The sequence below is a fragment of the Urocampus carinirostris genome, chromosome 3, assembly GCF_059441175.1.
Source record: "Urocampus carinirostris isolate Australia breed hairy pipefish chromosome 3, RoL_Ucar_1.0, whole genome shotgun sequence".
NCBI lineage: Eukaryota > Metazoa > Chordata > Actinopteri > Syngnathiformes > Syngnathidae > Urocampus > Urocampus carinirostris.
In genome coordinates this window covers 41,878,047-41,997,200 of record NC_142351.1, presented here as the reverse complement: position 1 = coordinate 41,997,200, position 119,154 = coordinate 41,878,047, and the positions used below count along the sequence as shown (strand labels likewise).

The 119,154-nt window shown below is 40.3% G+C and overlaps 2 protein-coding genes and 3 pseudogenes across 6 annotated transcripts; 2 read left to right on the top strand and 3 right to left on the bottom strand.

Moving 5' to 3' along the window:
• Nucleotides 1–4,870: 4,870 nt before the first annotated feature.
• arih2 (ariadne homolog 2 (Drosophila)) lies at nucleotides 4,871–26,417 on the bottom strand. Of its 5 annotated transcripts, none has more exons than XM_088331909.1 (16): nucleotides 26,283–26,417; nucleotides 23,164–23,196; nucleotides 17,979–18,518; nucleotides 17,665–17,732; nucleotides 17,364–17,436; nucleotides 16,370–16,511; nucleotides 15,208–15,329; nucleotides 14,438–14,547; nucleotides 14,228–14,345; nucleotides 14,092–14,142; nucleotides 13,981–14,002; nucleotides 11,423–11,574; nucleotides 11,207–11,350; nucleotides 11,054–11,119; nucleotides 9,921–10,046; nucleotides 4,871–6,666 (listed from the first exon to the last, which is right to left on the bottom strand). In XM_088331909.1, exons 3-16 carry the CDS (start codon nucleotides 18,240–18,242, stop codon nucleotides 6,595–6,597), a joined length of 1,530 nt encoding a protein of 509 aa, XP_088188035.1. In that variant the 5' UTR covers nucleotides 18,243–18,518; nucleotides 23,164–23,196; nucleotides 26,283–26,417; the 3' UTR covers nucleotides 4,871–6,594. The 5 variants fall into 5 exon arrangements, with proteins under 5 accessions (XP_088188035.1, XP_088188036.1, XP_088188037.1 ...); XM_088331910.1 differs by lacking the exon at nucleotides 26,283–26,417 and adding an exon at nucleotides 26,172–26,279; XM_088331911.1 differs by lacking the exon at nucleotides 23,164–23,196 and having other exon boundaries at nucleotides 26,283–26,394.
• Nucleotides 26,418–35,307: 8,890 nt separating this feature from the next.
• Nucleotides 35,308–35,457, bottom strand: LOC148369748 (U2 spliceosomal RNA; annotated as a pseudogene).
• Nucleotides 35,458–37,414: 1,957 nt separating this feature from the next.
• Nucleotides 37,415–55,840, bottom strand: xpc (xeroderma pigmentosum, complementation group C). The gene is made up of 14 exons (XM_088331907.1): nucleotides 55,577–55,840; nucleotides 49,301–49,546; nucleotides 49,133–49,229; nucleotides 47,175–47,259; nucleotides 46,953–47,110; nucleotides 45,901–46,021; nucleotides 45,732–45,821; nucleotides 44,126–44,956; nucleotides 42,603–42,763; nucleotides 42,284–42,365; nucleotides 40,290–40,421; nucleotides 39,863–40,032; nucleotides 38,139–38,232; nucleotides 37,415–38,061 (listed from the first exon to the last, which is right to left on the bottom strand). The coding sequence occupies exons 1-14, from the start codon at nucleotides 55,689–55,691 to the stop codon at nucleotides 37,723–37,725; spliced, it is 2,721 nt and encodes a 906-aa protein (XP_088188033.1). The 5' UTR covers nucleotides 55,692–55,840; the 3' UTR covers nucleotides 37,415–37,722.
• A 25,290-nt stretch (nucleotides 55,841–81,130) lies between these two features.
• On the top strand, nucleotides 81,131–81,280 carry LOC148369746 (U2 spliceosomal RNA; annotated as a pseudogene).
• Nucleotides 81,281–81,778: 498 nt separating this feature from the next.
• Nucleotides 81,779–81,915, top strand: LOC148369745 (U2 spliceosomal RNA; annotated as a pseudogene).
• The last annotated feature ends 37,239 nt before the right edge of the window (nucleotides 81,916–119,154 follow it).

Genomic DNA, 119,154 nt, shown 5'->3' with positions numbered 1-119,154 from the left:
GCGTCTCAAAAGAACAATCCCAAAGCCCTTTTTGACACTGTAGCATCGCTTACAAGGCAACAGACTATCGCAGATAGTTCGATGCACTCTGCTCATGACTTAATGGTCTTCTTTACTAAGAAGATTCAATGCATACAGGAAGAAATTGCTAAAGAAATTATTAATACCACACATATTAAAGGGCTGAAATCTACAGATGCACGACAGGGTGGCTGTACTGGGAAATTGTCCGGTTTTAGTGAACTGTCACTTGATGATCTCAAACAGGTGGTGAATGCGGCCAAACCGACAACCTGCCAGTTCGACCCGCTCCCAGGTTCACTTATTAAAAGTCTTTTTGGCGTCCTTGGACCTTCAGTTCTAAATATTATAAACATATCACTCTCCTCAGGTGTAGTTCCAGCAGCTTTTAAGTCCGCCGTTATTAAACCCACACTGAAACAACCCAACCTTGATCCAGAAATCTTAAGTAATTATAGACCTGTGTCAAACCTACCTTTCCTCTCTAAAGTACTTGAAAAAGTAGTGGCACAGCAGCTGAATGTTTTCATATCCGAGAATAACCTTTTCGAATCCATGCAATCAGGATTCAGGGCTAACCACTCTACTGAGACAGCTCTGATCAAGGTAACAAATGATCTCCTAATGTCAATGGATTCTGGCACTTCATCACTTTTGCTGCTGCTGGATCTTAGTGCTGCTTTTGACACAGTGCGCCACAATATCCTACTAGAACGGTTGGAAAAATGGATTGGTCTCTCAGGAGCCGTCCTCTCGTGGTTCAAATCTTACCTCTCAGATAGGACGCACTGTGTTAAATATGGTGAAACGACATCTGAGCCCTTTAATGTTACCTGCGGTGTTCCGCAGGGTTTAGTGCTCGGCCCCCTACTTTTCAACATTTACATGCTTCCATTAGGTGATATTATTCGCAAGTACAATATCAGCTTCCACTGCTACGCAGACGACACTCAACTCTATCTTCCGTTGGAGGAATCTCCCACACTAAACTGTGGACATTTGGAGGGCTGCCTCATTGAGATAAAAGAGTGGATGTCACTCAATTTCTTGCGTCTTAACTCTGAAAAGACCGAAATGTTAGTCATTGGTCCATCTAAATGCCGTGACTTATTCTCAAAAACTGCTGTGAACATTGACAAATGTCACATCACACAGAGTGACTCAGTTAAAAATTTAGGTGTCATATTTGACCCTGATCTATCCTTTGAAATGCATGTAAAGTCTTCCCCCTGAGATCCGATCTGCAACCTCAGTGGAAATGTTTATATCTAAATTAAAACTCACTTCTACTCCATAGCATATGAATAACCTACTCTTCTCGACGGCTGAAAAATAGTTTGTGTAATATAGTGTAATAATCTGTGAAGCCCTTTGAGACTCTTCGTGATTTAGGGCTATACAAATAAAAATGACTTGACTTGACTATGGCTAGGCCGGTTGTCATGCAACATTTTAAAGGATGGAAGTCAAAACATATCATACGTATCAACCTGTACGGTTTTGCCATACAAAGTGCATTTATTATGCATTTTAAGACGTGTACGACGTACGAGAAATTCTGTACAGAAAAACGCAAATTTGTCAATTATGGGTACCATCTGGTATACACCGACTATCACGAAACGGCAAATCAATCAAGTCAAACGAGTTCGCCACGGAAGCCTCTCAGTATCGGTTTTTTTTTCCGTTGCAAACGAAGCGAGCGGTTTGATGTAGTGAAAGGAAGTCCGTCTCTTTTTAGAGAACCGGCTTTTTCGGCTCAACTCATTAAAGAGAGCCGGGCTCTCAAACGGCTCACTTGCTTTGATGCATTATATTACGAGTTATGTTGTATAAAGAAGTTAAGAAAAAAGGAAGTATAAAATGAGAAAATGAAAAAAGATAAGTTTGTGGTTATTCCTTTAATCAGTATATTACCAACAATAATTTAATGCAGAAAATTAATTCATAATTTGAATATGAAAATGTATTATTAATTATATTTGCAAGTATTTTTTCCTTCTACAGTGAACGTCCAAGCTACTTCATTTTTGAACTTTTTTCATAATAAACGTCATTCATGTCGAGCAACTCAGGATCTCACAACAAAATGTTAATTAACAATATGATATAACGAAACACATGTAAAATATAACATGTTCAACTACATAAACACGTTTGAAAAAAAGAATATGGTGTAAGATCATTTTGTAAGGGGAAATACGAGTTTGTAAGGGCATTGAGCCCTAGAGGTTGACAGGTATGACATATTCAGTTCTCATACTTTTAAGTTCATGTCCACATAATGTACACTGACATCTATTGTCACACATTTACCACAAGCTTTAATAAATAGGTGCGATATGGATGCTTCTTCCAGAAGAGATATCGCCATTGCGGTTGAACTGAAGCTTAAAGGACAGTGGATGCACCTCGCAAATAACTCTTAGTGGGTTTCTGAGTTTGAGACATGTGTGTTAAACATGTTTTATCTGCTAGACCATGGTTATAGGGCACAATTTACATTTGTTCTGCCATACGTCACAAATGTTTAGTTACGATAAAGGTTTTTTGCAAGAAGCCGTGTTCTTAAAAAATTAAAGGCTTAACACACAGGAAAATCTGAATTAGAATTACTCTATTTTACGACTCACATATACAGTATTGTGTTTTAATTAATTTTGTTATTCTCCATATATTTTATTTGTAGAACCTGAATTTGTATTAAAAATGTTTGGTGAAAAATTTGTAGGGCTTATTTTGTGATGCAGACCAACCTCATCGAGACCCTGTCTTTGGAAGCCTCCAAGAAAATTGAGTTTGAGACCCCAGGGGTAGAACATTTCTCTATCTCTTTTTGGGGGGCTTTGATATCAACTTTGTTTATTTCAGATAACACACACGATATGTATATTTTACCCCAGCCAAGTGTCCTTAAACTAGCGCAAAAACTCATATTAGTGCGATTGCATCTTGTTTTCATTTAGTTTTGTTTGGGTAAGGTGACATTCATATTTTCCTAACCATGTTTTATGTATGAAAAATAGATCAGTTTTATGAAAATGATTTAATCCAAACAATTTCTACAACTAAACACTTGTCAGAAAATACTAAATCAAATAGGTTAAATGTTATCAAAGTTCTAGAACTACCTCCTGAAATATTTGCAAAAAAAGATTTGAGATACTCGGTAAACACATCACTTTCCAAATGACTGCATATTAAAAAACAAAAACGCAATTTGTCTCAGAGAACGTGTATCTAAATGCATCTATAAATTCCAGTGTGTATGTGTTGACTCCATTCCAAACATAACACAAGGCTCGGCATTGCCGGGCATTCTACTTGAAGGTTGTGTTTGGCTGAAAAGTGCTTTACAATTGGCCATAGCACGTTCAGTCCTCGCTCATTGGTGGTGAGAATAGCTGTTGTTTTTTTTTCCCTGTAGTAGTTGCTCCAGGTTGCCCTTCTTCCACAGTGGAGTGGAAAGCCGTAGTTCTGCAAGCTGTTACGAGGCCGCAGGGGGATATGAGTGCCGGGCAGGAGGGGTAGTTTGGCTCGCGAGTTAATTAAACCGGTGTCTTTTCAGACCAGCGATCAGTGATAAGAATTTCGGCTATAGTTCAGGAAGTCGCACTTACGGCTCGGCTTACCAACAACCTCAACAACCCAAGGAAAATGCCTGGCAATGCCAGGCTGTTCCGCTTGTTATGTCATTAATATTTTTTTTCCTCCTACATTTTTTTACTTTACCTTTGACTTACTTTGCACTGAAAGGAGCAGACCCTTAATCTTGCACTCCTGTATATGATGACAAAAACATACATCCATTCATTGTAATATTCAGTAGAAGAAACTTACAAAACGAAGCAGGCCCTGATTTAAATGGAAACTGGAGTATCAAGCGCTTCGTAGTTTTAAAAAAAATATTAAAATAGATTGAATAAGCAAAAATACATGATCCATTGTATAAATGTCAAATGTTTTACATATTCATAGGTCAAGAAATATGTATTTGAGAAAAGGCTCAGCTAGAGGGAGCTGGCATGATTGTCCACCATCTTGCTAAGGGTACCTCAAAAAAAGGTTGGGCAGAAAAATGAAGGGGGAAAAAAAAAAAAAAAAAGGGGGGGGGGGGGGGGCTTGGTCACTTTTGAGTGTCCTTAGTTTAAACCGTATTCTTCTTTGTAGCACTTATTTCTGGTTGCACTACACCAGGGTCTCCAATACACGAAATAACCTGAGTAGCCCGCAGACTGGTTCTAAAAACAGTTTGTTTTTTTAATGGTATTCACATTCTTACAATGAGATTCTCATGGGTCCATTTGAACCCAACTGATGTGTTGGGAGTCATAGGGTGACCAACCCCCCCAATTCCAACCCCCAATGCAGAGCGCCAGGCAGAAAGGCAATGGCTACCAATGTTATAAGTCTTTGCTATGACCTGGCTGAGGCTCGAACCAGCAATCTCCCAGTCGCAGGGCAGGCGCCCTACCCGCAAGACCACCGAGCTCATCAGCAATGGGTCATATATCTTTTTTTTTTTTAGATAGACATTTACAAAATGGAGATGGTCCTAATTTAACTCTTTAGTCTGCGCTATAGTCACTACCATATTGCTTATATTGAATCTTTCATACACAATTTTTGACACAAAAGTTGACCTCCACATGTAGGTCAAAATTGGGTAGCCGTCTGAAGAGTGAATTCTAGTTTGACACAGCAGTACATTGACATTATTTGACTGTGGGGTCATTTTGGTCCACATTATTAGGTATCAGCATGAAACGTGTCAAAGGTTACCGGAGCTTTTGACACTTACGTACTGTTTGGATTGTGGAAGTCGCGAATAAACACACACAAGACAAGGTTTCAGCTTTAAAAACTCAGTGTCTCTATTTTTTTGTATTAATGTACAACCGTTGAAAATTACAGCACATTTTTGGTAGTTTTTCTTTTTATAATCTGAAACACCGATCCACACCCATTTTCCCAGAAAAAATGTGAACAAGAAAAAGAAAACCAAAGCTGAAAATTCATGAAATATTTCCATTAGAGGAGAGCATAACGTTGTGTGTTGTAGTGAAACAAGGTTATGGCTATGATATGTTATGGTCAGTTCATAAGTTAAAAGGCCAAAAGTTGTAAAACTGCAGCCAACAACAAATGAGGGGAGGGGCGGGGGACGCTTAGTCCATCCCAAGCCAATAGTGCATTAAGCGGATCCACGACTCAGGCAAAGATAAGCACATTTTCAGGGTCAACATTTTGTTGTTTTTGGTGTACACACTCGATTATCACTGGGGGAGGAAACCCCTCTTTAGTATTTCGAGTGTTGTGTATTCTCTGGCGCTCTTAAATACCATGTCATATTTTGCTTGTGAAATCGTATGAAGCTCAACCGAGTACTAGTCAGAAGGTTTAACAGTCGTGTTTGAAGTTACACAGGGTTTTGTTTTTTAAAATGTGATATCCTTTGGGATGTAAATATCACAGAAAATACATGATTGAGAAAAATTAACTAAAAAAGTATTAATATTAAAGATCATAAACTGTATTCTTCCAGATCTGAGAAATTCAAAGGCATGTGGATTATGTGAACCATTTTACATATGTTCAATTTGTGCACAGCCTACGCGATACGGCATACACCAGGTCGATAATCCAGCTCTAGCCAAACACGCGGAACCATATCTTGGGTCTCCAGTTCTGTAGTATTTCTCTTGTTGAATTCTTCTATGTTTGCATAAATATGCTATTAAAATTTGAAGTAATTTGCAGGAGATCTAACAAGGTTATTAGATTGTGAAATGATATACATTTTTGAAAAACCCTGTTTATTGAATAGCAAATTGGCTATTAGATACAGACATCTTTATAACAACTAGCGCGAGGTCAAAGCGAGTCAGGTTTGGCTGCAACAAAAACTACATTGGAAGCAGTTATTGTAGCAAAAGAAAAACACATTTATTTCCAGCTTGTTCTGCATGTGACTTCATTAAATGCAGATACAAATGTTGCATTTTGTCCAGGTCATGCTCGAAGAATGAAGATGTTTTTCATAACTGCACTTATAAATTATATTAGCAAACTAAATAGAAACCCAAATGCGTGTAGTATGTTAGTGTGAACTATACAACTGCCACAAAGTATTTAAAAGGCTTTATGGCCTTAACATTGGTAGCAAAATCTTTTGAGAAAATATAACCCGTTTTGTGAGTTATTTCTTGAATATATCACCGGTATGATGAACGGCATCAAGAAACATTTCAGGCAGATTGATCAGAACTGTCATGTCATCGGATCAAGATATTTAACTTGATTGAGCGTTGTATAGCCCAAACATGGTTTAAGAACTTGATGAGGGGCTTGAAGTGGGCAATACAATCATGCCATTCCGTGACCCTGCAGCATTTTTGGAGTGAACTAAAAAAACAAGACAGGAAGTGAAAAAGCCAGTAAGCATTGACAAGAAAGCAGCACAGCGCTCTTTGAATGGACAATGAGGGAAGTAACAGTGGGTAGTTGGAAAAGGAAGGTGGAGACAACGAACGGATAAAAGGGATGCTGGTGCTCTGCAGACTAAATGGCCTTTCAGGTATCGTGGAAATCCTTCAGCAGTGTGCGTCGTCTCTGCTCTGCAATGTGCATTTGATTCTCCAGCTCCTGTTGACAAGGGTATCTTAACACGCTTTTCAAAGCTGGATATACAGTGGTACCTCTACACATGAGAATTTTGATACAAGATTTTTTTTTTTTTTTTAAACAAAAAATCTTAATCGCTTTACGGAGAAAAATCCAGTTCAAGACCAATCCCAGAGGCTACCACTAGAGACCGCTCGCTACCACCAGCTTGGTCCAGTTTGCGCCTATACCTACCACCATCCACGCAGTTGGTTAAGCTGCAGAATGCCAGTATTCCGCAGCAAGATTGCTTAGATACAACTCTTTATTCACATTCTATAGCATCTACTTTTTGTGACCTAATCAATAGGTTCCGAAAAGGAAATTGTAAGGTCAATGAGTAAAAAAGGGAACCACGACAATCAAAACAAAGAACTTGAAAAAAGAAAACTGGAGCGTGGTGTTCATGTGAATGACTAAACCAAGGAGTACGATCAGGAAGCTGCTAGTGCCGATCGCAAAGTCGCGGAGGAAATCATGCAACGCTTCGCTGCAATAATTCCCGAGGGAGGTTATAAATCAGGGTTCTTACACCTTTTTCATAGCCAAATTCAAGCACTTCTTAAGGACTTTCATAGCTCTATTTTCCAAACTATCCAGTGCCATCAAAAGAAAAAATCTACAGTGGAAATCATGTATTTTGCAGAGCCACATAACTATCTATATACCAATTTTAATCTTGCGTGTGTGTTTATCAAAACATTTTATATCTTGAGTGTATTGCGAATACAGTGACGTGGAAAAGTATTCACCCCCTTCCCGATTTCTGTGTTTTAGCTTTTTTTATCACTCACAAAGGTTTCAGATTATCAAACCAATTTTATTGTCACATAGAGACAACCCAAGCAAATACAAATGGCTGCTTTCAAATGTTGGTTCCATTTATTAAGGCACACACATAAAAAAATAAACAAAACCATATAGAAGGGGTTTCCAGTTTGAACTGCCTGTTTAAGGTCACACCACAGCATAACAAGTGGATTTAAACTTGGACCTTTACTTGGCTACTCCAGAACCTTCATTTTGTTTTACTGTGCCATTCAGAAGTGGACTTACTGGTGTGTTTCAGGTCCAAAAAGCACTCGAGTTTGAGGGCACGAACTGATGGTCTGACGTTTTCCTTCAGGATCGTTTGGTAATCACCAGAATACTTAATTTTGACAACCACAGCTAGTAATCCTGGTCCTGAGGCAACAAAGCAGCCCAAGACCAACCAGCTGCCACAACCATGCCTCAATATTGGCATGTTCTTTTCGTAAAATGCTGTGCAATCTCCACGCCAGGTTTAATGCGCGCCTTCCAAAAATTAAAATTTTTGACTCATCAGTCCACGGAATGTTTCTTCTAAAGTCTTGAGGATAGTCAAGATGACTTTAGGCAAATGGAATATGACTGTTATTTTGTAACAGCAGTGGATTTGACCTGGGAACTCTCCAATGTAAGCCGGCCAGTGTCTTTCTTATTGTGGTGTCATAAAAACTAACCTTAAACACAAGTTTTCTTGGATCATGCAACAGGACATCAATACATCAATCTGAAACATACCAGGAAGTCCACATCTAAATGGCTCAAAAGAATGAAATAAAATGAAGGTTTTGGAGTGGCCAAGTCAAAGTTTGGATTTAAATCCAATTTAGATGCTGTAATGTTACCTTAGACCACAGGTGTCAAACAGGCGGCCCAAAACAGGCCCGCTAAGGGATTGAATCCGGCCCGCGAGACAACACTCAGAGAAGCGCAAGAGAAAAACGAGTCAAAGCCAGGTGCCTCTGACAAAGACCTGTCTGTCTGTCTGTCTGTCTGTCTGTCTGTCTGTCTGTGTGTGTCGTTTAATCTCTTCAAACCCTTCGCGCTTTCTTTTCTCTTTTCCCTCCTGCTGTCTTTCTATTTCTCTTTGGCTTTCTTTCTTCCTCTCCCTTTCTTTTCCCCCTCTCTCACGAGTTTTCATCTTTTGTTTCTCACGCTCTCTCCCTTTCTCTCTTTTTCTTTCTTTATCCCGCCCTCTCTCCATTTCCCTCCCTCTTTCTCTTATTTCTTTATCTCTCTTTTTCTTTCTCTTGAATCTACTAGTCCGGCCCCCGACAGAATGTTTGTTCTATCGTGTGGCCCCAGAGTTAAAATGAGTTTGACACCCCTGCCTTAGACAGTTCAAGCTCGAAAACCCTCCCATATGGCAGATTTGAAACTATTTGGGCCATAATTACTCCACAGAGTTGTGGCTCTTTACTAATTATACGTTAACCTTCGATTTCTGTTATCGTTACCAAAGGTGGCCCAACTTGCCATTAGGTTCAGGGGGCAATTACTTTTTCACATAGGGCCATATAGGCACAGCCTTAGTAAATTGAATCAACATTTTTAAAACTGCATTTTGTATTCCTTTAGGTTGTCTGTCTGATATTAAAATTGGTTTGATGATATGAAACCTTTATGCCGTACGAACCTTGTATAATCCTGTTGCAAAAAAACATCGAGGAGGAGGATAAACCAAAAACGATTGCATCTTAAGTACTGGCAAAGTGAGAGGGAGTTCCTGCTTATGTTGAAAAAGAAAAAAAATCCAGAGGAGTGGCAATTGGTTGAGCAGCAGCTCTTTAATGACACTTGCCTCAAATATTTCCGTAACATTTTCAAGGAGTGACAGAGACAACTCTCCGTGGATAAGTTTCTTTTCAAAAGACCTTTAGAAAGTGATAACTTTGAAAGTCCCTTCAAAAGGGCAAAACGAAGCAATGAATGAAACTGACACAGGCAAAACAATTGTGCTGTAAAAGTTTTTGTCTGTTCACGGTCATTTGAAGTTACAGTGACTTTAATTTTAAGTGTACAGTACGTCCTTTCATATCGACAAAAGCCGTGGGCTTTCACTTCTGACACACCTTCACACCACACAAGTATCTTTGTTACTGCAAATTCCTCATAATAAACTCAGATTGCATTTCGTTAATATATATTTTTTATTACAGTATTTTTTAAGTTTTATTACTATTTGAAAATGTTTTGTGATCTGGAAGATGTGTTTTATGGCAATTTTGAGTTTACTTTGATCCTTTTGGGAAGTCGTTAATGGGCCAAAGAGTTTTTGATTATTTCATATCAGGAAAATGCGTTCGTTACACGAGCAATTTGAGCTCCGAGCACATTCCTGGAACGAATGAAGCTCAGAGATAGAGGTACCACTGTACACAAAACACCTCACGGAGCTATGAGTGTGTAAATTATAGCGCCGGTCTTACCCCTCTGTCGCAGGCACTGAGATCAACATCGCCTCCAACTACTGTCCTCTCATAGCTGTCCACCCGCTCCACTTTCCATGATAAGTTCTCAATTTCTGCTTCCAGTTGAGCCTGCTGGTACTCGAACTGAAGAAACGGATATCATAATCAGCACAAACTGTCTAAAAACACATCTTGGCATGTTTTAATTATATTGTAGACTTTTGTTATAGCTTTGCACCCTTCATCTCCTCTCCTCCTTTGTCTGATGTCTTATTAACGTTGCTGTCATTTGGTTATTGTTTCCTTCAGTCTAGTGGTTTTGTATGTCTTTTTATATTACAGTTTCCCTCTTTCTTTAGTCTGCCCATAGCTTTAAAATGTGTTCTATATCGTCTTTGATTCAAATGTTAAATAACTCACAAAGTACAGTAGGATCTTGCCATCATGATAGTTTCACATTGTTTATGATATGTTCAGTCCTTTCTTACTGCAAGGTATTACGGTTCTTATAGCTTTGAACTGTCCTATAGTATCGCTGCCTTTGTCCCTTTTATTCTCAATCGTAGGGGTGGGCACACCTCGCTTATCCACTCCCTCCTGGTACCGAATTTATATTTTTAATACTACTATAAATATCATTAATAATACTAATACATTGTATTCATAGGCATCTGTCTTGTGTGCATTAACTCCGTCACAGCTATGTTAATTTCTGAGATGAAATAAATTAAAAGCACAATGGAATCCAAGTAAAAAGAAACAAATTTAAGAGTAAAATCACTGAGGATACTCCAGAGAATTGGATTCAAAACAAATAAATAGACTTAACAGTTTTTTTTAAGCTCACAATCTTGTTAAAATCCGATCGATTTAATACATCACTTAGCTCTAGTGCATCCCCGCAAAAAAAGCAGAGATTGTTGCTCTTCTCTCTTTTCAATTTTCTGTATCATTTTAACCACACGTTGTCTGGTTAGATTCCAGTTGTTATGGTAACAATTCAACTTTACGAAGAGAACAGTATGCCAAACTTGCGTTGACATAAATTTTTCATCTTGTAGCCTAACAAGAAGTGTTCCATCAATGAAACATCCCGCTCAAAGCAGAAAACAGGGATTGGTACACCAAGTAACAAAAGTAGAGTTTCTTACCAGTTTTTTGCGTGGGCCAGACAAGTAATAGGCATAAGGATACGTATACTGTAGTGTGTAGCGACACTGAAAACAAAAAACAACACAGAAGAGAAGACAGTGACACAGTGGACTTGGGGGACATATAAGAGCACACAAGCAAAGAAAATCTACCTTAGCAAGAAGCTTTGCAGCATTATGAAGGTACTGCCAGTCAATCCAGGTTCCCAAGTTGTTCATCACTCTCTCCTGTATCTTCTCCTGAATCCTCTGGTACGTTTGAGCTTCCAGCTGCAATGATTTGTTATGGTTCTCCCACTGGACCAGAAAAAAAAAATGTGTAAAAATTGGAAGAAAAAAAAAAATCATTCCTTGCTTTGAAGCGCTCACCCTCTCAAAGTAGAAAAGGTATTTCTTTAGGGCCTCCCTGGCCTGAGCCTGCTGGCTCTGGTTGACAATATCCGGGTTTTCTTTGTAGCGACTGCATTCGTAGTATTCACTGCCATGAGTTTTCCAATCACGAAGACACATCCAGCAGAAATCTGAAAAGAAGCGTTTTTTTATTTTTAAATATTTTTTTTTGTTGTTGTTGTTTTTTGTGTGAATTCGGAGCGCATGCTTTGTGAGACTAGTAACAATTTATCAATCATGACCGCAGTGTTCATTTTACCTCTGAAAAGTGATGAGTCCCGGGGACTCGCATGCTCAAAAATCTATGGGTCCCAACAGAAATCTATGGGTCCCATAAAATTTAGTGTTATCGGGGTTGAAACTGTAAATCGGTGACAAATATATAATAAAAATCTTTATATTCATTCAGTTTTAATCATCAAATTATTAATTCATTTTCTGCATCAAATTATTGTTGGTAATATACCGATTAAAGGGATAACCACAAACCTGTCTTTTTTTCATTTTCTCCTTTTATACTTCCTTTTTTTCTCAACTTCTTTATGCAACATAATAATTCGTAATATAATGCATCAAAGCAAGTGAGCCGCTTGAAAGCCGGCTTTCTTGAATGAGTTGACCCGAAAAAGCCGGTTCTCTAAAAAGAGACGGACTTTTCACCACACAACTCGAGATCGGCGTGCAGCAAAAACTCGAACCGCTAGACCAAAACAACATCTGCCGGATCTGCCTGACGAAAAGTTTGGAGTGGGGTAAATCTTTGTTAAAAAAAAATGTAATCGGGTAATAATGACAATTTTGTGTCAAAAAAGTTGCGTCCCGGGGACGCACGTTGATTTGAGATTATGCGTCCCCAGCAAAAATGATGCGTCTAGGACGCAGAGACCGACCAAACAAGAACACTGTGACCGAATCATGTGCATCCACATGGCGGTGCATAAAAGGGATTCCTGGCGTCGGTGCACATATTACTTGGAGAAAATGTCATGTGACTGATTCAGCGGTTGTCGCTACACATGTCAATGAAGTACTTAACCTACTACAGAAACAAAACTTTCAGCGGGCTTCGCTTGCAGATTACAAAAAGCATTTGTTTTTATACAAACAACCCTGATTATGATTGAAGAGTGTATGATGCCATGTATGGTTTGGTTTTATTATGCTGCCATGACCAAACAATTCTCAATACTGTTGTGTCCCTGGAATTATGAAGTGTAAATTCAGACTGCTACGAGCCGCGTGAACTCCTCTTTCCACGATTCTTTTAGAGTACGTTTACGTTTTGCAGCATCATAAATTTTGTTAGCTTCTTTAGAATATTTCTTCTGGGGCTGAGGTTTTGGCTTGATTCTTAACCACTTGTCCATTTTTCTTGTGTTCTGTGCGTCTACTTTGGAAAATTATATGGAAAATGCAAAAGCGCGACCTTATAACGCTTGGGAAAGTCCTGAAGCACTAAGTTATTCGATGCATGCCTCTGATTGGTTGCAGAGTATGCAAATTGCCAAATGAACCAAAGTTTCCAAACCAAACGAAGATTTAGAAATCGGAACAAAGCAAACGTTTGATTTGTTTTTATTTTATTTTTTTTTGGGGGGGTAAAGAGAGAATAAATAAATAAAAATAAAAATCGAAAGATTTTTTTTTCTCCCCTTGAAAAAGTTTTCGGCCACTCGGGTGGAGACGTTTTGTAAGTTGTACGCCCAATGTAAAAGATACACGTCCCGGGTGTCCAGGCAGACGTTATTTCGGACACTGATATACCATATTTTCCTCATTGTAAATATGCACCAGATTATAAGGCAAAATAGTCTTTGTCATATATATTTTCATACACAAGCTGCAGATACAGTAAGAGCTACCGTATGTATTTGTGAAGGCTCTTTATACAGTTATAGCATTTACTAATGCAAAGATTGATTGGTCGATGAAAGTCGCTGTCCTGAATCACAGAACATTGTATGCACTGGGAATCGAACCTCTCGGTTTAATATGTATAGGGCCTTAGAAAAGCTTCTGTAGTATATCGTTGAAAGGCTGTTTCCATCTTTCGCAAAGTTATTGAAACACTGGTTCAGAAGTGAAGAGACTGTTTAACCTATCAGAATGCACAATGCAAATCATTTTTTCTGGCATCAAGAGTAAAAATAGTGTGTTAACTAGATAATTCCTTTTGTATGTCTTATGTACCACTTGTGGTCTAACTGTAAAAGGTCGGTGTGCTCACCCACACAACCTGGGTTTAAATGCCTTTGCAAACAATGCATAGCAATTTGCACCAGGGACAAGGGAAGTATACCGAACATCTATAAATATTGTATAATTTCCAATCTTAGGCCCAGCGCATCAAGGCAAACTTTCTAATTTCTGGCCAGCTTCGTTTGTTTTGAAACAAGTAGTTTAAATAACTTTTGTGTTTATAAAAAAAAAAAAAAAAAAAAAAGTACAGATAAATATGATAAGAATCAAAATAGTTGAAAGTTTTGCAATCCATTTTGTTCACAGAGAGTAATGTTTTAACAAAATCAAACACTTACCGTTTTTGCACTTGTAGCATTGCTAAAAAATAAAAAATAAAACAATGGTTAAAGTAAATCAACCAACAAAAGACAATATTGTAAAGTAATACTTTTTCGGCTGCGACCTACCATGTGATTGCAACCCCCATTCTTCTCAATGCAGACATTGCACTTTGGACACTGAAATATGAAAAACAGTTAAAGCATAGCCCAAGCTTCTTTCAAAAGTTATGTGTAAAGATAGGAGCTAAGAGGCTGCTCTTACATCTTTAGTATGTGCGCTGATATAGTTTGCAGTCTCAGAGTCATCGGCACATTTTGTCAGCCATTTCCGGATGGTTGCGCAGTCTGTGGGGGCATGGTACATCTGACGGCATTTAAAACTACGGAAAAAATATTTGCATTTAAAATGAAAGTGTTATTGGAGTGTCACATATTTCGTTATTTTAATCTTTTTTCAAGCCAGGCGACCTACCAGAAGACCTCACTGCAGCGACTACACTGGACTCTGCGTGCCCGTGGCTCCTGCACCCTAATCACAATAGGACAGTCTGCCCCCGGACAAAGTTGCAACTGGAAGTGACTCTGTCAGAGGGAGGGGATGAAGCAAAGCTTAAGTTGAGCTGAGAAGGAGACTTGAGGAAAAACCATACTGGTGTTTCCCATAGCTAGGAAGATTCTGGTAGGTTTAAATGGTCCCACAAGTCTGGTTAACTTGTATTATTAAAAAGTATAATGATATATTTATAAATATAAAAATGAAAAATTACAAAAATTACTTTTAAATTTCCTGTTGTATAAATAATTGCAAACGCCACGGAATGCATTTGTGCTAAGTATCTCTGTCAGTCATAAGCAACTGGTCAGTCTGCAAAACACAACATTTAACTAGAAACACTCACAGTCCAACATATCTCCAAATTGAGAATGGAGGTAAGTTTCCTCATCAATAAAACAATGTTAAAATATTTGTGTTTCATTTCCCGCTTCACAAAAGGACATATGAAAGTTGATTGAACTTCTTTTAAGAAATTCTGAAACGCAGAAGCCATAAAACAAGCATTTCATTGTTCAATCATGTTGACCCTTTAAAATTGGATGGCATACTAAATGTATTTTTTAACATAAGGCTTGCTTGATTCTGTCAAAATTGGGTTTTAGTGTTTAAAGCCAAAAGAAGAATATTTCTTTTTTTTCTTAATGTTTATGAACATCGATGTAAAAAAAGGAAAAATAAACACATACCTCAACATAATCTCGGAAGAGGTAACGTCTGTATTTGTCCTTCAGTTCCGCTCCCGGCAATAAAGACAGTACAAAATCGTCTGGCATTTGCAGGGAGCAATCCTGAGCCATGCAAGATATGCCTGTAGATAGATAGATAGATACTTTATTCATCCCCGAAGGGAAATTCACATTTCCAGCAGCATCCCTGAGCTGAGAACAATACAATAATAAAGCACAAAGAATACAATATACAAATACCCAGTGTGACGTGCAAATGCCCACTGTAGCGTGTTATATAGAATAACTAAATAGTGCTACACAGAATACATATTGCAATAAGATTCGGTAACATGCAATGTAGGTGGTGTGGTTTACTGTAGAGACAAAAGCACAACTCAAAATAAATGAAAAAAATACATATTTTTTCTTAATTTATCACTTTCAAGCCGTGCTATTATTTCATTATCATTCAACTACAGAACATCTCAAGTGATTACCTTTAGTCACCAAATAAAAATAGTTTAAGGTAATTTCTAGCGTTATTGATATTTTTTGTACTTGGTAAATACAATACAACGCAAAGACCATGATAAAGAAAAAACGAAAAACTAAGATACAGGACACATTCAAGATTAAGAGGGTTACTGCAGCTTAAAGCAAGTTAAATTTAAGACATTTTTAATGCTTTTTTCAAATCAAATGTAAGGCCAGGTCAAAAAAAAAATGTAACAATATTTCATGCACACAATACATCGTCCCTGTAAACATTACCTGGCACGCCATGTTAAATTGATAAATGTTACTAAATCTTGGTAGTTTAGACAAATATCTTATTAAAATTGGATTCAAGACATTTTAATACCTATTAAAGCCACATTTTTAGAACAATGCCTTTCAAAGATCTATGGGAACCCTAAATAAGGCCAATTGGAAGTTATTCCCCTACAGTGGTGCATTAAAAAATCATATCTGGCATGTTATCCCCAAAATTGTAATACAAAATGTAATTTCTGCAGCTTCCAGAGGGCACCTAAAATGTATTTGGACTAATCTACTGGTATGTTTCTCAGTATGGAGTGTGATGAGGGAAGCATAGTTTTGTTTATTTTAACGCTATGAGACAATTAATGCATGCAAAAATTCTCGCGCGCGCACACGCACATAGAGAAGCTTGACCTACCCACGCCAATACCGTCTTTGACCAATACAGTGCAGTGCTGCTCCCAGCAAGCTTTGCAGAAAGAGTGCTCACAGGGCAGCGCAAGTAGAGAGTCTCTTTGTACGATCTGAAGACAGACGCCACAATGCAAAGTCTGAGAACCCTGAAACACAAATTCATTTCTAGTTCAGATATCGCTGTCCCAAAGTCAATAAACATCCACGAATAAAGACAAACTAATTCAAACATGCAACAACAAAAATGTGAATATAGATTATATAAAATGCATCAAGCATTGAAGACAATGTTTGGTAAAGCATACAACAGCGTTTAAGAGATTGCATTCGTCTCTATTTAACAATGGCTGTGTTTGAAATCGTTCCCCATCACGGTTGTAGTAGTGTATATTGAGTGTACCATTAAGCAGTGTTCTTCGCTTGCAACCAATAAGCAGTGGATGAGAAAATACCCATATGCCAATGCATATTTGAGTGAACAAGCTATATACACTTTTTCATTTTTCGTATCCTTTTTGGTCATGTTTTGCTCTGTGTCCCACAATGGATTGCAGTTGTGTTTAGGAAGTTATCTTTCAGGATATTTGCAAAGAAAATAAAATATAAAATTCAATATCAGGACTGATATTTACAAAGAATAAGGCAATATAAAGTAGCACAACTAACAAATGTCCTTTAGTCAGAATAACTTTAAAATGGTTTATTTTCCGTTCTGCATTCTGAGTAGTGTTTGAATTTTTACTTTAAATGGAAGCACTGTAAGTATTTACATGATTCTCAGTGCGTCTCACATCACAAAAATATCTGGCATACCCGCCGAAGAAATGACATTTAGGAAGATACTATGTCCAAATCTCCTCCTGTTGTTTACCACATTGTGATGTAGTTCACTACATCATATACACAATGTAGTGGATAGGGGTTGAGTGAATAAGTCGATGATTTTGAGCCGAGCCAATATCTAAATTCATGAAATAAAATGTCAATTTGTTACTTACAATTATGTTTCTGCAGGTAGTGCTAGGCTGAACCAGAGCCTCAGACAATATTAGAGAGGAACTAGACTTATTCCTGCAAACAAAAAGGGGGAGACAGGCTATGAGGACAGGAATGGTCAAAACTGATGGAGAGAAAGCAAAAAACACATTTGAATAAATGTGTTCAAGAATTATATTCGTCTTAGCTGATGAGCTACCTACAGCATGAGAGTTAAACACTGAAATGAGAATATTAGAGAAGTGGAGAAAGGAAAAAAATAAAACATGAGTTATTAGATAAAATAACAAAACGAGGGAATACCTTTCGAGTATTTGTGTAACCTGCCAGTGAAAATGGACCAGGATCAGCTTAGCGACAGCCGGTAAAACCTGAACCGAGCAAGAGAGGGAAAGAGTGAGAGCAATGACTTATACCATCTTCTTTGAGTTGTGTCGAGACGGGAATCTTGACACATGCATGACAACATAATCTTGTATTACTGGCACAACTAGTTACAGGCCTCTAACAGTAATATAAATAATAATAATAAATTGCTAATAGGTGGCTGTGACTCACGACACTGACGGTTGATATTGCTTTAAGTAAACCATTAAGTAAGAGTAAAGGAGGCCCACCTTCAACGCAGCAGCCACAATGTTCACCTCCTCATGGAGAACCCTTTGGCTTTCCTTGTATGTTAGACAGGTGAAGTGATACTCCTCCGGATCAAAGGAGTCAGCGCCCTGTTGCTCAACGTCGGTGGCTGCGCCATCGTAATAGCTTTCAATGTCCCCTTGATCCTCTTCTTCGCCTCCTTCGTCCTGATCCTCTTCTTCGGAGTTGACTCCAAAGTCTTCCTCGTTGCTGTCAGACGCCTGGCTGTTCATGTCCACAGACATCCGGTTGATGAAATAAACCACCCGGACAGGTAGACTGCACGTCTACCTGTCGGATCTCTGTGGTTCTTAAAGTCTGCTAGAACAGCTTGTACAGCCTGTGCCACTCTGTCCTCTGGTCCTTATGGCTTTGTTGTTGTCCAGAGAGACAGCCTGTCATCTGCTATGTCTGAGCTATTAAAGCAGCTCTCAGCAGCAGCGGAAAAAACAGAAGAAGTCACACTCCCGGTCACTCATTTTAAAAGGCCGATGTGAAGGTGATCCAAGGAAACAAAAAGACTGCAGAATAGAGCAAATCAAACGGGAAATCAACAAGTGAAATATTTTGTCGAATAGGGCTGCAAGGATTGGTCGACGTTGTTGATAAAAATCGATAATTTAAAATAGTCGACAATAAAATTCCTTGTTTCCGGACACGTTTTACCAACAAAAGGAGGCATATAGTATAATTTCTGCTGATAGTCGCTCATGCACAATTGCGTTTCTGTCTAGAGTGGTTAACGTAGACATACAGAAATTGCAGCATCAACATCAACTACATCAAAACTTTTACAGTATAACCTAACCACGGCAGTGACGACTACTTGCTACGACCCCTAAACATCTTGCGCACTCCTGGTCTTCTTAAGCTCCGGGTGGTTGGACGCAGAGGGAGGTGAATGTATGTGAGCGAACCGGAACTGTCCGGGGTGGCAGAGAAGCATGTTGCAGCGTCGGAGGTTCGCACCCAACTGCCACCTTTATCGTTGCCATTGTACCTGGCGCGATGGGTTCGGGTGTCAGCCCACTCACTCCATGGTACAGCCTGAAGCCAGTTAAACTTAAAATCAATCAACCACAATGGGTTAGACATACATTTTCCAAAGTTACTTCGACGACAACTATAGGTTAGAGACAGACTATGTAGAGCTTCAAGATAATGTTCAAAAAAGCGAAAATTTTCTGACAAACATCATTGTTTCCCATGGAATTTTGTCAGACCCAGGTCTGGCAAGGGGTCTCAAACATGTGACCCGATTGCCAACATCAGCTCGCGGAGTGATCATTTGATCCCCTACCACCATAATGTGAAAGTTTAATGGAACAGTTGTATTATTTAGCACCCACTAGTGGTACAAAATAATAACTCATTAAAAAGAACAATACTTATTCGAGTCTGTGGCTGCAGACCGTAGCTGTTGAACTGGTTGCCACGCCATATAATCCATATTTAAGGCACACCGTATTAAAAGACGCAGGTTCAGCTTTTGAAAAAAAATGAAGGCTTTTAGGTGCGCTTTATAGTGCAGAAAATCCGGTCAGTAAAAGTTGACCTATGAGCGCAGCGCAGGGCGATAAAAAACATTATTATTATTATTACCCAATCAACCCAAAAAATAAAAACTTGAGAGGACTTAAAATTTTTGAAAAAGCCAGCAAACAAGCACATTGCGGAAATCTGAATTTTACGACAGACACATGGCATTTATCGGAAAGAGATTGATAAAGTCAGAGAAAATTAAAATTTTTACGACAAGACACTCAGTCCTTTTGTCAGTTTACGTATTGTGATGTTTTCATAAAAATCAGAATGATTCTGAAATACGGATTAGGGCTGCAAATGTAAAATGTAAATGTTCTGCAATAATATAGCGCTTTTCAAGTCACTGAGACCTCACAAAGGGCTTTACAATGTGCTTCACACTTATCTTTTCACACACCGATAGCAGGGCCAGCCAATATATATATATATATATATATATATATATAATGTCAGCAGCAAATAACGATTACTTTAACGATTATTTATTTGAATAATCGAAGAATCGGTCGATTATTTTTTTTGATAAACTGATGTATCAGAATTTTTTTTAATACATATTTTTATTTTCTTGTTGATTCACAATTGAAGTTTTGGACGTAAAGAAAAATAGTCCAAAAAACAACTGAATATTCTAGAATATAAAACACTAAAAGAGCCAAGTGATTGTCAAATAGCTCATCAATAAAGAAAAATACATACAAATGTATGCCACACACCTGCAAATTTGGAAGATACATTTTTTAAAAAGTGAAGAAAAAAGAGCAACATTGGAAGGGAGAGTACTTCATCGGATGTTTGTTTTTGGTTTCCATTTTATTACAATAATACAGTTCTTAAACATGTGCCCAAAGGGAGTAGGCTGAAGCTTTTAAGAGCCTATCAAGTCATGTTTATTTGTATAGCCTTTAATCACAAGAAAGGGCTGTGTTGACTATAGACTACAGACTACTTTTGAAATACAATAACAAAAGGGAAAAGTCCATTGTTTTTCTTTGCAGGAATGATGTATTCAAAATCAAAACCAGAAAAAACAAACTTTACCCTAACAAAGGAACATTAGAAAACAAATGAAATTTCGAATTTATATTGTTGCTAGTGACCTGTAAAACATTTAATATCTTAAGAAACTCTTGATCCATTCATCTTCTATGGTATATCTATCCAAAATAAGTATATGATTTTTTTTTCTTTAGAAACTTATATAAAAAAAAGACATTTTTAGGGGCATCATCTAAATCAATCCATAAATAAATCGCTTTTATGGTGGCACAATGGCCTTTAAATGTCAAGCCAGAATATTGGCCCTCAAAGTTCTGGATTATCTGAGATGATAAGTGTCTGCTCTGTAAAGAAACTGTCGGATATTTTTTGCTTACTTTATTAGTATACAAATAAAAGGGACTTAGGTTACATTATATGTTTAAATTTAAACATGTTGGGTTTTGTAAACAATGTTTTTTTTTTTTTTTTTAAACATGTTTTTTTTTTTTACCTAGCGTTGTGCACAATTAAAATAGCTTTCTTCTATAATCGAATCAAAATACTATATTGCTCTTATTTGCATTTCCCCAATTGCTATACAATAAATTAAGTAAGGAAAATAATAAACTGTATATCATATGAAGCGTTTTTGGGTCAAATACGTGTCTTTATCTACTTACAACAAGAATGTCTGCATTTTATTGCTCTTGAAATGTTTTTTTGATATAGTACACTTAGTTCAATTTCAGTATCTAAAAAGTTCTATGAAAATAAATTTGGATGTGGCTGTACATTACCTGGTGCAAAATACGTTCTTGGGACACTTTATGACGGATTAAATAGGTACTACAGGTACTACTACAGGCGGAAGTAGCTCAGGAGGTAGAGCGCTCGTTTTGGGATCAAGAAGTTATATTATATGTCGAAACGTCCTTGAGCACGACACTGAACCCCTAATGGCAGGTAGTTGCATGGCTGACTCCCTATTGGTGTGTGTGTGTGTGTGAATGGGTAAGTGTGAAGCACATTGTAAAGCGCTTTGGCAGGTCTTCATTGACTTTTAAAGCGCTATATAAATGCAGACCATTTAACATTTACTACAAGCATGCAATCTTATTTGAATTGAATAAATGTGCTGAGTGATGCACAAATTGATGATCTAAGTCGCTGCAACACTTAACACTAAAACACTAAAAGTAGATTTTAATCAATTTTATTGATTTGTTGTTGCAGCCCTAATAAAGATAAATATGCAAAGATGCACCTTTATAGGATGGTAACCGTTTGTGTAGGCTCAGAAAGTGAGAAACGGTTGAGTGACGTGAGCGGTGCGACAGGTGGCGCGAAAATGTGACTGTGGACTCAGGAAATCTGGGAGGTTTTACGCACACTCAGCGTACACATCTGGCAAGCGCAGCTGCAAATCAAAGCGATGTACAATGAAACACAGAGAGGGAAAAATTAAAACATAAGTTAAATGTAAGACTTCTAAACAAAATGTAAGACCTTTTCAGGGGCCCCAAATTGCAGTTATGAAATTGAAGACTTTTTCAAGTTTTTCGGACCCTGCCACATATATATTTTGATTTATGCTACTAAAAAATACCTTGTTAAGAAAATTTGATTACATGACAAGAATAATGTGAACAGTGTTTTGGTTGTCAAGGGTACAGGTCCAAGGAAAGCTCTGGCTTTTTTTCTTCCGTTTTGTAACCTTGTAGTAGCAGCACAGCAGCGCAGTGGTAAGCAGTTGTGCGGCACAGTTCTGAGATCATGGGATCAAACCTTAATGTGTGGAGTTTGCATGTTCTCCCTGTGTTTGTGTGGGTTTTCTCCTGGCACTTTGGTTTCCTCCCACATTCCAAAAACCTGCATGTCAGGTTAATTGTCCCTAGTTGTGAATGAGCAAGTGAGTTGACCGTCTGTTTGCCCTGCGACTGGCAACCAGGTCAATGTGTCCCCTGCCCACTACCTAAAGATAGCTGGGTATTTTCATATCGCTGGCTCCAGCACCACCGCGACCCTACTGAGGAGAAGCGGTGAAGTTAATGGATGGATGTAACCTTGCATATGATGACCAGTGAAAAAAAAAGGTAAATCAATCAATGAAACATGGCAACAATTTCAAGCATTTATGAGCGCTTCACCCAAAAATCAAGTACTCTTTTAACACACATTAAAATTTAAGCCTTTTTAAAAACAATCAAGAATCCGTACAAACCGTGGATGTGGAGAGCAGCAACATAAAAAGAAAGTTATGACTGTTCTGAGTCAAATAGAGATCTAAAGGAATGGAAAAAGTCCCAATGTATGCTTAACGACAGCGCAGAAAAATATCCCTTATTTGTAAAATACCTGGCATGTAGACAAGGTCTCAGTGAAAGTTTGAATGAATGTCAGCCTATAGATTTGCCCAGCAAATGTCTGTTGAGACCCATATACTGTTCAAAAATAATACATTCCCTTTGTAGTACAATAAAACATAACCTAGAAAGGTGTTTTCTGGAAAATACTGTTTTAACTTCAAAAGGGAAAATATTTTCCTTCTAACATTAAAGTCTCAAGAGCTCACACCAGCAGACAAATTAATCAACTTGCCAAGAGGTTCAAAGCCCATAAAATTATAAACACACTACTAACCTACAGAAAGCAAAGTCCATCTGTCGGAATGTCCTGTGGACAAATGGAAAAAAAGTAGAACTTTTTAGCAAAGTATGTCACTTTTGTGCTCACTGAAAACAAAACGAAGCTTTCAAGATCTAAAATACTGGGTATTTACAGGCAGGCAATAGTTTGATTGAAATAGTTGTTGCCGGTAAGAACTGTGTTCTTCGATCACAGATATGATACATGCCAACTCCCTCTTACTCACTTAACAAACCTCATGTGTATTTGTTGATTTCTCCAGATAATTTTCATTTAACAGTAAAAAGGCCGTGGTTGTCATAAATACCTGTATATAAGTGCAGGCCCATGCTTTTGTGAAAAACATAGAACTTGTAAACGCAAGATACACTGGAATGAAACACACTATTTTTACGGTACTTGTGAGTGAGTGAAATAAAATCTTTTTTTTTTTTAATGCCAAAAGTTGAATGTGGAAACGACTATTAGCATAACGAAGGTGCCCCTGTTTAGCAACTTCTGATTAAATTGCTCACAAACTCCATGTATAGGGCGGTGCTTGTTTGTCACTAGTCGTGTAAAAGATTAATTTAGATTGATCCACAAATTGGGATTCTGATCTCAGTAGCATTATTACCTGTATGTAAACAGACTCACAGATAACTGTGTACATGACATCGTAAAATCTGAAGAATTTTAGAGTTCAATGTTGGATCCAGTGTTGGAAAGCTGGCCCTCCATCAAACCGCCTAGATATTACAGGGATGTGAAAGCGCAACCAAAATTGCTAGTGTCCAAATGAGAAAATATTATTTTATTGGACTACAATAAGGATAAGCGGCACAGATAATGAATGGACTACAATGAGTCCGGATCCAGTTCCACGAGAACCCCTGAAGGGAGCTTTCAAAACATCTGCAGCGTGCAGAAGATTTGCTTCTTTAAACATGGATAAATCTGTCTTTTTTTCCTTAATGACCTTGTCAACCTAGCCATTGTTCTCGGACTTGGGTGACCTAGCAATTTCAACAAAAGTGGATAAGTTCAAAGAAACACTCTGGTCTTATAACACGGGTCAGGATTTAGGAACTTGGCTTGGGGGTAAAATTTATTATTTTAACACATCTAGGCTGAGAGGGCAACAGTGTTTCCACCACTAGCGGAAGTAACACTGTAGTGCTTCTATATCTTTAAGTTTGGTTTTAACAATTCTTGTTGGGATTGTGTTTCTGTCTCTCAGCAATGAAGGACATCAGAAAACACATGAGAGTGTGATGTCTGCCTTCAACCACTTTCTGGAATTTGTTTCAAGTGTATAGTTTGTGCAAGTTGTGAAAATATGACTAATGATCAACAATGTACTTGGGGACTTTTAAGACAAATGTTTAGAGATTAAAGTTCAGGTCTATATAAAGGAATAAGGACGACTAATGACAACTTGATTCCAAAGATTATAACTCCACCCACATCACATATCTAATGGTATCTTTTTCTGCTGCAACATATATAGAGACCCCTCGCTACTGTGCGCATCACTGATTCAATGTTCGGCAAACTTTTAATTGAATTGTCTTTATTGTCATACATACATACATAAATACATAAACATATCGTGTATTGTGTTTGGACCAGATAGCACACAGCAAATACTATCACAGGGGCAGGTTAAGGAGGGCTTTTTGTGATGGGTTGGCAGGACTGTGTGTGCGACTGTGATAGGCTGGTGTATACGGTCAGTAAAACAGGCGTTACTGTGTCATTCCCCACATTTCCAAAAATAAACTGCAGTGCACGGCTACAGCAAAGCTAGCTTTAATCTCTGAAAGAAATTTATCAATTAAATCGGACTCTGAGTAAAGTCAGAAGAGAGCAAAGAAATGGTGATCACAACCAGGTGCTTCGTGGATTATTATCAGGTTTGGGAACCGACTGAGGCAGTGTCAGGAGAGACGCAAATAGAAAAGCTCCAAGTCCCGCATACTGCTCTGGCTAAGCTAACAACTCAGGTAGGCCACCACTGTCAACCTGTATTTCACCAGCGCCAGATCCACTACCCATAAAACGGATGACGCCACTAAGTAATACATAGCTAACATTTTCAGTTGCAGCTAGTTCTTCCCATTCCAATTTACCACTGAGAAAGTTTACTTTAATTGCTTGTATTTCCCATAATAAATGTCCAAGCTGGTAAGTAATCCTAGCACTAAATACACAATTAAAAGCGCCCTGTTTAAGTGCATCATGTCCAATAATGCTTAATAGGACAATGCCATACAAACTAATGCCAGCTGCTGGTAATCACCAGGAAAGAAAAAAAATCAATGGCAAAGCCAAGCCACTAAAAAGCAGTGTCTGCATCATTTTAAAGGAAACTTGTTGAGAAGCATGTAAACAATTTCAAACATTTACAAGCGCTTCACCTAAAATTCAAGCACTCTTCAATCTTAGAAAACACAACGTTCAAATTCACGCATTTGGACACGTTAAATTGCTTTTGAGTAGCAAATAATATATGTTTACCCGTAAAGTTAAGCCCGGGCCAAGACGAACCTGTCAGGTGTTCCGGGTGCCTGCCAGCCAGGCTAAAAATAGGCTTTTTAAACTGGGTGACACACATCCAGCTAAGCTAACGTAACACAACGACTCAGCAGTTTCATAATACGTAATTCGGCCCCGTTGGCTGAAATTATCTGGACGACTTGAAACAAACATTCCCTACTTTGAATGCACAAATCAGTAACGTTTTCCTGTATTGTTGGACAAATGTGCCCAAGAGACACAGTTGCCCATCCGGTTTTCGACTAGCCAATTTCAAGTCGGATTAGCCTTGAAACATACTCATTAAGTCATACAGCAAAATAACGCGTTACATTGTAAATATAATGGGCTTGGGTGATACTCAACGGGAAAAACTCCAAAAAGTAAAATGACTCAATAATATACAAGTTTACGATATTATGTTACTGCCGTAGCTAGTTCCCCATTAGCTTCATGATATCGTTGTGATACGTCTCTCTACTTACGCCAAACCCGTGGATTTCTGATGTAAACAAGGCCGTCAGTAACTCCAGAGAACAAATTAAGGATTCACAAAATAAGTTTACAAATTCGAAATGAATTCAATAGATATTTACCTCACAGAGAAACGTCAGTCGTGCCCACAGTGACTGAACGAATGCGTTTTAAGACTACAAAGCCGCTATGTGCGTTAGCTGGGAGGCGGATGAAAGGATGCATTCAATGTCCACAAATTGAGTGGGAACTTTTCCTCTCCACCGTGAAGGAAATGTAAAAATGAAAAAGTGGGTCTCCAACCTTTTTCAAGCTGAGAGATAATTTTTGTTTCTATTTAGTGCAAGGGACGCCCAGTTTGATATGCATTTGTAGGATAAGATATGATATGATAGGATAGTCTTTATTGCTATTGATATCAACGTGTTGAAACATTGTATGCAACATAAAACACGCCACACCAGGGTAAAAGTATTACAGAGATTGGGAAAAATAAGAAAAAAAAGACTGTCAGAATGGACAAAAGTGTTTACGATGTATTGCCTAAAGACTGGCCGAAGTTTAAATAATAGTGCAATGACAGAATAGTGCTCCCGCGACCCTACTGAGGATGAGCAGCACAGATAATGGATGGTTGAATTAATGAATGAATGAAAACTTTATTTCGAACATAAAAATAAAAACAGGACAAAAAAAATGAGTCAACAACAAAATAATGTCACATAACATGTTCGAAAAGGGGTAGTCAGAAGCAGATGCTTATTTCTTACCCCTTTATCTTCCCTAATAAATACATTTTATAGATAGCTCCTCTTGTGTCAAATACAACAAAATCTCATGGATATACTTATTACATAGGTCAGATATCAATAATTATAATAGTTACAATAATCACATATTTTATACACTAATCTTCGCAATACCCATCGCTCAACGTTATAATGCGCATAATGTCACTGCGGCACCAGTGATAATAACAATAAAAATAAACATAATACTTATAACAGTTCTGATGTAATAATAGCAACAATAACAACAAGTTAACCATAGTTTGAAATGCAGTATTTCCAATTTTGGTTGAAAGAATAAAGCATCATAACAATAGTGCAATGAAAAGTGTTGCAATAGCATTGCTATATATATCTTCAGTTTTATGTACATGTTTAGAATGGTGATCGTTCTCCAGAAGAAACTGTCTCTGACTCTGAGCATGATTGGCATTGTGTTAACTTATCGTGTAATTATTAAGTTGTTAACGCAGGGTTAATTATTGGAAGTAGGGTGTAAAAGGCAAAGTCGACCAGTAAAAACAAAAACAACATTTCACTAAAAAATCACAATGACCCAGCACTGGGTAGCTATTTTTGGAACAGGTTCCAATAGTTATGTCACTATCCGCGGAAATCTCAGCTGTCCTTGGAGGCACCCAGGTGCCCACGGGGACTACGTTGAAGACCCCTGCCCTAGTACCAATGCACCCTTTTATATTCCAAAAACTTTCAATTTATTATTTTTTAGCAATTTTTTGGGGGGGTTTGAACAAATTTATTGACACTAATAACAGCAAACAAACAATGTGAGGTTTTAACAACCCTTCTCGACAATCTTAACAGCAATCAAGCATATTCACAATTTCGTTATACAACATCTTTGTGGGGTTTGGGGTTTTTAAGGGTTATTGTTCTATCTTCGTTATTCATTATCCATTATCCGTTATCGGTCAGTTCATAATACGCTACTGTAGCGACCCTCGTTCATGCACGACACAAGGTTTCACAATCTCTGGTTTATTGCCTGCATTCAGTAAATAAAACAATACAAAAGTCAGGGGTCTCTGTTCTCGACTGCAATTATCTTCAACGCTTACAAAATTCACTTAAGCTACGGCAAGCGCTGAAGCCCATAAAGTGCCAAACGAAAAAAACAGTCGCAGACGCCCATGACTTAACAACTGAATGAGGTACCGGAATATTAACAGTAATACAACAAAAACACAGATTTTGTGAGAATTCAAAAAAACATTCAAAACAATCAAATTTCAACTCTGTTACACCCACCCCCACCGAATTCTGGACAAAATCTCACACTTGGTTATAAAATCAAAATCAATATATAACAGTAGTCATTGGGTCACACATATTAGGACCGACTTGAGAAGTATCCTTTAAGGATGCAGTGGACAGAGAAAATTCTCTGAACCAGCCACCGGCTATAGAATGCCTTACACATTCCACATTCACCCAAGACATATACAAGACATAAATGAGCACAAAACATTCTCTCCAAAACCAAGTTATTTCAGAAGAATTTTAAAGGGAAAAAATGTCATGCCCCAAGAGCTCGAACTACTGTGTTACGCATAGTCTAAACATTACACTGTAGGTGTCTGGTGACATCTTGTCTAGCCATAGTGTGAAGAAGCCTGTTGACTGGTCGTATAACACGACCCAGGCGTGTAGTGCGGTGTGGTGCAGACTCTGGTTGATCAGTGTGGCTAACGTTACCTCCAGAGACAGCAGCCACTACAGATTGAACATGATCATGCTCACTAAGAGTCGAATTGTCATCCCTAACAGCAGTGTCGTGAGTATGAGTGGTCAAGGAATGACCAGAGTGATCAGAACTTTCAGAGTTCAGCCCATGCACCCACTCTCTGGTTCTCTCCCCAGATGCAGGTGTGAGATCTGTGTAGTTGTCAAGGCCTGAGATGCTTACAAGACTCTGCGCATCATCTGCCGCACATCCAGACCGGTTTAGCTGAGCAGGCACTCGAGCATGAGACTCTTCGGAGACAGTGGGACTGGTCATTGAAGAACAAACAGAGGCAGATGATTGTGCAGAGGACAAAGACAAATCAGACTGGGGAGAGGGCTGGTCTTGAACTGGGAGAAAGTTAACCAACATCAGCAGGTTACGGTGAACAACCTTCTCATTCCCTGTGATGGTGTCTTGAATTCTGAATGTGTGTGTTTGAGGGTTCATCTCAATAACAGTGTAGATGATAGACTCCCACCTATCAGCCAATTTTCGCTTGCCCCTCTCATTTTTGTTCGCCACAAGGACTCTATCTCCAACTTCAATTGACGGCCCTTTTGCTGCCCTGTTATAGAGTCGAGTCTGTCTGCCCTGTTCCTTTTTTGCATGTTCCTGAGCAATTGACATAGCCTCCTTCAGGTTTTCAGACAGTTTTGCAACATATCTGCCGTAGGTGGTAATGTCAGGGTCAGACAAAATGTTCCCAAACAGAGTGTCAACTGGGAGGCGAGGAACTCTCCCAAACATCAAGTAAAATGGTGCATATCCAGTAGTTTCATGAGCAGTGCAATTGTACATGAATGTGAGTGTTTGTAAACGTCTTGGCCAGTCCTGCTTTGATTCAGGGGGCAGAGCTCTGATCATATTGCCCAAAGTACGATTAAAACGCTCAACACTTCCATTTCCCATCGGATGGTACGGGGTAGTATGTGACTTACGCACCCCAGATAATTGTAAAAGTTCTGCGACCAAATTGCTCTCAAAGCTTGGGCCTTGATCACTGTGGATCCTCTCCGGAAAGCCATAAACACAAAAATACTTTTCCCATAGAACTTTAGCTACTTGCCTGGCTGACTGGTCTCTACATGGAAAAGCTTGTGCCAATCTGGTGAAATGGTCTGTTATGACTAGTACGTCAACAGATTTGTTGCGTGAATCTTCAGCGGACCAGAAATCAATACAAACAAGTTGCAATGGGCGGGAAGTGGCAATGCTTTCCAGAGGGGCCCTCCCTGCAGGCTCAGTGACTTTGCTGACTATGCAACGCTGACATTGACGAACATGCATCCTCACATCTCTGTCCATATGCAACCAAAAGAATCTCTGTCTGGCGATGCTCAGGGTTCTTGACTGGCCTTGATGGCCCGCACTGTCATGCACCCCTTTTAAAACTTCGGCCTTCAGGCAATCAGGGACCACTAACTGATGGCGTTTTGCATTTGAAATCTGATTACGGGATACTCTGTACAAAACATCATCACTCAGAACAAACTTCTCCCAGTGCTTCAGGAGGCCCAGAACTTGACTTGTCTTGTGTGCCCTTTCACGTCTAGACGGTCTTCGAGACCGTTCCACATAAAACCGAAGACGAGACAAAACTCTGTCCCTGGACTGAGCCTCCCGCAGGTCATCCATGGAGAAAGCAGGCAGACTGGGTAGTGTATCTGGGATAAGGTGGGGCATGTGGCTTATCAGTTGAGCTGCACGAGTTCTCGCACCGGAGGCCCATTCAGTGTGTGACTGGACAACAGCAGCAACTTCTTGATTGGATACAGTCTGGGCCGACACGAGTAATGACTGGACATTTGTAGCTAAAGAATGGGACAGCTTCTCTGCCATGACAGGCTGATCGGTAGAGTCTCTGAAAGTCTGTTGGACGGCTGTATCAGACAAAACCGCAGCTTCCGCAGTGAGATCATGAAGAGGTTCACTGACTAGTCTGTGGCCAACATTCTGACAAAAAGGGACACGGCTGAGAGCGTCAGCAACCGTATTTTCGGGACCAGGCACATATTTGATTTCAAAATTGTAACTGGCCAGCTTTGACACCCATCTTTGCTCACAACAGTCCAATTTGGGTTTAGTCATAATGTGTGTAAGTGGATTATTGTCAGTCCAGACGGTAAACTCATGGCCTTTCAACCAATGGCTAAACTTCTCACACACAGCCCACTTCAGTGCAAGAAATTCCAAACGGTGAGCTGGGTAGTTCTTCTGTGACCGGGTCAAAGACTTGCTAGCGAACGCAATTGGCCTAGCCACTGTGTCACCTTCACGTACCTGGGACAAAACGGCTCCAAGGCCATCCAGTGAGGCGTCAGTCGACAGCAAAAATGGACGACTAAAGTCTGGATGAGCCAAAACCACAGAATGGATAAGGGCCTTTTTGAGGTCTGTAAATGCCTGGTCGTGGTCAGCAGTCCAGTCACCTGATTTCAGTTTGCGGCCCACTACAGTGCATTTGGGCTTTCTGCCTTTCTTCCGTTTCTGGCCAGCCAGCAGATAAAACAAGGGCTTTGCAAGTGTTGAATACCCCGGAATGAAGTGTTGATAAAAATTTAACATGCCCAAGAAAGACCGTACACGTTTCTCAGAAGGTGTCGCTCCATCCGACTCCATCAAGTCCGCCACAGTCATTTTGCTTATACTTTCAACTTTTTCTGGATCGGTTGACACTCCATGTTCATCAATAATGTGGCCCAAGAATTTTACAGATTTCCTTAAAAAGTGACATTTCCTGGGGGCCAGTTTCAGATTGTGGGCACGGAGTCTGCTGAACACCATTTCAAGACGTCTGAGTGCAGAACTTTCATCAGGGGCAAAAACTAAAATGTCGTCCAAGTAGCACAACAGACTTAAATAGTTTTGGTCCCCGAAAATGGAAGTCATCATCCTCATGAAACTCCCTGGGCTATTACAGAGCCCTTGTGGCAACCTGTTGTACTCATAAAGCCCCATAGGCGTAGTGAACGCTGAGTACTTCCTATCATCTTCGTGTAAAGGCATGTTGTAAAACCCAGACGTCAAGTCCATTGTACTGAAGAAGGAGTTGCCACCAAGTGCTGCTAAGCAATCAGCCTGATGTGGCAGAGGATGAGCGTCTTTCAGAGTCCTCTTGTTCAACCACCTAAAGTCAGTGCACACACGCATATCACCATTCTTCTTCCAGATGAGAACTAAAGGTGAAGCATATTCACTTGTCGACTTTCGAATGATCTCTTTCTCTTCCATTTCATTCAAAACTTGGCGTAATTTTTGATACTGACTCGGTGGCACACGTCTAAAAGGGAGTCTGAACGGCTTTTGGTCAACCAGATGGATTCTGTGAACAAAGTCCTTCGCCTTTCCGCAGTCAAGGTGATTACGCGAGAAGATGTCTTGGTAGTGAATGATCAGCTCTGACAACTTGTCTTTACACTCAGACGATGCATCACAACAGCCAACATCTAGTTCACCTAGGCCAATAGACTGTAGCTTCTCCTCAGCATTACTTACATCAGAGCAGACAGGGGGCAATTGCACAACGGAAGTACTCTGATGGCCACTGACCAGGTCTAGATCCTCCAAAGCAACACAAGGCACCAAGTCAGCCAGCTTTGCATTGCGTCTCAAAAACAGCGGATATTCTGTGACATTCATGACTTTCAGTGGAACCCATCCATCTGCCCACAGAGGTGTGACGATTCTGGCGACCATTAGACCCTTGGGGGCAGATCGTGCCGACGTAGGTTCTGTCATCGCTGCGCTCCCAGGAGATACTCGTGCAGTTTTTGACAGCTTCCCCCACAAGAGGTACTCACGGCCAGGCTCAAGGCATGTGGCTGAATTGCAGAGCACTGTGCCTATCTTCTCGGGCATTTCACCACCACTCCATCTATGCAAGCCAGCTAGCAATGAAAGAAATTGCTCAGTTTCAGCATTAGTGGATGATGGAGCAGAGATTGCTGTCCAGTACGCACCAAACTTCTTTGACTCATGCAATATGTTTCTGATAACATTAGTTCCAATGATTAGGTCATCAGGTTGCCCCTCAACAACAATTGTTGGCACAATCATTTTACAATTATTGATTTCCATTTCGATGTTGAAAGCTGACTTTGGGCACACTCGTCGACCCCCAACACCAATGAGTGTCACGTTGATGGAAAATTCGTCTTCTGTACGTACTGCTCCAACAGAGAGCATCTTACGCAGAGCAGTCTCACTCACGGTACAGGCCATGGAGCCACTATCCAACATCCCCCCCAAAGTCATACTGCTCCCCACTCTAACTGGTACATAAAACAAACTGTCGCGGCCCCCTACAGTATGTGTGTTTTGATAAACAATATTAGGCAACTGAGATTGTGTGAACGTGTCAGAATTAAAAACTGAATTGAAATTGAGATCAAATGGGTGGGAGAACTCATTTTGACCTGTACGGCCTCCCTCTGAATACAGGTCAGCTAGTTTCCCGAAACTGAACTGATTTGGGGAGAAACTTTGTCGGGGCAATGCTGCTTAGAGTGACCAGGGGCTAGACACTTGAAACACAGATTATTCAATTTGCAATGATATAAAGTGGAGTGATCAGCGCCACCACACACCTTACATGGAGGAGAGTTGAAAGGACTTAGGCGCCTCTGAATACGCTCAGGATTCAGTGGCTCCACTCTAGACAAAACTCTCTCTAGCATGCTCATCATTCGGCCAAGGACATCACTGTCATCTTTCTGAGCAGGCTGTGGGACATACTGTGGTGAGACATGCTGTGGTGGGACATGCTGTGATGGGACACGGACAGGCGGTGAGACATGCTGTGGGCGCTGGGCATGCTGTCGAACACACGAAAAATGTGTATATGGATCGGGGTTAACATGGGTGGGACAAATGGACTGGAGACCCGTCTCTATAGAGCCAGAGTAGGAACAACAAGGAGATTCACTGTCAAGCACTGCAGTCGGGTAATTCTTCAGTGGAGGGACACTGCAAGACCTAGTTGACGCCCCTGATTCCCTTTGATACTCATCTATCCTGAGTTAAACGTCCTTAGAGGTCCACTCATTAACAGGCTTGCATCTGAAAATGTTTGATAGCTGTGGATCAGGACAGTACTTTGCAAACATTTGTGCCACTTCCCCGCCAAGGTTTTCCATTTTTCTGCCCAAGCGACGCAAACCCTCATCAGCAGTGTCTGCTGCTTTGTTTAGTCTGATCCAGTAGTCAACTGGATTTTCCTTTGGCGTGGGTAGCGTGGTGTAAAAATCTTGCAACGGGAGAGTTGACGAGGAATGACTAAAGTATCGTATTAGAATGTCATAAATGATATCTGGGTCTTGCCTCACATCAAGTGCCTCATCACTCCTGAGAGCTACTCTGACAACGTCTCTTGCCCTCCCTAAAAGCCTGCTTAGTATCTCATCTGCTTTCTCAGCTGTTGTATAGGACTGTTTCCGAAGCTGGGCTTTAGTCATGGTGATCCATTCTTGAATTGAACACTTGTCAGAACCATTTCCCCTGAAAGTCACAATTTCACGTTCAGTCTTGACATGGACAATTACCGGTGTAGTGTTTTCCTGCGTTGTGTTATGTGGTCTAGGGTCGTCTTTAGTCATAACAGTCGCTGCTTTTCCAGTCATTGGTGTGTCATGTGCATGTGTGCGATCAATGAAACCAGAAGAGAGCAGACTAGCCAATACTGAGTTGCCTATCTGCTCTCCAATTCGGCCTACCATGTCAGTCAGGTGTTGCAGGGCAATATTATCACTCATTTGGGTTGAAGTCTGTGCACTCTCCCTCAAGAACTGTTCACTTGGAGACCAGTTTGGGCTCATACCACGCCCCCTGTCCCTCCCATCACTAACATGTTCTTGGAGACCACCTACACCTTTACTCCTATACCCACTAGTAAGTGTGTTTGCATTCAAACCATTAAAATGGACACCCCTGCCAATAGAAAAGCCCTGAAAATCGTCATTTTGACTACTATATCCTTCAGCCATTATACTTTCGATAATACAAAGAATAGAAAATAAAACAGGAAAAATAAAAACCAGAAATTAACTAATAATTTACGTATTGATAGCAAATGCACAGTGGCACAAATACATAAAACAAAATCAAAGCGCCAATGCAGTACAACAGTACCCTCTAGTGGACACAAGAAGAATATGCAGCAACGCCGGGATCTGCTCAGAGGCTGATCGAAATGATCCAGTTGCGTAGTCACGGCACCAGTGTAGCGACCCTCGTTCATGCACGACACAAGGTTTCACAATCTCTGGTTTATTGCCTGCATTCAGTAAATAAAACAATACAAAAGTCAGGGGTCTCTGTTCTCGACTGCAATTATCTTCAACGCTTACAAAATTCACTTAAGCTACGGCAAGCGCTGAAGCCCATAAAGTGCCAAACGAAAAAAACAGTCGCAGACGCCCATGACTTAACAACTGAATGAGGTACCGGAATATTAACAGTAATACAACAAAAACACAGATTTTGTGAGAATTCAAAAAAACATTCAAAACAATCACATTTCAACTCTGTTACACTACAAAGCCTAGGAGCCGGGACACTTACTCTCAGCCAAAAGGCCAAGCTAAGGTCCTAGCCCTAAAGCCTTGCTGCGATCATTGCGAATGCACCGTTCCCGGAGGTACTGCAATACCGGGCCGATGCGTGGAGTGGACAGAGCAAGCTCTTATTCCATCTCCAGATTGCAAAAATCTGTGCTTACTAAAAGGCCAAGCTAAGGTCCTAGCATTAAAGCCTAGGCCAAGCTAAGGACCTAGCATCAAAGCCTTGCAAAAGGCCAAGCTAAGGACCTAGCATCAATCTAAGGGTAAAAAGTTACATTTAATGAGCACCTGCAGCAAAGATACTGTTTGCATTTGTAATATACTAGTTCAACGTGAGCTTCAGTGCGGGTTTTAGAATTTACTCCTTGGCTTTGTAGCGTATAATGATTTGACGGATAATGGATAATTGATAAAGAATATAGAATAAGAAACCTTACAAAATTTCCCCCCCCCTAATAGAGTTTATTAAACATTGTTTTCAACGAAATTAGACCTGGCCTGCCCAGAAAAACACAAGACTTAAAAGAGAAAAATAAGATGGAAAGAATATCAGGCAAAAACAAGCTAGCCCTTGGAGACTAGCCTTAGTTGTGAGTGCATAGTAGCAATCCCTTTTTCTATACATAGGCAGTACAGTGACTAGAAACATATTTGCCAACTCCCTAGTTTCTGTGTTTTTAGCATATTTATCACTCACAAAAGATCATCAAACCAATTTTAATATCACACAGAGACAACCCAAGGAAATACAAAGTTTTTGAAATGTTTATTCCATTAGGGCACGAACAAATGTAGGCCTATCTGGCCCTATGAAGTAATCAACCCTCTTTTTTAAATGATAAAGTAACTGTGACCAAATTCAATTCCAAAAGCCACGGCCAAAATTAATTGCCACCACCTGCGTTGAATCAGGAAATCACTTAAATTGAATTTTTTGGACTAAGTAAAATGGATTACAAAATCTCAAAAAGACATTAGTCATGTCACTATCCAAATACATTCCAGAAGGAATAAGAAGAAAGTATTTTAAATCCATCAGTCAAGAAAAGGTCACAAAGCCATTTCCAAGGCTGTAAAGTTCCATCGAAGCGCCGTCAGAGCCACTATCCACAAATGGAGAAAACTGGGAACAGTGGCAAACCTTCCCAGGAGTGGTCAACCAACTAAGATTACTCAGAGTGGGACGATAGCTCATTCAGGAGTTACAAAAGAACCTCGAAAACATGCAGTTAAGTCTAATGTTCCAAGACTCCACTATAAGAAAATAGCCACATTGTGGATCCTCATGATTGTAGTTTTACATTGCCATCCACAAATAATAACAGCAATTGGTACCCTACTGTAGGGGTGTAAAATCATTTTAGCTCGGGGGCCAGAAAAGTAGATGCAAAAAAAGAAAAGAAAAAGAGAATAAGAGAAACAAAGGGAGCAACAGCGAAGCAAATAGTACTGGTTTCCATGGTTACTAATAGCAGGAAAAGCATCATGATCTGACCCAGATATAACACCTTTATCACCTGGTCACCGTTGTTTCCTGGTGTACAGCGTCTTCAGGCTCTTCAGAGATGAGTCAGACCTTGGCAATGAAGGGCAGCCGCGTTTGTGTGACAATATTGATATTAGATCCTAAATTACTGGGAAAAACGACAATTTGGTTCCAAAATTTTGAGCACACATTGTAAAATACGCATTGCATCATGAATGACTTTCATATTTCTGGTCAAATATAAACTTTGTTGTGATGACATTACGTCCTTTGCTTCTGTAATATATTAAAGGCACAGGTACATGTCTTGAATTATTTTCAAGTAATTTATTGCAAATACATTTATAATATTTTATCTTTAAAGTAGCAGCAAAGGAAGATAATGACCACAAGTTGAATAAAATCTGACGTAACCTGAAAACAAGAAAGCACTAAATAACACATACTGTTCCTTTAAATAGTTTGTAGACTCTTGATAATCTTATATGTTGTGATAGATCTCATGAGATGTGTCAGCTTGCCCAGATAGAGCGGGACTTTGAATGCAACCAACTAAACCTTGCTCAATTTCAGCTAAAACAATACAATTTCAAGCTTTTTCGATAGTGTTAAAAGCTCAAGCCCAAAAAAGTCAGGAATATATTGATTACACCTCAAATTATGTCGAGCAATGACAAACATTCAACATTTTTTATTTCAGCCATTATGAAAATTTACTAAGAAAATACTTTTATACACAAGTACAAATACAAGTAAGTGCCATCAGCAAGTGTAAACAGGCATTTTTTGAAAAAGTAAATGACGAGTGTTTTGTTCACATGATGTGTGGTTATGTCAAACCAACCATTCATGACACCTTTCAGCTTATTTTCAGTCAGAAATCTTGTAAAACATGTCAATTTCTTAGACTGTCGGTCCTCATGTCAGAGTAGCAAGAAGTCAACAGTGATCTAAAAACCACAAAATGACAAGCAGTATAAAAAGTCACGGTTTTTCAAAAGGGAACAAATGTTTCTCTTGGCCTCTTTTCTCCCGTTTTGACTTCTGTCCACTTAAACGTCGTCCTTTGTCCTCCTCTGCTTGCCTGTTTTGGGGCCAAGACATAGCTAGTGTATCTAATGCGGTTTTAGCTTTTGGATTTTCCTCCTCTCCGGCAGCTCCTTCGTCCGATGAAAGTCCATCACATTTGTCTCCGTCAGCAGTAGATGCAGAGGGCCCCCCCGTGCCTTGGCCCTTCTTGCCGTAGCGCTGCTTTAGGCGTTCTCTGATTAGAAGGCCTTTTACAAGCAAAGTCCAATTGGAGGTCACCCTCTTTTCTCTTTTCTGGAGAGATAAAAAAAGAGACGTATTTCAAAATACAATGAACAACTTTGAAATACTTTAAGTGGAGACCCACGTACCTCTTTCTCTCTTTGTTTCTGAAGCTCTTGTTCTTCTTCCCAGGCAGCTCGGAGGATATCCTCATGCTCCTCACACACAATATAGCCATCAATGCTGTAGCACAAGTTGTTACGATTAAAAACAAAAAGCACTATTCTCCATTAACATTTAAAACAATAAAAATAATCCAGTGGTTCTCAATTTTGCTGTTAAAATTAGTTTTCACTATTTCAAAGTAGATGAGGACTGAATTACAGCAGAGTTTCTAATGCCTTTGCATGTCTAATTAGCATCAATTTAATTATATGTTTGTGCCTGCTCATACTTTAAAACCAATGGCAAAATAAATTCAGATCAGATTCAGATCTACTTTATTGTCATTCTAGTACACGTGTATACAGAACGAAATGTCGATACATCTGACCCGCAAAGTTTCCTTGAATGTACAGATATAAATATAAATAAAATGTTGTATTGAGTTGGAGTATTGAGTACTAATAATATACTAAATAATTATGGCTATGTAAAATAAATGTAAAATAAGGAACATGATCTCATTTCCCTGTTGGATGTATCACTCAAAACACGTATTTCCACTGTGGAACACACTTCCATTCACCCCCTTTTTCAACAACCCCCAAAAAGCACAATGTGCAACATACTGGGGGAAAAAAAAAAGAACTTTGCAATACAAAAGGCCCAAAATGAAATTGTAAACTGGATTATGCTGAATTAAAAAGATTGAAAAGTTTTCTTCACATTTTTATCTTTGTATGTTTGCATGGCTTTTTGCAGGACATTAAGACTACTTTCCAAAACTTGCCACAGATTCCAGTTAGGTCAAATTCTTGCCGACAGTATTCGTATACAGGTTTCGAACACTTTTTCATGGCCAAAATCAAGCACTTTTTATTTTTTTCAATTTTTCCAGTACCGTTTAAAGAAGAAATCTGGTGTGAATCAATCAATAGCCCTGTTGTTTAAGGCATAAAAATAGAAGCCTTGAGACAAATGTTGAACCAGCAGCTAACGATCACCGAATTGGGCATAAAATATGAAAATGAAACATGAAATGAAAGATGAAATGAATGTCTGTGCCCCTATTTTTAGTGTTTGCTGCCGTCCCCGTTTGGTCCATGTTGTTTTAAATTTTCTTGTTCCTTTTCGTACAAAGAGCTTGAGGGAAGAAGAAATGCAATGGCAAAGTAAAGCCACCAGAGCAGGCCTGCCGGGATAATTTTTAAGCGGACATGTTGTATTTTCCTTAACATAATGTCCATCGAGTCAGACTGCCAAGAAACATGTCAACAATCTAGTGCATTTACAAGCACTTCACCTAAAATGTCAGCACTTTTGAATCCTTGAAAACACAACATTAAACTTTAAGCATTTTATATGTTTTCCACCTGAACAAACAGTTATAACTCATTTCATTATATGAACGCCATGATTTTAACGGGGAACTTTCAAGGCTATGGCTTGGCGCTCACTACCAGTACTTCCTTATTTTCTTGGAATTAAAAAAAAAAAGAAAAAAAAAAAAAGATCAATCGATGACCCCTTTTGAACAGAATCCTGTAAACCCTTTACTGTAACAGTATTAATGTATGCCTTAATATTTTGAATTTTACAGCTACATTTTGAAGTTGCTACGTCTTAAATATGTTGTCTTATGTTACAAATGTATACCTAAAACAGAAAACATTTTAATGTGATCCTGAAAGAAATCCCATAAATGTCTTACACTGCGTGTGAATATCCTCCATGGAAATCAAAGCCAGTGACGGCAGGGGCTGCATCCAAGTCTAACTTCTTGGCCACGCGGTGCAGGTTAGGCAGCCTAAGATGCACACATCCCACCGGCAGCATACAGGCCTTGAACAAGTAGACATTGCCATAGTCGTTTCGGGGAACCTAAGGGCAACAAAAGAGTGATAAATAACATAGCACTGTATGAAAAAAAAAAAACAATAAGAAATTTAAGAAAAAATAAACACTAAGAAATTTTAGATCCATCTTTCAAAACAATTCAGCAGCTTGATGTTTGCTTAACATTTCAAACCCGAACATGTACCGGTAACTTATTTAGTGTAATACAAAGTAAATCCTAAAATGGAAATGAGCAGTAAATATAAAAGAAAATGTTATAGATATTCACTGGAACTGACTACCTTTCCATTCACTGCTATGGGAGGTTGATACACCTCTGTCTGCCATTCTCCAAACAGAGCAAGGTCATTTTCATCTTTCTGCTCAGTCATCATCCGAGCCTTACGGGAGCGATTAGAAAAGCCTTTCACCATCTGGACCAAATAATACAATACACTGTTGTTAGGTCATTAAAACTACCGAAATCTAAAGAAAATGAACAATTGAAGCAAAAAAATGAGAGCAATGATAGCAAAACATAAAAACCGAAGAAATCTCTTCCAGAATTATAAAGCGCTTTAACGTAGAATATTTCAACCTTAGTGAGCTCTGAATCGCAAAGTTTAAAACTCACCAGGCTTCCCAAAGAAGATAAAGATATTTGCTTCTATTCAGAAAATGGAATTACAATATGGAATCTTAAAAGACTATACAATTCGCCTAAAATCCCAATCCAAGACGTACCCAAAGTAAATTGAATGCTTGAACCATTTGGAGAATATCAACGCTTTTGGTCTCTTTTGAGGTAACATTGAAGTTTGTGTCCCAAACTGAAATAACCACTGCAGGTGATACTAACATTAAGTAACCAGAGTTGGGACACAAAGAAAGAGGATTTTTATTCTTGCCTGTTTTTTTTTTGGCGATTAAATGCCTGCAATTGAGTGTGGCAAGGGCATCTTAACTGGACAACCCTTGAGACGATAGCGTGAAGCCTTCCCTGGTCCCGGGTCAAATTTGATTACAATATAAAACACACTTGGAGACGACCACTTTACTACACTAAAAATAGGGGTGGTACAAAAAAACTCGATTCATCTATATATGGTGATTTTATTTTTGGCAATTTTTTTCCCCGGAATTGATTTTTTTTTTTTTTTTACATCATATCTGGTAGATAAAAACGCATGAAAGCAAATGGAATTGGGAAAATGGAAGAAAAAAAAGCGAGCAACGAGAACTAAGGCCGGAACCCAAAAATATAACATTACAACATAAATACTATAATGGTATTTCTGTTAAATTTGTTTAAGTATTTCCATTGTAGTATTGCTTTAGTATTTCTGTAGTATTTTGATAGAAGTATTTTTGTCGTATTTCTTTAGGATGTTTGTAATATTACTGTGGCTGTATTATTAGTATTTCTGTAGTAGTATTTTGTTATAATAGTATTATGGTAGTGTTATTGTTGGTTGTATTTCTGTAGAACTTGTTTTGGAGAATTTTCCACCGTACTATTGTTTTAGTATTTCAGTAGTATTTGTGTCGTATTTCCATTGTTGTTTTGTTGTCTTTAAGTAGTATTTTTTTACTATTACTGTAGTTGTATTTTGGTGGTGTTTCAGTTGTGGTATTTCTATGGTGCTAACTATAGCATTGGAAATAATTTTAGGAGTCAGTTTATATATTCTCTAAGGAGAGCTTTGGAGCAAAACAAACAAATTTCAAGATATAACGTCCAACGAGGCAGAAATGTTTTAGGAGGATTTCTATTCATCTGCCGGGATTATGTTGTTTTGGAGTTAATATTTTACACGTTGGATTCTATGGATTGTCCTTGATGTAACGAAGCCATTTCCGCTGACATTAAGAGAATTTGAAGACTGTCCGGGTACGTAATGGTGAGTTATGCCGGCTCTATAGTTTTTCAGGTATGTTGTTTCAGACTGATTATGTTGTTTCTGTGATGAGTATATGTTGAAACGTGTACAGACACATATTAGATTTTCAAAAGTCCAGCATTCTGATGGCGGAACGTTAAGGGGTCAATTTATTTTTGCAATTTTTAAATATTAAAAATGATTACAATAAATAGAATGTGTATATAATTTGTATATAAAAAGATATCTGTATACATCTCAAATTACATCGTTTTTTAAAACACCCTGTATAATTATGATAGATGACATGCATTATTTATTTAGTAAATATTGAAAGTAATTATAGCTTGTAATCAAAAACATTCTGGTTGAAGAGCTTTTATTTACTGGCGTTTTAGAAATGAGAATTATTTTACCTTGTAGGGTAGTTCTCCTAATCTGACAGTCCGTGCTTCTTTGAGCCATGTGTCTTTGGAGTGTAAAGTGTGCACACAATCTCTACCAGAAAGAAATTAGATCATAGGTGATGAAACTTAAACAGGAACATTGTGATATCAAATGTAAATTAATGTTTTAAGTATGATTAAATAAAGGTGAAACAGTCGAGTTACTTGGAAGAAAACCAACAGTCAGAAGTCTACCTCCAAGCACTCGCTTCCCGCCTGTGAGGAGCACCTATTGGATTTTTGATCATGTAGCAGTTTGGTGCATATAGATAGGGATTCACTGACTGACCTGGAGTAAACTGGCTCTCCTCGGCAGTATCCGAGTATTGCGGCTGTATCGGGATAGATGGCTTCATACTTGAGCAAGTGTCTCTTTAAAGCATACAGGGGGTGGTTTTTGTACTCCGTGATGGAGATGGGCAAAGGCTTGTTGAGCAGCTTCTTCTCCATCTGAGGGACCCAAAAAATGAAGCTTAAGAATAAACAGCCAATGACCCAATTCCAGACTACAGATTGCTACTTTTTTCCTACATTTGAAACACTGAGTCTTGAAATACGGTGTGGATTGTGTTTTTTTTTTCTTTTTTTGGGGTGAATGTGTGCTGGGCCCTTCTCGCAGATCTCCACAGCTGTTGTGCCCTTCGAGGGCCTCGTACTGCCGGGTGCCCAGCAGTTTTTCTTGGCCGGCGTCTAGCAGCTAGCTTAGAGCCGGTGCCGACCAGGGAATCCTTGTTTGATTAAAAAAAAAAAAAAAAAAAAAAAAGCTTCGAAATTTCTGCCAAGTGCTCTGAATGTCAAAGTGAAGGACGTCAATGCATTGCACGTAAACTATGACTCTTTGGTAGCCGAATGCCTTGTCATCCAATTAGTGACGTGGCATGAGGAGTTAAATCGCGAAACTTGGCAGAATTTAGGGAAATGTCTAAGAAGAGTAACACATCGTGCCGTGATTAAGATACTCCTTTACAGACTACATCTGCAGGTCTCAACGAGCTAGTGAAGCAGTTGTATTAATAAAATCGGCATTATAAAGTAAAAAATTGTTGGAATCATTCTAGAAAAGTAGTGTCAGATTATTGAATATTTTATGTGGCTGGGGGTGAGTAATTATTGGGTATATTTTTCCTAATATGACGTCACAAATTTTGGCCTGATAAGAATATCATATCCAATACTCCATAGTTTACGGATCCTTTAACCACCTGGGCTGTCAAGGAACCACGAGGACGTCACCCTGGGCGGCTTGCTTTACTGCTGACTGTTTCTAGCGTAAGTTGTGGCAAAGTCGGCACCAGTCAAATCCTGATTTTGTCGGGCCAGTTCTTTTCTTTGCTTTCTCCTCCTGTCCCCTTAGACTGCCTGGAGAATGATCTTGGCCAGTCCTGATTATCTTCTTAAGTGATCACACCATTGCAGTTTTTGATAAGTTTTTTTGTAGGGTCCAATGGGCCCTCTGATCCTGATAATTAGACCAGATTACAATATTCAGCCAACATTATTTGTTAGAAATATTCCAAGCATTTATTTATGATGACTTGTGTTGCACTATTGCGTATGTGGTAATGAAAATTTAATTATTATTGACTGCTCCGTAAGTGGATTATGATTGACAGCTGCAGATAGCAGTGGAGTCTGTAAAGGAGTGTTTAAATCACGGCACAATTCGTGAATTTTTCATACAGTTATATCCAGTGCGGTTCGTACAGAGACAAAATTGAGATTCGTTCTTAAATTTGCGCATGATGCTTTAAATCAGGTGCGCTCTGTAGTGCAGAATTAACAATAAGTGTCATTTTTTTTCTAATGATTCACCTCCTTATCCTCTTTTACATCCCGTTCATCTTCTGGTCTCATAAATGGCTGCAGTGTCTCCTCCCACCACTCGTCATCCACCCGTCTCTTCCTAGTCGCTGTCATCCAGGTGGGGTCATACTTTCGGCCCAGGTCTTTTAAAAAGCCGTCTTCATCCACGCCCACCACGTAGGTAATCGGCCGTGTTGCATTTTGTGAGCAGAGGTGAGGCGCGCCCACTCCATGCTCCACATCCACGCACACCCAAGAGGAAATTTTGTCCACAAATACTTCCAACCACTCGTCAGTGCCAACACTAAGGTTGATTTTTGTGCTTCGTCGCTTAACTTTGCTGCCCGTCCGTTCTTTTGTATCATCCTTATTGTTTTCGTTTTTTTCGCCCTTCTCCTTCTGGGCCAGTTTATCCTTTTTATTGTTACCTTTGCTTCTCCTGCTCTCTTTATGATTTAACAACTTGGAAGATTTGGTCTCAATCTCTGAATCGTCACTGTTCTCCTCACTGGAGACTTGAAATTCATCATCACTATTGTTCTCTTCACCCTCACTGTTGCTTTCTTCCTTGTAGCTGACCTTAGAGGCAACACTACGTCGTTTGGAGTTTTTAGGTCTTGGGCCACTTGGCGGTATAGTTTTTTCTGTTCCCTCATCTTCCTTTTTCTTTAAATGATTTCTCTTGGCTTTTTTTCCACCCACGTCGCTGCCACACTTTGCTTCAGCAGCTGGCCTCTTACAGCCTGAAGAGACTTTCTTTTCGGGTGAGCCGGAATTTGATGTTTCCTGGATTTTGTCCGTCTTTGCTGGCATTGTAGAGAAGGTTGTGGCCTCTTTGCCCTGTTAATGACAGTGAGTTACATTTATGAAAATGTTGCATTTGAATATCCCAAAACAGGTCAATTTGCAGAATCAGTAGTAGCACTAGAAAATGTGCAAATGATGTCTCAATGTGATTTGTCTTTTACTTGAAATCTGAATCCTATCAATAATGACTAACGGATTTTCTGAAATATAAATCACCCATTATTTTCTAAGTTTGCTGTTCCTGCAATGTATAGTACGAAGCGACTTATGTTTATTTCTGTCTATGATAAATGTTTACATTTGCTCAGGATGCATTTTTTTACCTTTTCAAACCTTAACAGACACAAAAGCAGTCTAGACTTACACATGAAAATAGGCTAAGATAACTCAGTGGTATGTGATCTAAATTATATATCTGACTAGTAAATATTTTTCGGTTTCAGGTGGAAGGAATTAAGCTAAAAATTGAGACTGGGAAAAGGGGGAGAAATTGAGAGTAAGGCTCAAGCCATGAACTCCACATTCTACTTACAGTCCAGTGTGACATGTATTTTTTTTTACTATGTATCCCTTTTAGGCTTAGTGGGACATACTCCACGAAGACTAATAGTTGGGAAAATATGGTATGAATAAACATTTGGCCCATAGCTTAATAAACCTATTCATTTAAAAACGGAACTGCAGTATATCTGTACAGTATGGTCTATTAAAGTATGCTGCACCGTAATTGGGAAAAGCTATATTGAAAATGGACAGATGGTTATCAGACTTACACTACACAGTACATAGTTAAAAAATGTAAGGTTACCTTAGTTGGTGGAGGTTTGAGAGGAACGGGCTGCAGAGAAAGAACTAACCGGCAAAATAGCTGCAGAGACCTCAAGACCAGCATGAACAGCTACAGGGAACACACAGATTCCAAATCAACAACTTTTATTTCAATATTTTTATTAAATTGGTAAATGTGAACGACTGACATGAGTCATTTCCTGATGGTTCTTTGCCGACAGGCTAGCAAGACGTTTCTCGAGCAGAGTGCGAGGGTTTGGACGTTCTTCAAAGGGAAGATTGGGGTTTAGGGTAAAAGTTGCTTGAAACCTGGAAGAGGCAAAAACCATTTAAGCCTTTTTACATGATACATGTAAAATCTCAAACTTTCCTTAAAAGTGGGGCGTGTCATTTGAGGGTTCCCCAAAAAGTTGAAGGTGGGATATTTTCTCTATTAAGTATGTGTTAACAATGCTCTACAGAGTTCAAAGAGTCTGTAAAAAAAAAATTACACTGTGTGCATCTATGATTACCTTACTTTCAGTATTGCTGTTCAGGATGGCAAAACATTAATAAGCAAGAATGAGGGCTTGTAGCCTGTATCAAATACAGTCCAACGCCAAACCAAACCCCAAAAAGATGAATAAAAGAAGTGTTTAAACGGGCAAGTATAAGAAATACATGTACTTGCACTTGCACAAAAAGAGCTCGACAGAGGCTGCAATGAAGACTTAAGCCTGAAGATGGTGTCAGTGAGTAGAACATGTCCAAGTTTCATACACCTCTATCTTTTTGTTACATATAATAATAATAATAATAATAATAATTTCCTTTGTATTGTCATTCTTTGTAACAATGTACACAGAACGAAATGTCGATACACCTGACCCGTTGTAGCGAGTCGATGCAGCCGCAGCCAACAGAGGGCGCCGCCATTATACCAATTAGGTATGTCTCGGCCGAGGCGCGAACCAGCGACCTCCCAGTCTCAAAGCGGGCACACTACCATCTAGGCTACTGAGCTGGTATACATTAAGAGTGTCATTTTTTCGTGCAAAGCACCTCAAAACGCCTATTCTGAACATTCAAATTCATTTATCTCATGAGTGAGCTTCTCTAAAAACAAAGCGTCACCATCACAGAAGACCTAACAAGTGCATAGGCAAAAAGTAAATGGTCTTAACGTATTAATCAATTATTTAAAGAGTGTAGTGTATACTATAAATGTGGTTTACCTAATGTGCGGACATTGTGTACATACCATTTTAGCAGCCCAGAGAGGAAGTTCTGGTCTCTACGTTCTTTGGTGACTGCACTGAAGTGAGCAGGTAACATTGACAATGTAACGGCCAGCAGATCAGGTTCACAGCACAGGCGGTTGCGGAACATGGCGCTGGCTAAGAGGCACAAAAGGTGTACCTAAAAGCACAAAAAGAATCTCACAATAATTCACAACAACTTAAGTGTATGAATGCGTGTTCACCTTGTGTGTGTCGACCAGCAGGTCCTTCTTGTAACGATTCATCATTCGTTTCAGGTACAACTCAAACTCAGCCTTTTTCTTCTGTCTGGACAATAAAAATGATGATTATGCACAAGAGTCTAATAAGGCACTACAATTTTTAAATGTCATTGAGCAAATTCAATTTACATTTGCCACAAAATTAGGGTAAGGCCCCAGCCACATTAAAGTACTAGCATTTTTCTTACTTTTCCTAAGAATAATAATTGAATGCAACTCATATACAAGACCAAATGATCTTCATCAATATACATGTACAATACATAATGGTAAATACACTTTTAAGTTGTAATAACAAGCATTTAAATGCAAACATCTTAACATGTCCATGTCAGATAAAAAACACTTGGCCTTAGCTTGTATTTATTATTTTGCTCTGGCAAATGTGTTGTGTTGCAGTTCATTTTTGGGGAAAAAAAGTTCAAACTTTGTTGAACAACTGGCATGTCATTCAAAAAATTGTCGTGGAATTCATGAAAGTATTGGGAATTTTTTTTTTTAATGTATTTTTTTCCCGTTCCAGTCACCCATCCCTATGGCGACCGAGCTGCTTCAGTATTGGGAAAATTAGCACCGAAGAACTAGAGACCAAATGAACACTAGCACTCTTTGTTTGGCTCAACCAGTTTGTAACCTTAACAAAATTCTGTTAGATATGCCATTTGCTACGAATAGAATTCCATATTGTATTTACAAAACATTATGACAAAGTACAAGCAGACAAGTCTGCATTCCAATTATCATTAATCGAGAACAAAGTCCAGTACTGATAATTGCATTATAAACAAAACATTATCGCAGTTATGTTACAATTATTATGCATTGAAAAATCCAGGGAGAAAATGATGTTCAAAGCCAGGTACTTTCATCTGTATTGTTATTCTAGTCACATACAACTTTTTTGTGAGTGCTTCATTATTTCCAGTGTTATATTACGTTAAACCTCAAAATAATACTAAGGAAAATTACCAACTATACCCAGCTGGAGTAACAGACATGAATAAGCAAACTTTTGTCAATTTACCTTTTAAGTGGCCTCATGTCATAACATTCACGTGCGTATGATTGGTCTTGGAATTGGTTTAGGGCATAGAGCATTTTTTAAGTGATCACCTAATATTGGTGGGGACAAAACAACAATTGCTCATAATGGGTGGAGACATAGCACATTTTAGTTAAAATGATCACCTAATATTGGTGGGGAAAAAAAAAACACCTCGAAATTGGAGGGGACATAGCACATTTTAGTTAAAATGTGCAACTAAAATTTGTGGGTACAAAACTGTGATTGCTCGATATTGGGTCAGACATCGACCACGTACATGCCAAAACTATGGCCTTGATAAAATTTCTTAACAAAAATGCTAAAACTTTTTTGAAGAAAAGGGGTTGGCTCTTCAATTACATCTAGGGCTGCAACCAACGGTTATTCTAATGATTGATTATTCTGACGATTATTTTTTTTTTGATTAATTGATGAATCGGATAAAAAAGGACTGATCAATTTCCTTTTCTTTATTCAGATTTTGTAATTTTGTGGACAAATAGGAAAGTAACGCACAAAACAATATTTTTACAATATTAAACAATAAGAAACTCTGTGTTTGGCGAATAACAAACAAAATACATACACGGATTGTTACACACCTGAAAAAATATACTCATTTCTAAATCAAGTGCAAAAAACTATCTATGAACTAATTCGTTCCCAACGCTTTGAGTCATCGATTTCAATCGGTTTTAGCGGGTCATTGTTGCAGCCCTAATCACATTTATACCCATTTCTGCTGTAATACTTGTCTGTAGAGTGAGACTACCCCCAACTGCAGTTTTCTACATATGCTGCACAAGAAAGCTAGCAGTGACATAAACCAAATTCATAAACACTATTCTTTAAAGATTTTTGAGTGTTCACATACCTTTTCCTGACTTCTGGGGTCTCAATTTCTATCTCTACAGGCTGGGAGGGCAGGATTGGCTCTGGAATTTGGGCTGGACTCAGAGGTTCGGCCAGTTCTCACAAATGACATACCCATTTAAATTGGCAATCAAGCACCAGTACAGTGTTGTTGGTCTTCTTTACTCACCTTCTACTTCCTCCCAGTCTTCCTCTTCATCACTCTCCTCCTCTACTTCATCATCTTTTACATTTTCCGTCACTTGTGCTGGTGGGATCATCTTTCGATCTTCATTATAACTGTGTTGCTCTTCCATTTTCACAGGTGACTGGAAGTGTCTGCTGGTTATTCTGCCCACAGCATTCCCATCTTCATGGCAAGTGGAAGATAGTGTTTTTTGAATGTTCTTCCTTCTGGTACTCTTCTCGGCAACACCTAAGAGACAGCAAAACCATTTACTATCAATCTTAAAGTGAAAATAGCAGATTAACAATCGTGGGGTACCACAAAATAATTTATTTTAAAAACATGGGGGTTTGGATTTTAACTGTAAGTGTGGACAAGACAGTAACCTTTTAAAAGTGATAGTGTGTATTATTTGACCGCTAGACGTCACTGTATAGTGAAATGCAACCCAAAATAATGCTAATAAGCACAAGGAAGAATAAAAACTATGGCGGTTTAACGTTACCAAAACGTCTCATCAAAATATTTTCCCCCCCAGCCTTTTTTGTTGTTTTTAGGTACCTGAAGCAGCAAAACGGCAAAAAAATATGTCAGTTTCATTGGTGAGGCTAATGTTATGTAAAATAAATGTTAATTTCTCCATGTACGGGTATTTCCAAAATGTTAGTTTCTATTACAGTTCATTTATTCTTGCTTATTAATTAATGGTGGTGTCCGTAGCATCAAAATATTCTACCCCCCACAGCATCATCTGGCTGAAATCACCATTGCAGCCTCCGTCAAGCTGCTTCTGTGGCATGGGCATGTACAGTACGTGTTTCTCTTAGATCGGCTCAAATAAACTCTTGTTTTTTCATCGTAAGGGGTTTGGGTTGGCATTTGAACTGTATTTGAAAACAGTCCATTTCTTACAATAAAAGAAAACAACCATCAGACATGTGAAATAACTATCCAACTCCCACCTCGTGCCTAATTTCAAAGCAGATAGGTACAGTAAAAATGAATTATAAAGGCTCTTTGAACTCAGTTGGGCATAGTCAACACAGACTTAAAACCTCAAAATGGTAAATGGTCTGCATTTATATAGCGCTTTTCAAGTCAATTAAGACCTCCCAAAGCGCTTTGCAGTGCGTTTCACACCTCAAACTACACAGCTTACCTTTAAAGGAATTGTAAACTTTGTTACTCTCTGCCGCCATCTCCTGGCTGGTGTAATCATTACAACCTCTGTCGGCTCATTCAATAATGGATGTTCGAGTGCATCAAAAACACATTTCTTGAATTTTGATATAACTGGGTGCTTAACTCCAATACATGATTATTTAGGGGTGCCACCGCACATCTGTTTTGTTGGATGAAGTGGTAAACAGTGCTCCACTTTTCCTATAGAGATGTAATCCAGTTTGAGCCAGCCAAGGTCATCCTGGACCTGGAGCAGGTGCGATCATTTTACAAGAAGCCCAGCACCCTGATAGTTAGTGACAAGCATGAATTCCACAAAATGGTAGACTTGCTTAATGCCAACAACCAAATCTCCCAAGCCAAGCGCTACTGTGAAGCTACAGCAAAACAATTAAAGAAAATGGAGTGCAGACTTATTGCCACACTTCCGCTGCCGCCTCCAAATTTTGAGCAGCTGATTGATAACCCAGAAGACCTAGCTTTATTGGCAAGCATGAAACAAAACATAATTGCCACATTTGGTTCATTAGATAAAAACTTGCAGCTTAAAATGATATAACGAGAGGAGCGTCAAGCTGCTATGGCAGCCAGACAGCCCCGTTGTGAAAATAAGCTGGAGGAGATCAAGACAATGTCAAGCTTGGTATCTGAAAGTGATGAGAAGGCAGAGGATGATAGAGACACAGTCTGCGCACCCGCTTAGGGCAAATCATCCCTCAAGCGTGAGAAGAGTGAAACAAACATCTTCATTCCACATGACATCCTTAGTCGACCAAGAGTTCACTGTCACTGGCTACAAGGTTGAAGATGCGATCAATGCAGTAGGCTGCATTCACACATGGTCTGGTCACACAGCCAGGTGGTGATTATACACATCTCTCTGTATCCTACGCAACAGCTAACCGAGCTAGACAGCAAGTATTGGAGCCAATTTTTGAGGAACAGTACAAGCGATGGAAACAACCTCAAATTTGCACCCTAAACTGGGACATCGATGTTCAGTAATGTGTACAAGTTGGAGGAGAGCCTTACAGTGGTGGTCAGAGATGCAGAGCGGGTGAAACTGCTTTGTGTCCAGGTGTATAAGAAGCAGACAGATGAGGCATGTAGATTGAATATTGCGTGGTTGACTTACAAGTGGCTTGAGGACTGGTGCTGTGCTGACAAGAATGTCAACATGTCCTTTGACACCATTGCATCAGCCGAGCACCTTTAACTTGGGTGGCCGAAAACTCCAGAATGCCTGCGACCACTGCCGACTGGGATTCTTCTTCGATTAACTTAGGAACCTCGTGCATGCAAGCAATGTTCCCTCTAAACTGCTTGTGTGCTCAATTGTGCACTACCAAAAGCTTTTCCGCGCACAAGAAAATCTAGCCGGCTCACAAAAATGAGGGCTCGAAATTGCCAATTAAAAAGCGAATTAAGTCAAAGCTACAGTGGTAAAAATACAAGGGTTTCCCTGACGTTGTGTTCTAAATGCAGTATTTGGAAGTCAAGGTCGAAGTAGAACGAAGTTGAGTAAAGTTTTTCGAGAACCAGCTTCTTCAGCTCGGCTCACTAAAAAGAACCGACTCTTTCGGGTCCCAAACGGCTCTTCAGGTTGTTTTTGCTTCTTTAATCCCTACACGACCAAATATTATGTAAAATTGTGCATTAAATGACTTAAAGAAAGGGGAGAAATAGAACAAAAGAAAAAAATACTAAAATGAAAAAGTAGTGAAAAGCTTAGAAAAAAGAAACAAAAGGAAGAGAAAAAAAGAAGGAAACATTCAGAAAAAAGCCAGAAAAAAAGAAAAGAAAGAAACAAAGGAAAAAAGTAAATAGAGAACAAAAATAAAAAGTAACAGCTAGGAAAAAACAAACACAATGACATTATTTTAAAGGAAAAAAAAAACAGGGAAAAAGAAGAAAACGTCTGTATTGCATTCAAATAATTTCCAATTATATCAAGTCAATGTTGTTTCCAGCATTGTACTTCCACTAAAAAAAGTGATTAAATACAGTTTTGTATCGTGCAACCGACTAAATGAGCCCCCAAAAATGTTAGTATTATGCGACAAAAGATACCAGGAAAAAAAAAGTAATGGAAATCTTGTGAAAGAATTGTAAATACAAATGACGTTTGTAGGCCCTGCAACCTTTGCAATCGTACATGAGTCAATTCATTCAAAAGTGAAAAATAGTTTTGCATTGCCGGAAACTCGGGGTGGATGCTGGGTGAGTTCTCACAGCGCCACACGCCGGTAGCGGCGGAAAGAAGCACTACAGTACTGTCCTGTACTCGGAAAAAGGTGCACAATACAAAATTCAACTTGCAACAATATCCAAGTATTTTTTCGACATCCCGAATTTTTTTTTCGTATCTACCTTTTTTCGTAACTCGACGCTAGGAGAGTGTCTGTACTCTACATTACCAGGTCTTTTTGGCTACTAGACTAAATCTCATCTCATCTCATCAGCTACACCGCTTATCCTCAGTAGGGTCGCGGGGGTGCTGGAGCCCATCCCAGCAATCATCTGGCAGGGGACACCCTGAACTGGTTGCCAGCCAATCGCAGGGCACACGGGGACAGACAACTCACTCACTCATTCACACCTAGGGACAATTTGGACCGGCCAATTCACCTGAAATGCATGTTTTTGGAAAGTGGGAGGAAACCGGAGTGCCCGGAGGAAACCCACGCAAGCACGGGGAGAACATACAAACTCCGCACAGGAAGTCTGGAGCTGGATTTGAACCCACGCAGGAGGTTCCCAAGACATGAACTGTGCCGCACATGTGCTAACCACTGCACCGCCGTGCTGCCCTACTAGACTAAATATTTCACATTTTTCAAAATCTCACAAAAGTTTGCTATGTGGCGCCCCCAAATCTCAAAGAGTTTCATCAAAACAAAAATATTTTTGTTAGTTGGAACAAAATGAATACCATCCAAACTGATCTAATTAAATTAAAATATCCCATTACAACGAATGTTTAACCCAAGTTTCCTTATAAATGACTGCGAACGTGCTTCAAGTACGCAATTTAGGCCAGGGCTTAATCCCGGCGTGTTCTTTCACACCTTTTCATGTTTATGAACCTGCACGTGCAGGTGCAGTCGGGGACCTTCTTCCACCTTGTTATGCATGGTGGAAATTTTTATTGGTAGGCAAGTCGGAGGCACTACATAATACAAACTATCTCTGTAGTGCAGGAGTCTTCATCCTTTTTTAAGCTGAGTGCTATATTTTGGTACTAATAAGTGCAAAGAGCACCCAGTTTGATATACATTTCTAATATAAAAACTTAACTTGATAACTTGCTAAATAGTTAAAAAAGTAGCTTGATAATAAGCTCAATAGCTCAAAAGGTAAACAGGTAGAAAACAAAACGAGAGATAAAAAGCTAGCTGAAAGACTAAAAAGCCAGATAGAAAGCTAAAGACAAAGCTAGATAGCAAGGTAGAAAGGTGGCCAAAATTTATCTTGATAGTTAGCAAAAAAGGGAGAATGGTGGATAGCATGCAAAAATGTAAAACGCTAGCTAAATAGCTTGCTTAATAGCTGAACAGTAGGAAAATAGCTAGGAAGCTAAAAAGGTTGCCAGAAAGCAAGTTAAAAAAAAGCACATTTCTTTGCTCATTCGCTTTATAAAATCCAAGAATTGGGATTTAGTTTGTTGTATTTCCTAAATGAATAAACACATTTGTTTAATACACAAAAAAATCCGATTCTGTTCCCTTAATTAATTGCTTCAAACAATTTTTCAATACTTGAATAGGGTTTTTGGACAAATGGACTGGAATGTATTTATTTTGAATTTCTAAAATAAACTTATCACGTTATTACTATGTTGTTACTATGTAATTACCAGGTTCACTATTAAAAAATAGGGTTAAATTGATGCAGTAAACAGATAAATAAACAATTTTACTATAAAATAACAATGACCCAGCACTGGTGAGCAATTTTTAAAACAGGTCCGCGAACACCTCAGTTGTACTGAGGGGACACCCTGTACACCCCTTGCTGTAGTGTTGTTTCTCATTTACTGACTTTTGTTCTGTGAAGGATCCGGAAGAGTTATTTGGTTGTCGCTTTCTTGAAAACAATACTTTTTTACATTTAGGCACTGGAGGCATCTGGCTCAAGCTACCGTACCTTGTCTTTTTAGTGGACAGTTTGGGACACACTAGAATGGTGGTCCTGCTGCCTGGGGACAGACCCCCTAAGGTAGCAGGTCCAAAGATTCTTGTATGACAAAAAACACAACCCATAGCAGTCAGTTTCACCATGAGCACACAAGATAATTATCATAATAGATACTCTAATGATGTAATATGCTGATAATGTATGGAGACAGCAATGATGATGGTAAAAAAAAGTGATGGTAGTAGAGTTGATGATGATGATGATAATGAAACGATTGTATCCACAGAGACAATGTAAATATCTCATCTCATTAGCCGTACCGCTTATCCTCATTAGGGTCGCGGGGGGGCTGAACTGAACTGGTTGCCAGCCAATCACAGGGCACACAGGGACAGACAACTCATTCGCTCATTCACACCTAGGGACAATTTGGACCGGCCAATCCACCTGAAATGCATGTTTTTGGAATGTGGGAGGAAACCGGAGTGCCCGGAGGAAACCCACGCAAGCACGGGGAGAACATACAAACTCCGCACAGGAAGTCTGGAGCTGGATTTGAACCCACGATAGGTTCCCATGACATGAACTGTGCCGCACAAACGCTAACCACTGCGCCGCCGTGCTGCCCCAATGTAAATATGTATATTCAAAAGTTATTTAATAGGCATATGCTTCTTCCTATTCCCTTTCGAACATGTAGGTTAACATTGTGTTTATTTGTTTTGTTTTTGCTTTTGTCATGTTCGAAAGAGAAGTTCATTCCATCCATTCTCTTCTGCAATAGTCTCGCTTTTTCTGTTACAAACTCACACAGGTCAGTAAAAGGATTGAAAGATTGTGTTATGTAACAAAGGCGTTCTGAGTAGTAACGTTGTCTACGGTATTATTGACAGAATGTCACCAAAACATGACATTCTAGAAAAGAAACTGTTCCCACACAGTGCCGTCTTGCTAGAGTACCTGCATTTTTTCTCTTCGCTCCTGCGTTTGCTTCTTCGCCCTTTGCTTTCAACACCTGCTTCAGCTTCTTTGTATCGACATCAGTCTTCTTACATGATCCACTCCGCTTAGCCATACTGCTTTCTGCCTTGGTTAATTCCGTTTAAACGCCGTATTTACTGATCCCCGCTTATAGGTAGACCAGGATGAATGTCATTAGTAAAAAGTTACTTAACGTAGAAATGCCTCTTGGGTAACACGGGTATGGGAAGGTTCATGACGGCGGCGGGCTAAAACGTCACATCCGGTTCCGTCTTTCGCGTTTCGGCGGAGACACGGTCGCTTTTAATTACATATTGCCATTTAGTGTAGAACGAAGGAATAAAGCTTGGGGGTTCTTGAACTTATTATTTTTAAAGCGTTCTTTAAAAAAATCTGTATAAAAGGCTGTAATTTACTTTTTTTATTCAAACACTTTTTTTTAATTAAACTAAACAGCTTTACAAAGTGTTATTGTTCAACGTTTCGTTGCCCTGCTTTTACAACGCACCATTCTTAAAAGAATCGTTTCACTATTGTTATAATAAGCGCTATTTTGTAAATATTTTTCCCATTTATCCTGAGGGTTTGGGGAGGGGGTAGAGTGATATCACGCGCGTGGTCGTGGTTTCTTTAATTGTAGGATGAAAATGGTGAAAATAAGAAAATGACTATTTTGAATACAGTCCAAATGTTAAACCAAACCCCCAAAAGATAAAAAAAGGAGGGGTTTATTCTAGCACGTCTTAAAATTTCACATACAGGCACTGCAATGATGAATTCAGTCAGAAGATGGCGTCAGCAATTGAAAAGTATTTGGAGTTACATAAGCCACCTTTAAAACATTTAAAGTTAGATATTATTCTCTACGAAAAATGTGTTAGCAATGTCCAAATTAGTTCAAAGAGCCCTCTAGCTTTAGTTTCATTTGCGCCGATCTGCTTGTATCTCAACTTTATCAGGCCTATTCAGGGTGGAACAAATCCCCAAAAACATGAAAAAAGAAGAGTTTACACGAGTATGTCAAATAAATGCACGAAAATCACATGTTACTGTGCTGCTATCTTCTGGCTGAAAGTCATGAATGCGCCCATGACTTTTCAAATGCCCCATCCCACCTTTTAAAAGTGTGTAAGATTTGACTACTAGATGGCACTGTTGTCTCATGCTGCTACGCTGTGCTCTGTTGCACTGGTTTTCGTCTGCAAAACGCCAAACTAATATGGCAGCGAGCGCTAGGTGTAGATTCAACTATGTAAAAGAAATACAAATTCTCGACCTATGAGTTTTCATCAATATTGAGCGCCAGTATGATAGGTCATCCTTTTTCGCCTTGTATGTTGGCCTGAGAGGGATGGTCACCGCCAGGTGCTACTTGCCCAAGACACATCACAGGAAATGGTGCCCTCACGACTTTAATGGTTAGGGCACCCAACCAACCGACCGACCAAACGTCCGACCAATCTCGTTGCATACAATGTTTCAAAATGTTGATATCAATGACTGTAAAGACTATATAATTCAATTTGAAATTGGCATGAAACAGTCATACAATACAAAGTAAACATTTTTCAAGGGAACCAAAAGGGCTACAGAAATAAATGGAAATTGAAAAAAAATAATTATGACAAAGTTAACTCAACACAACGGAAGTTGTGAATTTGTTAAACTGAGATAGGATTACAAACTGTATTCTTGCGTTGGGCTATATCATTACCGAGCAAAATGCACAATGTATCCAGCGGGTGTAACCAAAGTATAAAAAAATACTTCTTAGTATGGACTCAAAAATGGCTAGGAAAAGAGCAACAATTCTGTAAGGAATACAAAAAGTGTGGAAACCTTTTTGGAACTCGAGGGTTTGAGCACTTGAGCACTCCAGTTACCTCCCACGTTCCAAAAACATGCACGTCATGTTGATTCGCCGGTCCGAATTGTCCCTATGTGTGAATGAGCGAATGAGTTGTCTGTCCCTGTGTCTCCTGCGACTGGCTGACAACCAATTCAGGGTGTCCCCTGTCAACTGCCCGGAGATGGCTGGGTTGGGCTCCAGCACCCGCCCGATCCTACTGAGGATAAGCATTGCAGATAATGGATTTGTTTAGTGGGCAATGCAGTGGTTAGCGCCTGCGTGGGACAGTTATGAGGTCATGAGATCGAACCCTCCTGTGTGGAGTTTGCATGTTCTCCCTGTGCTTGTGTGGGATTCCCTTGAGCACTCCGGTTCCTCCCACATTCCAAAAACATGCATGTCAGGTTAATTGTCCGGTCCAAATTGTCCCTAAGTGTGTATGAGCAAGTGAGTGTTATGTCTCTGTTTGCCCTGCGATTGGCTGGCCAGTTCAGGCTGTCCCCTGCCCACTGCCGAAGATAGCTGGGATGGGCTCCAGCACCTCCGCAACCCTACTGAGGATAAGCGGTGCAGATAATGGATTTGTTCAGGGGGCAGTGCAGTGGTTAGCGCATGTGTGGCACAGTTCTGAGGTCATAAGATCGAACCTTCCTGTGTGGAGTTTGTATGTTCTCCCCGTGCTTGCGTGGGTTTTAACATGCAAGTAAGGTTTTTTTGGCTGGTTCTAATTGTCCCTGAGTGTGAATGAGCGAGTGAGTTGTCTGTCCCTGTGTGCCCTGCGACTGGCTGGCAACCAGTTCAGGGTGTCCCCTGCGAACTGCCCGGAGATGGCCTGGGATGGGCTCCAGCACCCCCGCGACCCTACTGAGGATAAGTGGTGCAGATAATAAATGAATGAAAGCATTTGTTTAGGGCAAAGTCTTTAATGTTTACCAAGCACAACATAAATGGGATAACAAATCAACCCAATATCCGAAAAACACATGAACACAAACATCATGATTTTAAGAATCATGGAAATGTAATAGATTTGTTGAGGGCATGAGACGATGTTTTTATTGTTTACACCTTTTAATAAAACATGAAAAGGATAACAGTTCAACCCAATATAACAAACATCAATACGAAATTCATCATTTGCCAAATAATGGAAATTTCATGGCATTTTATTTTTGTCAAAACATTCGTTGTAGCAATGTCTTTATTGTTTAAAACTTTTAACGTAACATAAAAAAATAACAATTTAACCCAATATCATAAAAGAGAACACGTATAAAGAAAATGTGAGAAAATTGTTCGTAAGTGTAAAAATATCACTTGACATATAAAATCAACTTGTGCTTTAAGGCCATTTCACTCTGTTTCACACCAGAACAGCAGCAAGTGATGCAGCCGATTTCTAATATAAATAAGAAAAAATATTTAGATAACCTTTGTTCCACCTTTTCTGCGCGAATGTCTTTTCATGTTGCGTGGGAGAGTAAACTCCAGTCCTAGAACACGAATCGTGTCACAGTGAGAGACTGGACTCATCTGTAGTTGAGTAAATATCGGATATCTGAAAACGACTGTTGTCGTTGGAGTTGTTTATGTCCTTTTACTCTACTTATATTGGATTGAATTGGCTTTAAAAATAAATATACAATGGGATTAGAAAGAAAAAGACCTTCTATAGTTGAATAAATATACTGATATTTTGACAGCAGGTGTCCTAAAAAAAGAGTTACACTTCTCATGTCCAAATTGATCCCATCCAGAGTCCTATATTCCTAATGACTGAGATCAATACCAATTTTCCCCAGTGGCAGATATGTGGATTGAGGAAGTGTGGTAAGGGTCCCTACCCTCTTCGTCAATGCGAGAGTTCTGTTTTCCGTAACTCATTTTGTATATTCTTCCAAATGTAGGAATCCATATTCATTCACTCATCTGCAAGATAGATTTGTTTGTACATACGCGTGTTCCATTGTGTTGAGTGGGTTTCCAGCGCAGTGCATGGCTTCCATCCCTATATGAACCATCTGTAGAGTCAGATAGGAATAAAAAGCCATACAGCGCACTGGGCATCGGCAGGGCTGGACTGCTTGGGGAAGCAGGCATACGGAGAAGAGAATAATGAATAAAATGAATATTAATCGGGTGAGCACATGTTTCTGAGATGCTCCTCTGAGGGTTTACTTTTTGCGCAATGATCTTTGTGTTTTAATAAAGGGGATGCATTTCCATCACCTGTTGAAAACACAATTATTGAATATGCATACATTTATGTAAAATTTGGGTTCCCCAATTGTCTTTAGTCTTCCAGATAATAAAAATGTATCTTATGTATATCGTTTGCTCTTAGCTTCTCTATTTTTCGGTAAAAAATAAAACTTAGTGACTCAATTGGCCACGAGTCACTGCCATGACAAACTAAGAAATTGCGCCACCATGTTTGTTCAAAGTATTTTCTTTCTCTCTCTTGTGTTTTTGTTTCAGATGGAAAGGTATTAGATATCACAAACAAACCATTGTAATGCTCCAAAAAACTTGTTTTGGCAAGGATAGGATGCATCTCTTCTGCCACTTGTGGCAATGTTCTGACTAACGGTGAAAATGAATTTGCAGGGGGAAAGAAAAAATCTAACCTTTTTTGCTCCTTTGGGAATTTTCTCAATCGGTGACTGCATGAAATCATTGGCTACACATTGGGCTTTTGCCGTTTTTGCATATAAAATATTTAAGTCACATTATAGTCGCTTTCAAGAAACAGATTCGAAATGGATCCAGGTATCATTCCAGAAAGAAAAATGGTAAAAACTCATCAAATTATTGCTTCAAACTTGACTCAAAACAGAGCAAGGAGAGTAATGTGAAAACTATATTTCTAAAAAGCAAAAGTGATCAATAAATCAGAGCAACAAAACTACCAATTCACCATTGGCTTCGGATGTTTGTGGCACCACAATTGAAAAAGGCGAGAAGAGCGTCCGTGCATGGAAAGCTGTGTGGTCCACCCTCCGGTTTGGCTCTTGCAAGTCCACAAATGACTCCGAGCTGCTGCACTGAGAAAACACTTGTCCTGTCCTCTCGTCCGTTATCCCTTTCCCCAAAAAGGATGCTGCTTCTACAGCCACCAGTGGATGAGTGGGGAGTCTGACAGCCCCCTTTACAGATACAGAGAGAAAGGGGGGCGGGGTGGTGCAGCGAAAGAGAATGGGGGTACAAAAGAATGAGTGGAGGGACAAATAAAGAATAGTTGGAATCATACCAGTGCAGGAAACCTAGCTGTGTGTGAGTGAACTCCAGCGGAATGAAAGAAAAGAAAAGACATGGATAGAGAGAGAGAGACAGAGAGAGAGAGAGAGAGAGAGAGAGAGAGAGAGACAGAGAGAGATTTGATGTAGTGATGAAAATTCCAGCTTTTTTAAGAGAACCGGCACTTTCGACTCAGCTCACTAAAAAGAGCCAACACAAAGAGCTCTTCAAATAGTTTTTTTGTTATCGTTGTGTCAATTCATACATTATTATTATTATTATTATTATTATTATTATTATGTATAACAATATCCACCAAATGACCTATTCAGCATAATAAACCAAAAAACAGATAAAAATGAATACAAATGAATACAAGGAGAAAAACAGAATTTAAAAAATGAATTAAAAAAATGAAAAATGAGAAAAAATAAAGAAAAGCAAAAAAAGAAGAAGAAAATTTAAGTAAAAAGCCAGGAAAAAAGAAACAAAAGAAGAAAAAGTAAAGGAAAAACAATAATAATAATGAAAATAAGCTTAGGGGGAAAAAGTTACAAAATTAAAGGAAAAAGAGAGAAACAAATACAAATAAGTAAAAAGCTAGGAACAAAATAATTAAAAGAAGAAAAAAGAGAAAAGAAAAAAGTCAAAAGAGGAAAAAAGAGGTAAGCAAGAAATACAAAAAAAAATTCTAGGAAGAAGAAACACGATAAAAGGTAAAAAGAGGAAAACGGAGAAGAAGCCGGAACAATGAAGAAATAAGGTAGAAAAAAGAAACAAGAGAAAAAAAGAAAAGGGAATGAGAGAAGCCAACAAACAAGACAAAGGAAGCATAAAGCTAGGAAAAAAAACGAAAGAAAAGAAAAAACAAAGAGGAGAAAAGGAAAAATAGAAAGGAAAACAAAGGTAAAGCAAGAAAAAAACAATTAAAAAGTTAGGGCTCTAGATATGACGTGGAATCACATTACAAGAAGAAACAAAAAATTTAAAGGAAAAAAAAGAATAAAGAAAAAAAAAAGCAAAAAAAAAAAAAAGAAAATGCCAGGAAAAGAAACAAATTAAATATCGAAAAGGGGTAAAAGTGATAAAAAAGAGCAAGAAAAAGGAAGTAAAAAAGCTAGAAAAAAACTAAACAAAAGAAGAAAAAAAACTGATTTGCGTGATTTTCTTAGATGCGCACGAATAAACTATCTTCTTTCAAGTTTTTGGTGTTTGTTCCACACATAGGATAAAAGCAGATAGGCACAGTGAAATATCAAGCATAATGGCTCTTTGAACTCAGTTGGGCATTTTTAACACATGATTTAATAAGAAAACATATCTCATCATTTAACATTTGAAGGACACTTCAAACTACGCAAGCCACCCATAAAGTAAAACAACTCAGAATCTCCAAAAAAACCACACAACAACATGTCAATTGAAGATACGGACCTTTCTATGCAACAACATAAAAATATATGATATACAAGAACTCCTCCTTGATCTGCTACCTTATCGTGGTGGAGGAGTTTGTGTGTCCCAATGATCCTAGGAGCTATGTTGTCGGGGGCTTTAAGCCCCTGGTAGGGTCACCCATGGCAAACAGGTCCTAGGTGAGTGGCCAGACAAAACGCAGATCAGAAGACCCCTAATGATGAGACAAAACTTTGGTCCTCGATTTCCCTCGCCCGGACGCGGGTTACCGGGGCCCCCTTCTGGAGCCAGGCCTGGAGGTGGGGTCCGCTGGCGAGCGCCTGGTGGCCGGACCCTTACCCACGGGGGCCGGCCGGGCACAGCCCGAAGGGACGACGTGGGGCCCTCTTCTCATGGGCTCACCACCTGTAGGAGGGGCCAAAGGGGTCGGGTGCGCAGAGAGCTGGGTAGCAGCCAAGGGAGGGGTCCTTGGCGCGACGATCCCCGGCTACAGAAACTGGCTTTAGGGACATGGAACGTTACCTCTCTGGCAGGGAAGGAGCCCGAGTTGGTGCGTGAGGTTGAGAAATTCCGACTAGATATAGTCGGACTCACCTCTACGCACGGCTTGGGCTCTGGTACCAGTCCTCTCGAGAGGGGTTGGACTCTCTTCCACTCTGTAGTTGCCCGTGGTGAGAGGCGCAGAGCCGGTGTGGGCATATTAATTGCTCCACGGCTCGGCGCCTGTACGTTGGGGTTCACCCCGGTAGACGAGAGGGTAGCCTCCCTCCGCCTTCGGGTGGGGGGACGGGTCCTGACTGTTGTTTGTGCTTATGCACCAAATAGCAGTTCGGAGTACCCACCCTTCTTGGGGTCCTTAGAGGGTGTGCTTGAGAGCGCGCCCCCTGGGGACTCCCTCGTACTGCTGGGAGACTTCAACGCTCACGTGGGCAATGACAGTGAGACCTGGAGGGGCGTGATTGGGAAGAACGGCCCCCCTGACCTGAACCTGAGTGGTGTTTCGTTATTGGACTTCTGTGCTTGTCACGGTCTATCCATAATGAACACCATGTTCAGACATAAGGGTGTCCATATGTGCACTTGGCACCAGGACACCCTAGGCCGTAGTTCGATGATCGACTTTGTCATCGTTTCGTCGGACCTGCGGCCGCATGTTCTGGACACTCGGGTGAAGAGAGGGGCGGAGCTGTCAACTGATCACCACCTGGTGGTGAGTTGGCTTCGATGGTGGGGGAAGATGCCGGCCCGACCCGGCAGACCCAAGCGTGTTGTGAGGGTCTGTTGGGAACGGCTGGCAGAATCTCCTGTCAGAAGAAGTTTCAATTCACACCTCCGGCAGAACTTCGCCCATGTCCCGAGTGAGGCGGGGGACATTGAGTCCGAGTGGACCATGTTCCGCGCCTCCATTGTCGAGGCGGCTGATCGGAGCTGTGGCCGCAAGGTAGTCGGTGCCTGCCGTGGCGGCAACCATCAGACCCGTTGGTGGTCACCGGGCGGTGAGGGATGCCGTTAAGCTGAAGAAGGAGTCTTATCGGGCCTTCCTGGCCTGTGGGACTCTGGAAGCAGCTGGCAGGTATCGGCTGGCCAAGCGGAATGCGGCTTTGGCGGTTGCCGAGGCAAAAACTCGGGCATGGGAGGAGTTTGGCGAGGCCATGGAAGCCGACTTCCGAACGGCTTCGAGGAAATTCTGGTCCACCATCCGACGTCTTAGGGGGGGGAAGTGGTGTGCCATCGACACTGTGTATAGTGCCGATGGGGCGCTGCTGACCTCGACCCGGGACGTTGTGAATCGGTGGGCGGAGTACTTCGAAGACCTCCTCAATGCCACCGGCACGTCTTCCTCTGGGGAAGCAGAGCCTGAGGACTCTGGGTTGGGCTCTCGTATCACTGGGGTTGAAGTCACCGAGGTTGTCAAAAAACTCCTCGGTGGCAGGGCCCCGGGGGTCGATGAGATCCGCCCGGACTTCATTAAGGCTCTGGATGATGTGGGCGTGTCATGGTTGACGCGCCTCTGCAACATCGCGTGGACATCGGGGACAGTGCCTCTGGACTGGCAGACTGGGGTGGTGGTTCCCGTCTTTAAGAAGGGGGACCGGAGAGTGTGTTCCAACTACAGGGGAATCACACTTCTCAGCCTCCCTGGTAAGGTCTATTCAGGGGTACTGGAGAGGAGGGTCTGCCAGGAAGTCGAATCTCGGATTCAGGAGGAACAGTGTGGTTTTCGTCCTGGCCGTGGAACACTGGACCAGCTCTTTACACTCTTCAGGGTCTTTGAGGGTGCATGGGAGTTTGCCTGTCCGGTCTACATGTGTTTTGTGGACTTGGAGAAGGCATTCGACCGTGTTCCTCGGGAGGCCCTGTGGGGGGTGCTTCGGGAGTATGGGGTACCACACAGTCTTATCCGGGCTGTGCGGTCCCTGTATGCCCGGTGCCAGAGTCTGGTCCGCATTGCCGGCACTAAGTCGGATTCGTTCCCGGTGAGGGTTGGGCTCCGCCAGGGCTGCCCTTTGTCACCGATTCTGTTCATAACTTTTATGGACAGAATTTCTAGGCGCAGCCTTGGCGGGGATGGAGTCCGGTTTGGGGGCCTCAGCATTGCGTCACTGCTTTTTGCAGATGACGTGGTGCTGTTGGCTTCCTCAGGCCGTGATCTTCAGCTCTCGCTGGAGCGATTCGCAGCCGAGTGTGAAGCGGCCGGGATGGGGATCAGCACCTCCAAGTCCGAGGCCATGGTTCTCAGTCGGAAAAGGGTGGTATGCTCCCTCCGAGTCGGGGAGGAGGTCTTGCCCCAAGTGAAGGAGTTCAAGTATCTTGGGGTCTTGTTCACGAGTGAGGGTAGGATGGAACGGGAGATCGACAGACGGGTCGGTGCAGCGTCTGCCGTCATTCGGACCCTGTACCGGTCTGTCGTGGTGAAGAGGGAGCTGAGCCGAAAGGCAAAGCTCTCGATCTACCAGTCGATCTACGTTCCTACCCTCACCTATGGTCATGAACTTTGGGTCATGACCGAAAGAACTCGATCCCGGATACAAGTGGCTGAAATGAGTTTCCTCCGCAGGGTGGCTGGGTTCTCCCTTAGAGATAGGGTGAGAAGCTCAGTCATCCGGGAGGAACTCGGTGTAGAGCCACTGCTCCTCCGCGTTGAGAGGAGCCAGTTGAGATGGCTCGGGCATCTAATAAGGATGCCTCCTGGACGCCTCCCTCGGGAGGTGTTCCGGGCATGTCCCACCGGCAGGAGGCCCCGGGGGCGGCCCAGGACACGTTGGAGAGACTATGTCTCTCGGCTGGCTTGGGAACGCCTCGGTGTCCCGTCGGATGAGCTGGAGGAGGTGGCTGGGGATAGGGACGTCTGGGCTTCCCTTTTAACGCTGCTGCCCCCGCGACCCGACCTCGGATAAGCGGAAGACAATGGATGGATGGATGGATGGATATACAAGAATAAACTTTAAATTACATTCATTATGTATTAAAGTAAATCATGAAACAGATCATCCCTGAAAAACACAGGAAACATAATTTCAAAATTTTTAAGATAAACAAAAAAAGGGATTAAATAAAACAATTCAAACATTTTATCGACTTAACAGATTTAAAATCAGCGACACAGTATCCATCTAAAACGCATATTGACCAATCACAAGAGAAAAGAAACGTCTCGAAGGGAACTGGCTCTTGATATATGGGGAGCCGGCTCCTGTCAGGAACATCCAAGAGCCTGCTCGTAGAGCCGGTACTTTCGCGAACGACACATCACTACAACGGGGAATGTGGTATAGGGAGGAGGGTTTGCTCATGTCGCCTCACCGTGTTAATAAAAGCTGGCTGCAGGGGCTGAATAGTTTTTTTCAGTCTCATTCAAATAACACTAGAAAGCACTTTTATTCTGCTGATGGGAGGGAATGTGTGTTTGGCCACGGTGTGTGCTTGTGTGTGCATTTGCATCCCCGTGCGTTTGCCCTCCTTCGCCTCTGCCACTGTCTGTTAAGCTGCCATTTGCAATGGCTACAGAGTACAGACAAACAGGCAGACTGGTTGGACAGCCTGACACGATAAATAATAAACAGCACAAAAAGTCAACCAAAAAGGGCAAATACCACGCACACGACAAAGTGTGGATTGGGGATCAACAAATATGGGTTGGTCAGGTCTGATACAATCATTAGTATTAAGAGGAGGCCGATCTTCGATTGCTGCAAAAGCTTAAAATTTGGCGTAAGATTCTCTAATAATGAAAAAGAAACCAAGGATATGTGTTACAAATTGAAATAAAACGTTGATCGCTCCTTGAAACCTCATACAGGGAAAATTTCAAAATTTTTAACTCAACTAAAATGACAATCTTACATTTAAACCAAAAACTAACTGTTGAGGAATCAAAACTAGAGTCTGCAGCAACTCGTATATAAGTACATAAAACTGAAACCCTGAAACTTTTTACAGAAAATAAAGAATTTCGACACAACTAACATGACTAATCTTTCACTAAAATCAAAATATAACAGCGCAGGAAACAAAATAAGGCACAGCAGAAACTTGTATAAAGGTACATAAAAACTTAACTAGCTCCCTGATTTTGTTTTTATTCCTGATCCATAAATCCAAATGTCAATCCAACCCACATGACTTAAATGAACTTAAAACAAAAAGTCCATGGAAATTTTAGAGCCAGATTGACAAACTAATGTTATGGTAACAGCTAATCACTCTCAGCCCTCCACTTTAGCCCTGTTTATGATATTTCTCAATCACAAACACAACCGCTAGATTGCCGAACTGTATAGACGTAGTAATAAGAGCTAGTATATATCAGTCTCCACCTGAATGTTCCTCTCTGAAAGAAGTTTACAGCACTTTTTACGCTCTCTTAATCGCAAACATGGTTTTATACCACCGACAGAGGCATGTCAGGGTGAGTTATCAGGGCTGTTGCTCTGATGTTACCCTGGTCGCTTATCCAATCATAAGGAGCGAGGTAGGTAGTGGGGAGTGGAGGGAAGAGTATGTTTAGGAGCAATATTGTCAAATTCCCAATAATCGGTGCAGATAATCGGCCTCACCCGATAATCGGTCAGCCTCTTGTGTGGAAGCCCTAAAAGTTGTTTGTTCTCCGCTGACCTGCGGCTCACTGCATGTTTTTTCATTGGCTAACCTAGCGTTAGCGCCGGTTTTCCCGCATTCCTTGGTTTGTTTATTCCCAGCAAGGTTCGTGTTTGTCGCCGTAGCCCTTGCTGTTCTTCCTAGTTGGTTCCAGTTAGCCTGTTGGCGTCTCTCCGTGTGTTTATTTTTGCCAATCGTCCCCTTTATGGCCGCTTGATTTTTGTTGTACCTTTACTGCATCCACCTACGACATAATGCCTAAAACTACCAAAACTTTGCTTTAAACACTCATAAGCTCTTTGAGTGTTACACATAAAACCCTATGGCGACTGGCTTGCTCGGGTGCTGGTGTTTCTACTATGACGCCACACCTCAGGATGACAAAGAGAAGACATGCTGTCTTTAAAATCTCGAAAAATAATAGGAAAATACAGATGAAATATATTTAGAATTTATGCCAAAAATGTCCTATTTCTTCATATTTTGCATGTTAAGAATTTGTGTTTACCTTAAAGGGGAGAGAGAGAGAGAGAGTGAGAGAGAGAGAGAGAGAGAGAGAGAGAGAGAGAGAGAGAGAGAGAGGGGAAGAGAGAGTAGTGGGGTGAAACACTTGAGAGGCATTAAGTGGAACTAGTGGACAACCTCCTCCTCTCCCTCCTCTAAAAAGCTCTCAGGGGCTCCACTGGAGTTGCATTCCAAAGCGTCGCTCTCAATCCCCGTAACTCCCGGCAACAGTTCCTTGATGTGATCCCACGTCATGCCAGGAGAGGAACAGAAAGGGGGCGAAATGAGACGGGAAAGGAAACATAGACTGGGCAAAGGTAAAGGTGGATCCAAAGAAGGAAATGGAACAAAATGTGAAGGAAGGATGCAAGAAGAGTGGAATTAAATTGCCTCCTCCTTCGCCATGCAGCAAAACTCCTCCATCCTCTAGATACACTATATGCTGCAAAACCTTTAAAATACATGTATAAATATTAACCCCGAATGCAAAAAAATAAATAAAATATATTCAGAGTAGGGTAGTGTAACCATAGACAATCCAATCCGTGTCTCGCCACGTGTTCAACTCATAGGATTCGTAACAAGAAGATGAAGAGATCAGTTCTGTTGAGGACTTTTATTCCGAAAAAACAAAATATGACATAAACAGAATATTCTGGGCTTGAGATCAGGACAAACTCCTCCCTATCAAATAAACTTAGAGAAATGTGTGACCACTGTTTTATCAGAACGAGATGTAGGATTTATAAATAGAAACTTAACTAAAAAAACGAAACTTAAAGAGATGGGATTTTCCAGTAAGTAAGGAAGTCACATCTTTCACAAGAAACAATTGTTAAGACTGGACCCAGCTGGATTTTGAAGGTTGTATAATAAGATTAGGGCAGACTCATCAGAACACCACTCTTTGTTAGGAGAGTAGTGAATGGAAGAATGCATTTAAACATCGACATGGATAGAGCAAGTAAATACTTCATTCAAATTTGTGGTTAATAATGTGATGATCAAAGTAATGATGTGATGATCGAATAAAACAGTGGTACTTCTATTTAGAAATGTCTCTACATACAAAAGTTAGTTACCAAGTACCTGTACCGGAAATATCGCCTTTAGCAACAATTGCATTTTAGGGTGTTTAAATATTAATTGGCAAGTTTTAGACCCCTGCTTCAGAGGGACGCGCTTTAATATTTGACCACTAGATGTCACTGTATTGCATCTTAAAACCTAAAACTAGTGCTACAAAGCACAAGGAAGAATACAAACTACAGAAAGTCAAAGAGACCTAACTGTACCATTTTTATTCTTATTTTCTGCCCAGCCTTTCACAGGTTTTTGTTTTATGGGGTACCCTTAACAGCAAGATGGTGAATAATCATGTCAGGTCCCTCTAGGTCGGCCTCATGTTATGTACAATAAACACAAATTTCTCAATTTAGGATTATTTGGGAAAAAAAATCCATGTTTATGTGATAGTTCACGTATTTTATTATCTAAATCATGATTTTTTTTGATGAATGAAGTTTTCAACAACTTCACGTTCACTGTTCATGGATCCCTTAACCACTAGGGTCTTGGGGGCACCACTTACCATAGTGTGTCTTGAGCACGTAGAGCCTGTCGGCTCTCATCCCTCTCCAGGCCGATTTCTTTTGGTAGGGGTTTGCTATCCCACACGAAACAGATAGTACATGGTTACAGGTAGCAGGATAAGCCTCCTGATTTGACTCGGATACAGCACCTTCATTATCTGGTCGCCGTTGTTTTTTGGTGTAAAGTGTCAGTGATGAGTTGGATCTTGGCATTGACGGGCAGCGGCATGTGATAATAGTAATATTAGATCCTGAATCACTGGATAAACATTTTTTTCCAAACATTTGAGGATGATATAGTATCATATGCATTACATCAATTGTGGCTTTCATATTTTTTTCTGATAAAAATAATAAATAATGCACAATGATCCTGTAAGAATTATTTTTAACTAAGATTATTATGACTACATCCTTTCTTTGCTTTCGTCCCTCCAGATGAAACAGGGCCGCTTTCTGGGGTCCCGTTTCATCTGGAGGGATGAAAGCATGACCAATTTGGGTGCCGAGGTGCTTAACTTGTTTGGGTGTTTGGGCAATTGGGTTGGCCATGGTCCAAAAATTTTTGTGTGTTTTTTTGCTATTTATATCCCTTTTATTTTCTTTGTTATTGTATGTGTTTGTCTTGATGTCGGTCACCCCTCTTGAGGGATATGACCAAGGTAGATAGATAAATAGATAGACATCCTTTCTTAATGTTTATTCTTATTTTATTGGAAAATAATCCAGTTGAAAAAGTATCAAAATGAGGAAAAAGTGATTAAAATCAGAAGTAAACATCTGTTAATGGAGTATATCTGTGGGGTGAGAGGGGTTGTAGAAAAACCTACTTAAAAATCTACACAGTATAGAACTTAATCTTTTCTCTAATTTGCTTCTTAATTTTGTTGGAAAAAGCTTGGATGGGAATGCTATTCAGACTTCCTTGAACAAGGGGAATTAGTAGACACACCTATATTTTCTTTAGCTTCCAAAAAATGAATATGATTTATCAGCTCGCACATTGTATGAGTCTATTGTGAGAGATCTGACAAATGCACATAAGCGCACACACAAGAAGTTTTGTGCTCTCAGTCAGCAGCCCAGCATGCTCTCGTCTTCTCTGGCGCCATGCTCACGCAAGAAGCTTGATAACCATGGAGAAGCCGGTTGGGAAAAGGAGCGGGAGGTCCGGCACATTTACCACTGCAACATTTGAACTTTTCATATAATTGTATGTCTGCATTTAGATTTAAAGGGATATTGTGTATTAATTAGCGCTTCCTAAGGGTAAAAATTTTATTCTTTACCCTATTCAATGCCTAAACGTTCAAATACGTTTTTTGCTGCTCACTGGTAATTTTCAAGCCTCTTGGAATAATTTGTGTTTGATCAATCCCCATTCGATGGCAGGAGTGGCTTTAAACATGTCTCTGTCCACACATCAAGAGAGCCCCCTTTTCCTAGTGTTGCTTCCTTTGTAGTAGAGAGTGTTTGGGCAGCCACACGTAGGGCATAGGTATAGTGAAGCGGCAAATGAATTAGGAGCTTATTTCTTCCCCTCAAAAAAGATGACAAAGTCCAGTCGTCATCGTCTGGTCGGTGAGTCAAGTCAAGTCAAGTCACATTGATTTGTACAGCCCTTAATCACAAAAATGTCTTAGATGACTGCACAGAATTACAATTACACCATCCCCTGATCTTAAACCAAAATGTGGGCAAGGAAAAACTCAAAACCTCAGCGTGAGGAAAAAAAAAACCTTGAGAAGGGGCCTTACAAGTGGTAATCCCCCGTCTAGGATAACCAGGGCGGAATAGATTTATTATTGGGTAACACTACACAAACATTGTGAACATTAATAAAAGAGAACAATATGTAACATGTTGAAATTTGTCCGGAAAGTGCATGACAGCAACCGGGATCACGTTTCGAGCAGGTCTGCAGGAACGCAGTCGCACGAAGGAGACCAAATTCACTGGAAACACTGGCGCTGAAAAGTTCTTGCAAAGTTCATGCATTGTTCATGGATGGTTCATGTATCAGTTCAGTGTTCTTGCAGTAAAATGTTATTTTTCAAGCAACTTACACTTATGTTTATGGAAAGCATGTTTTAGGTATTGGGGTATCACAAATGCAAATGTATAATAATTGCAGTGTAGGGAATGATGTTGTTATACTTTTCAGGAACGGGGTCATCTGACTAACAATTTTTTACGCCCTTACAACGCGTTACTGTCAGTCAAAAGCGATGCGTTGCTTAAAAATAAGTTGAAGAAACGATAAGTCTACTCTGCTCTGTTTATTTACCATCCCTGTACGTCCGTGAAAAGCGACCATAGAAGCCAAAATATATGTGCGTCATTCGTTGTTATTCTTGTTTTGACCATGGTGTGAAGCACATTAATTTGGTGGTTTATAATGGTAGCAATGCTTCTTGTATTGTCAGGACGGTATCTGACCCTGAAGGGCAAATGGATTTTTGACCGCTACATTAAGCTGTGCTACGTAGAAGCTGTTTTTTTCTTAACCTTCGGTTCGAGGGTTTTGTGTTGAGGAACAAGCTATCTAATGCGAGGTTTGAGAAGTTTCTACTCTCCAGATGCTGGATTAAGAACGGATAATATAGTATGTTTGGCTGTATACATAATAAAAAAAGTACAGAATGTCTTATTGTTTCAAGTTGTTTTATTTACACTGCGGAGTTAAACACACTTTGTTGTGTATTTTATTGATGAACTGTTTACTTTTGTTATGAATAAAATATTTGAAGTTGAGGAGCATATATGTACTTGACCAACTCACCCGAGACTGTGATTTATGCTGTACTTCATAATGTTTTTTCTATCGACTTTTGTTTTGAAGAAAATATTTCAAGTTTAGTTGCCAGCGTCTACTTGACCAGTTGTCTCAGGTTGTGAAAGTTAGATTTAATTCATTATACGCACTTTTTATTGTTTACTACTGATTTTTATCTTATTATATTGTTTGCTCATTATTTTTGTTGCATGTCAAGTGTAGGATTAATCTGTTTCTGGTGAGGTAATACCTATTACAAGGTTCTATACCATAGGAATACTGCTAAGAAATGTCCAAATTCATTGACATGCAGCTAATTATTTTTAAATTAACGGAAATACTTACTTTCCCTGGTATGTAGTTACTTTTACTATTGAGTGATTTAGTTACTAACTTGGTTACTTTTTGGAAGAAACATACAATGGTCTTTGAGAACTAATTTTTATCCATTTCTTTTAGCTTTGTGGTCATGCAATTTGGGAAATACTTACCTCATGACAAAGGAGACGTATGATGCTGGAACTATATTTGAATTTTCATTGATGTTTTCAGCTCCAGTTGTCTCGGTGGCGAAAGCACAGCAAGCACATGCCGTATATGGCAAATGGTTCTTATTGATTCACAGAGAGGGTGAACGGTATAGAACATGACTAACTTTGTCCTTCGCATCCCAAACCTTGACAAGTTACAGCGTACAATCTTTGCAAGATTTGAAAGAGACTTTTAAACCACATGCTGTCAATCAGTCTGAGACTCAAACACAGATCAAACTCTGGGAGCCACAGGGGCTGACAGATATTCGATTACAGACTCAATGTGGACTCGGGGGAAACGCTGCATTAACTGCAGTGGAGAATGAATCGCAAGGACATGATGTGGGGATTCAAAACCTGGTGCAGTCCGAAGAAGATATATGTTAATACATTTGAGCAGTGTTGAGCGTTACTGGAACAAAGTATTTACTTACAGTTACTAGGTACTTTATGTAAGAAGTACCGTATTTTCCGCACTATAAGGCGCACCTAAAAGTCTTAATTTTTTTCAAAAGCTGACCATGCGCATTATAGTACAGGGCGCCTTATATATGGCTCAATGGTGTGTCGCAAAGTCTTGCAACTAATGCAACAGCCGCCGACTAGATTTTCCCCCGAACGTGAAGTAGTCCGCGGTGTATGATGGGATTTATATACCGGCGCTTCATTGGCTCACCAATGTGTCAGTCATCATTTGAATCGATCACTGTTGGCTAAAGTTATTCGGAGGTAAAGGGGGCGGATCCTTTTTATCATTTACGGGCTTGCATAGGCTAAAGGGACAAAACAAAGCCTGCAATTGGCCGAAAAAGATGAATGTGAATAGCACGTTTGGTTGGTTGTCTACGGCATAGAGAAAGCATGTTTTACTATTCTGTATTTGTAAATATTTTATTCTCCTGGATTTACTACACTCACGGATATAAGAGGACCATGGTTGCACATTATTATTGAACACAACGACTTCGGTGAGCTACTCCGGCTATATATTTTCCCAGTATCTTGTTTCAGAGTGATATCGATGTTTCTGTGATGGGTCTTTTTTTAAATTAAACTCAATTCCATGTGTTTATTGTCATATGGACAGTAAAGTTGCGAGCGAAAAAGAAAATAGAAACTAAGAAATGGTTGGCATTTCTTGAATCCCAAGACTTTAACCTTCCTAATGATATTTGGAATGATGCATTTGAGTGACATTGTACAGACACCGCATCCGCACGTGTCTACGACACGTATTTGCTTCTTTGCAAGCTTTCGGAATGTTAAGGGGGTAATAAGTTTGACTGAACTATCTGACTGTTTTGTCGACGTTCCCATTGTAGCGCCTTATAATCCGGTGCGTCTTATCTATGGAAGATATAGGACCAAAAACGATTTTTCTGGGGGTGCGCCCTATAACCCGGTGCGCCCTATAGTGTGGAAATACGGTAATTGTGTTCTGCCTAGATTACTGTCATGTATTTTGAAAGTAACTCTCTGGTTACAAATTATTGTATATACTCGTGATGACGCCAACCACCCTAAACTGCTTAAAAATAGCCACATAATAAAATCAATAGAAGAACACGTGTGGACCAATGCTTCATATATCTGGGCTTGTACAATGTTGAGAGCTTGAAACTAACATTTAGCCGAGGCACTACATGTCCATTTTGTCTCTGGGCTTCAAATCAATCGATGAGCTCCTCCATTTCTGGTACCGCCCTCTGGCCATGGTATATTGCAAGAATATATATTTTTAAAAGTTCTCCGTTCCTTTACCATAAATTTTGTGCTCACGTTCTCTCATATGATGTTGTTCTTACTGTATTAGCCCTACAACCTTTTCGACGCGATGCCTGCATTCGCTATTGGTGACACACAACCAAGTAAGTTTATATAAATTGGTCCCCTGATTTCCGTACAGTAATCCCTGGCTACTAAGCGCCTTTGTTATCGTTGGTTCACTGCTTCACGGGTTTTTAATTGAATAGTCTTTCTTGTCATCGATATCATTGATTGTGCATTTTGTTCAACAGCAGACGGCACACAGCAAATGGTGTCACGGGTCAGGTTGTATGTGTGTGTGTTGGGTGGGCATGACTGTGACGGGATTATGTATGCTGTCAGTCAAACGGCGGGGCAGGCACCTCATTCTTTGTCACCTCCATAACAAGCTGCAAAGCACGGCAACAATTAGCTAATAATGGCTTGTTACATTGAAAACAAATTTATCAATTTAATCAGACTCTGAGGAAGGTCAGAAGAGATCAAAAAACGTATGATCACCAGTTGGAGCTCCGTGGATTATTATCGGGTCCGGGAAGGGACTAAGGCAGTGTTGGAATAAAAAGCAATATTAGGGGTGAATGTCTAGCTAACTGCAGCGATGTAACAACTCTCACAAGTCACACGTGCTGAGCCTTTATCTCATTAACACCAGGTAATGTACCCATGTAACGGTTGACCTGGAGCTACAATTTGTGGAAAACCCCTACGTTTGGGACGGTTTTATTTAAATCATCGCAGAGAACTGGCTCAGTTTGAGCATATCCAATGGTAGCCAGCCGCTCTCTACATTCTTTACACTGAAAGGAGAAGCTCTCCAATTCGGTTGTACTTTTGTACAATGACAATAAAGACCGTTTATTTAACTGCAGTTCTGTGTTTTGTGTGTTTATTTTTTATCCATAGTCGTTATTTTGTTACCATCATATACTCTCAGTCGGTAAGTTTGACCCTTGGGGTCTTTTACAAAGGGGCGTCGCTACTTTGCGGATTTTCCTGATACCACATTACAGTACACATTATGTAGAAAAGCAATTGCGTTCCAGGAACGCGTTTCATTGTTACGTGTTACTTCTAACACTGCATTTGATGTATAATTTTTCATTTTTCTACCTTACTTCCAAAATGGGTGTGGTACAGGAGTCATTCTGAAAACGACCAGAACAGGACTAGAGTTATTTTCAATGCCAGCAGGATTGAACATTTTTTTTTTTTTTCCAGTGCTATGGATTTCTTATTTAGTGATTTGGATGATGTGCATGTAAATCATTTTGGAGGATTATATTTTAATGAAAAATAACTTATAATGGTCCAAAGCGGAATTGCACTAAATTGCATCTGCGGAAATATTAGAAACTGGCCCGACACACGCCTGCACAGATTTACAGTTGAGGCCATTAATATTATATCACACTGGTTTAAGGTAAAAATAAATTTACATGACCCTAGGAATTATATACGCATTAAGAGATGTTAATTTGTGAGAGTTACTACAATGCATTTTGCTGAACTCCACAGGGAATGAAACTGGAGCCCTTGCATTTGTAGTTCCTGTTACCCATAGAGAATAATTCCTGCTGTTTTATTAGAAAATGTCACTGCATATAGTCATGATTATGTGAGTTATATTCATATAAATTTTTAAAACATCACATCGATATATTAATCGAGTTACTTATTTTGTGGTAATTAATGATTATCAATGTATTTTAATTTATTTATTTTACTACTTGCTGCCGCAATCTATATATACAGTATATACTGTATATATATCATCTCATTAGCTGCACCGCTTATCCTCAGTAGGGTCGCGGGGGTGCTGGAGCCCATCCCAGCAATCATCGGGCATTGGGCAGGGGACACCCTGAACTGGTTGCCAGCCAATCGCAGAGCACACGGGGACAGACAACTCACTCGCTCAGTCACACCTAGGGACAATTTGGACCGGCCAATTCACCTGAAATGCTTGTTTTTGGAATGCGGGAGGAAACCGGAGTGCCCGGAGGAAAACCCACGCAAGCACGGGGAGAACATACAATATATATATATATATATATATATATATATATGTATATATATATGTATGTATGTATGTATATATATATATATATATATATATATATATATATATATATATATATATATATATATATATATATATATATAAATATATATATATCTCATCTCATCTCATCTCATTAGCCATACCGCTTATCCTCATTAGGGTCGCGGGGGGGCTGGAGCCCATCCCAGCCATCTCCGGGCAGTGGGCAGGGGACACCCTCAACTCGTTGCCAGCCAATCGCAGGGCACACGGGGACAGACAACTCACTCGCTCAGACTTCCTGTGCGGAGTTTGTATGTTCTCCTCGTGCTTGCGTGGGTTTCCTCCGGGCACTCCGGTTTCCTCCCACATTCCAAAAACATGCATTTCAGGTGAATTGGCCGGTCCAAATTGTCCCTAGGTGTGTTCCAATTTACTGAGGGAGGCTTTTAGAAGTTTAAACTTATCAAATCACCTGCAGGATTTAGTCAGGACAAAGGACTTGTACGGACCTGGTGCTTTGGAATTTTCCGCTAACCTCTGTGTTCCGCCCCGTTGGTATATAAATGACTGTCAGCCATTGTGAAACCGCATTTGTGAAACCAACCCAATGTTGTTCTGAACTCACAAGCCCAGCCAATTATATTTTATTTGTTCTTATCTTTCTTTTAGTAACAAAAAACATCAGTAGAACTGCTCAACTTCAGCACTTGTTTTATCTGCCGCGTCACACAAGCCTAATGTTAAGCGAGCATGCGGAAGAGAAAAAATATGTCAACTGACTCAATTAGATACAAAAAAAGAATGGTACTTGCTAACAATGTTGTTGTAATAAACTACTGTCAGTTTGTATAGTGTTACTTTTTAGTATGCAACGTTTCTAACTTTATGCAAAACAGTTTTCACTTAAAACGCTATATATATATATATATATATATATATATATATATATATATATATATATATATATATATATATATATATATGTAACATATATGTAACACAATTCAACCTTGAAGAGAAAACATTTGCAAAACTGCCAGCCATACATCATCCAGATACGAAATTGGGGTATTTTTTTAATAATAAGCATGAATAGGAAATTGAAGAAAAAGTAATACATGAGAGATGATTTGACGCATGTGGATGCAGTTTTCTTTTATTCCGGAATGAAAATGGTGAAAGTAAGAAAATTACTGTTTCAAATACATTCCAAATGCCAACGAAACCCCCCAAAAAGAAAGAAAAGTTTATTTGAAGTTAGACACATACCTGCAGGCACTTACAAGCCTTTTGACAGAGGCTGAATGATGATTTCAGCCAGAAGGTGGCATCAGCAAGTAGAATGTTTTGAAGTTACGTTAAGTTTACATTAAGTCAAGTCAAGTCGTTATATATTTAAATGTCATAAATTGTTCGCTATTTCAAAGGTGACAAATAATATACTGCACGTCATGTGTATTTACGCTTGTATTTAAATTCACTTTAATTTTACCATCCGGCTTGAAAATCACTCTGAAAATTGATAGTTCAATTGTCTTCATTGTCATTGATATCAACGTGGAGATCTGCAGGTTTGAGAGCGTTCTCCATTCGGGCCACTGTCCCGTGAATGCTCTGCCCCCAGAGATTCCATTTACAACCTCTGGGAACTGTTTAAATCTAGGGTTAAAACATATCTCTATTTTATAGCTTATGAATGAACTATATTTCATGTAGACGATGTCTGTGTTTTATTTGTTATTGCAACATCCGTTGCAGCCTGGTCATCCTGGATGGGGGATCACCTCATGTGCGGTCCCTCTCAAGGTTCCTCATGTTGAAGTTTTTGACTTTTAGATCAGGAGATGGTGTAATAATAGTCTGTAGTTTGTAATAATCTATGGGCTGTGCAGCCCTTTGAGACTCATTGTGATGAAGGGCGTCACAAATAAACATTACTTGTGAAACATTGTATGCAACCATATTCGACAGGGCCCTCTTGACTGGCCTAAGTTGTAATAATCGGGCAATGTTTGTGAATGAAAAAGAATATTGCATCTTAACAGTAGTACAATGAAAAGAAGTGCAATAACATGTATTAGCAAAAAAACAAACAAATAAGTAAGTCACAAGCTTCATATTTTCACAATATTTTGCAACAACATCCAGAAGCAACAAAAAAAGAAAAACTCAAAATAAGTTGCAAGATATGTTTTCACTGTTTGTGCGCTCATTTAGGGTGGTGATGGCCCTGGGGAAGAAACGGTCCCTGAACCTGTTTGTCCTAGTTTTGGGGGACCTCTAGCGCCTACCAGAGGTCAGCAGGTGGTGGGTGTGGTGGTCAGTGTGTTTTATAGTGTGGATGGCTCTGCTACGGTATTGCAAGCTTAAGAATAAGTATTCTTCAGAAACTGAAGAAAAAAAACAATTAAGAAAAGGCAAAAATAAGACGAGATTTAAGCTAGTACCCTCTTTGAATACGTTTACGTACAAGCTTTCAAAATCCTCCTCCATGGAAACAACAGGCTTTGAGTGCTGTCAGAAAAGAATTTTGGGGGGAATAAACCACGAAAGAAAAAGAGGATGTCATCTATGGCTTGTGATGTGATTATACATAAAACGTTACAAGACTTGAAGGGGAGAGGTTGTGACAAATTGTCAAGAAAAACTAAAACAGAATAATGAGTGATGCGAGACAAAACACGGCACGAGTGAAAAAGCTGTATAAAATGTGCAAGACAAACAGGGTCTTGGCATCATTCCCACTCTATCTGCCCGTCAGTGGGACTTCATTTATATTCAGGGAGAGCGTTCCTTTTTGCAGCACATATCAAAAGGCAGTGTTATGATCAATAAACATGCCATGGGAATTAAAGTGCCTTTTTTTATTTAATAGCATTGGTCAGCTGCCCAGAAAATGTTTAGAAATGGGACCCAACTCTCATGCCGTACACTACGAATCGCTGAGAACCTTTACAGCAGAGCAGAAAACCTGATTTTCAAATTTGTGGCTTTGTCGAGCTTCCTTAACTATGTGAAAAGAGAAAAATGGAAAATAAACTCTTTAATTCACACAGAAATGAAATAATGCACAAAAAGACATTCAGTGCCTTGTAAAAGTTTGACGTATTGTTAATTTCAGACTTCAAACTCAGATAATGAAAATAAAAAAATAAAAAAATAGATAGATAGATAGATAGATAGATAGATAGATAGATAGATAGATAGATAGATAGATAGATACTTTATTCATCCCCGAAGGGAAATTCACATTTCCAGCAGCATCCCTGAGCTGAGAACAGTACAATAATAAAGCCAAAAGAATGCAATATACAAATACCCAGTGTGACGTGCAAATTGTGTGAAAATACCAAATTTATTCCAAATTCCATATTCTGCTAATAAATGAAAAATTGAAACATTGCTGTCTTCTGTCTTTATCAAAGCGGATACAATTACAGAAGCTTTCCCACTGCACAGGAATTATTCAGCATGGTTAAAGTGGTGGTTATGTTCTTCTGTGGTGGTTATTGGTGTTTGTTTCAACTCAACGGTGTATTCAACTGCCGCAAGATCAAGTGCTTCTTCTTTTTTTTTTTTTGATGCGAAATCATCGATACTATCGTCATAAGCAATCTGCTCGCATATTTCGTAATTAATACTGATTCCGTTCTTTTTGAGCGAGCCAGTCAGAGGTGAACTGTCCCCAGTGCCAGCCCGTGCCACCCCGTGCCGCCGCTCCCCAGCTCTCTTACGCTATCCCTCGTCTTATTGTCATTGTTTCTCTGCACACCTTTGCAGCGCGTAGGGGCGTCAAAGCTGCAACAAAGGGGCGCCCATTTGACAAGTCACATTTATTATTATTGTTATTACAATTATTATTATTATTATAACTTGTATTAAATTTTTTAATGTTCTCATGTGTCATGGAAAAAATGCCGCCTAGGGCGGCCGCTCGCCTCACACTTGCCTAAAACCGCCACTGCCTGTTGGTATGTATACCTGCGCCCTATACTCATGTCTCCTTTTTTAGCTTTTGGTTGTGATGTATATGAGCAATCATCACAAGAAAGCCAATTTGTCTCCACAGACCCCCCACACACCCTGGGCATAATTTATTCACCTCCTTCCCATCTGGAAAGAGATACAGAGCAATCAACACACAAACCAACAGATTGCCACACAGCTTTTATCCACGAGTGGTCAAAATATGTAAAACTGGAAATGGGACTCACCAATAATTTACTTTGTACCTGTGTAGGTCTTTATTTCTTCAGTTGTTATTTATCATGTATAGGTATGTTTTTTTTTTTGTATCTTTTGAATATTTCTGACACTGTACACCAAAAAACAACGGCAACCAGATGATGAAGGTGCTCTATCTGAGTCAGATCAGGAGGCCTCCCCTGCTTCTCGTAACCATGGAAACCGGTATCTGTTTTATTGGGAAAAAAGAAGAATGGGTGCTACTAGGCTTTACTTGCCCAAGACACATCACAGGAAGCGGTGCTCCAACGATTAAGGGACCATCGAGAGGTGAGCTCAAGGTAATTATGTTGCAGCGTAGGATGACAATAAAGTTCTTTCTAAGTTCTAGTTTGTATTTTAGATATGACTAGCAGATTACACATTTTTCTAAAGAAGTTGTAGTATGTTAGGCTTTAATCACATGAAAGAAAACAAAAATAAAGAAATATAGATCACTTTTATTTAAAGGAGCTGTAAGGAATTTGTTAATCTCTGCGCCACTACCTCACGGCTTGTGTCTTATATATATATGTGTATATATATATATATATGCAATCCGGAGATGGAATAAGAGCTTGCTCTGTCCACTCCACGCATCGGCCCGGTATTGCAGTACCTCCGGGAACGGTGCATTCGTAATGATCGCAGCGAGGCTTTAGGGCTAGGACCTTAGCTTGGCCTTTTGGCTGAGAGTAAGTGTCTCGGCTCCTAGGCTTTGTAGCGTATTATGAACTGACCGATAACGGATAATGGATAATGAATAACGAAGATAGAACAATAACCCTTAAAAACCCCAAAACCCCATATATATATATATATATATATATATATATATATATATATATATATGTGTGTATATATATATACACATATATATATATATATATATATATATATATATATATATATATATATATATATATATATATATATATATATATATATATATATATATATATATATATATATATATATATATATATATATATATATATATATATATATATATATATATATATATATATGTAGCAAGGCTTTGATGCTAGGTCCTTTGCTTGGACTCTGCTTCACGGCCAGAAACTTCTGGCCGTTGATGCTAGGTCCTTAGCTTGGCCTTTGCCCTTGATGCTAAGTCCTTAGCTTGGCCTTTTGTGTACTTTCTATGAAGTCACTATCTTTGATTTTTGCATTTCGGAGATGGAATATGAGCCTGCTCTGTCCACTCCACGCATCGGCCCGGTATTGCAGTACCTCCGGGAACGGTGCATTCGCAATGATCGCAGCAAGGCTTTAGGGCTAGGACCTTAGCTTGGCCTTTTGGCTGAGAGTAAGTGTCCCGGCTCCTAGGCTTTGTAGCGTATTATGAACTGACCGATAACGGATAATGGATAATGAATAACGAAGATAGATCAATAACCCTTAAAAACCCCAAAACCCCATATATATATATATATATATATATATATATATATATATATATATATATATATATATATATATATATATATATATATGTGGGACCTCGGTTATCGCGATTAATTGGGACCACCCGCGATAAGTGAAAATCCGCGACGTAGCGGCGCACCTTCAAAAAAAAAAAAAAAAATCTCATCTCATCTCATTATCTGCAGACCGCGAACGTCGAACCGCGAAGTAGTGAGGTCCCACTGTATGTATATATATATATATATATATATGTATATATATATATATATTCCTGTACGAAGTTTGCAAGTTCTCCCTATACCTGCATTCCGGTTTCCTCCCACATTCCAAAAAACATGCATGGAAGGTCAATGGGCGACTCCAAATTGTCCCTAAGTACAAGTGAGCGCGTGAATAGTTCCCCTGTGTTTTTTGTAACTGCCTGGCAACCAGTTCAGGGTGTCCCCTGCCCACTGTCGGGAGATAACTGGGATGGGCTCCAGTGCCCCTGTGACCCTAGGGAGGATAAGAGGTGAAGATAATGGATGAATATACAGTCTACATACATATATATATATATATATATATATATATATATATATATATATATATATATATATATATATATATATATCCATCTATTATCTGCACCGGAATTCAGTGCTGCTCACATAAGGCCCAGCACTGGTATCATATTATTCAGAAACACAAAAAGGCGAAGTAATACCATAATTTGGATATTTTGAGTGAAACCGTTCACAATCCCCTTCCACGACGATTCTGAAATGAAACAAAAACATTCATTACTTTTCTGCTTTACGTCATTGCCGCATTATCGCATTTTCAATGGGCAAACGTCCTCAGTGACCGTTGAAGGCTCATCACACTTCCATTTGCACTGGAGCCAAATGGTGTTGCAATTACTATCAGTCATGGCACACACAAGTGGAACAATCAGTGTGATGAGAATCAGTCCGAGACTCCCCGACATGCGCACACATACTTCAAAATAATCATTAGAACTTAGCTAAGCAGCACCACTCAGCCACCTGCTGCCATCTCCATACCTTTGCTTCAGGCTCCGGCATCGACTTTCCTGGGACACTAGACATTCATTCAGCTTAATCACCTTATTGTTTAATTGTCTGTGAGCAATCCTAATGAAATTATCAAACTAAAATTTGTCAAACAGCTGGATGTGAAAAACTTGAAGAGTCCCTTAAGTGGTCTTGAAATGGGTCGGAGGTAGTCTTCTGCTGGGTCCACATATGTCACACCCGCAGGTAACTTTTAATGGACAGAAAAAAAGGCTGACCTGGATTTTCATGTGATGTATTATCAACGAGCATTCACCGTGAACTATAGTATATACACCAGGGGTGTTAAAGATTAAATTGACACATGCCAAATAAAAATGTGGTTACAACCAGAGGACCAGATAGATAGAATGTGGAACATGATCTAAATTGCACTGAAAATCTAACAAACACCGTATTTCTGTGATATAAGGCACACCAGACTTTAGTCATATATTTTTCACATATTGGGTACACCGGACTATAATGATACAAAGACTGCAAAAGGAGCTTCGGTATGTGCGGGTAAATTAATACGTGTTGCTGACCGAAATCACAAAACATCGTACGCATGGGAACCAAACCCAAATAGTCGCGGTAAGAGCATTGACACATTACCACTAGACTACCAGTGGTACAGATGCCAATGAAATGGCATAATGAAATGATCTGCATTCATATAGCGCTTTTCAAGTCAATGACTTCCCAAAGCGCTTTACAATGTGCTCCACATTTCCCAATAGCGGCCTTGCAGCCATGTAAGGCGCTAACCTGCTTATTGGGGGTATTAGGGGTTCAGTGTCTCCTGCGACTGGCTGGCGACTAGTTGAGGGTGTCCCCTGCCCACAGCCGGAAGATAGCTGGGATGGGCTCTAGCACCAACGCTACCCAACTGAGGATTAGCGATGCAGATAATGAATGAACGAATGTATGTGATATACACTAATGATGAAGACATGTATGGTAAGGGGCGCATGATGATAAGTGCGTATGTTCAGGTTGGTGCTGATCCACTGTAGTCCAGTAATTGAAGTTCAAGTACAACTGTCAAACTAAAATAGAAAAAGAAGACCCTGGATGCGAGTGCTTGTTTTGGAATACGCTTCAAGTGTGCACTGTTTAACTCTGACCGCTCGCCCAGACAAAAGAGTGCTAATCGAAGAGCCGAGCAGTAAAAAATTGGGTTCCCTGATGAAATTGAAACCAGCAGGCTCTGGACAGATGAGGAAACGTGATACCTTTTTGGTCTGTGAGAAGATAGCAAAAAACTACTCTGCGAAGTAGGAGTGGGTATCATTTTGAACCTGGCGATACGATATGCACCGAAAGGCACAATGCAATCGTACCACAATACAGTTCGATTGTCTTTTACACAATTTGACATTTACGCTAGGGGTTTAGTGTTCATTTGTTTCTATTAAATACATTCAATATTGAATATAGTACAAAAGTGCTTGTATCTTAAATTTAATGAAAGAAAAAAGTGTAAGGTTTGCTTGACGATTGCTACAATGTTGAACAGTACCAAACTTATTTCCTCTAAGGCCACATAAAAAATATTTTAAAGGGGCATCGTTTGAAGTGTTTATATATTAACAACGCAGAGCTTAGAGACTATGGCACAGGAGCTGGGTGGTTAGCACGCAGCCCCACGGTGCGGAGGTTCAGGGTTGAAGTCCGGCCTTCCCGTGTGGAGTTTGTCCTTCCCCTGCCTGCGTGGGTTTCCTCTGGGCACTCCGGTTTCCTCCCACATTCCAAAAACATGCATGTCAGGTTAATTGGCTGGTCCAAATTGTCACTAGGTGTGTTGTCTGTCTCTGTGTGGCCTGTGCCTGGCTGGCAACCAGTTCAGTGTGTCCCCTGCCCACTGCTCGAAGATAGGTGAGAATGGTTTCCAGCACCCTGCGACCCTACTGAGGATAAGCGGAGCAGATAATGGATGGATGGATGAATGCTTAGAAACTTGTCTAAGTTACGTTTGTGAATGAAAATGTAAAATGCATCGTAACGATAGTTCAATGAAATAAGTGCAATGATATTTAGCAATAACAAACAAAGAGAAAATAGTCTCTGAGACGGTTAGTGCTGGTTTTAAGGGACTTGTAGCGCCTCTTTTAGACTCTTCAATAATGTTGATATCTGTTGGTGCAAGGTGTGAATGCAAACAAAACAGGCCTACTTTACTGGATGTATTTCCCAGCGATTTGGGATCTAGTTTTTGTATCGCCTCGAACAATATAAACAAAGAATAATGAAACAAAATATAAAAATAAAATCTATGGTCTTGACACAGAAAGATTTCACAGCTTTAACTCCCACAATTCCAGGTTTCTTCTCCACTCCTGTTTGTTTGTCAAAACTGCTGTCATAGTAAGCTTATTGGCTGATGGGGCGTGTGGAGTGCACGCATGTGGCTCGGTCGGGATGGTATTTTCAGGGTTATTGGGTGGACGCCTGCCCGCCTTTTGTTTTCCAAATCCGGGGGAATCTGTTGGCCATTGTGGCCCCCTGCTTGTTCTACAGCCAGCGAGCTGAACGGGGGGATTTCAGTTGAGCGGAGCCGATGACTACAATTTTTTTCTTTTTATATTGCCCTCTGTCTTTATCCCTCGTGTCTGTGCTGTCTGTGTCTATATGCTTTGTCAGCCCAATCTAGCTATAGTGCAGTAACCAAGTTATAGCAATGCGGGCTCTTGTGCCTGCTGTGGAGCATGCCTCATTATAGCTGATGTGGGCACTTTACATTTTCACCTTTTGTCTCTGCTAATAGGCGTGAAAAGCTTGGCTTTTGTTGACAATGCTATTTTTGTCGAACCCGAAATCCATACTTATCCTGGTTTTAACTACACAGCAGCTCCTTTCAAATCAACAGCGTGGAGAAGCCTCCGAAACTGCACGTCGACTGTCAGACATTAGTCGGGTTCAGCTCAATCCGCCTCTAATGAGATTCCTTCAGGTGGGTTGGCAGCCTGGGGGCAGAGGGATGCACCTATTTCCGGTGTCTGGGAAACTGCAGCAAAAATACATTTGGTACGCAATGAGCTTTAAATTCTCTCCCTCCCGAAACTCAATGAGGAGAAAGGTCCACACATTGTTGTTATATTTGTATGAGACAATATAAGACGATGGGTGAACGCTTGAACTTAACATTTTGGAAGTCACACTTCCCCCTTTTAGAATGATGCCCAGTGTGCAGGAGAATAAATATTCGGAGCCACCATTTTTTGTCATGAAAGGATCTACAGACATGTCACTAAATATCAAATTTAGTGCTCAAAGTAAAATGATATATTACCTTCCCTGATATATTATTTTGCTTTAATTGTGAGGGTTTCAAAACCAATTTAACGAAACTAATCAATTTGAAGACTAATATAAAGACATATAACATGTAAATCTAAAATTAGCACGTATGGTTGGTGGGTTGGATCCCTGAACCACACAGTTCGTATGGGCACTATTACCTGTGGTGTGTCTTGGGGAAGGGTACAGCCTGGTGGCGCTCATTCCTCTTCAGGTCAATATATTTTTCCATCCGGTCTTGGACCAGGGTCCTTTTGCGTTTTTTGGCGAATCTGCTTACCACAACAGTCTCCAGGATCGTCCACATGGGCGCAATTTTTATCCCAATGCGGCCCCGACTCCAAATAGTTGCCCACCTCTGCGTTAGAGCGTGTCTCAAGCGCCGTTCTAGCGCCTGCACACACCATCTGGCCTCCGACACGCTTGTCACATACGTGGGTAACCCGGCTGGAGATCCGTGCGGCGAAAGCGATACAAATCTTATAAGTTAGGATTGACTTTCTGACTTTAGTTGGATTCTTATATTTCATCAAGGCAGGAGTGGCTCTAGATTGCTTTTACCCAGGAAAAAGCATTTTCAACCGTCAAGCCATTCGAGACTTCTTGTGATTATGGGCTATATAAATAAACACGACTTGACTTGGAATAGTCTTTGATATATTCACCCTCTGTGAAAGGCTTGCATTCCTTGGCGATCAGCTTTGCGACTTCATAGCTCGTTTTTGCAGAAGTTTCATTTGACTCGCAGGGTCTTGTGAAAAAACGCTGCTGTGCTGTTAAAACACCGAGCAGTTGTTTCACCTTTTCACTGAGTTTGTTTCCAGTTAGCTCTTTGTAGTCAGCGTTTTTTGTCTGGCAGTGCTTCTGGATATTATATTATTTAAAAGCAGCCACTTGTTATGGAAGAGGCGACCCTCACAGTCAACTTTCCTTTTTTTACTTACAGTCGCCATGTCGGAAATGGGGTGGGCCAAGGTTCTCGCAGAAATCCAAGGGCAAGGTGACCAAAGGGTTGAATTTTGTCTGAGAACATATAGTGTGGCTCTCTCAAAAAGAAGTAATTTAAATATTTTGTTTTCACAGCTCTTTCAGTCAAAAAGTTTACCGACCCCTGGTATACGTCATCTATCACAGTGTTTCTCAACTGGTGGGTCAGGATCCAAAATTGGGTCGCGGATCCATTTTCAGTGGGTTGCAGACCCTTTTTCAGCGGGCCGTAGGACTTTATACTGGCAGAATAATGCTAAGAAGAAGATGCTCAGGGATGCTGCTGGAAATGTGAATTTCCCTTTGGGGATGAATAAAGTATCTATCTATCTATCTATCTATCTATAAAACGAAGGGTAATTTACTTAATTTTCTTTAAGAACCAGAACATATGGTAGACCAAAATGCGTAACGTTTCATACCGAGCTTTATCGAGGAAGCGGAGAAGTCAGGCGCCGGAAAACAAACGCCAGCAATCCGGTGCTCGCTGGGCAGGAAAAGCAGGAAGCCCTCGAGATCGGAGCGTGGTCGGAGGACGGAAACAAGTCGGGATGCCGGGACGGGAGATCGGAGCGTGGTCAGAGGGAGGAATCAAGTCAGGTAGACGAAGAGGATCGGGAAGCCAGGGGCATACGAACAGGATACAAGACAGGACAGGACGGGACAGACGGGAGCCAGAGTCAAAAAGTGCTTTACTTGCATGTGCGGAGGTTCGCTGACGGACTGACCAGGAGTGAATGAGATTACTGAGTTTGAATAGGAGGGGAACCAATCAAAAAACGAGCAGCAGCTGGAGCCAAACGAGCGAGCAGAGGTGAGGGCAATGGGCAAATCATGACATTTTCATGCCAATAAGGCGCACATAAAAGTCTCAGATTTTTTCAAACTGTGCAACATGCCATATCGAGAAGTGCGCCCTGTCTCTAATGCAGAGCGGCAGATGAAGACCACATATGTGGCCTTAGGGTTGGGTGCTCGCTCCTGAGAAAGGGAAGTCACAGGTCTGAGCCTTACAACATTTTTGGGTGAAATCGCAGGTTTTTGTCAGATCTAAATGCTCCTGTAACTTTGAGTCGTCTCTTGTTTGACTGCCATCATATCCCGATTGCGCGCAAGAGGGCGCGTGACGTCACAAGTAATGAATTGTTAGCGGAAGTGCTCACGGATGCTGACGCCATAGGGTTTCTAGCAATTTGAAAGTTACCGTCAGTTGAATTGTCTCCCCGGATATGAATTAAACCCAAAAGCTCACCATTCCTTTATTGAATGCTTTTTGTGTTTTCGCCATAGTGTGTTGAGAGAATTAAAGAATGGTAAATCGAAGGCAAGTTAGAGGAAGCTGAAAAATGTACTTTGACAAGTTTGTATGCGTGTATTAATTTTGTAATCAATTTGATTTGGGTCGTGGCTTGAAATTGGGGTGCAATGATGAGTCTTGAAGTCAGACCAGTTAGGACCACTGTTCCAGAGCAGCTGAACATCGATGGCAATAGTACCAGAAGAGTTTACATGTGAAAGCAGGGCAAATATTAATAAAGTAGAGAAACATTTCTACATTTCTGGGTCAACAACTATAGTTAGGATACTCCAGCACTGCAACGGCAGAAACACATTAAAGCGCCGGGAAGCCCCATTTGTTTCCGGTTTCATGCTGGGTTGTGGTTTTTCAGTGTTCCATTTTCCACCGCTTTGTGCCGCGGACTGTAGCTTGGAGGAGGGGATGTAGGTTGGAGAGGAGACGGGAGGAGAATAAAGGCATGCCCCTCTTTAGAAGTAACGAAATAGATAAATCATAAAACAGTGGCTCATCACAAGGTTTTCATGAGGATAAATGACTGCTAACCGCCGTCAAAACAATTGAAATGTCATTGGCTTTTCCACGAATATCTCAACAAAATTGACGACTTGGTGCGCCGTGATGAATCTTTCAGTGCCATCGGAAAAGGCATGATTAAGCATCTGCGAAGACGGTTTGGAGGCTGAGTTAGATGCTGTGATGCAAAGTATGAGAGAACCCTGAAAAATTAATCAAACCAAATGCGGTAGTTGAAGCACACAGGAGGCAAGCACAGATATGCGGGCAGAGAAGAAGATAGCAAAATAGCAAGTCAAGTGGAACTGTGCAACTCAAATTCCACTTTAACTTGAAGTTGCCCCCAGAATGTTCTTCACAATACAGTATGTACAGTACTCCACCAGATATGTCAATTGAAAGCTGGTGGGCCACATTTAGCCCCTGAGGAGGTTTTCTTTGGCCCCTGAGATCATTTTGATTCAATATTATATCACTCACCAGGAATCGTGGATTTGTTTTCATTGTACTGTAAGGTGAGGATGCCTCTGCTACAACCCCCCCTCCATGTTCCAGTTACAGACACTGTCAAAAAGAAGTAACTTCAAAAGACTCTACGTTCGTCCCCCAAGACGCCCCTCCTTTCAGAGTACCTACACTGCCTGATGGCAACTACTGTTTAAATGAAGTAACTAGTTACTGTCAATAATAACGCAAATATGCTGGTACTGATTTAGTGCTAAATACATTTGATCAAAGTCAGCGTCACAAATTTGTCAGTTTCTTAGCTAAAGGCAGAAAAGAAAGCCAAATTAAATGTGGAAAATGCGGCACCCCTGCCTTGGACTAAAAAAAAGAATATACTTACATTTTTGATTTGACTTTATTGTATCTTTTATAAACGCTGTACACAAGTGTTGCATAGAAATTTTTGTTTGAATTTTACATCTTGAATCTTTGATAAATACTGAAGATGGTGTAACGTTTTGGGTGTGTAAGAGCTATTGAGATCCCGCAAGAGCCATGCAGAGCGAGGGATGCATGTGACTGAGCAATTGTTGTCCAGTTGACTGCGTTTGTGAGTTTGTACGGTTGGGGGTCCCCGTGAGAGCTTTGATCATTACATAGTGTGACAGAGGAGTTCTGACAGAGAGGTAACACTCGATGCCCCGCCCAAACTTGAAAGGCATACCCACCAGACACGCACCACAAACAACATTGCCATGACTGATAGTGTCATCGCTTTGCACGACGGATGTGAAACAATAGCAGATGCTTCACTGTGAGTTGTCTTTTTAACCCTGAGAATGAAGCATATAGTGGTATCGCTACTTAAAAATGTAATTGGTCCCAGCAGCGACAACGAATAATATACTGTACCTTAACGGCCGGACTTCCGATAAACAAATATGTGTCTGTATGTTGTCACCGGTCAATGAAATACCTCATGCCACATATTTGTGGAAAGCTTAAACTCTTGGGATTCAAAATATTTTAAAATATACTCATCACAGAAACGATCACTCTGAAACATCCATCCATCCATCCATCCATTATCTGCACCGCTTATCTTCAGTTGGGTCGCGGGGTTGCTGGAGCCCAATCCAGCTATCTTCGGGCAGTGGGCAGGGGACACCCTGAACTGGTTGCCAGCCAGTCGCAGGGCACACAGGGACACACTCGCTCATTCACACTTATCGACAATTTGGACTGGCCAATTAACCTGACATGCATCTTTTTGGAATGTGGGAGGAAACCAGAGTGCCCGGAGGAAACACAAGCACGGGGAGAACATGCAAACTCCACACAGGAGGTTCAATTTCCTGACCTCAGAACTGTGCCGCACACTCGCTAACCACTGCGCCGCCGTGCTGCCCCACTCTGAAACAAGACACCCGAAAACTATAAAGCAGAGGTAACTCACCAGAACGTCCCCTGGCTGTCTTCAACTTCTTTGAATGTCCGCGAAAATGGCTTTGTTGCATCAAAGAAAATCCATAGAATCGAACAGTGTAAAATATTTATTCCAAAACACATGATAATGCCGACAGATAAATAGGAATACGCCTTAAGCATTTCTGCTTCGTTAGACAATGATTCTTGTAATCCGTTCGCTTTGCCACATTATTTCCGTTTACAAATAAACAGTCGTAAAATTATTCCCATCGATTGACAACTGTACTGTGATGAGGGTCTGCTCATGCTAGTTATATTCAGGCACAAAGTGCAAAGTTACACAAAATTGCATCTTCCTCGACGCATATATTTCACCTGTTTCACTCTTACCTTTACTGTAAGGGCGCCTCCGGTCGGCCATTAGAAAAAATGCATGAAAAAAGCTGCATCCTTGCATAAGCCGCAAAGAAACACGAGAAAAAAGTCACGGCTTACTGTCCAAATTTTACCGGAATTATGTTTTCAGAAGTCCCTGAGTGCCAAAGCATAAAAAAAACATTTTTATGCTCATTTTTTCTATTTTTTCAAAAAGCTAATCTAACGGCTTCGGCGCTGCTGATCAGTATCAACCCTCTGCAAAGGATTTCAGTGTGATAGATCACCGCAAAATGGTAGGAAAGGCGTTGATCAGATCTTTGCCCACACACCGTCTTCTGTTGCTTCCTCCATCCAGTGATTGAGTGTGTGAGCAGCCTCCTAGCGGGCTTAGGGGCCGGTCACACAGACATTTGCGGCTGAATCACGGCCAGAAATTTCTGACTTTGAGGCGGACGCTATAGGACGCATTGAGATCGCCATTCAGACGAATTACGGCAGTGCATAACACGAGGTCGGAAATTCGCGCGCAGGTGGCAGCGCGGAAAAATTTTGCGCTGCTCAATTTTTGAGAGCGCGTGGACACAGCCTTTCACGAGTTTATCGAGGCTGGACCGCGGCCGGAAACTTCTGACCGTGAAGCAGATGTCGTTGGGCGCTGTTGGACGTTTTGAGACCGCCATATAGACGAGATAGAGCAGTGCTTTACTCGCGGTCGGAAATTTTCACGTGGTTGGCCGCGTTCAAAACTTTTGAGCTGCTCAAAAGTTTGAGCACGTGTTAAACCGCGTGCCGCACACGTGGTCAACACGAGGTAATGACGCGGAAATGACGCGGAACGACGTGCTCTGGCCGCGGCCAGGGCGTAGTTACACATGGGTAGGACGGGAAATTTCAGCGGGTAATCGTGGGCGGAGCATGGTAATAGCATGTTCTGCGCCTGTATCGCGGTGTTATTACGTGAAATTAGCGTGTTACGCGTGTGACAGTCAAACGCCTTTCTCCGCGTATATACAGCGCGATTTGCCGAGCACACCATTGTGCTCGTGACGTCAAGGGGGTGAACATGGATCACCGTCAGCGTAGTTTCTCTTCATTTCGAATAAATCTTTCGGTGCATTGACAATGGTCGTAGCAAGGCTTTGATGCTAGGTCCTTAGCTTGGCCTTTTGGAACGGTGCATTCACAATGATCGCAGCAAGGCTTTAGGGCTAGGACCTTAGCTTGGCCTTTTGGCTGAGAGTAAGTGTCCCGACCCCTAGGCTTTGTAGCGTATAATGAACTGACCGATAACGGATAATGGATAATGAATAAAGAAGATAGAACAATAACCCTTAAAAACCCCAAACCCCTTTTGGCCGAGAGTAAGAGTCCCGGCTCCTAAGCTTTGTAACGTGTTATGAACTGATCGATAATGAATAATTAGAATAATAGATAAAACAATTACCCTCAATAAACCCCTGCCCGTCAGCGTAGTGATCTCGTCTTAATCCATATTTATTTCTTGACATTTATTTTCAAAATAATAAAATAAATATGATGCCATAGCTTGAAATCTTGATATTCACGGGACTGTGTCTAGAGCGTTTATGAATTCTACAGCCCGATAAATACATTCCTGCCGAGATTTGCATTTCCTCGCTTCACCAACTATTTATACCTCGTTTTATCTTACTTATAGGAAATGTAATGGCAAACATATAACCAAATTCACTTCGTCTTGCAATCGTTGGGAATGTAATACAACATAATCCATTCCGTCTTTATTTTTGTTGTGAACGTAATCGAACGGTAAATCCTTCCCCCCTCGCGTTAACGCGCTTTCTGCTGCGCTTTCATCAGAAGCGATCGTATTCTATATTAAACGCTTATTAAAACAATAAAGCGAGCTAATTATAATAATTGGGAGATCCTAGTCTATATAACGCGTTTATTTAAACAATAAAGTGCGATCGTATTCTACAAAATGCGTTTGTTAACGCGGATGAAAAGGTCAAAAGCGATCGCAGCAGAATGCGCGTTCACGCGAGGGGGTGGGGGGGTGAGCCTGTTGCGTAGGAGTCGGATTTGGGCACAACACCGTCTCGGGAGCTTTTATACCCGTGGTCCACACGAGAAAATGACGCGATGAGGAAGCGGAACAGTCGCCGGCGTCTTTTTTCCGGCCATACCACAGACGAACGGCGGGTTGTCAAATTTTGCGCATTTTCCATCCCGGGCAACCACGGGCAAAAAGAAAAACGCAAAATTTTAGCCGTGATTCAGCCGCAAATGTCTGTGTGACCGGCCCCTTAACTGTGTGATTAAGTCGGCTGCTGAAAAGTTCATGCATTGTTCATGCATAAGTTCAGTGTTCTCGCAATAAAGATTTATTTTGCAAGTAAAGTGCCCTTTTATTTATGCCAAGCATTGTTTAGATATTGGAGGTATCCCAGATGCACAAGTGTGAAAGTTCTGCATCCTTTCAGAAAAAGCTGCTTTCCTCAGAAGTTTTCTTGGAAATAAAGAACTTGGCAATGTTCAACTCTTGTTTACTAACGATTGTTAAATGCTAGAAACAGACTTTTTTTCTAATGAAAGATGAGGGTTCTGTCACGGTCGCCATGACGACCAGTATGCCACGCCCCCGAACTCAAGCTGAAGCAGATCAGCTGATTGCTGGTCTGCTATTTAAGGCTGGATTTTGGGTTTGGCGGGCGCTGGCTCATTACACAATTCCTGGTCCGTTATGCCTTGTCCTGTTTTAGTTTTAAACGATTTCCGTCTGTTATGCCTTGTCCTGTTGAGTTCGTGTCGGAGGAACTCTGTATTGTTCTGTTTTGTCCCGGAGTATTGGGCGACTTTTATTTTGTTAAATAAAACTTATGGATCGTTATGCAATTGAGTTCTCCCTTTCTGCCTCCTGCCTCCGTTCTGGTCCGGTCACCTTCCCCCCACCACGCCTCGTGACAGGTTCCAGCTTTCTTTTGATATGTCCCACACCTACAGTATATAGCTACTGTACCACGTCTTCTGTAGGCCTTAGAAATGAGTAAAAATGGCGAAAATAGGCTGGCACACTAACTTCCTATTTGATAAAAATGTCTGGCATTGAATAAGTTAACAATCACATCAATATTTTAATCAAGGTAATTATGTAGTTCTAATTAATGCACCTTCTAATCATCCATTTATTCAAAAGTAGTAACTTCTTCACTTCGTCTCAATATATCTATTCATTTAGTGGATAGCAGTGGTTAGCGCGTGTGCGGCACAGTTTTAAGGTCTCGGGAACCTCCTGTGTGGGTTCAAATCCAACTACCGGACTTCCTGTGTGGAGTTTGTATGCTCTCCCCGTGCTTGCGTGGGTTTCCTCTGGGCACTCCGGTTTCCTCCCACATTTTTAAGACATGCATTTCAGGTGGATTGGCCGTTCCAAAGGTGTGAATGAGCGAGCGAGTTGTCTGTCCCTGTGTTCCCTGCGATTGGCTGGCAACCAGGTGTCTCCTGCCCACTGCCCGATGATTGCTGGCATGGGGTCCAGCACCCCCGCGACCCTACTGAGGATAAGCGGTGCAGCTAATAAGATGAGATGTGACGAGACAATCTCTATGATGTTCAACTAGTTTACTGTTGGGTTGAGTCTTACCAAACCAACTGCAGGATTCAATCCGTACAAAAGACTGGTGTAAAGCTGGGAATTTGGGAATTTCGGGAATGTTTCCTTTATGCCATACCCAGCCATCTTCTGCCCCTTTAGTAAATAAATGATTTACTAAACTTTCAAAAAATGTTTAGTTTTTTGAAAGTGCACTTGTTAAACCATCACAGCATTGGTCTGTAATCACAAGCCCAGAAAATTCTTTTTTTTTTTTTTAATCTGTTTTATTTTCATGTAAAACATCAATGGAAGTGTTCAACTTCAGCTCTTCTTTTACCCGAGAGAAATTTAACTGAACAAGTGGAAGACGATAGTTCGTCCTCATTAAGCCGTGAGTCCAAGCACAATATCTGGATGATTGTAGTGTTTGTCAAAAAAAAAGAATTAGAGTAAGTGGAAATTGAACTAAATAAATGGTAGATAAGTTTGCTTCCTGCAATCCAACTTAGTTTTAACTAGGCACATATAACTACAACATATTACACTTCAGAGCTTTTGAGATTGCTCTTTGACTCACTGTCTGAAGCTCTACATTTCAGAAAGTTAAAAAATATGCAACTCTAATACTGGTCTAAAAACGTGTACTAGTCAGTGTAATGGATTAATCTTACTCAATGGTAGGCTTAATAATTTTCTTTTATATAACTAGAAAAACCGACATTGTCTTTAGGTTTTTGTAACCACATTACCATTATGTTAACATACACTCTGTTCTTTCTGTACTTTATTTTTCTAAACAATACTGTGCCTTAATTATGTTTTATATTGATAAGGGTGGCCTTAATTCACTTGTTACGTGTCATGGTGGACCCAAACAAAGGAATGCTATCTAATAATAAAAGGATATTCAAAGGAACAAACAATAAAAGAGTAGTTACAAAACAGATAATTGTTCAAACTAGAAAAACAACCAACATCAAAAACCCGGATGATACTAGTAGCAGTGTGATTCGGTTCATGATTATTACTTGAACCACGATAGGACCCAGCATGAAGCTTCTTCATCGTTTGTCCTTGGCCCAGCTGAGGTGAGAGACCCCAGCCACTTCGGCCCTCCTGCCCAGGCCGCTTCAGCCCTCCTGCCCCGGTTGTGAAGAGAGCCGGTGGAAAATCAGCCGTCATGACTCTGGGAGGAGAGTCCCTTGCCGCTTACGTCCACCTGCACCGGCTGCAAAAAAGCCCCCAGCTGCTTTGGCCCCCATTTCCCGGCTGTGAAGAGAGCCCTCGGCCCCCATGACCTGGCTGCAAGGAGAGCCCTTAGCCGCTTCGGCCGCCTTGGCTCTCCCCGGTTGCGAGGAGAGCCCCTGGCCGCTTGCTTGTTTGTTACGTTGTACCCCCTTTTTATTTTTCTTTACATCCCTTTTTTTTGAGCACACCCGCCTCTGATCATGATTCCCTGCATTTGGGTCCACCACAAATGTGACATTACTCCTAAAATAAAGTCCAGTTGTCTCACACCTGGTCTTAGTAACTTGTGAATGGGTCAACATTTAAATCATACAACACATAGCTGTTTAGCAATTGTCACACTAATTATGATTGAAGTGAAACTATAATTTCCATACCATTTTACATCTAATGAATAAATTCCCATACTCCATTTTTCTATTTCAAGAGCTCAAATTAAAGTTTACACAAGTGCAGAGGCCAAATGAGCTTGTTGCGGGCTATAATTTAGTATTTTATTACACAGATGTTAACCTTTGACAGTGTTCAATATTCACTGCCCCTGGAAATGACAGACCCGTGACCCCCACAGGCAATCAAATCAACCATCTTTGAAAATTTCAGCACGCGCACGCTCCTAGGCCAATAATGGAACATTAATTTCCCAATTTATTTTGTCTCTGCTTGCCAGCCTGCCAGTCCTTCAGGTGTTTTCATTGTGGTTCGCTTCTGAGACAGCCCGTGAACTAGTAATTAGTTTCTCCTAGCTGTCTGTCTCAGAGTCGCTGTGTGATTGTGAGAGTGTGTTTGTCTATATGTGAGTTACAACCAGACAGAAATCAATTTCAGGCAGCGATCTATCAGCTTTTGTAGCAAGCGATCCAATCATCAAATAATGCATCTGATATCACGCTGCCAAGGTGGTCTGCTCAGGGAATGATTCACTCTTGCTCTGCTTTGTTCACATTCTCTTGCACACACAATTTCACAGTATTATACACACACACAAACACACTCACGATTGTGATAATGGATCGTATTTGGAAACACGACTAACTCAATGTCAGCATGAGAAAGAAAAAAAATCCTTGCAGTTTTCCTACTCTGTTCAATACCATCAATCTGAGATGTTCTTGCTTTATTTGCCTTTGAGTCACATTCTACATCCTTTACAAACTAATGCTTCTGCTGTTCTTGATTAACTTTTTTTGTCTAGTTTTCACCTTGTCTGATGGATTTTGCAATCTTCCAGCCATTCAACACATTTTACAAATGGATACTATTCCATTACCTGCATGTATAACACCATCTGTACACAAAGATGGTTTGACTGAGTTTGAATACAAAGCTTTACTGGACTGAGTCTACCCATTGAAATACAAATTGTGTAATGCTATAGCCAATCTATGACTTGACTGTCTAATCTGTCTAAAATGGAGGACAATCCAAGGGATTTCTTTCAACTAATATGTTTCTTTGTCTCTCATTACTCATTAAATTTTATAGTTGTACAACATGAGTTAAGAAGCAAAATCTACGTTTTTATTTATCTCAACCAAATCATGGCTCTGCTTTGGAAAGCAAGTGAACCAGGATAATGTTCTAATCTTTACAGAACAGACGCTAAATGGCCAACAACACTGATAGGGGGGTGACAGGGTGGGTTACAGTCCAGAAAATCCTTGGCTTCTCGCTGTCCAGTCTGGAGGACGTGGCTGGCTTCTAATGACGCAAGAGAGCCAACAACATAAAAATGAAACCACCTCTTTGACTTGATGCCCTTTGGCAGACCTTACAGATCTGTTTACACAGGGGTGCCCACACTTTTTCCACATGTGAGCAACTTAGACAATGGCCATGACAAAAAGATTTACCTATTATAATAATGCAAAACTTATCTATGTATAAATATAGCCTTTGAATATTATTCGTACCATGTATGTTGATGTATCTTGCATCACTGCATGAGCCCTCCTCCTTCCTTTATCTGCACCGCCTATCCTCAGTAGGGTCACGGGGGTGCTGAAGCCTATCCCAGTTGTCTTCGGGCAGTTGGCAGGGGACACCCTGAACTAGTTGCCAGCCAGTCGCAGGGCACACAGAGACAGACAACTCGCTCACTCATTCACACTTAGGAACAATTTTATGGAATATGAACGGAAACCGGAGTGCCCGGAGGAAACCCACGCAAGCCCGGGGAGAATACAGTATGCGCGCATATTTTGCAATACAACCCTAATTGATGACTAGCACTGAATGGAATCAGCCAGGGATGCCTGGATAGTAGTTGCTGATAGCCACCCTTAAGCACATTTCCAAATGACCATAAGTCATGGTGGAACGATATTTGGACTTGACAAGTCAAGTCAAGTCATTTTTATTTGTATAGCCCTCAATCACAAAGAGTCTCAAATGGCTGCACAGGTTATTGCACAGACTGTTATTTCAGACTATTATTACATCATCCCCTGATCTGAAACCAACATGAGGGCAAGAAAAAACTCAAAAACCTCAACGTGAGGAAAATGAAGAAACCTTGAGAAGGGACCGCACATGTGGTAATCCCCCTTTAAGGGTGACCAGGCTGCAATGGATGTTGCAAGTAGAAATAGTACAGACATATTGTCAACAAAAAATATAGGTTATTCATATGCTATAGAGTAGAAGTGTGTTTTAAGCTTAGATTTAAGCTTAGATTGATAATCTTTAAATGAAAAAGTGGAGCTGAATAATCTGGTCAAGTAGGTAGGACATGCTGGGCTACTTTTCAACTGAGAGTAAGTCCCAGAACCCCTTGAACCCTGGACTTCAGCTCAATGTCAGCTTGTAGACAATTCTCATCTTCCTTTCCAAAAAAGTTAAACACTGCTTCAATGTTTGATGCCAGTTAATCAACCTTAGCATCATACCGAAAAGGATTCTGCTCCAGTAAAATTAATGTGAAACTATGAATAAATTAATTTAAAAAGTATAAATTAATCTTTAATTAGCTTTAAAAAATAACGTTACTATGACCACTACCAACATACAAAAACTAAAAAAAGGGCACGTGTTGTACAACTCTGCCAAGAGTTAAATTTTGGTAAAGTAAGCCTAAGGTAAGAGATGTTAATAGTACAAATGAAGTTACATTCCTCTCCAGCAAAGAGGCAATATGTTGCCTAAAATACTATGTTGACTTTCCTTAGAACAGATGTGGATCTCCTTATTAATGTTATCTGCGTTGAGGTGGTGCTACGGTCGACTTGATTTAAATCTTGCTACGGAAAAGGTAAAAAAAAAAACACCCCCTCGACCAGCCTCTCACGATGGCTCGTATCAGATCTGCATGTACCCCATTCACACAGTTTGATCATTTGAAAGTTTAAAATGTGACAAGACAAAAATGAATGGAAACTGATGAACTGCCATGCATTTAAACAGACATGCTAGCAGAAATTGTCCAGGTGTATTGGCTTGGCGATGCGCACTGTGATTGGCTCATCGGGTTTGAGGGCGGGGCTTAGCCATAGGTCCATTGGCCTCCGGGTGACATGTTTGAGACCCATGCCCTAGAGCAGCGGTTGGCAACCTATGGCACGCGTGCCAGCAGTGGCACACGAGGGGTTAACCAGTGGCATTGATTTTTTTTTTCATGCGCATTTTTAGGTGAAATTTAGACATTTTCAGTTGCGCGCTGTGTTTTTTAGATGCTTCACGGTAACGCCCTGCCTCCGTATCTTCCTGAGTGCATGTCTGCGCCGAGCGTCGCAGCGGTGGAGGATCCGTGTTTTAACGCACCCACGTTCAAATTTCACAACGTCTCTGCCCTGGTGGCCGACAACTTTTTCAAGAAAGAAAAAAAATCAAATCAAACGTTTGCTTTGTTCCGATTTCGAAATCTGCGTTCAGTTTGGAATTTTCGGAATTTCCGTTCGTTTAGCAATTTGCATACTCTGCAGCCGATCAGAAGACATCGAATAACTTTGTGCTTCCAGACTTTCCTGAGCCTTATAAGGTCGCGCATTTGCATATAATTTTCCAAAGTTGTGAAGGATACGTCAGAGTGTGCAGTTTCCTTATGCGTGAGAAGATAAGCAGGCCATTGTGGTTCAGCCTTTAAGCATGTTTATTCCTCAACAGCAAGCAAAACAAGAACACGGCTCCATTCAATACAACATGGCAATCGACAATAGCATAGCGAAATATGGTGCGTGCGTAATGACGTCACGCAATGGAAAACGTCTTACCTCAATATCACGAGTAAGAGCGCTATTAAATTGACAAATCATTACAAAAGTAGACGCACAGAGAACACAAGAAAAAATGAAGAAGTGGTTAGGATTCAATCCAAAACCTCAGCCCCAGAAGAAAGATTCGAAAGAAGCTAACAAAATTTTTGACGCTACAAAACGTAAACGTACATTAAAAGCATTGTGGAAGGAGGAGTTTACGTGACTTGTAGCAAACATTGCATGAATGAAGATGAGTAAAAACAGGTACATACTGATGGCAGATGGAAAACAGCGATGTCATATACATGCAATCAATGTTATAAGTAGATTTATAATAAACTTAATTTTAAAGTGTTGTTCTGTTATATATTCTCATTATCAATCCTTAGTACTTTGCAACAATGTTTTTTTTTGCGATGAGTCGTCTTATTGTGTTTCAAGTTGTGAAAATGGGGCAGGCAATTTTATGGCTGGGTAGGCAACTTTTCAGAGTTGTCTGCCCGGGTGTCCTGTAACTTTTTTTCATGAATTTCAGACACTGCCATATCACTTGATTTTGATTGTAGTTCATTGTTGATGAAGAATAGTTGAAGTCATGGATGTCTACAGGCCTTTCCACATGTTGCTCACAGTAATTTTTTAGTTTGTTGATTAACAAGAATAGTGGAAGATAAATTGGTCAGTTATACAATTTCAATGTATATCCATGTTGTATATTCGGATTGGCATAAAATGACAGCTCTGTTGGATATAAAAAAAATTGTTGTGCGAGTCATTAATCTTGGTGTGGCACACTGATTTACAAGAAAATTTGAAAGTGGCACTCCACACCGAAAAGGTTGCTGACCCCTGCCCTAGAGCCTAGACCAGGGGTCGGGAACCTATGGCTCGCGAGCCATATATGGCTCTTTCTATGAGTACCTATGGCTCAGAGACCAATTTGATTGCATGCAAAATTTCTCCATTTTGTTCAAAACCGGGAAAGTCTATGCTATTCAGGTACACGTAAAGCCAAACCTAAACTAAATGTAAAGGAAACACTTCGCAGTATATATAGGGCACGTTTTTCACTACAATTTACAGTCAAGGTGTCACACAAAAAAAGGGGGGAAAAAAAACTCGTTTTGGCTGTACAACGCTAAAGAATCCTTTATTTAAAAGTTCACAATATAATCTGTGTTCAGTGTTCAGATACTTTATGATGAATCCACAGAACTGTAAATACGCCAAAACACCGGAAGAGAACTTAGTCATTTGATTGGGTGAGTGGGAGGGATGGGTGGAGCTATGCAAAAAGTACAAGCATTCCCTCCCATCTCTCGCCAAAGGTAAGCACATAAAGCTCCCTATTCTCAGAATGTTGTGACGTTTTTACAAAATAAATGCTTGCATCTGGTTTTGAAACCAATATGTATGAAAAAAAGGGTCAAAAGGAGTTTAACCGATCTTGAGTAATTGCAAGAAAGAGACAAGTTTAAAGTGGTCTGTTTGTTGAATTTGGGACAGGGGCTCTGGCATTATTCTCTTTTCATAATTTTTATCAAATCATCAAAAATAAATGTGCTGAAGACTAAGCTTTTGTCTGGGGCGCCGGTTTAGCAATTTAGTACATTTGTCTCATAATATATGGTGTGGCTCTTTCCCAAAATAAAATTAATATTTTTTGCTTTTATGGCTCTTTGAGTCAAAAAGGTTCCCGACCCCTGGCCTAGACCGTCTACTAACCTGGGTCTCGCAAAATTCTATGGGGAACAATAAATATAATGTGCTACACTTTTTCAAAAAGTGTTAATAGTTATTTGTCCTGCATGATGATGAGATAAGATTCTTGTTATATCTTATACTTTATTAAAAATAATTAGATTAAGGGGTATACAAATAAAAATGACATGACTTGACTTGATTTGACATGAATCAGTAATGTGAAAAATGTTTAGATTGTCAAGGGAAAGGGACCAAGATGAGGTCTGGCTTTTTCTCAACAGCACATTTATACCTTGTTTTGTCAATTGTGCATCAAAGCTGTTGATTTCAAAATGATTGATACCTTGTTTATGATGATCATTGGAAAGTAATAAAAATGTCAATCAAATCAATCAAATAAAATGATGATGAAGTAAGTCATCTCTCGCAGAAGGTGTTGTTTTTCCACCCACTTCATATGGATATGTGTTTCCACTTGTATGCGTGCATGAGAATAAGAGGCGGTCATGTTTTCCCTCTTGAAATATGGAGAGCCACACAGCTGCGGTTCCTCATTGTGTCAGGATTTCCATGAAATGAATGATTTGTGCAACCAGAAGCAACCATCAATTTGTGTGTTTAACCCGTTCAATGCCAGTCGTTTCTCTTAAATGGGAAGAGCAGGTGCCTGACAATTTTGCCATTTTGACCCATTTTTGGAGGCCAACAGAAAGTTTAGTTCTGTAGCTTTGTAGGCTTGTTTGAGAAGTCAAAAGAAACCTTTAACTTTCATCTTTCATTAGAAAAAAAGCATGTTTATAGCTTTTAACATTGTTAACTTTATCACAAATACCCGTTTAACAAAAAAACGAGAAAAACGGCTTTTTGTGAAAAAATGCATTTCAAGCAGAACTTTTACTTTAGTGCATTTGTGATACCTTCATTATCTACACAATGCTTTCCATAAACACAAATGTGCTTTGCTTGCAAAGTAACAGTTTATTGCAAGAACACTGAACTTTGTAAGAACTTTTCAGTGCCAGATATTTCCAGCAACATCATCACACAATTTCGGTCACCAACACACTTAGTCGTCTATTTTAGAAAGAAAAAAGCTCTGTCTGTATCATCCATATATTCTTCTCCCTCACACACTTTTTCAATAGCTTGATACAAGTAGCAACACCTGGAAGTTGATGTGTGGACAGAGATCCGATCAAAGCCACTCCTACATGCATTTGTGACTTTTCATACATAAATCATTCCTAGAGGCTTGATACTAATAGATGAGCTGCAGAAAAACCCTTTATAATATATCCATCCGTGATCTGCACCGCTTATCCTTACTAGGGTCGCAGGCGTGCTGGAGCTGGGCAGGGGACACCCTGAACTGGTTGCCAGCAATTTGCAGGGCACACAGAGACAGACAACTCACTCGTTCATTCACACCGAGGGACGATTTGGACTGTCCAATTAACCTGAAATGCATGTTTTTATAATGTGGGAGGAAACTAGAGTGCCCACACAGGCACAGGGAGAACATTGAAAGTCCGCAAAGGAAGGCTGGTAGGTGGAATTGAACCGATTGTCACTGTAAATAGCAGTGGACCCAAATGCGTATCGTTTTACACAATGCTTTATTAAGAGATTGGGGAAGTCAGTGAGAGGAAAAGACAGCGATCTGGTGCTCGCTGGACGGGTGAAACAGGAAGCCTCCGCGGCCGATGACAGACGGCAAGGCGGACAGGCGGGGCCGGAGAGCAGAGCGTGATTGTGTACCAGACAAATCAGGTAGCCGGGACAGGACAACGAAGCATGATTGTGGATCGGAATAAGTCGGGTAGCGGGGACAGGAGAACGGAGCGTGGATATGGGATCGATACAGGAAACAGAATTAGGCAGGATACAGAAACAGGTCGGGATCAAAACGGGAGCCAGAGTCAAAAGTGCTTGCCTTGGATGCGCTGATGTTCGCTGACGGACTGACCAAGTGTGACTGAGATTAAAGTGCTTAAATAGGGAGAGGGGTAATCCGAAAACAAGTGGCAGCTGGGGCTGAAAGAGTGTGCGCAGGTGAGGGGAATTGTCAAATCGTGACACCCATGACCTCAGAACTGCCGCAGATGCACTAACCCCTCAGCCGCCGGCCTGACCCAGTGTCTATATATATATATATATATATATATGTATATATATATATATATATATATATATATATATATATATATTAATATATTAATATATAAATCATCACGGAGCGGAGCGGGAAACAGGAAATAAGGACCCATTTGCGTAGATGTACTCACAATTTATTGGGGGAGGATGAGGTGGGTCCGCACACTCGATCCGGGGATCGATGGTCACGGAGTGGATTAGAAATCCAGACAAAAGAGAAGTTGTCAAAAACAAACAAACGGATTAGACCAAAAACAAAACAGGATCCAACACAGGCAAACCTACAGAATAGGCATTTCTCAGAGCCAAACAGAACTTGCAGAAATCTCACAGAAGGTTCACAAAAATCTCACAGGTTTATCAAAGTTTAACGAACGCTCAGGCAAAGCACAGTTAGAAGGAACGTGTTTAAGTACTCCAAAAAGCAATCAGTCAATGCGCCTCAGGGGCCAATTGGGCGCCGCGGCAACCACGCCAGAATCCAGCACCACCCGGCTGGGACCGACTGGGCGCCATGGCAACCGCACCTGACGTGACAATAAATATATTAATATATAAAGAAAACACAAGAAAACTTTACGTTTTAGCATTCAGGGACAATGCTTCTGTAAACATATTGATATGTTACGGCACTGAATGAGTTAACAATCGCCTTCACTTGGAGTGTTGGTTTGTTGGCTGAATGAAGCATGTGTTTGCATGTAACATAGATGTCAAAATGTACGGAGACACATCCCTTCGAGTGATGTTGTCATGGTAACCATAATAAGAAGGTTCTGCATATAGGACAGCAATATCAAGCATATGTCTATTCTACGTTTTTCTCACCCGCTATCAGTAAGTCCGATTATCAGGCGCCAACATTTAATCAATAGACACACTCATGCTCTAGGTCTCCAACCTGCCACAAACACAACGCATCTTCGCACGCAGCGGCAGAATCATCTGTCTGTCCTAGTATATTGTCATTGACCCATTTTCACACATCCTCTCTTTCGCCAAGTCTTCTTGCCATCTCCTTCTTTCCTTCAGGAGAAAGGTCAACTCTCACCAGGAGACGGGCTGGCCTGTTAGAAACAGCAGGGACGAGAACCATATCATAGTCCGCACGCGTTTACTCATTTTAAACGTCCATTGAGTTGAACTGAATCATGCACATTTTAAACCCTTCAAATTTCAACTTGCCCGAGAGCTGTCACAATCCAATGCACTTTCAGAATAAAGGTAATCTGTGTTTCTCACTCTTTTTTTTTCCGTTTTTCTCTCATTGAATTGAATCACTGCAGGGGACACCCAAAACTGGTTGCCAGCCAGTCGTAGGGCACACAGAGACAGACAACTCACTCGCTCATTTACACCTAGGGACAATTTGGACCGGCCAATTAATCTGGCATGCAAGTTTTTGGAATATGGGAGGAAACCGCAGTGCCTGGAGAAAACCCACGCAGGCACGTGGAGAACATGCAAACTCTACACGGTGAGGCTGTAGTAGCTGGACTTGAACGTTGAACCTTCGCACCGTGGGGCTGCGTGCTAACCACCCAGCTGCCTGAATATATATATATATATATATATATATATATATATATATATATATATATATATATATATATATATATATATATATATATATACATACATGCACAAATAAATTGTTCAAAATAATCATGTATTGTGAATTCTGGATTTTTCTTTTTTGGTTATCTCTTTCACAGTGGACATGCACCTACGATGAAAATCTTAGACCCCTCCATGATTTCTACGTGGGAAAAATAGCAAAATAGCAGGGTGTTCAAACATTTATTTTCTTCATTGCACATGTATATATATGCCACATATATATATATACAGGGTTGGGTAGGGTTACTTTAACTTGATTACTCTCAATTACTTTTGGATTACTCCAATACCAAATATGCTAATAAAAGACAAAATAAACTAAATATGAATAAAATTATGACTCACAACACGTGGTAAGCTTTCTCTCCTGGCTTTGATCTCTTTGATCTCCGGCAAAACTAGCATAAAATGCGACAGAAACAAAATGAAAATAAATCCAAACAGCTTGCCAACATAATTTTTGCCATTCCATGTATTCCATTACTCCCCAAGCCTGCACAAAATTTTGTAATTTTATTGATAATTAGTTTCTTTTGTCTTGTATTAGCATATTTGGTATTGGAGTAATCCAAAAGTAATTGAAAGTAATCAAGTTAAAGTAACCCTACCCAACCCTGTATATATATATATATATATATATATATATATATATATATATATATATATATATATACATAAATATATATATACATGTGCAATGAAGAAAATAAGTATTTGAACACCCTGCTATTTTGCTATTTTTCCCACTTAGAAATCATGGAGGGGTCGGAGATTTTCATCGTAGGTGCATGTCCACTGTGAAAGAGATAACCTAAAAAGAAAAATTGAGAAAAAGAAAAATCCAGAAATCCCAATACAATTTTTTGAACAATTTATTTGTGTGGTACAGCATCAAAAAAGTATTTGAACACTTGTGTATCATCCCAGAAAGACCACTTGCACTCCATGTCACATCCTGAATCAGATGCACCTGTTTGAGGTCGTTAGCTGCATAAAGACAACTGTCCACCCCATACAATCAGTAAGACTTTAGTTTGCAACATGCCGGAGACCAAAGAGCTGTCCAAAGACACCAGAGACCAAAATTGTACACCTCCACAGGGCTGTAACGGACGATGGAGCAATTGCCAAGCAACTTAGTGAAAAAAAGTCCACTGTTGGAGCAATCATTAGAAATTGGAAGAAGTGAAACATGACGGTCAATCAAATTCGGAGTGGAGCCCCCTGCAAGATATCACCTCGTGGGGTCTCAATGATTCTAAGAAAGGTGAGGAATCAGCCCAGAACTACACGACAGGAGTTGGTCAATTGACTGAAAAAGAGCTGGGACCACCATTTCCAATGTTACTGTAGGTAGTACACATCATTTCTTGTTCTAAGAAATGAAGTCTATTCCATGCAAAACATTGCCAATAAAGAAGTTCTCTGACAACAGTGCGTACTACTCCCTTCAGAGAACAACACAGACTCTAGGCAAAATAAAAAGAGGACAAGTTAATTAGAGTATGTTTGTATAATCACCGCCTTAGAGCTCCTCAACTAGCAGCTTGGTTAAATAGTACCCACAAAACCCCAGGGTCAACATCCACAGTGAAGAGGTGACTTCGAGATGGCGGCCTTCAAGGCAGGGTAGCAAGGAAAAAGCCATATATGAGAAGGCCCAACACTAGGGAGAGATTAATAACAGAAAACGAACACAGATATTAGACAACTTATTTGATAAATAAAAAATTGTCTGGGTAACTCCAAACCTTTGAATGGTAGTGTATGTCAGGTTCAATGCTATAATACTATGGGTACTTATAATTTTGAGAAGGAAACCAAAAGAAAGCTAGTGAGCTGTTTAGTGAAACAGAAGACGTAGCAACACATCTTGCATGTGTTGCAGGATGTTGTGCCAGTAATATTTTGCACAACAGATAACTAGAAAATGTTTCTACTATAATAGCTTTCCACACAACAAATCCAAAATGTCAGGTGGTGAACTTCACACCTTGCATTGCTCTTACTTGTGATGCTGGTGGTGGTCCTTGCTTGAAGGGCGCCTGTGCAAGATATTCCTTTAGGGCCCACGCCAACACTCATATTGCGAGTGAAACTTTAAAGGGACGGCCAGGTCTTGGTCGGTTTGCAGTGGTTTTATGCTCTCTCTATTTTATACCATTGCTTCCACAGTGCTCTGGGAAATGTGTAAATGTTGCAAAATCTACTTGTATCCCATTCCTGATTTCAACTTTTTCATAACTTTATCCTGGACCTGCTTGCAGTGCTCTCTGGTCTTTCTAATGCTGTCTGTTATCCAATGTCTGCTTTCACAGACCTCTGAGCCCATCAGATAGCAGGTGTATTTAAACTGAGACTTAATGACACTCTGTCATTGTTAGTTATTTAAGTCAACATTGTCACAGTCAGAAGTCATCAGGGAACTTCTGGAGTCAGTTGGCTGAGCTTAGAAAACAGCGGGCCAATATTTTTGCAACACCTGCAGTACCTTTCCGTTTATTTTTCATTGTAAATCAAATATAAAATGTTGCTGCTTGCTCCTGGTATTCGTTCGCATTCGAAAATGCAGTGCCATCTTCTGGTCAAATATTATACGCTGGGGACTTAAAGCAGCGTTCTCAAACTTGCGGCGTATGCCCGCAAGACTATAGTTTGTGGCCCCGCCTTAATATGAAATTATGTTAGTGTGGTCCACACAAGTTTGATATGGTTGTCACCTCTTTTCTAATCAGTTGATCAGGACTCAAAATTCACATGCCGGGACTAAAAGTTGACTGTCCTTTATATTAAATAGACAGGAACTTCCTTCTGTTTGTCTACATTTTCTCACACGTCACCTTGATACTCGTTTGTGGCATCTTCCTATAAGAGGATGCCTTTGGAAAGTGTTTTGAGGCACCAAATGCAATTTTATGTCCTGTAGAAATGTCATACATGCCCTGTCGCGTGATTGTGCCTGCTGTAGCACCTATGCTGTTAATGTTAGGCAGTGGGAAGATGAGGTACTGGACTAGCTCTAGGTTTCATGATTGGTAAGATCATTAAGGAAAGCCCAGAGTCAAAATAAATTTGAACAAAAGCTGGTAATTTAACAAACAAGGGATAATAAAAGCCATTTAATATTATAGTTTTTTGGTTACAGGTTTAAGATGAGGAATCCTTAATCTGGTTAATATTGGTTTACTAACCACGTTTTATTTCTATTTCAGGCTAATGACTTAGACAGTTTATTGGTTATGTACTTGCCATAATTTCAGTTGATTAACCTATTATTAGTTGCAAAATGTACTTTTATGCCCACCGACAGGATTTTGGAATCAACCTAAATCTATTTTAGTGTCAGATTTTAAGGTCACACAATAATACACATCAAATTCCAATGACAATTCGGATAAATAACAAGAATTTTCATCAAGTAAGCAAATACAACAAAATTACGATGTTTTCTGATTCAGAGATCCCCGAATGGTATTGGTGGTATCTCAAAGTTCATGATTCCACTGTCAAGATCAAAGAAATATTCCAAATTCTGAAGCTCTATGATGAATCAGATCCAAGTTGTAGTCTGGTGTAGCTCACTACTGAGATCACTGAGATTTCCAATCGTCCAAGGAATCTAGGAATTTTCCCGGGAGGGAAAAAAACTTGACCTTTGAAAAAGGCCAACAAAAGAAATATATTCAGTCTTTTTACTAAAGAATGAACTTTGAAGACATCGAGCCATCTGCAGCTACGTGTCAAGGAACATGAAAGCAGCGACTACTCGTAGAAAGAACTAGTTACAATCACAATACATTTACACTGAACGCAGAGAAAAAGTGAGGCAAACGCCACCAGCCCTGGCCAAAATGAGTAGTAGAATGCAGCCACAATGCCCAGCAAGTGGGCCAACAGGGAAAGACCCAAAACCGCGGCGGCTATAGCGCCAACGCTGGACAGAACACACGCAGCCGCAGGACGCAGTCACAAGGCTAAAAGCAGTAGGGATGCCAAAAACGCAAATTCTTTCAAGCAGAAGATAGCGATATGCAACCACCATGCGAGAAAATAAAAGCTGATGAGACTGGAATTTTATAGACATTCCTGATGACACAGCTGTGATTGAGTGACCAATTTTGTAGTATGCATTTCTCGAACTGCGCATGCACCAAGGTAACATTCATTGCTTGAAGCTGTCCCTGGCGGTTGATAGGGACAAAATGGAACTACAAAGAGAGAAGGAAATTAAATTCACCAAAACTCGTCTAGATTGTTGTTGTTGTTGTTGTTTTTTGTCCATTGTGAATAACCGGGTAGAGTGAAAACAAAGAGAATGAGAGATATGGTTTTCCAACCAATGTCTTGCTAACAATTGCTATTGATAATGTCAGGTATTTGCTGTCTACGCTGGTATCATCTATACGAAGCGAGTATTTGGGTCGGATCAATTCTATTGTCTTGGGATCCATACTGTAGTACCACTTCAACTTGCACCATAATAATGCTGTTAGTAAATTGTCAGGTAATGCATACATTATAACTTTCAAATTGTATCAAATGTGTTTACACTTTATTTGCACTGCTGACTTTACTTTCATAATATTGTGCAATGAAAGGTTTTGTAGTAGTCTTGTTGACTTTGTCATACAGCAGAACTATCTACATTTATTTTGATACTATTAATGGGATACTGTGTATTATTTGACCACTAGATGTGTCTACTGTGTGTCATAAATTGGTATGCAACAGAACTACTTCCTTTACAGTCACTAACGGGTAGTGTTCCTGTGTAATAGCTTCATTCAAGTCTTTTTGGGTCCACGCAGATATAAATTTTCTTAGGTTTCACCATAGTGACCATACTATTGACCCACTCTGTTGGCACTATTTGCCTTGTGATCACACCCATTTTTCTATACGGCACAACTCCTCTACAAGCATGCATAAACGAAAGGTTTTAAAAAACTTACAAAGCAGGTGCACTGAATCTTGAGCTTTATGATGTTAAAAAAAAATCTCTCAATAGATGCTAGCTCACAAGGCATATGGGGCAGTTCTATTGCAGAAGGGGCAGCCAGTAGCAAACAAATCAAGCGCACTCAGTGATTATCAGTGCAGGTATGCACAATTTGATAGAGAATTACTAGCTATGTTTATGGATTTGAAAAGTTTCACCAGTACATCTATGGAAATCTTATTAAGGGGCCGGTCACACAGCCGTTTGCGGCTGAATCACGGCTAAAATTTTGCGGGTTTTTTTTGCCCGTGGTTGCCCGCGATGGAAAATGCGCAAAATTGGCCAACCCACTGTTCATCGGTGGTATGCCCGCAAAACAGACGCCGGCGACTGTTCCGCTTCCTCATCGCGTCATTTCTGCGTCATTTTCTCGTGTGGACCATGGGTATAAAAGCTCCCGAGCCGGTGTTGTGCCCAAATCCGACTCCTACGCAACACCCCCACCCCCCACCCCCTCGCGTGAACGCACATTCTGCTGCGATCGCTTTTGTTGTAAGTGTGCATTGACATTGGTGACTTTTTCATCCGCGTTAACAAACGCATTTTGTAGAATACGATCGCACTTTATTGTTTAAATAAACGCGTTATATAGACTAGGATCTCCCAATTGTTATAATTAGCTCGCTTTATAGTTTTAATAAGCGTTTTATATAGAATACGATCGCTTTCGTTGGAAGCGCAGCAGAATTTGCGTTCACGCGAGGGGGGGAGGATTTACCGTTCGATTACGTTCACAACAAAAACAAAGACGGAATGGTTTAAGTTGTATTACATTTCCAACAAATGCAAGACGAAATGGTTTTGGTTATATGTTCGCCATTACATTCCCTAAAAGTGAGATAAAACGAGGTAAAAGTGGTTGTAGTAGCGAGGGGATGCAAATCTCGGCAGGGATGCATTTCTCGGATAACACCGGGCTGTAGAAATCATAACCGCTCAAGACACAGTCTCGTGAAGATCAAGATTTCAAGCTATGGCATCATTTTTATTTTATTATCTTGAAAAGAAATGTCAAGAAATAAAAATGGATTAAGACGAGGTCACTACGCTGACGGGGATCCATGTTCACCCCCTTGAAGTCTCGAGCACAACTGACGTGTGCTCGGCAAATCGCGCTGTATATACGCGGGGAAAGGCGTTTGACTGTCACACACGTGACACGCTAATTTCACGTAATATCACCGCGATACAGGCGCAGAACATGCTATTACCATGCTCCACCCACGATTACCCGCTGAAATTTCCCGTCCTACCCATGTGTAACCACGCCCTGGCCGCGGCCAGAGCACGTCGTTCCGCGTCATTTCCGCGTCATTACCTCGTGTTGACCTTGTGTGCGGCACGCGGTTTAACACGTGCTCAAACTTTTGAGCAGCTCAAAAGTTTTGCGCGCGGCCAACCACGTGTGAATTTCCGACCGCGAGTAAAGCACTCCTGTATCTCGTCTATATGGCGGTCTCAAAACGTCCAACAGCGCCCAACAGCATCTGCTTCACGGCCAATTTTGCGCATTTTCCATCGTGGGCAACCACGGGCAAAAAAAACCCCGCAAAATTTTAGCCGTGATTCAGCCGCAAACGGCTGTGTGACCGGCCCCTAAGGTTAAGAGTGACCATAAGCCACTGGAGACTATCTTCAAGAAACCTTTACATCAACCTCCGCTGAAGCTGCAGAGGATGCTGTTGAGGCTGCAAAGGTATAGCCTGAAAGTTTATTACTGTCCAGGGAAAGAGCTTCACATCACAGATGTGCTAAGTTGTGTGCTCTTTAAAGAGGATGAAGAAGAGCTGCTGGAGAAAGAGTTGGAGGTAAACTTTATCACACTACCACTGTCAGAGGAGAAGCTGCACAATTTCAGATTACCAACTGCAGAGGAGCTTGAAATGCTGAAGGACATCACGCTAAAAGTCCGGCCCAATGAGAGAGGAGCAATACCAAAACTGATTCAGTGTTATTGGGCATTTCGGGAAGAAATCACACACACATCTGGGATGATGTTGAAAGGAGCAAAGCTCGTTGTTCCAAGTCAAATAGGTCAGGAAATGAGAAGTGCAAAGAGCAAGTCAGAGACATTCTGTAGTAGCCACACATGACTTCACAAATTGAGAATCTGGTGTTGTGCTGTTTTACTTCTCAGGAGAAGTAGAAAAGTAACCAGAAGGTACATTTGATTTCACACCCACTTACAAAAAGGCTGTGGAGAAAAGTGGACACTGATCTCTTTCACTATAAAGGATCAGACTTGTTGTGTGTAAATTATTTCTCAAAGTTCCCAGATAGTTAAACTGAAAATTAGCACCAGCATCAATGTGATAATACCACTGACGTCCATCATCTCAAGAAATGGTATTTGTGACATTGTGATTTCTAAAACGGACCACAATATGCTAGTCCTGAGTTCAAAGACTTTGCTAACCAGTAAGAGTTCAAACATCTCACTTCCAGCCCTGGACATGCGCAATCCAATGAGTAAGCAGAGGGGGCAATACACTTGGAAGAAAGCACAGGGCAGTCATGGTGACCCCTATATTTTACTGTTGGAAATATCGTAATACACTACTGGAGAGGTTAGGACTTTCACCAGCCCAGCCGCTAATGGGAAGACTGCAAAAAGAAAAATTGCAAACATCAACCTCACTGCTTACCCCAAAAGGATGTGAACAAGTGCAAAGCCAGCTGAGAAAAAAGCAACAAGAAAAAAAAAATGTACTTTGACTGTCATCCAAATATCTTGCCTGACTCTAAGGAGACATGGTCAGGGTGCAAAAAGGAGAAACCTGTAAGCCAGCTGTAGTCTTTCACTAAAATGAACAAGATCTTTTGTTGTTTGTACGGAAGATAGGATGGAATACTAAACTTTATTGAGACAGTGAATAAAAAACAATTGATAACTTAAATAAAATATTTCATTTGATAACCTAATGTGTGATCAAATATTTACTACCAATCAAATTTTAATAGTTTATTTATACTCATCTCATCTCATTAGCCGTACCGCTTATCCTCATTAGGGTCGCGGGGGGTGGGGGGGTGGAGGGGTTGTGGCTGGAGCCCATCCCAGCTATCTCCGGGCAGTAGGCAGGGGACACCCTCAACTGGTTGCCAGCCAATTGCAGGGCACACAGGGACAGACAACTCATTCGCTCATTCACACCTAGGGACAATTTGGACCTGAAATGCATGTTTTTTGGAACGTGGGAGGAAACCGGAGTGCTCGGAGGTAACCCACGCAAGCACGGAGAGAACATGCAAACTCCGCACAGGGAGTCTGGAGCTGGATTTGAACCCACGCAGGAGGTTCCCATGACATGAACTGTGCCGCACAAGCGCTAACCACTGCGCCGCCGTGCTGCCCAATATTGAATTATCTTTGTATTTATTTATTTCATACTCGCTTTTTCATTCATTCATTGCCATAATGTATAAATCTATTGTCAGAAGCATTGTGCCTGACTGCCAAAATGTGAAAATGTTTTATTTTAGTTTTATCCTAAAAAACCTATCATGACATGTTTGATGCAGCTTACCAGTAAGTATAAAGCCTCTTGGAATAATTTCAGTATGAAAAATCACAATTAAATGGCTATAGTGGCTTTGATCAGATATTTGTTCACACATCTAGGAGCCCCGATTTGCTAGGTTTGCTTTCTGTATCCAGCAATTGAATTATAGGATTTTCGAATGGCAAATATAGGCGCAGTGAAGCATTGTGGTCAGAGCAGCAAATATTTAGATAAGTAAAGATTGTTAATGGTTAAAGCTCTTACCTTCTAAAAAGATGACAAAGTCCTTTCATCTTAGTCGAGCTAAGAGGGATGACATCTCATGCGCGTCCACAGGACGGCAATTGCCATATGCCGATTGAAATCGTGTGATCAAGGTACCGGAATCATCGGGCACTGAAAATCCCTGAGCTCAGTGTTCTTGCATTAAAATATTATTTTGTTGGAAAGTGCCCCTGTGCTTAAGGAAAGCACTGTTTACATATTGGAGGTATCACAAACGGAAAAAAAAAAACGAAAGTGTAATGTCTTCTTCAAATGCCGTTGTTTTAGTTTTTATGGTAACAAGAATTTTGAAGAAATACTAGAGTTTACTGATTAATGGTAAAAACTAGAAACACACTTTTTTCTAATGAAAGATGAGCGTTACGGCATTCTTTTGATATGTCATATTCCTACTGTGTATATAACCACAGAAATGCGTCTTCTGCAGGCCTTCAAAAACGGGTCGAAATTGCCAAAATTGGCTGGCACCGGCTTGTACCATTTGAGAAAAATCTATGGCATTGAATTAATTAACGGGGGTTACACAGAATAAACAAAAATTCACTACAACATCACATTAACACCCAATGACAGAAAATAGAAGATAATCTGGAGTACTTGAATAAAAAGTTGAATAAAAGACGAATTTGACGGAGAATTTGATTCACTCAGACAACACCACGGAGACTGACACAGGTAGAATATGAATGAGGGCGGAGTACAGTTTGTGCACATGCATGTGTGCGTGAAGAGAGGAGGGATGGAAGGCAAGGAGACTTGAAGTAACCAAGAGATGCAAACCAGAAGGGCCACAAGAGAGATGCAGAGATAGTCATTGATGTCATTGATAATCAAAGGAGGGGAGAACTACGACCAAAGTTGATCGTACACACAAAAGTAAAAGGGAGATCAAAAGCAAGGAAGCAAACTGAAAAGTATGAGGAAAAATCATTAGTGAGCTAATGATTTAGATGAGGGAAGGAACTAAACAGTATGCTCTAGCCTTTGATAGAGATGGGAACAGTGTAACTTTAGAGTTAGAATTGTCTTTATTGTCATTGATATCAACGTTGTGAAACATTGCATGCAACGTGATTAGACATGGGACTTAAGGGTAAAGCACTTAATATAAAGACTTTGGTAAGAAAAAGACTATCAGGATGAATAGGCAAAAAAACAACAACAACATAGTGCTAAGAAAAAGTCATATCAGGTCAAGCTATGTTTTTTGTATGGCCCTCAATTACAAACCACAGATTATTGCAAACTACAGACTACTATTACACCATCCCTTGATCTAAAACCTACATCAGGGCAAGGAAACACTTCAAAATCTCTTATTGTCTTAGCTCTTCTTGGGTTAATGTTGTATTTTTATCTTTTGGATATTCGTAATATTGTTTTATGTATATAGTTTCTTAGAGTTATTTCGCTGGCAACTGTGTGGACAGCAAAGTAAGAATTTCATTGTGCAGCAGGGAATCGTCGTTCTTTACCGTGCATATGACAATAAACACTTTGAATCTTGAATGAGGAAAATCAAGAAACCTTCAGGAGGGACAGCACATGAGGTAATCCCACTTCCAGGATGACAAGGCTGCAATGGATGTTATATTAAGAAAACAATGGAATACTAGTTTTATGGGACCTGTAGAGCCTACCAGAGGGTAACAGGTCAAAGAGGTGTGGACAGGATGGGAATCGTCTTTTATAATGTTTATGGCTCTGCTACAATATCACAAGCCGCCAAGTCTTCTCGACAGGGCAGAAAGCAGCCTATGATCTTTTGGGCTGTGTTGATTACTCTGTATGTTTTTTTCCTTTCCGCTGCCATGCTTCCAGCATATCACACAGTTGTAGCGAACATGGGTGTCAAATGAATTATTCTAACAAACAATTTATTTATTTTATTTATATTAATTTATTTTTGGAACACCACAACATCAGCATCTCCATCTCCTACCTGTATGCATTCTCATCCCCATCAGAGACAAATCCCACCATGGTGGTGTCTTTAGCGAACTTCACTATCTTGTTTGTCGGGTGGGTCCCTAAAAAAAGGGTGAACAGTCGAGGGCTCAGCACGCATCCTTGGGTGGATCCAGAGCTCAGCGTAAGGGTGGCGGCTGAGTTTCACAGCCAGCGATCTGTTGATATTAAAACAAAAAAGGACAATAAAAGACAACGTTTGATAAATTCCCGGTGTTCTCATTTTTTGCGTGTTTTTGGTTGCATATTTTCAAGGATAATTGAGATCATTGACTCAAAAGCAAAAGGTAACCCAAAAGATTTTTTCACAATTACTTGGTCTATTCTTGTCCCGACAAGGCATTATTTTTTTCAAAAGTTAAAATAAGAAACAAAATCAAACACCAGATTTGATCTCTCTCAGGAGGTATAATTTTCAAAATTGTCCACGGGTCAGGCTTAGATAACGATCAATCACAGTTAATGTGTTTTATGAAGTAGAAAAACTCAAGCGTCTTTTGAGCATGATTGGGTTGTAATGTCTTTAAGTGACAACTTAATTTATTTGGCATTGTGGTGTCAGCAGCCGGTGTAACAGAGTTGAAATTTGATTGTTTTGAATGTTTTTTTTTAATTCTCACAAAATCCGTGTTTTTGTTGTATCACTGTTTCCGGTACCTCATTCAATTGTTAAGTCATGGGCGTCTGCGACTGTCTTTTTCGTTTTGGCACTTTATGGGCTTCAGCGCTTGCCGTAGCTTCAGCTAATTTGCATTGCGCTGAAGATTATTGCAGTCCTGAACAGATGCCTTGACTTTTGCATTGTTTTGTTTACTGAATGCAGGCAATAAACCGAGTGAATGTGAAACCTTGTGTCGCGCATGATTGAGGGTCGGTACACCAACATGTTTAACATAGCAAGCACACCGTTCTTTGCTCGTCTCCCTCCGAGGTTGCAGTGAAGTGCTAAGAGAGAAGACTTTTGTTTGTCTCTTGACCCCCGTCTCTCTTCGCTTTTCTCCGCATCCATGTCAAATATTTTTTTCATGCGGTCACCTGAGGGATGTCAAACTTCATACCCAATGCTTATACTTGGTGCTTAATGAACGGCGTGGAAGCTAAATGGAAACAAAACACTCAGCCACTGAGAACTGAGAATGCCCCATTGTATAGTGGAGGTGCATCTGCACTCTATTTTGGGGAAAAAAGAGGTCCCGTAGTCAACAACGCCTACGTCCCCTACTTTTGCTAGGCACTGTATACTTGTTAACTCTTCAGTAGGCTCAATTAGGTTTACTCGACTATATGTGTCATTTGAATTTGTTTTCAACATTTGATCAGTCCGGCCATCAGCTTGTAGAATACTTCTATTTTTTTGCTCTTAAATCTGTATGATTAAGGACTCCTGTGTATAGCATCCTTCACCATTGAAGTTCAGAAAAATTATTCAGGAGATGATGTCTGCCTTTAAAGATTAGATGTGCAGTTGTTTCACCTCGTGAGTTAGTAAGAAATATCCCAACATTTTAGATCCCCAAAAACTTGCAAAAAACGCACAACTTTTAGAGACTTTAGGTCAAATAAACATTTGCAACATAACAAAATGATTTACGTCTTTTACAAATAATAAATAATTTCCTTTTTTTGTACTAAATGATGTATGAGCAAATACGGTGCAAACCTTTAAGCAAAGGTTGGCAGAAACAGATCTGTCAAATTTCCTTAGGGGAGGGGGTGTAAGGTGACCATATTTGGCCATGCTCACTCTCAGCCTTAGTTTTTTCTTTGTGTCATGTTTTGATTAATGTATCCAACAATACCTTCAATAAAACATTTCATTTCATTGCTATGTCACAAACCTATGACTGGGAAAGCCAAAATATGCTCTCATTTTTAAAGGACTTTAATTTAATGCGTGAAACACTTTGTGTTAAAAGGGACAAAAAAGTCATTTCATCTAAAAGTAGGCATATAGGTTGATATCGTGGCAGCAAAAATGAAAAGAAAAAAAAAAGATCCTGGGGGGGAATCAGTGGAAGAGCATGTTGGATGATGATATAGAAAAAATGAACGAACAATAAAGGAGCTGCCAGATAAAAATGTGAACGAGGGTTTGGTCGAGGGATCAAACAGGTTTTAAAATCATGATTTGACAGGCGATGAAGAAAGGAAGTGATGAGGAGCAAAATGGCACCGAAGAACACAGGATGGTAAAAGCAGAGAGGGAGTGAACGTGTCGACATGAAAGAAAAACAGTCCCAAGCATCAACAATCGGCAAAGAAGATCAAGGTGTTTGTATGCTGCAATAATTATGCAAGACTATGTAGGCTGTTCCCTAAACCACTGAAATTCAGTGCATTCTAAAATGTATTCCAATTGTTTTTGGCACCAAGTATCACCTAACAAAACTTTGCCCTCTTATCG

Coding starts and splice junctions, on each gene's coding strand:
- xpc (XM_088331907.1), bottom strand. CDS start 55,691: ATGGCTAAGCGGAGTGGATCATGTAAGAAGACTGATGTCGATACAAAG. Junction 42,764..44,125: donor ATGTAAAAGAGGATAAGGAG/GTGAATCATTAG, acceptor TGGGTCCCTCAG/ATGGAGAAGAAGCTGCTCAA. Junction 38,233..39,862: donor GGAGGATATTCACACGCAGT/GTAAGACATTTA, acceptor CTTGTGCTACAG/CATTGATGGCTATATTGTGT.
- arih2 (XM_088331909.1), bottom strand. CDS start 18,242: ATGTCTGTGGACATGAACAGCCAGGCGTCTGACAGCAACGAGGAAGAC. Junction 14,346..14,437: donor CGCTGCAGTGAGGTCTTCTG/GTAGGTCGCCTG, acceptor TTTTTTCCGTAG/TTTTAAATGCCGTCAGATGT. Junction 11,120..11,206: donor CTGCAAAGCTTCTTGCTAAG/GTAGATTTTCTT, acceptor TTTTGTTTTCAG/TGTCGCTACACACTACAGTA.